The following is a 108,897-nucleotide window of genomic DNA, read 5'->3' on the forward strand; positions in this document are numbered from 1 at the left end:
TTGTACTACTTCAGTTCATTTCTTCATTATTTATTAACCTGATAAGCTGAATGTTTGTATTGCATGACACGTCTCTCTATTAATATGCAGATTACGGTTTGTTACCAACACCCCTGCACCACAAGTCTCATTTATAACAAAAGGATGAAAAAGATATTGATAAAAAAGCACCTCTACCTTTTACCCATATGTAGCGCAGAGCCGTGGTGTAACTGTGAACCATGTCTGCTCACACAGATATGCTGTGTTTGTGCATGTGTTTGTTTATGTGTCGGGTGCCTGTGAGCTTATCTCCACCAGAAAATCAGCCTAAAATTCAACATCCACCATCTGTACATATCAGGATTATCTGTATGAAGGATCCTGATTTCTGCTGTATGGTTAATCTGCACATCTTAATATGACTGCAGCAGATAGAATAAACAATGTTCAGTCCAGTGAGGACTCTGTAATGCCTTATGTTTTGCATGTGTTGCACATTATGAAGATGATTCTGTGTGTAAAAAAAATGAAATGCAGCTGTGTTGAGTACAGTGTTTTTCATTTCCATGTTTTGTTTGCTTGTTTGCTTGTTTGTTTTTCCTCTGTGCAGGTGATAAACTTCAGCTCAGGTGAGATCGGGCATGGCCAGAATGAGTTTACCAAAAGAGTGGGCTTCAGTGTGGCAATGCCGTCAGCCAATCTCTCCATTTACATCAACAACACCCAGGAGTCGGACTCTGGACTCTACGTCTGCAGCGTCATCATCCCTAAAGCTGCTGGCATTTCTGGAGAGATGCGCCTTAATGTCAAAGGTAATGAACTTCAGTGTCAGGGGAATTTCAAAGGTTAGATATAATCAGAACAGTCTGTAATGCACCTCACACAGCTGCGTGGATTAGAAACTCTGGACAGAGAAAATGCGGGACATATTATCAAGGATTTTGGATCTGCACAGTTTGGTAAAAAAAAAAAATCTGATATTTCTGTGAGTAAGCACTGTCCAAATAAAATTCATCTGCTGTTTTGGGAATCGCTGGACTCAAATAGTCACTGGCAGAGGATTGTTGTATAAGATCAATAAGAGGTCATTTATCCTCTGTTCTTATCTTAAATGTGTTTCAATTTAACACCGTCTGTCTCTGTCCAGTCCCTCCTTCTCCGCCAGTTTGCACCATGACGGGAAACCCAGTGGTGAAGGGCAACGTGACTCTCAGTTGTAAGTCTAGCTATGGAAAGCCTGTCCCTCAGTACAAATGGACCAGGGCTGCACCCATGTCCGAGGTCTTCTTCTCACCAATGCAGAGTGAGTATTTTCTACCCACAAAGTGAGGATGTACTCTTACCTACACATGTCATCTATTCATGACAGTAGTACCTATGAAAATGACTGACATTATGTCCTGTGGATCATCCAGAGTAGGAGAGGTGCTGTGGAGACACAGTTCACATTGATTTAAGATAAATCCCAGGCAGAGATGTCATACACACACAAACACACCCCCCGCCCGTTCATTCTTTTGACTGAAAGTGAACTTTTGCCATTCAGCTGTCAAAATCCCGATGAAAGAAGAGAGAAGTTGATGATAATGTTGATCAGGCTTACAGTATCGCCTTGTTGTAAATCTACTTTGTTGCTCTTCTGTACACACGACATATTGCATCTGTTCATCCTGGGAGATGCCTTTTCCTTTTAATTTGTTATGGTTCATTAGTACACAGTAAATGTATACAAATCCATATAGTACTTCACATTCAGGCATCTTTGTATAAACTGTTGACTAATCTTTAGTGGAGTGATTGTCTGGCAGTAGAAAATGGTTCCTTTGCAGGTAGATGTTCCGAACACACCTCAGAGGAAGATCTTGGCTAATGCCATACAAGTAATGTGCTGCAAGAAAGTCTCAGTCCAGACGTCTTAAATCTGATAGCACACCTCCCTCACAGTGGAGCCCGCGCAAGAAAAAAATGGATATTTGTTGATGTAGATGATGCAGCAGATAAAACGCCATCTGTTTCTGAACAACAGGACTTAGGATGATTGATTGAGTATTGACTTAACTGCTTTGATCTCTCCGGCCTTCATCTGTTTATTGCACACAAGTTCTCAGACTCATAAAATGAAAACTACTCCCTCTGATTGAGCATTCAGACGGGGTCTGTGCTGTGCAGTGTGCACTTCTACGCTCGCGCCTATATCACATGTGCATCTGCAGCCTTTATACACACCACTTACTTTATAGTTCATCTTCTTATGTGCCCTGGTGTATGCTCCCTATGGCCTCTATGACACCATATTCTGCCCTCACTGCTTATCTGTTTCAGCAGTCTCTCTCTCTCTCTATCTGCTGATCCTCTCTCGGCACTCCTCATTTCCTGTTGACCTTGGTGCCTAATCTAAAACAAGCCCCATGTCATTACTTGATCAACCCCTCTAAGAGGCATAAGTTGGATTTGGGACTGAGAGTGAAGCGCACTCGCACTCTTCCACTCCTCCTCCCCCGTCTGTACCGTTCCTTCTCTACCTCTCATTCATGCTCATTATCTCTCTTTCCTTCTGCAAAAACAAAATACAAAAAAAAAAATTCAGAGTGGAGAGCCTGCCCCCAGTCCATGCTCGTCCTTGGGTTCATGGGTAAGGGTTTTCACTCAACCGTTTCCCATTTATTTCCCCAACTCCATCTCACCGTCACCTGCAGACTGTGAAATCCTAAGGAGTCACTCCTGTCACACCTCCAATCACAGCCATAAGCTGTAGGAAAGCTTTAAAGGCACAAAAAAATCAACCCAGTTTGCTCATAGGATTGTTGTGAAGAAATGCTTACTGTCTAAACCAGGTGATAATCCAACTTTAGATTTACTTTACTACCCCAATAGATGACCAAAATCAGAAAATCAGGAAAATGTGGCAGTAACCTCTCGCGGAACAGCAATTAGATTTGTAATTAATAAAATTAATGATATTAATTAGTAATTTAATATTAATCATTTGTGATACAGGGTTGAATTTGTCCTTTAAATCTTTATAGTATGTGTGTTAGATTTAGCTGCCACCCATTTGGATACATTTTACAGTGTGTTTGTGCTTTATTTAGACTCACGTTAGATTCACATGTTCAATGTCTTCAGGTTTCTTTAACCTTCTTTCGGTCAGTGTGGTCTGCAGGAAGGTTGGAATCGGCCCTGCAACGAGTGAAACATCACAAGATTTTGGTTTAATCAGGAATCAATACAAAAAATAAATACATAAAAAGGGCAACGTTGCTCTTTGTCGGTAGGCGAGCTAGAAAGGTGCTGGTGGGTGGATTTTGGTACCAGTCTTTATTCTAAGCTAACTAACTGCTTTATTTACTTTTATTTATCTTATTTTCTGCTTTTCTCTGTTCTGTCTAAACTGAATAGCTTTACACTTTTAGCACACAGAACATAACTCTGTCTGTGTCTCTCGGGTGTAATCATGTGGCATCGGTGAAGTCCTGCAAAACGAAATGAATGTGTGAATTACAGTGATTAATACAGGTTTAGTTTTAAAATTCCTCTCTTTGAAATGTCTTGTAATAGTTTTTATTTTTAATCAAACCTATTGTAACTTGGACAGTGTCGTGAGATCGCATAAAACCTGCAACATCACATAATTCCCATCATGTGTCAGGAGTCTTACAAGCGCTGCTCATTGACTTTGCAGTAATAGCAGCATAATGTGAGTAATACTGCTTTATTGATGTGAAGCAGCTGTACCTGCTGTAACATCAGATCCCCTACGGCTCTGCCGCTGCTGGAATCTGATGGCAGTGCAGACTTGAACCCGCTCCAAGCTGCGAGTCAGCTGATGCTCTCTTAATCTGTCAAAATTGGGTTTGGTTCTTCACAGCTGGTTTTTCAAACCCATGGATTAAATAATCACAGAGGGACAGGTGCGTTTTAGACTCATCTGCCGCTGCTGTATTTGGCACCCGCCTGTGTTTTGATCTCTGAGGCATGATTTTAATACTGCGGTCAAAGGTTAACATAACGTATTATAGCCAGGATCTGTTAATAAATTCCAGCTACTGTTGCGTTCTAGTTTAATAACTTAATAACAGTGACTAAATAACTAACAGAGAACATTATGTGGGCAGCAAATCAAGCCTTTTTCATACAGGTAGACTTGTTTATGTAATTAAAATCCTCCACCTCATAGATTCAGCGTAGTTCTGCTGTTGGCTGTGGCTCGTGTGCAGCTACCTATATAAATAAACCTCACTCCTGGCGGTGCAGCAGCAGATGGTGCACACACAGCACAAAGCCCCACGCTGCACTCACCCAAACTTTGGGATGAAGGCATCTGTTTGGACACACTGATTGTTAAGGATTTTCTGGTCTCTTGCATGAATATGTTGCTGGCATAATGTGAACCTTGACTTATCATCTGGGATGATTTGGATGAATCCCTGGTTTGCACTACTTTTCTCTCTTTGAGGATTGACTCGGTGCCAAGTGCGTGGCGGGCGGACCGTAAACGAACCAGTCGAACACTTCTAGGAGGTGGAGTCCACAAAAACAAAAGCCCACCCACTCTTATTTCCTTTCCTTCCTCTGCGAAAGCAAAAAACACATCAGCAGGAGACGTGACGTCTAAGATTGGATTGTGGAGGATTTGTTGCAATAAGTCCCTCATAAGGCTTGTTTAAAATGTTAGCAGCAACACGGCGTTTTAAAGCCACATGTGCTAGGAAGAACAGATTGCGGTCGAACGCAAATCACCCCAGTTGTGAAAGCACCGAGACAGATGCCACACACTTACTGCTGTGTCATGACCTTGGTGAGAGGAAATATTAAAAGAGAAACTGCTGACAAACACGATTATGTAGCAGTACTACAGAATCACAGCTGCAGAGCTGTCTGCTGCAGGACTGCACCGATGCCAAACGACACACTAGGGGCACAGGAAATGGGCCAATAATGGATTAGAATCTGGATTAAGGGTGCACATTCAACACTGCTATGATACCTGGCACAGAATATATCATTCATTATATATAGGTGATTGTGTGATATGCACTGCATGCCGTTTTTAAAAATGGCAGCAAGTCATACACCTAAAATGACAAATGAAATCTTCAGGAAATACTGTTTTTATTTCCTCCTTAACGATACGATGTTTCCAAAAACTGGAAGAACAGCATTTGACAACTCTTTTGTCTCTTTTTTAATCAAAATAAAATCACTTCCCATTGCAGTATTATCTTATGTTTACTCAGTCTGTGTTCATTTGACAGCTCCCAGTAATTCCCAAACGTGTCATTTAGTGGCATAAAAGTGGATGTAAACTGTAAATAGCTTCCGTGGGTACAGTAGTACATATTACCAAGCGTACAAGCATGAATAATAAATATGTGATTGTGGAAAAACTGTGTGGTTGTTTTGCAGACGAGAGACACGGCACCCTGAGGCTGAGCAACCTCACTAAAAGCATGTCAGGGAAGTACGTGTGCCGAGCCAGCAACACTGCCGGCTCTGACAGCTGCTCCATTAACCTGGAGGTTATCACCTGTACGTACACAAGGAGCAGCTCTACTCCACTACACAACAGTGTGGCCACTAGTGTATTTTTATTATTTCATTTTTTTGGATAACACAACTATGCCCCATTAAGTTTGAATACGGTCTGTGATCTGTTTTCCAGCTTCCAATGCAGGCATGATGGTAGGAGCTACACTGGGATCCGTTTTGGGACTGGTGGCCATCGTGCTCTTCTTTTTATTCATACTGAGGAGGAGACGGGACACCGAGGAAGAGATGGCCAACGAAATCAAGTGAGAGTTCGACTTCACGCTCAGTGGCCACCTCATTAGACACACCAGAAGCAGGACTGAGCTCAGCTCTGCTCTTTAGAAAATCCTCCCTTATGACGTTTCTACGTAAAAGATTACGTTATGTTTATTACAGAGTTCATAGTTTGTAATAAAAGAAACATTTTTATGTCATGCTACACAGTACACCACCACTACCAATAACTGTGACCTCAGTCAGGATGAGACAGACACTTGGCAGAACAGTTGCACTGTATTAGATTAGATGTATTAGATTGTAGGTGTACAATTTAGATTGGTCACTGAAGGTACAGTAGAGTACATGTGCTTAAGTACAGATTTGAGATACTTGAACTTTCCATTTAAACATGTGATGTGTACGGGGCTGTGTTTATACCTGTGTTTACACAAAAATGGCTCCTTGCTAATTTGAATGGGAAACACTAAAGCTTGGTGGGTGTTGTCTATTATAAAGATAAGATTTCCTTTCAGTTTCATTTTTTCAATTTCAGTCTGCTAAGTTATTATTGACTGCAGTTTTCTCTGGCTCTGTCTCTCTCTACCTCAGGGAGGATGCTCAGGCACCAAAACGAGTGTCATGGGCCAAGAGTAACACCGGCTCCGACATCGTGTCCAAGAATGGCACACTGTCCTCAATAGCTACAAGTCCCCGACCGCGAGACCCCCACCAGCCAAACTTCCACTACCCATACTCCCCGACCTCAGCCTCAGACACCGGCTCAGTGATCAATGCCTACCAGCTGCGACCAGGAGAAGCCAACACCTTACAGGGGCTTCCTGGTTACAACATCGGAGGCACACCTTCACGCAAACACAAGCGGCCTCCTAGTTCAAACGGGGCCCCTCCGCAGCTTCTCAGGAGCCCCGTAGTCGCCGTCCCCAACAGGACTGAGAAGGCTCAGCCTCAGGTGCCACCGCCGCCTCTCACTGTGTCCCCACAAATCAGCTCCTCCACTCTGACACGCATGGGAGCTGTTGCTGTCATGGTGCCTGCTCAAAGTCAAGCCGGCTCGCTGGTGTAGCTGCCAGAGGAAGCTCTGCTGGGAAAAGACAGCGGTAACTGACAGAGAGGAAGTATACCTTGAAATGGAAAGCACTTTCTCCACGAAGGTCTGACAGGCTGTAGAAGAAGGATACGTCTCACAGGAGGTTTGTGCTTCATTGGCACAAACTCTCCCTTTGGGTTTTTTTAATTGAAAATTAACTGTGTCGCTCATTTCAGTTTCTTTTTGTATCCTGCATTCTGACTCACTGAACAGAAATGTGTTTTTATTTATGGCTTAGGATGATTCTCCAAATGACATTCAAATAGTGATCATCAGTATACATAAAATGTCATTATCTATTTATTTAGGAGAGGTGTTCATTTTAAGCAGTCTGTCTGCATATTGTAAACTGACATGTATTCAGTTTGCAGTTCCTGCAATACAGTGCTGTGAAAAAAGCTTCCTGATGTTTATTTTTTGGTGGATTTGTCACACTCAAACTAAGTTCAATATTACACAAAATGCAGTTTTAAATGATGATTTCATTTATTAAGAGTAAAAAACTGTCCAAACTAAAACGGCCTGTCTTGTTTTCACAGCACTGTATTTGTTTTGGCTACATTTTTCTAACATATGAAAATATATAAAAACATTTTTATAATTGAATTTAGTTTTCACTGTACCTGGCTGTGTAGATCACTGTTCAGTGGTATTTCTCAGGCTAACTGCACTAAAACCCCAAGAAAAATTCCAATTCAGGTACAGCAAATAGCTTTTTATTCCAGTAACACACTTTACGTGATGCACATTTCCTCGAGCTGATGTAAGAGTTGTTTGTTTAACTTATGTAACAATTGAATTTGATTTGTAGACTTAATTTAAAAAGGATACAATTGTTTGTCCATTATTTTACACTCATAACAAAGACTTTTTTTTTTTACCCCTCATGCTCCAAACGATCTGTAACATGCTCTTCTTACCTGGTTTGGACCTTACCTGGTTTTGGTCTCCTGATGGTTCCAGATGTCTGGGCCAGTGGTTAATTGAGTGTAGACTGATGGAGAAATATTTTATCCACTGAAAATTACATTTACAGTTCAAAGTGTGCAAAAAGTGGAGAGGTCTGAACATTTTTAAGCCACTTTTCTGTATGAGGTAGTTGCCTATTATGGTAGAATATAACCAAAATGGTTACAACATAAAATGGTTTTACGTTGATGGTTTCTGATGATTCTGTTCAAAGGTGCTTGTTACTTGACACTGCCCATCCAAAAAAAAAAAAAACTCACAACCTTGATTTAACTAAACAAATAGGTAAGAGCCTCCTCCAGGATAATTACTGCATGGATGATTATTTTTCAGCTACCAACAAGTTATTTAACTCTAACTGATGCAGTGAGTAGCTTCTCATTTGTTAAACCACGTCTGAAGACACATCCTGTAGTGGAAAAGGTGTTAATCTGTTTCCGAAGGGTCAAATTATTTGTATGAATCAAGCAAATGAAACATCTAAGGAGGTTGATGAAACTACTAAAACTGGGTTAAGAACTGTTCAATGGAAGAAGGTCGTGTGGTCTGATGAGAGGGACTGGACTGCAAATGTGACACTGCAGAAGCTTCTTGAAACGATGGCACAGCGAATACGTGCCGTACTCAAAGCTAAAGGCGGTCCAACAAAATATTAGAGTGTGAGTTTGTTTTTGGACGGGCAGTGTAACTTGGTATACTAAATACTGTAACAATACAGTAGAGTTAGTCAACTAATACGGCAGAGAGAACAGTTGATTTCCCCCAGTATTCAACCAACATTCCTGCTGATGTGTTTTTATGTATTTTGTATTTAAACTAATGTAGCAGTGATTGGGCATTGAAAGGCTTAATGTAGCACCTTTAATACAGTGCTGGTCAAAGAAAATAAAGTAACTATTACACTTGCTGGTCACTTTATTATGTACAACAGTTCTACTTTAGTAGAATGGATATGTCGAATAGATTGAAATTAAATCTACTGGAAGCAACATCGACTGAACACACACTGCGATGTCATAGTGACATCAGAGTATGTTCTACAATACTGCATGTGAAATGTGAGTGAAAGTATTTGTCAGTGCCATGTTTGGTTTGAACACATTTCACTGTGACGACTGAAGATTGCAAAGAGCACAAAAAAAAAACAAAAAAAACAAACAAAGACAGCAGAAGAAACAGCTGGAAACAGCTTAGTAAAAGGAGGAAGTGAAGTGTCTTCTGAAGGACAGTAAAGTAAAGCTCACGCAGAGTAAATGTGAGGGGAGAGTCCTCTTAGAAATCCAAGAGGATTCCAAGAGGACCCAGACAGCTCGTAATCCTGAGCTGTAGATGGAAAACGCCAAGGACCTGCAGCTCCAGTTAGAGTTCATAATATCCCTGTCCCTGGAGAAGGAATGAAACTCGAAGTCCGTGCTGAGAGAGAGCGGCGCCTCGCGGCTCAAATTAATTTCGAAATCTCAACTCATTGCCTGAAAACATCCTGATAATGTTAGGGCCCTGAATTCAGAACTAAAGGACAGTGAAGATACTAAAGAATAGTTGTCTCCAGTGGAAGGAGGAGAAAATCCACCCTCCTGATTCGTTGAGACGTCCAAACAGCTCTACGTGACTCAACTTGAAGAGTAGAATAAGTCCAACAACCATCTCATGGCTGCTCTGAGGAAGGTTGAGCAGAGGCTTGAGAGCAGTGTATCGAGTGGCAGGAAGAAAGGTCATCCCTTCATCTGGCCACAGAGGAGCTCAAGTACACTCTGAAGAAAAAGGAGCAGGAGTGGGAGACGATGGAGAGCTCTATGCTGGCCCAGGTGGAGGAAATTGAGTGCAAGAAATAGAAATGGTACAGAAGGTTCTTCTAATGCGCAGCTCCAACGTATGAAATGGCACACACACACACACACACAAACACCTGTACTTGTATTCTTATGAGGATTCTTGAATCAAAATGGTCTCATGCCCTGACAGCTTTTCAAGAATGTTTGGGGGTTAAGAATTGATATAACAGCAAGAGCAAGTACTTCTCACAAGAATGCAAGTGCTAACACACACACACACACACACACACACACACACCCAGCTGTTCTACAGCTGGGCGCCTACTGCTGAGCAGGTTTTACTTATATTAAGAGCATTTTGAACAACATACACTAATGTTTTTTGGGCCTCTGATTCATTCTAAATAGATTGGCCTCAACATTAAAAACACAGTTAATAATAATTAATAATAAAGTCATTCAGAGGTAAAACTATAACTACATTGTAACTACAATTACTTCATAAATGTTCTCATGTTCAGATGTGTAAACAGAAATCATCAGGTATCCAATGGCAACAAGACGTTACAGCAAATAATGCAGTGTAATGAACCAGTTCTGCATTTTTCTTAATAACTTTCTCTAGAGTATGATGTCAGCCTGACTGAAACATCCTCACGTCCACTCTAAAGACATTATTCATGCAAAGTGTTGGAAAACCCCCTAGTTAGCATGATTCACAATGCCAGTGACAAAGCTTTGTCCTGTTATAACAGCTATAACATTTTATTTGGAGTGGCTGCAGGTGTAGTTTGCAAATACATTTTAATACAGAACTATTATTCTATCAGTTTTCCTACTACTGAACACAAAGTAGATTAAACAGTACAGTAACCAAGGACTTAAACAAAAAGTCAAAGGCCACTTTAGGGAACTGACTGAATCTGATCAGTGATACATGATAAAAATGTGAAATCAAAACCTCTTTCCCAAAATTGAAAATGTTCAAAGAAAAAATAATATTAAAAAATGACTAATTCTCTGTTTTCACACTATCAGTTCCAAACAAAATACTTGTTGGATTTAAAACAGTTTCTCAACAACCGAGACAATGGCTTCAATAAAATGTGACGTGTCTGTAACCGTTATTCCATTCTGCTGTGCTTCGAGATGTATTCTAGTGGGTAGACACTACACACTAGTAATCTGCTCATCAGAAGCTTTTTAACATGATAAAATACCCTTCATCTCAAGGGAAGGCCTAAAAGTTAGCAGGAGAAACACTGGTTATGTGGGAAATTTTGACCTGCAAGTGGCTACATGGAAGAAAAAAAAAATCACATGGATTTTATGGAAGTCGTCTAGTAACAAACCAAACATGAAGACCATAAGAACATGGTCAGTACTGAAGTCGCTTGAAGTCATGGGTAAGAGGATCTATCATGGCTCCGTCAGTAGATTTCGAGAAATGATCATTCGCATCACTTCATTTGTGCCTTTAAGAGAAACAAGAGGATGAAAAGTCACACAAGCTTTACTTGTTCCTTACATTCCTAATTCATATCAAATCAATAAGCATAAGACAATCTGTAAGATCACTGTAACAAAAGCTCACCCTCTAGGATCTGATGTACTCTGATGTCACGAACATACTGCTGCACTGCATAGTCTTTGAGGTAACCGTAGCCACCGTGCATCTGAAGAGCCTGGTTACAGATCTGTTGAGTATAAGCAGGTAATGATGTGAATCAAGTGCAGACATTTGACAGCTGTTTTAATAATAATGTAAATGATCATATTATTCCGTAACACTGACATCAAAGCACTCGTCTGTGGCAAAGAGCTTGGCCATGGAGCAAAGCGAAACGGCACTGGGTCTGTTCTCCTGCAGCGCTGTAGCAGCTTCACGCACCAGAAGACGGGACGCAACCAACTTGGTGGCCATTTCTGCCAGTTTGAACTGAAGAAACTACAGAGGCAGAAAGGAAAGATGACTTCTGGGTACATTTATTATTTGTTTTTGTTTTTTTCTTTTTTAAAATCACTGACAGGACCAGATTTTATAGACTCTTAAGATTTTGGTTCTCACTTGGTTGTTGGACAGTGTATCCCCAAACTGTTTGCGTACCAACAGGTGATCCCTCGCTAGCTGTACGGAGGCATGCGCTGCCCCCAGAGAACAGGAAGCTGTAAGCAGAGTGAGTAAATGAAAACTGCTCACAGGAGACCAACAAACACCATGACAGAGTATTCTCTTATAAAGGGGAGAATATGTAACTGTGACCACAAGTGACAGTTATGGAGTGATGATAAATTACTGAAGAAAAGTCAAACTATTGCACAGATATTTTGCATCTGTTATGTTTACTAACACTATCTGCCATAAGCCACTGGTTGTACCAGACCACATGAAGCTTTTGAAAATTTATCTTTTATCTAACTGGAGAAAAACGACATTTACACCATAATTCAAAAGTTGTTCAGATGTAGATATTCCGTTAAAAACAATAAAATGCTGACACTGTATTTGCGATGAGTTTGATTTCTTACAAATCAAAGACATTTCAAAGTGCCCCTAAGTGTTTGAATGGCAGAGTATGGTTTTCATGAAGTGGTGACAACATGCACAGTGGTTTCCTCCTCACCAATGTTAATCCTGCCTCCATTCAAGCCTTTCATTGCGATGTTGAATCCTTGTCCTTCCTCACCAAGCCGGTTGGCCACTGGAACTACACAATCCTCAAATATCACCGCCCTGGTTGGCTGAGAGTTCCAGCCCACCTGAAGAACAGATCAGATGGCAGCTGAGTGACTGTGACCTAATTCTGCCATCTAGTGGCTCCTAATGAAAACTTGCACAGAACAAAATGATGCATTCACTACTTGAGGTACATCTGTGAACCTTGTTTTCTTTTTTTCCAAAACTCAGGCCTGGTGTTCCCTTCTCCACCACCAAACATGAGATGCCTTTGGGTCCTTTACTTCCTGTTCTGCACATCACAACATAGACGTCGGTGTCTCCTCCTCCACTGATGAAGGCCTGAAACATCACAAAGAGACAAGACTCTGTGGCTCACCGTTGTCTTTCAGAATCACAGGCAATTTATGATCATACATGAATCAAGTTGCATGTGAGCAGAAATATGCTAGAACCTTAGAGCCATTCAAGATGTAGTTGTCTCCTTTCCGCTGTGCAGAGGTCAGAAGTGAAGCAGCATCACTGCCGCTGCCTAAAGTCAAAGATCACACAACATATAATGACATCGGCTGATATTTGTGGAAGTGGTTTGTTCTCTTTAAGGATCTATGAACACACCTGGTTCAGTGAGACAATAGGAAGCAAACTTCTCCATTGAACAGAGGTCAGGACAGAATTTCTCCCTCTGCTCCTTATTGCCAAAGGTGTCTATCATCCAGACACACATGCTGCAAAGTAAAACAGGCAAAAACAAATACATATCATAGCATGGCAGCTCATTTGGCAAATTTTGTCATTTGAGGGCATTTTCTAAATGTTATGATTATAACCAGTCTCAAGTCAGAAGAACACTATCCTGTCTTCTTGTGAATGAGTAAATAATTAATCATTTAAATCTTCATCAAACTGCGATCATACTTGTGGATACTCATGTAAGCTGTAGTGCTGGTGCATCCTGTTGACAAGGCCTCAAAGATGATCGATGTGTCGAGGCGAGAAAGGCCTGATCCTCCAACATCTGGCTGAACGTAAATGCCACCAAACCCCAACTGAGCAGCTTTCCGCATTGTCTCCACTGGAAAAATTTCCTGGTGGGAAAGAGAAATCATTATAACTTAACCAACGCTTTATTTATGAGAAAGATACTGATTTTAACACTTATTAACACAGCTGTGTGTAGGAGAGCATCCTATTATGTGAGTAATTTCAAAATAACAGTGGCGAGAGATGAATTTCTGATGTCAGAATTTTCAGTTTCTAAAAATGTTAAAGCTTGTAAAGAACCATGGCATTAACAAAAGTGTTGTTGCCTTGCTGAAATATACCTTTTGGTCCCATTCTGCCATGTGTGGGCTCATTTCATTGGCTGCAAAGTCAAAGGCCACTTTCTGGAACTCCTTCTGTTCATCTGTGAGTCCATAAGAAGCTACAAACAGAACAACAAACAGAAAACACACAGTACAGATTAACCAATATGCTACCATGCTGGAGCATAGATAACAGGTACACTACAGTAAATGTGACTGTGATTGTCCACAAACAGCTGGAAGCTACAGACCAAACTTTAGGTTTTGATAAAACCTGGATTACAATGAGGAGACATTGTTGGTGTATTTCATCCATATAATACGCAGCGGTCTCGGTTTGAATGGTAGTAAAAGTAGCACTTTATGTTTGTAATCGCTCCCTCAGTTTCCCATAAAATGACAAATTCATATTTTTAAAGGAGTCACCACGATGCTTGTTCTTTGGTTTTGAGCTGCAGAATGTGATTACCTGCAGATGGACATACATTCAGTTTAGCAGGGTTGGTGCATACAAGGTGAGAATAGTGTACCTAGAACCACAACAAGCTGCAATTAGTATGTGAGTGGCTCTGACTTGTGATGGGGGTTGTAATGTTGTAAAAAATATTCTGTAGCTGTTTCAGCCTCGGTTAGGATGCCAGGCCGAGGGACAAGTGGAAAACCCTAAATGTTCACATACAGGATGCACTCACACCAGACTGACACAAATAGAATACAAGATTGAATAATTGTACTGATCCTGTCTCACTGTAGTTACACAGACTGTATTCAAACAGCAGTGTTTTATTGTCATTGTGACTTAACACACAAAAACGTACAACTTCAGGCAGAACCTAGACTCAAACTTCTCTGTGCACATGGAGGGCGGCGCTTCATTCAGTCACAAAAAAGCCCTACGTTAGGTCTTAATGAAATCCAACAGTCATATAAGTCTCCCACCAAACACATTTGTAAATAAAGAAATGCTCAAACTCAGGTTGGGAAGTCCTTCCTTCACTTTAAGAGTGGGGCGTGTAGCCCCTTCTGATTTCTGACTGGGGGAGCAGGAGGTCCAAAACTAACCAATGACAGCTGAGTGAATGTAATATTAGAAAAAATAAATGCGTTTACTTGTTCATTATTTGGTTAAAATACTCGATGTGCACACTAGTAGCTGTGGCTACATAAACGGTAACAGTTAAGTTGATAGCCTGTTAGCAGTTTTGGCTTAAGTTACATGCAACATTACATTTGGTTGTGGTCGCCACAGCTGTCATATAAAACGCCCGTAACACCTGTCATTTACTGGGACTTACGGTCGATACACGAAGTAATTCCTCGTCTTTGTGAACTTCTGTTAAATATTAAACGATTGCTCCTGCACATGCTGGACATCAGTCCGCTGAATCGTCCGAGATGCCCGACTGTCGCCATGTTTACCGACTGCTGCCGCCGCTGCTGCTGCTGGGAAATGTAGTTGTATTGAGACAGAGTCCAAAAGGTAGGACGTCGCTACTTTTTTATTTTATTTAATTAACGCCCTGGTCTGAATGGAGAAAAGAAAATATTAAAGGCTTTACACATCCTCTCAAAGCGGCTTTAATTTAGCGTTAGGGCTTTTAGCTATCCGTCACTGAATAGCTGTCTGTCTGTACTCTGTTTACAGTAAGTCGCCGTCATCATGGATGGTGACATACTTGCGGTCAAACATCGCTGATGAACTGTTTTAATATTGAATATTTAACAGATGTTCGTCTGAAACAGATCCGCTGATCTGCGTCTGATGTTTGTTATTCAGCAAACAGAACTGCACCTACATGGTACATGGTCATACAGAGTTAGGGACCGTCTGCAAATTGTCATTCTGTCTATGTTAATTTCGTATTTACTCACAATCTGTTATAAAATGTGCAGCTATATGTCCCGCAGAGGACACACTCCTTTGTATTCTACTTTGCACATTACTATGTTTTTAATTGACATTTTATAAGTGGTTTACATAGCTTCATGTTATGTTTCTTATATTTCAGTTACAATATTTATCTATATCTTTTACCTTTTTTGCTTGTTTCACTTCAACATAAGGTAAATTAAAGATGGAGAACAGCTAATGCACAAGAATTATGATCTTGTTTGCACATATAGATCATGTTAGGTTAATGTACAAGTACCATGATATTGTTGCAAGAACCAATATTGACTATAAAGGAGTTGTGCCCTCTAGGGGACTTGTAGATGCACATTTTAGAACAATTTCTGAGTAAATATGTCCTATGAAATTGAAGTTATTGAGACATGACCTTAACATAAACAGAATGACAATTTTCAGATGGTCTAACCATGTGTATGTATTAAAGCCACCTAAACGTGTCTTTAAACTGAGCTGTAGCCGCCCCGTTACAAACGGGAGCAGTCGGTGGGTAAAACCAGTGCCGCACTGAGGGAGTGACGTCACGCGCCGTGGGCTTTTCGCGGGGCCGGATGGTTGACAGCTTCTCTTGATCAGGGCCGAGCTGAAGGTAGGAGCGATCAGCTGGGTCTGGTGTTCACAGCTGCTTCACAGCCGCTCTGTGAGTTTCTATCAACGCTCAGCACACTTTAGTTCACGCGTGGCTCAGGTCTGTGTGGAGTTGTTGAAGCTCTTTGCGAATCTCTGCTGTGTGTGATGATGATGCTTTCAGGTGCTCAGTGAAGCCTGTCAAACCGGGGGAAATGAGAAAATTAGATGTCGGTGCTTAAAGACAGTCATAAACTGCAAAAATGAACAATGAAACAATAGAAGAGATGAAATTCTAGTTATATTGGTTTGTCCAAATACTTTAGAGCACATCAAATCTGGGGTCTATATATAAAAGTGGTTGGTATACATATATTAAATGAAGGAGCACAGCGTACTGTTTAAGAACATCTTGTTTTAGTTCAGATTCATTGTGAATAGCTAATATGGCCCAAACAGCTCATTTTAAAGATGGATGGCAAAGATGTGGAATAGGCATTTTATTTGGTTCCATCTTAAATGACATGTCCCACTTGTGGCCCAGACCTCGAAAACACCCGCTATCACACTGAATCAAAGTGGTGGTGTGGGCCCTGGTGTGGGCCCTGGTTTTGGCCCTGGTGTGGGCCCTGGTTTTGGCCCTGGTGTGGGCCCTGGTGTGGGCCAGATCAGGGCCACAGGATCTTGCTATCTGTGGACCCTATTACAGATAATGCATCAAGTATGAAAGACTGAAAGAGCTCTCTTTATAGACTGTGAGAGATGCCACCAAAGAAGAAGAGCAGAGTGAGTCACACAGCAACAACCTCTGGTAAGAAAATGAAATCCCAAAGTAAAACATACTGTCTGATAAGCTGTTTTCTACTGAGTGACGATTGCTGCCCGACAACACAGGAAAAGATGACGATGGCAAAACAGTCACTCCTGTGAAGAAAACAGTTGGCGGATGGAGGAAAGCTGAAGCAAAATCCCCTGCGACTCCACAGTACTGTCACTGGCTGATGAAGTCTGAGCCCGAGAGCCGCTTCGAGAACGGGGTCGATGTTAAGGTACAGAGGCAGCGAGAGCCTCATCATCGGCACAGTCTGTTGCTCTGAGAGCGTGTGAATGTGTGCTGCACTCGTCTGATGCCTCTGCTTTATTCTGCAGTTTGGGATCGAGGATCTGAAGGCTTTGCCCGATCAGACCAGCTGCTGGGACGGCGTCCGCAATTATCAGGTACAGTAGAGCCACAAAAATGGACTACTGTGGTAAAAATAAAGAACCAGCCGAAAACCACCCTGAAAAGACTTCTTAGTCTTATTTTAACCCTGCTGCCTTGTGCATGTGTTTCTGTCTCTCAAGGAGAGAATGAAGACAAAAGTTTTTTTTTCTTCTTTTCTCTGTGGGGCTCTTCCTCTGAATTATGTATCATCTGCAGGCGCGCAACTTTATGAGACAGATGAAAGAAGAGCAGCTGGCTTTCTTTTACCACAGCAACTGCAAGAACCCGGGGATAGCGGGAGTCATTAAAGTAAGTCGCTCTTTTTTTATCCCGTGCTGCTGAGAATACTGTGATTCGAACAAAGCTACAAACAGCCCGGCCTCTTTTTTTTTCTAGATCGTTAAGGAAGCCTATGTGGACCACACTCAGTTTGACAACAAAGATGTCCATTACGATGCAACCAGCAAACGAGAGAACCCCAAGTGGAGCATGGTAAAATAAAGGAGGAACAGCAAACATCAAGTGTTCATCAAGTATAATTAATAATGTGTGAAGGCTGAGCTTGTTTTTCCTCTCTGTCAGGTGGATGTGCAGTATCAAAGAATGATGAAGCGTTTTCTTCCTCTGTCGGAGCTGAAACAGTACCACCTGCAACACCGCGCCGAGGGAGGGCCTCTGAAGGACATGGTGCTTTTTACAAGGGCCCGGCTCTCTGTGCAACCCCTGACCACTGGTACGTAAAGGAGTGCACTGTGCCATCCCTTTTTATTACATAGTGGTGGGCTGGTTATGAATACTCAGCCTGTTTTCTCTCTGCAGAGGAGTTTGACTTTGTCCTAAGTTTGGAGGACAAAAAGCCGCTGTGAGGATTTAGACCAGACGACGCTGTGTGACGTGGCAAAACCATAATGCAAATCATGCAAATTATAATTTCTATACAATATTGTAGTGTTTTATTTCTTATTTCAAAATATAATTAAATGTGGGTTTTTTTTGTCTAATTTTGGCTCCAGTGCCGTTTTTTTATCTCCCTCTGAATGATCAGCTGCCACATGTTCAGTCACACTTAACACACTGCATTTAGCTTTTAGAAGCAGTAAATAAACAGTGATGAAAATATCTCTGTATGGTATAATGCAGCTGTCAGATACAAGTGTATTTCTCATCAACTGCAGCATCCTGTGATTCATAGAGTATATAAAAAAGTACTAATAATGAAACAGCTGTAATAATGTGGATGTTCTAAGGAGACTTTTTAATTAATATATATTAACTAATCTATTTGTACATTACATAACAAATGTCCCTATATCTGCTGACAGCTACATTATAGTGGTATAAATTCAAATTTAAATTAAAGGTTAGTGTAGTGTATTAATGCAAGTAGAGGGTTTATTTTACTGTGAAATGCTTCCTTATATGTAATGTTGCCTTTCAGCGTCAAAATGTCTCTGGGCACTGTTTTATTGCTGTAATTCAACTCGTAAACACCGATCACAGACAACATCATAAACACCTGGCTCTCAAATTTAAACAAAGCTGAATCCGTGTGAATATTTTTAGGTACCATCTGATAATATATGGAGATTGTGCTTGAACCACACAAGATACTCTTTTCTTGTCATGTTTTGTAAAAAGGGCTCGTGTGCTTTATGGACAGTCATTATGGAGCACAGAGCTGATGACCCTCCACACTAATGAGCATCAGTGTTAGATTTAAATGTCTTTTTCAGTGATCTGAGATGAGGACGTGTGACTACATTCCTGTGTTGGTATGTTTAATGTTTTTGTTAGAAAGGGATTTGAAGGCTGTAATGTGTTGAATATTTGTACTGTTTGGTCTTTGCTTCTACTTGGAGCTGCTGCACCTTGTTCTTATTCTCAACTCTATATTACTTTGTTGCTACATATACTGTATTGTAAGTATCGTTCTGCAGCCGATCGGATGCACTGGATATAATAATGATTAGCTTTTAGTGGTCAAAGGTTAAGATCACTGTGTCCCATTCTCATCAACACTACGTCTCACCAACACTCGGAGTGGATTTCACTGCATCTGGCACAAACATCCACATGGAATCGTGCATGGACTAATTAGAAATAATAGAGTCGGGGCAGATGTGCATTTGACCTTTAACCTGACTGGTAAGCAGAGGCATTTAACCATGATACAGTAATTCCAATTTTTAAATGATTCATGAGCAATTTTGGAGCCAAAGATTGGGACATTTTGACCCAACGAGAATCCATTCAGAAACAGTTTTTGTCCACTCAGTGTCTTGAGGTTTAACACATCCATTCATTTCTGCAATAGAACCAATGCAAACTGTGATTTTCTTTTCCATTTGGCATTAATTTATTTGACTTCTGGGGACAAAGAGTAATTGATTAGCATTCTGCAAAAGATAGATAGTTCTACAGTAACTTCTCTCTGGTTAAAAGACTAAAATTATGTAAGAGGCAGGAGGATTTAATTTGCTTGATACACTTAGGCACAACTTTCAAGTCTCTAATAAAGATGACGCAGAAGACTTTCAGACCTTAATACAAACACTTGGACACCCTTTCCTAACACCACTAGAATGCTGAGGTAAAGCATATGAACATGAAAGGTCATTCAGTGGCACTGTGTACGGTATAGTCAATGTACACGAGCTGGAACAGGGAACAGTATAACAGGTTTAGCTGGTCTTATATACATAAATAAAATGTGTGGGATAATACTTTAAAAGGTCAAAAAAAATTCCAGTTTTTACTTTCACCATTGTTTTGTGCAAATAAAGTGAAAAATGTGTTCACCAAGATATAGAAGTGCAAAGTTAACTTCTTGAGTCTAACAATGTCAGGAATGCGTCCATTAAAGGTGGAATGCTGGAGATCTACATTTAGATGAAAGTTCATGACTACTCAGTTGCGTTCATTAAGAGATTAGAAATTAACTGATCCCCAAGAATCGTTAGAATGTAACAAAAAAAATAAACGGCGTAAAAATTCAAGAATTTCACATGAAAGATTTTACACAGTAGCTACAGCAACAGGTGGTTAGTCTGATTCCCATAAAGACAAAGACAAAAAAAAAAGCATTTAATGAGGAAGGTCAAGACCAGCAGCCTGAAGTCACTTTCAATGCCTCATGCAAACTGTTTCGTTGTTCACATACTGTATGTCTGTCTCCCTTCTTCCTCCCTTTACCTGCAGCGGCTAACAATAAAACAGCTGCTCGACCCAGATGTTGTACAGTTGGCAGGTAACTCCGCCACTCCGACGCAGACGCTGACAAGTCGTGTGAGAGGAGACTGGAGGGCAGTGGCTCTACCCGCTCTCCTCGTTTGCAGCTTGTTCCAGTGCGCTCTCTGAGGCAGCTGAGCCCTCGAACCTTTGGGAGGCGATGGCTGCCTGGTGGGACATGCTCTTCCTCACCACGTCGCCTTTCCTCCACAGTGTGATCTCCTACGGAACGAGAAAAGACGCCGTGATGTTTCTATGAACTGCACAGTATGACGCTGCAGGTCAAATGCTTCTCCATAAATTCCATGAAACTTTAGTGTTGATTAGGTACTGATTTCATTTTTTTAATTAAAGCTACTTTATTTGACTAAATCAACACACAGGTCACATTAAGAGCCATATATATATATATATATATATATATATATATATATATATGCATATATATATATACATATATATATATGATAATCAAATTTAACATTTTGTTATTGTATTTTAACAAAAAAAAAAAAAAAACAACTATCTGGTCTTCTTACAGTTAAAGTAATCAATACACTTATATGATCATTTATAGTCACATTAGGCTTTGGGAAGTTGAGATGGACATTTTATTGAGCAAACTAGTCATGGGTTAACTGAGAAAATAATTTCAGAATAATCTACAGTAAAAAAGAAATAGGGTCCTAATAAAATCATTACTATTTATTTATTTTATTCTTTACTATCACTTATCAAAGTAATACATTCTATAAAATGGCATTGATTACATATTTAAATGGATTAAAAGTACATTTGTTTTGGCAGTTAACAGACAAAAGGTATCCGATCCCAGCCTGAATTAATTTTGGTGCTTTGCAGTTCAGACCACATGTTCAAAGCTTCTTACAGTTATTATGGAACATAGAATTGGGGCAGAGCTACAACTTGTCCAATAATTTTACTGTACTTTGATTGTTTCTCTTCCTATCGTGGGCCTACTGTGCAGGATAGAAAAGCTTCACAAATGCCAGCCAGGGATACTCAACATGGCCAAGTAACATTGTGTCTCCAGCAGAAATACGACTGTATTCACAGTATTCGGATCAGAGACTACATTTACATGTGTGTTTCTAAACTCGCTGCCAGATAGAGTGAATATTCCAATTATTAGAAAACATATTAAAAATAAATGGGAAGCCATGCTGTTACATTTTTTCGCTGGCATACCTGCTGTTTGAAGTAGCGTCTCTCCTCCTCGTCTATCAGCACCAGGTTCAGGTAATATCGCACAGAGAACTTCTTGTTAATGTCGCGCATGGTAGGAGTCAGATCATAGCCAGCCAGAAATAACCGGATGGGAATGGATTCTCCTGAAAAATGCATTTTTACAACATTTTAACAGGTTGGAAAATGTGTACCTTTGCTGAATAATTCAATTTTTAAGTGTTGTTCACCTCGGACCGGAGCACCGTCCATGATCTCGTATTTGGCGATAGTGTCGTTTTCGTGGTAAACACTTGGGCCAGTGCCTGTTGTCTCACGTTTGATTATGTCAATCTCCATGTGCTTTATCTTAATCCTCACCAGCAGGAAATAGATTTTTCCCACAATCACGTCTTTCAGGTGGTACCTGTCAATAAGACAAATCAACAAATAAAATGATAAAGGTAAAATGTTCAATGGTCTAATTTCTAGCCAGTTTGGATCTATACACTCCACTTGTTGATTAATCAGTTGGTCAACTGACCAAAGATTAATCAGCAGCAATAGGAAGAACATATTCATTCTTATTTAAGAAAAAAATGGCAAAGAAATCACTTCTTAAATTATGTGAAATGATGATGTGATGAACTTTGGGTTTTGGTGGTCAAGCAAAACAAGACACTTTATACCAGCAGCTCAGTCACTAGGAATCTGACAGTTGCTAATTTCATAGACCAAACTATTAATTACTTAAATAATTATTTACGTACGTTTCAACTCTAAACCCATCACTGATGCTGTTTGAGTCTCATGTATAGTTTTTAAGCAGTACTGCACATTTACTCAAGTCAGACTCAACAGAACCGCTACACTATACTACACTAGTACACCACCAACACTAGTATTTCCAAAGAACATTGATCTTAAATTTCATTGCTGCATCTCTGTGACTGTAATTATAGTCTTTAGACTATAACAAGATGAGGTTGTCATGTTTTAAGCTTAGCTGACAACTTTGATAGTTAATTAAGTCTTAAAATAATTTAGCCAACAGGAATAGACATCCTCTTTTGGTTTTGTTGCTTGAGAATAAAAATAATAGATTAGTTGATAAAGGATAACAGGTTTGCCACAGCCCTAAAATCTTACTTGGACTTGTTATACTCAAACTCGATGTGGAGACAATCCTCAATTCCAACTTCCATTTTAATGGAGGAGTTGAGCTCAGGGTAAGTGCTCAATGTATGGACCACAATGTCCATCTCTTTGGCGATGTCATTTAGTCTTCTGATCACTGTAGCACGAAGAAAATACCTGCAAGTGGAACAAACAGAGACTGAAAACATCCCTGTGCCACGTGACCTCCTGTAGACATACAGCAGCAAGCAGTATACTGCACGGTAAACACAGGCACATTCAAATGTTGAGTGCTACAGTAGCACATGACAGACAGCTTAAAGAACAGTCATGTCTTCCACTGCATGTAAAAGTAGAGTGAATGATCAAGCTTACCTTAGCTTGACATTCTGGCCTGTGTAGGACTCGTACGGTTTCTCAACATGAGTGAACTCAAAGTCAAAAGTCTGTGACTGAGTTATTTCACCTGGTCTTGCAAGATCCTTCACCAGGGAAACAAACTCATGGTGGTTACCTCTGTCGTAATACAGCTCTACAAAAGAAGGGTGACATCAGCAAAGACAAAGGCAGATAAATACATTTTAAGAATATGCTTACTGACATTAATGTTGTAATACAGAGCCAGAAAGTCCTGCATTCATTTCATGAGTCAAGTTATGGTGGAGTATAGAAGGATTAATTTTCCGTGACACTAGTTCCGTTACTGTTCTGACCTGTTGTGAGGAAATACATGATTTGCGACATAAGGCAATATGTTTAAGCAACCGTTTTAGGAATGGAACATGCACTATGTCTAGAAAGACTCAAAACCTAACTTGACTTTGCTTAAATTAAGTCTAATTAACCTACAAATCATGTATTATAAGTTAAGGGACTTTCCTAACCCCTTTGGGTGGAAATCTCGCAACATATTAATGAAATAAACACATTTCGGGCTGAAACAACTAATGTGATAACCAACTAAAAGTTATTCTCAAGACTTTTATTTGAACATTTCAAACATATAAAAGACATTTCACTTTCAGCTCTGCTCAGCTTTGATAGACATTCAACAATTACACAATTAGGTGACAGTCAAAAATATAACCAGCAGTTTAATCAAGAAAGAAAATAACTGTGAATTGTAACCCTACCCCCACTAATGCATTGATTCTTTATTACTTACTTATCAGATAACTGTCCATCATTCCTCTGTTAGCTGACTAATCAATGAATCCAGTAATGGTTGCAGCTGCAACACTGTGACTGTGCTGTGTAGGTGTAGGTGTAGTGTGTGAAGTAACTGATGGACATGATGGACATGTATGGGCCGGTGTTGATTATCTTATCTTACCTATCTGACCAACAAATTCTATTTTGATCCCCTGGTGCTCCAGCCTCTTCCCGGGGTTCTTCAGAGTCACATTCACCTTTCCACTGACAGTTTCGCCATCGTAGAAAAGAAAGTATTTGTCTTTCTTTCCATCTTCAGTCTTGTGTTCAACTTTCTTCCTCGTCTCAGCATCACTGAGGACCACGTCGATCTCTGCACTCTGTCCAAAACTGAAGAAGCTCATCGTAACGTCGCCTCCTCTGTGTCCGACCTGTTAGCAAACTAACTCAGGCACAAACCCTGCAAACGTTGCAAAGTGGAAAACAAGTACACGGCAAAGGCCTGCAGGGTGTGCGACCTCAGGTCCCTTTTGGAGCACACTGCACGCTATTATACATGAAAAAGTGGAAGCTATTTTACAGAAATCTCCCCATTTAGCTACATGTCCGTGCTCATTTCCACCGATGCAGCTAAATAGCAAAACGACGGCACAACGAACACGCACAATAAATCGTCCATTAGCAAATTAGCCTTTTCTCTTTCCTCCTGGTGACTTTAATGTCGGCAATACATAGTCTACAACGGCGACAAATTAATTTTAAATTGCCATAAGCCTCACTGTGTGAATGAAGAGATATTACATGTTTGTTTTCTGTAAGAGAAAACGGTGAGTGTTGTCAAATGATCAGGATGTACGCCACCTGCACTGGCCTAACTGCTTCCGGGTGGCGTTTTTCAAAATAAAATAAAATAAAATAAAATAAAATAAAATAAAATAAAATAAAATAAAATAAAATAAAATAAAATAAAATAAAATAAAATAAAATAAAGGACCGTGGTCCGTCCCTTCTCCCGTTGTCTCCTGTGTCCCCCCCCCCTCGGTGATCAGGGTTAAATTAAGGTTGTGTTCAGGTTAAGGTCAGGGAAATACATCGATCTGCTAGCTACCTGTCATGCCATACATTATATTTATCTCACACAGGTGGTAGAAGTACACAAGCTCAGTCCTCAAATACTACAGTAGCTACACAACAATGTATTTCAACGGTATTAAATGTGGTGCAGCAGTTTGTCAACAGATACAGCAACTAATAGGTAAAACTGTCAGGTAAATGTAATCTAGTAACAGTATCAAATAGTACTACTGTAAATCACAAGTATCTCAGAATTGTACTTTAGTATTTGAGTAACCACCTCTGTCTTTAATGATGCTATTTCTTCTTTCTTTAAAAAGTCTTAACCTTCCCACTGGATACTGTTGAAGTTTGTTTGAGTATTTTAGTCATTCTTATACCACAGAGTACGACACATGTTAATAACAAAATGCTCCCCAGAGGTTCACTGTCTTATCCAAGGACACTTTGACACACAGCCAGGAGGACAGTGAATCGCTGACCCTGCAGTTCATGGATGATCTATTTCACCAGCTACAGTGATCCTGATTTACATTCCCATATTTCAGACTATACTAATGCTTCCTGTTTTATCTCTCTACTGCATACAACCGTTAGTATCTTAATACTGTTTCTGTCAATTGTCATTTCCAGCTGTGTCATTCTTTTGTAATCCCTTTTTTGTCTAAATTCAAATCACAAAAAGGAAACTTGACAGTGCACTCCTGTGATAAAAACACGTGAAATATCTGCAGTATTTACAGTTAATATGTATTTAATAGTAACAAAATAACATGGCCATGTAGCATTAATATCAAATGAACAGTGGACATTTACAACAGTTCCTGAGTTGTTACACAAATCATTGACACTAATGTTTGAAATGAGATACCGTTAATACTGATGATGGCTCAACACCACAGGTACACACTGAACAGCAAATACTGTAAGTTTAATCCCAGCAAACAGTTTTATTGCTGTATTTATAGTAAGGTATGGAGTGCAATGTATGAAAATTAAAAGATAAAAATAAAAAAAAACATATGTATTTATGTACATTAAACATTGAGTCAAAACTGGACAATATGTCCAATACTCACAAAATAATTAGTAAAGCACAGAAGGTCACTTATACACACAAAACAGTACTCTACAAATCATATCATACTTCACCACCTTTATAGTACATTTTGACTTTGCAGCATAGTGGGATATATGGTATTCAAATTCAGGAGTAAATCGGTACTCTGTATTGTACTTGTTATCTTCTTTAAATATAATAAAGGCTGATAAATTGTGCCTTATGATGAATTGAGCTCATCAACCTTGTACAGTCAGCTACGTAATGTCTGTCTAACTACAGTATATACAAAAGCAAGTTTCTACACTCCCTTATGTGAAACACACTAAGAACGTGTTTAGGTCTTATGAACAAAGACAATGAACAGGAGCTCTGTAAAACAATTTCAGTGAACTTGGTAAAAACTTTAACCGTTATAAAAGTGGATTTGTCCAAAACAAACATGAAGGAATGTCATTTCCAGCATCTTTTGCAATGAAACACTGGGGCATATATTTCACAATGAATGTCACAGCTTTGAAATTGTTTCATTTTACTCAAATATTAAAATGAAAAATGCTGGAAAATGCGTAAAACAAACAACTAAATGGAAATGATCACTATTAGCACAGAATAAAAAAATGCAGTTTCATTATAAAAAAAAATCATCAATTCCACAAAATGATATTAAAATTACTTTGGCAAGTTGGTTAATTTGATACTGATGTGCGTCAGAGAATAATGTGCCATGTTACACCTCAAACTTTACCATCTGGAGCATAGTTGTTGCAAATTAACCTCAACAGTTTTTGCCTTTTTGTCTCGGTTCCAGCTTCTGTGGCGGCCGTCAAATGATGAACGAAGACTTGTGGCGAAAATGGCCCTGTGAGAAGCAGAAATGAAGATATGTCTACACAGAACTCCTCGGTTAACAGTAAATAAGACAAATCACAGACAGTGTTTACCTCATCTGCATCCCGATAGTTAACTCCATCGTTCTGTGCTGGCCAATTATAGCTGAAAAATCGAAATAAATATATATTAAATACAAAACCGTCGTGTAGAATCAAAGACAGGATAATATGAAGTATTGCCTGCTCCCTTCTCCACATCTGTACTTCATACTCACTTGTTTTCATTGTGACCTTTTTTGTGGAAACATCCACGTTTAAGGGAATGACAAATGGAAGCAGCCAAACAGAAGAACACAGCCACAGCAGCAAAGGACTTGAGGAAAATCCCCAGGATGTCGACGTCATCTGTAACAGAAAACACGGATGAGATATGGGCAGATTTAGGCGGCCTGAGAGATACCAATGTCCATTTTTTAACTTACATCATCACAGCATTAGAAATTGTCTTGTATATTTAGTTTATACTCTGCATATTTCACATAGTGATCAAATCAATTTGCTCATCAGCAGAAGAATTTGACAGTGGATCAGCAGCTTCAGTTGCATGAAATCCTTGCATACATTACAGTTACCAATATGACATCATTTCAGAAAATCCTCTGAAACTGCATCAAAGCTTTGCAAGTAAGTTTTAAAATTCTGCACATGAAGGCTTGTCACTCACAGACTTCCATCATCTGTGGAGGACACTGTGCGTGTCCCGCATCATTCTTCGCCTGGCAGTAGTACTCCCCTGCGTCCTCCTTCCTCACCCTTCGAAATTTCTGAGGAGACATTTTTAGAGATTTTTTGTCAGTGCGGTGACACATAGCTGCACAGTCAACAAAAAACGCTGAAGGATGTCTGCCTGTGGATGAATTCTTACCACGCTGACAGTCTTTCTGAAATGGACTTAAAAATGTGTTTAGTAACATGGTTGATTTTCTGACTCCACAGTCATTATGTCCTTGAAGTAAACCCCTAAGATGATCCTTTCATATGACATAATCCTGCTGTAGCTCATACAGAGGGGGTTTATTCACATTTGCCATTGAGTATTCTTGAACATCAATCACAAACAGAACATTCAGCTTCCAAATCAGATAATGGGAAGAAACTGATGCAGATTAAATCGGAATAGTACAGTAACAGAATACATCAGTTATTTCCATGGTTTTTAGTGATAGAACACATGATAAAAACAGTAAAACACATGGTTAGACCTCTTTTCTTCCTTACCAGGCCCCCAGTGTCAGGGTTGATGCTGTAGGAGGAGTTGAGGAACTTGTGGCTGTTTTTGGGGTCTTGAGGAAGCTCCTCGTTGTTGTGGAACCAGCGGTACTGGGGAGCAGGAAAGCCCTCGTTCTCCAGACATCGCAGCTCGGTAGACGTTCCCACGGTGACTGCCTCTGGCACGCTGCACCGTGGTACAACAGGTTTCACTGCACACAGACACAGACCCACATCAATCTACTGCAGGCTATATCACACATATAACACCAGGTAACTATTGATTCATATACTGGCTACTGTTTGCGTGTATTTGGTTAATCAGCTGTGCATAAAATGTCCAAATACAACAAACAGCCATTACAATTCAACAGAGCTCGATGTTCGTTAGAGTTTTGTGTCAGATCTTAGTTTTGATCGTATCTTATATCAGGTTAATTAGTAGTATACTAGTATGCTAAGTTAATCTGCCACCAGCTGTGGTTACACGTGTAAAGTACAGGTAGAAGATTGGTCTTAATTCCTGGAGAGCAAATAAGTGAATTTCCCCAAATGTCACACTATTGCTAAGAAATGCATCTAGTAACCCCCAACCCCTAAAATGTTTAGTCTACAAAATCTCAGATGTCTAATCTGCAGTATAATGTTCTTTTGTTCTGTTAACCCAAGAGATAATATCAAGATGTTACTTAAGCCAATCGTAACCCAGTCACTGATGTGGTATCCCAACAAAGTACTTGCTCCCCATACCTCTTACTGCAAGACTAATAAGTATCTCATCAAAGTCCCTTTGATCGTCGATGGCGGCCACCTCACAGCGGTACTCTGCTGTGTCTGACCGAGAGGTGTTGAAGATCAGAATGTTGGCCGGCTCTCTGAGCTGAGCTCTGTGCTCCAAGTCCCCTTTTGTAAGAGGAACAGAGGAAGAAAAAACACTTCACAATTGCTCATTCAAACACAGTACATGACTTCACAGTTCAACAACAGAGTTCAACGCCAAGTTCTTTCAAGGTACCATTCATGCAGCTACGCTTCGAGGCCTGAGACCCTGCTCTGAAATGCTGTGGTCCCCTGGCTGATGAGAGTCCAAGCTGTTTACCTGCTATCTTGTTTTGAAAGTACACATAACTGGGGACGCCGTTTTTAATCTTCTTCCATTCGATCCTTGGGTTGTTTGTTGAGATGGACTCTATTAAACAGGTCAGTTCGATGGCTGTGGGGGAAACAGGACGAGTGAGCGCAGCAGAAGGAGGAACCCAGATCAGGAAAAGAAAAGCTACTTTGGATAAATCTGTTAGAACGCTTTTCCAGCAACTTACGCTCAAACTCATTTGCCCACACAATCTTGTCCGTGGTTCGGAGGATTACCGCAAGTGATGATAGAATGTGGCCTGTGGAAAAAAAAAAAAAAACTGTGATGGAACACACAAGCTTTTTCATTAGCAGACATTATCAGCTGGGCCTGTTGCCTAATAAACTGTGGATTAGAGCGATAACTACAGAAAACTAAGACGCTGTGAAAGCCTTGGAATTTAATTTAGAGTAGACATACAGTATCTTATTAATGACTTCCCATTTCACTTTAAGAAGATTAACACCTGGGGTCAAATGTGTAAGTTGTACATTTTTAAAGCACACGTGTACTGCAAAAAAAAAAAACCAAAACACTATTCTAACTCCAGCTGTCCATTTGGTTCCTTTCCAGCAGTTAATTGTATAATAATTTGGCTGGAGATGAATCATGGTAAGACAGTTTCTAAATGTTAAATAGCTGTATTAAAAATATTAATAGGGTCATGTTCTGGTGTCTTCAAGTATCTGGACAGTGGCACATTTTTTTATTGTTTTGGCGTTACTCCAGCATGCTGCCGCGACGGAGGTTAAAGTGCTGACTTTCTGTTTTTCATTGGAGGGATTTAACATGCACACTGCATACAGGGCAGTCAGCTTATTCTACATAGTCCCTCCAGTTTTAGGACAGTGCAGCAGGACAATAACAATGAGGATACAGTAGAGTGCAGACAAGGCAACCAAGGAGTCCATTTGTTTCAATTACTGAAGGCTGTCTTTATGCTAAGCTAACTGGCTGCCAGCTGTAGCTCTATATTTAAAGACATAGAGAATAAAAGAGTGGTATTCATTTTAACATCATTAGTTACTTTTTCTGCAGGATTGGAATCTGGACATCCTAATAAAATGCTGGTGTATCATTTCTGGATGAACCTCCTGTGATGTGTTATTTAAGGTGGTTAAAATCAGCTCCACAGTCCCACATCTTTACACACCTCTGCTGTAATTGTTATAGTGTATACCATACAGTGTAACAATTACCACACACATAAGACAACTGAGCAGTGTTTTATCAGCATTAACTCATTTCAGTTAGGGAAGATCAAGACAAACAGCTTTGGAAATAAGTCAGATAGTCTTTGTGCTGCTGCAGTTCAGCCTCAGCAAGTTCGGTGGAGTTTCACAGGCTTCGAACTCTTTTAAGTGTTCTGATATAATTATTAGTATCTGATGACCTTATGAAACTATGCTGGAAATAGAGCATAGTAATGCTTAGAAAATGAGCTTCCACATCAGTAGGTCACTAGATCGAACCAGTGTTTGGGTGACGATACGCCTCTGAGGAACAAATGGAACTTGGACAATCATGCATCACCCATTACACCCGAGAGCTTCCATTTCTCTTCTCAGATAAATCATTTCAGTATTTGGGCCAATGTGCAATTAAAGAATTTATTAATTGAAGAAATATTATGGATTTTGTTAAGCAGTATCCAATTTATGCACTTAGTTAAAACAAATTTGGGTCAAACTGTTGTTTAGCCGGCCTAAAACATTACAAGACGCAAGAGCTCCTCTGCTAAATTGTGACACTAATTTAAACTGAGATTTACAGAGTAAATAATTGATCAAAATCCCTAAAACAAATCACAGGCACAAAAAGAACTTGACAGTAGGACTGTGCTTACATTTGAAGCATATTTAATCAGCCTCCTTGGTTTCCCTCTGGCACAAACAACACATGAGATATATTTATTTGAAGTTCCTCTGCTTGAGTGAACTCCTTAAAGCAATCAGTGTTATTTTGTAAATGTCAGATTATAATGGCAAAAGGCAGAATTCACAAGTTTTGTCAAAATTGGGCCAGTGGAAGGGCAACTTAAGTGGAAAATGAGTGAGTACGGAGGGGGTGGGCCGTCCAGAGTACAACAACAAATTATGAAAAAGTGCAAATTACAAATGGAGACATGATTCCACAATGCTGAGGATAAATAAGCATGTTTCTACCTTCCACTGGCACCCTATACTCAACCAAGTGTAGTAATTGCTGGGTACATGTTAAAATAACAGCACCCATGCTGGGTAATGAAGACATTCCCGCTCCCAGTGGGGGCAGTATGAAGAATTTCACATGAACGCTGAAATAAGACAATAATCATCTACGCAGTCTTTGAATACAGTACAACACCCCCTCCTGTGTGCCACAGGCATTCTGAGGTATTTATTCAAAGCAGTCTTGTTAGCACTCCACTGACCCTGAGATGTCAGCAGGACCGGGAGCCCGGGGGAGCGAGCATATAGCTGTAGCTCAGGCTGAAAGTGATGAAAACATGGGTCCTGCCACAGCACCCGGTCATATAAGCACAGCTGCGGACACTGATGAGATTTGACTCCCAGGTCTCAGCTTCCGTCTCTGTTGCTGACTTTCCCACCCTGTACATCAAGAGCTATTTTTATCCCAGCTGTGACTGGACATCCTCGGAGACACAAGCAAGGGCTCGTCTTAAAAAAAAAAAAGAATTAAATAAATTTTAAAATTGCTCCCTTGGTATAGGGACGCACTTGGGCCTCAGCACGGAAACTGCTCTGTGAACTGCTTGTTCCACAGCTAAGACAACGGGGAGCTGAAAAACCAAAAAGACAGAATAGCCCTCCAGCTCGCTCAAACATGAGCTGTTCAATAAAAGTTTGGGGGTTACGACACCACAGAGTATAATGTGTTATTCTCCATTAACAGGAAATGATAATATTATAGGCTAATTAAGTTAACTGAAGTCCATTTGTTTATATGAAGCATTCTGTGACTGATAAAGTGTCCATGGAGCCGACCTCACTCTGTGTCCGGCTCCAAAAGCAAACTACAAAAATAATCTTTGTGCGGTGCACTCAGCGGTGTTGACGTGATTTCGCTGAGGGTTCTCCTCTTCTCATTTTTACCCAAACAAAATAAAATGTAGACCGTGGGAAAGAATAGCCACGGTCAATTAACAGGACAATGTCTAACTAATTACTAATGCGAGCTTAGAATAAAAGCATTCATACAACAATGCCTGGCCCCCCGGTGACACAATGTAGGCTTTAGAGAAGATAATATTTTTGAATCATGAAAATAATGTCAGCGCTTGTGGAAAAGAAAAAAAAAAAAAAAAAAAACAGGCTCGCTTTAATCCCTCTGTTTTTGTAATGCATAGACGAAGTAGGTCTATAGCCTGTTCTGAGAGGAACACGCTTTTAAATAGCCACATTGTGCAATCCTCTTATGTGCTAAATATGAAAACAACCACCCATCCCCATCCCTGCAACAAAAGTTGTTGATCCAGTGCATCTATAAAAAGCTTTTTTCCCAGACATTCCTGTGCAGTCGCTTCAAATATGCTGAAGGCAGAATTAGCTGCAAGCAACATGGCACAGACTGTGGACCACGGACCAGCGGGATTCACAGCATACTGAAGCGAGTGTGTAATAACAACTAATCACTCCACTAAATTAAGCGGAGACTGTCAGGTTGGTTCAGTTACTTGAGGGAACTGTAAGAAAAATGTTTTTTACCCTGTTGTTTTCTAAGCAAACACATGACACTGCAGGATCCTGGAGTGAAGAAATGCTGGGATACACTGTAGCTCCAGTTCACCGTCGCTCTTACGTCTTCAGTGCACTAAGTCATCATAAACCACACTAAACATATTCACTAAGCATTCAGGTGAAATTACCTAAATTAAATAGATACATTTAAAATGTTGTATACATTATGAACATGGTGTCTGGGGCTTGAATATGTCACTGAGTGTAAACATAAGATCGCTGCTCTCCAATTCGGGAGACTGGTGTTCGAATCCCGGCTGTGGCCCACCTCCTGTAGGGGTCCTTAGGCACGACCTCCTTACACCTACCCTGCCGTTGTCGTGAACCTTGTAAGTCGCTTTGTATAAAGGCGTCTGCTAAATAACTTGTACTTGACCTGCAGTTCGTTTTTAAAATTAATCAGAGCTGATAATTATTATATTTACATAACTGTAAATGTTATATCTTTGGGTTTTGGACTGTAGGTTGATTAAAATAAATTTAATGTATTACTTTGCTCTGGGACATACAGCCATTTTTCACTAGATTCTGACATAATAAAAAAGAGTAGAAACAAGTCTATAGGTGATGTTGTCCGAGTTGAATAACATGGTTATTATCCAAACCTTAAACTACCTAGAATAAATCAAGCTAAATGTTAAGCAACTAAAACCAAAATCAGAACCAGAGGAAGAAGGCAAAAATGTTATTTTGTCTTATTTGTTTTATCAAATAATTCTACTTTATGCAGCATAATTCTTATTTATTATTCAAACCTGAAGACAGTCCGAAACCAAAGGGCAGAATGTAGATTATTCTATTATAAACTGAGAACTTACATTTTCACTATACCTGAGCTATGATTAGTTGTGTCGACTGGCTGTGTCGACAATCTAATAACTGTAAGCTCTAGTCATTTGGTTCATTTGGAGATAACCTGGGTCAGAAGATCCACACTGAGTTCCTGATTTTTGCCATTTGGACATGAGCGACTCCTCTGCCCAGTTTCACTCCTCAGCAGCAGCAGCAGCAGCAGCAGCAGCAGCAGCACGGTGACCTCACAACAGATGCACACCAGGTTGGATACAACGCATCACCCAGCATCAGCAACACTGACCAACCCTGAGCTCCAAATGTTTTTGTTTTTTTTAATGTAGGTGCAGGGTAACGATGACTCATGTCATGTGCACTGTGTAACTTCACCATGGCTGACTCCACATTCTTAGCTGCTGCCCTCAACTTGCTTCACTAATAACACGCCTCAGACCATCACCAATCGCTAAAGGTCAATACACACGCTGCCTTATTAAATCCACCACTTGGACGGGGTTTAAAGGATAAGGCCGGTGATTTTGTGCATTTTTGTTATTGTCAACAAATCCCATAAAAAGACTAAAAGACTGTCTGTGAATCCAGAACTTCATTTGAGTTTGTTCGTCTGTGCCACAGAGCTCCACTGTTGTTCAAAGGCCATTAAAAATACATTGGTTGGTCACACTGCTGCACTGGGTTCTGTATGTATTTTTTAACAAAAGAGCTCCAAAGGCTAAAAACAACCATGACTTCCTTATTGTTGAAATCTCTTTCAGACATTGTGCAGTGTTTTGGAACGTTCACACTGCAATAAATAAGAGTAATACGTGCCTAAGAACTCTTAACTTTCAAACATAATATTACATAACCATGTGTTCTTTCAGGTATTAGTCGTTATGACATTACAATAAATAAGAAGCTATTTCAAGCAGAAATAACTGAGCTTCTGGGCTGTTCAGTGAGTCTGGGTCAGTGTTCAGCACCTCTCCATATTAAGATATGTTTTAGAGCATGTTTGTACAGAATACATTTTTTAAATGTAGCTTAAAGTACAGAAGCAAATTATTATTATTGCATCATGGAAGTTCCATTGTTATTATCTATTTATCAAACAGAGTAATTTATATATAATAAATCATCATTATTTAGAGCAGGGGTGCCCAAACCTGGTCCTCAAGGCCCACGGCACCGCTCGCCCTTCAACAAGCCCTACCCACTGCTGATTACCTGGCTCAGGTGTATTCTGTCAATCAGAGGTTGGACGACACCAGCGCACTTTGTCTTCCCCCCAGTCCACCCTCATCTGAGATCATACACACACACGTATCCAGACTGACTACATTGACTTGCTACCTTGATAACCCAGCTGCATTCTAACGTGATCTCAGCTTCACTTACTAACTACGCTTCTTATGCTTGAATATAACCAGAACATACCGAACCTGAACATAACCAGCGCTGACAGCGACAGCTATTCACGAATGGGCCCCTCTGTCAATGTGTGAGTGAGTGAGAGAGAGGCCGGCTGGAGACAAAGCACTACCACCAAAAGAAAATTCAATATGTGGTGGTCAGTGTGGACAATGTGGCGCCTGTCAAAAATAAATCAACATATGAGAAACGCTGTACTTGGACGGCAGATGAATCCATAATTGACATTTCTAGTTAATCCAACTAGAAATGTGCAAACAGTTGTGAAGCTTCTGATTATTTTCTATTAAACTTAGCAACGAATCATTTTACATCTAGTCACACTGGTTGGTTCCTGGGTGCCTAAGGAAGTGATGGAATTGTTGTGTGTAGTGGGGGTCAGTGGGGCCCCACCAGTAAGGGGACTCTGAGGAGGTGACTGCTGTTTATTACCATTAATAAAACAGTCAGTCAGTCAGTCAGCAGCCTGTAGACGGTGTCTTCTATTAGTTCCTTTTTAAAACCTATGTACCTGCACCCTGACTGCTCCATGCTCACACACAGAGCAGGTGCCCCCCCCCCTCCTTGCTGTGGCAGGCCTGTGATCTCTGGTACCCTTCATGTCAGGACGCGTCTCCCCGCCGTGTTTTGGCGGCTGTCCTGTCTTTTCTAACGCTCGCTTCGCTTCCAGTCTGCCGTGGACCCTCAGACTGCCTCTGCAGCCCCGACATGACCGCCTGCTAACACCGAGCCCGGGCTGAACGCGTGTGACAGCGGATGAAGAGGCGGCACCTGACGTTTCCCACGCTGATGGGAGCCGACGTGAACCTCGTTTCCCGTCTCCCAGCGTGAAGGACGCTGCCTCTACTGCTGCTCCATCCCGGTTGTGTTGGCTAATAACACCACGTTAGCTGTGTGCACAGCCTGGGTAACGTCAGCCCACCGTGTGCTCCAGCCCCGCTGCAGCTCGGATTTCACTCACTTGCTGAACCGTCTCGGTGACAAACTACTTACCCAGGCTGGTGTACACCACAAAACCTGCTGCGAGTCGCACCATCGCCATCTTGCAGCGTCTCGTCGGTCGCTCCAGTCGCACACACTCGGCACCTCGGCGCTCAGAGGCAGGACTCCGACGATGGGGGACAGCAGACTGGTGGATGTTGCCATCGACGAGTTTCCATAGCTACAAGAGGGGGGAGCGGGGAGGAGGGCGTGCCCTCGGCGCTGCCTGACAGGCGGTAGGTGGTGCCAAACGTGGAGGCTGCACCGCCTACGGAACGTATGCTGTGGTGGGAGGGTGTCACTACACACCCTCTGGTGGTTGTGATCCAATGTGGGAGTTTTAAAGGGCCCCACAGCTGACTAGTCAGTTTGATTGAAATCTGCACAGCACACAGTCCCCTCATGTGGCAGCTCCTTTAAAGGAGGAAAATGTATCCTAAGAAACAAAAGGATGAGGAGAAAAGAAGAATTGATCATCGGGTTTTCTGCATTAGTTGGTCATATCTAATCTTTATTTAAGTTAAAAAGAAACAATAATAAAATATACACATCTTATTAGTTAGTGTCTTTGAACTGAGGCTGTGCAAGGAAACCAGGCTCTCACTCTGATTCTCCATTGTTTCTACGCTGGACATCATATCGACACTGCAGCATCATCTGGAGCAGTCAACTACTATTTCTTTAAGCATGCTAGGTTCTTATCACAGCTCATCATTGTACCATCTTGTTAGTAAGACTCCATAATCACGTTTTGAGTTGAGTGATTGTATGTGATTACATGTTTCATGTCTTATCTTATATTTATCAACCCAATGGAGCAGCATTTCAGACCCATTAAATAAAGCGCTAGCGGAAACAGTTAGTGAACCCTTGGATTTTAAAAATAGTTGAACATCTTTTGGCAGCAAGAACTTTAAATGAGCCAACTATGGCAAAAGGTTGCTGCCTGGAAGACCATGAAGAGGGCTTAATGGGAACACAGTGATCGCTACAAGGGCATCAAGGCGGAAGATGGAGTGTTCACAGACAGGAAATGCCTGCACATCACTGTGCGTTTTCATCCCTAACAACATAAGCTTTGCCTTTAGAGCAATAGTTTGTTTCCAGATCCACATTAAAACCATTATTACCAAGCCGTGTCCGTCATGTTAGGCAGGGGGAAAAGATACACACAGAACAATTTGCAGTATTTTTAAATTTGCAGTATCTGGTAGAGGCTGACAAGTGATAACTGAACAGTTCAATAGAGATAATGCTATTGTTGTATTGTGTTTTATTCATTTTCGTGGCTCGGTTACAGTGAAGCCTTTGTGGCAGCTGTTTGGATTTGCACTAAACCAAACAGCAGGTGGCAGTGCTAAACCATACATTATTACAGCTGTCACCACATCAGACACATCCAAGGAGCAGCACCATGTGATGCAAAGGTGTGGACAGTAATGGCTATTTCTGCTGTGCAGCCAATCTTGTGATTCCTCAGTAAGCCTGTCGTCGTACATATACAGTCTCTATAATTAGGTGCTGAAGGTATAAACTGTCCCTTCCAGACTGATGTTTGGAGTTAAGTCTTCTCATTACCTCCCTCTCATCCACCCACTAAATGACAAAATAGCCTAAGAGGACACAACAAATGAAGCCGTTGCCCTGTTCGCCTTCCTGCGCCGCACAATTGGTCGTACGCAGCTGTGATTTCTCCTGCGAGGCCACGTCTGGCTGCACTTTGTTGCATCTCATAGAAAACATTATCCATTGTTTCACAGTTGCAGTGACTTTAAATTCAAAATTTACGTCAGTTTCAAACTTCAAATTTACAATCAATTTATGCAGTGTTTTTTAGTGACTACATTTCCCATGCAAAGACATTCGATATGAACACATCACAGCTTTTCACTTTGTTCTCTTCAAAGCAAATAAAAATGTGTTTAATTGTATCCTCTTGCCTGGAGTCCACAACTTTTCCTGCGTCTGTACTGCGCTGTTGGTTTTGGATTTTAATACCCACACTTTTAATAACCCCTCGTCTATCCAGTCTCAAACCCATGAGCCGTGTTCCTGCCAGCTTGACAGACAGGTCTAACACCAGCCGAGCTATTGAAGGTGCTGGAGTAAGCACAGGATATTAAATCAGCATTGTGTAAAAAGGTACAGTGAAATGAAACTGCAAATTTCCTTTACATAAACAAAGGATTCGATTCAGCGCACAGATGCTGCAGGTTTATCTCCTTCGGGACGTTAACGCTTTGTGTTCTTACCTATAACGTTTGACATCTGCAGAATATTAAGAAACAAAGTCAATGAATAATCAAAGTAAAGCTGCCACATGGCTTCAATAATGCAAAGGGGGAAAAGATGATTATTTTTGTGTTGTATTTATTTAAGTGCATCAGGGCTGCTAACTATTTTCATTATTTATTCATCTGCTGTGTGCTTACTTGATTAAATGGTTAATAGTTTGCTCTGTAAACTGTCAGAAAAAAGCAAACAATTACAATTTCCTGAAGCACAAGTTCATCTGTTGCGTCAAACCAACTGTTCCAGGTCCAAACGATTCAATTTACTGTCACATAAGACAGTTCTTCTCAACCATCCTGGCTGCAAATAAACAAATGTAAGTGGAAAAAAACCAAGCTTCCACTTAAGCTGCTTAATTAACTGATTATAAAAGTAGTTCCCAGATATTTTACTGTTGAAATGATCTGATTAACAGAATAAAGGTTGCAGCTCTAAGGTGGATTGATCTACAGCATTTAGAATAAGAATGTCTGATCTATTATTTCTTTTATCATCTAACACACTTCGTCCATCTGTCATGTATTGAATATACATGGATAGAGAGCACACCTCTTAACTGTTGGATGGTGGGAGAATAATATAGTGCAAGCAGTGTACTAGATATAAAATAGATTAGGTTCCTGTATTGTTACTCAGAGTCCTGTAATACACCCAAATGATTTCATGTTTATGTCAATGTGAACATTAGAGCCAGCACACATCCGTGAAACACGGCTGAATGTTCACTTTCCAAATGGTAATTTTCCAATTCTTGATCATTTTTGGTGACTCAGGGCAAAGTATTATACCAAACATTAAATCTGGTCCATACTGGTCTGTGTTGAAGTGAGCTATTGTAACATATGATCTCTACGACTACTACTGAAGATAAATGATACACAGGTTGGACAGATAATGACACTCCAAGTCTTAAGTGATTCAAAGAAAGGCTAATGTAGACCGTGTATGGCTGTACGTTGGTCATAACCGTCACTGCTTCTGTGATGAATTTCCTTATCTCTAAGTAACCTGCTGCCAGTGTCAAAAACCTGCTCTTTGAAGGTTCACACTGAGCTCCCAGCCTCCTTTCTGCAGCTATTCTTAGTGCTCCTCTTCTTCTTCTAATATTTCTGCTAATTCTTCTTCTGCCACTAACACGGTTAGTAATTGCATTTTGAATCTGTTTAAACCACCGTCTGCATTTGAAGTTCAAACTGTGGAGATTCCTTCGAAAGCGTGCGCTATCGTGGGTAGTTTTATTTCACATGCACAATATGGCAGCTGACACACATTCGTTTCTTGCTGTTATTAAAAAAGCTGCAGTCACAGCGTCGGTGGGGCGTTGCAGAACAGGAGAGGGACCTAGGAAGCAGCCTGAGGTTCACATATGGAAGCAGCTCAATAGTTCAATGGTAACTTTAGCAGTGTTTAAAATACTGGTTTTGCCACACAAGTCTTTAGAATATGTACTTTGTACTTTAACTTGTAGCGGAGTAATTTTTTAGGCACATTCTTGCACTTTACCTTGTCCTTCTGCTTCCTCTGCTCAGCAGATATGAACAGATGCGAGAAGCTCGGTGCAGTAATAAAACTGATATACAAAACACCGGTTACCTCTGTAGGAACCAATTCAATGAGCAAACAATCCATCAAGCTTCACGGACAAAATGCTTTTTGGAGCAATGATCAGATATTTCAAACATCCAGGTCGGTCACCTTTGCTCACCCTTAAATTAGGTTTATTCATGTCTTCATGCAAGAGAGTCAGGGGGTCTCAAGGTAAAGATCTGAGGTTATAAGAAGAAAACTGGCAGAGGAAAGAAGACATTAAAAATGGGTATACAGTGTCCAGGCCCTGTGCTTCAATCTCACAGATATAAAGTGAATGTGCACTGTAATCTCTTCTACGTATAATAATGTAAACTGATTATTATTAGGCACTTCCCATCTTTTTGAATGTGCTGCGTAGAGATCCTGATTTCCTTTTTTGTTTTTTGTTTTTAGGCAAAATGTTTAGTGTCATTTTAGGAAAATTAGAATCAAAGTGTTTTATTTATAACAATCGGAATTAACCATTATTTACTGTCTCTAACTGTTAGCAGGAAATCTGCAATTAATGACCAGCGGTAGAAAAAATAGATCCTTACAAAAATTAAATTACTCATAAAACACAAAAAATACTCAAAAGCAAGTCCTGCATCAGGAAAGCAGTTCCTGTTTACTCCAACATGAGTGTGATAGCACTGGTCACAGTGGGATGAACTTTCTGAAAGTCATTATAAGTCATAAAACAGCAGCTGACTCTAAATATGCTCTTCCTCTGCTTTTCCTTCACAGACGTACTGTGTGAACACCGTCTCCATTTGATCACAGTAACATGGACCCTTTGTTCCTTTCGTGCTGAAGAGACTCTGTCAACAGAGTTTGAGCCACATTGAAGTCCATCACATTCAGAGAGGCTGGCTGGGACTGTGCTGCCACACGGTGCATGGCACGAGTCAGGAATTAGCAGTCACTGCATCTACAGCTCACTTAGCGCCGTGGTATTAATAGAATTCACAAGTAAGCTGAAAGACGGCATGATGCACAGGAGGAAAGCGTTTGATGGTTTCAGTGTGATCGGCAGAGCAGGTGACTTGAACTGAAGGTTTGAGTGAAGGTGCAGTGCTTTTACCGTAACAGACACAGATACTGTGTGAAAATAGCCAGGAGCTCTGCTGGAATCTCTCCATGTGACGACTTAATGGGCGAACATTAGATGACTTGAAATTCAATTACTGAATACAACGTGCAGATGTGAAGGATACTGCTGTGATTCAGTACACACACACACACACACACACACACACACACACACACACACAAAAAGACAAAGGGTGGCGCATTCACCATTTGGGTGAGTTCTTCACAGATTCTACTGATGTCCACTGAACATGACAAGTGATTCTCATCTGAGGAGCAGTCCAGAGAATGAAAGTGACTTTGAGGCCCAAAGGCCTGCTGCCTACGCAACGCATGTGTCATTCACATCCACTGCTGCATAGACACAGAGAGAAAAAGACACTGAAGACAGTGAACTGGACTTGTTTCACCTCTGATATGAGAGGTTTTATTTAACGTTTAATGAGCAGTAAAAATAATATTTTTAATATAGACAGGAATTTTATCACTTCTGTCAGTACATTCAAGAAAAAAATGTGGTCTACAGCTAGAAAGAGGCAGAAAAGTTAAAATACGAAAAGTGGAAGAGACAATAATTAACAGCATAACTTACCTACTTCAAGTGTTATGGTTTTAATGATCTCCAATGCAATTAATGCAATTAAATTAAGCAGCAGAAATCCCATTAGCTCACAATCTTGCTGTGATCAATTTAGACTGTTGATTGCTTTGCAAGGGTGAAAAGAAGATGTCAGTGCCAGCAAGAGAAAAAATACACATACAGAATAAGGACACATAAAGATGACATAATACAGCCCACAGTAAGGTGAAAGGTATGATAGTTCAAGGATTCTCAAAACACTTCATGTGATTTTCTAGCTGAAAAACTTCTCCAGATGACATCATCAGAACAGAGACTAGAAGCACAGACAGGTTTTAATATAGGGAAGGTAGATACAGGTCATGTTCAGTGACGTGTTCTTCCTAAACAGAACGACAGAGAGCATGTTGAAAATCAGCGAAGTCGCCCTTTAAAGTTTAGTATGGCATCAGATTTCACCAAGACACTGGGGAATTCTCACAAGGTCTGCTTTTAATAGTTCAAATAGTACAAATGCACAGAGAAAACCAGCATGTCCTCCCACCTCATGTCGATTTTCTCTGTTATTATGTCATCGGGTGATTTTAAAAAATGAACTGGCCTTCTGGTTATAGGTATTTAAAGGCAAAAATACAGGATAATCAGATTTATAATGATCTCTAAAACCCACAACGAGGAACTACAGTAACAATAATTATTCCAGAAAAGTTCTATAGAACAATAAACCTACAAATACCTGAACATCAAGGCTCCTCAGTGGTGTAAAAGGCCACTGGTCAAAAGCAGGATTTATACTGACAGCGAGTTTGAGACTGGACGGACACACAGAGCTTAGAAGACACCATAAACAGACATGTGAGAGAACATCTGTTCAGCAGCCGGCGTGCTCAACATCTTGTTTGGTGCAGGCTGGTTGGTGAGCTGCAGGCTGACCGACTGATGCTGCATGGGGCCCTCAGTGTACACATCCATATGTCTCTGTCACTGAAGCATCTGAGTGTGTGTCTGCGAACATGTGGATCTATTTTTAGTAAAGTACAGATTTACACTATGTGACACCAAAGGGACAAGGCAAGAATTTGCTTTGGTTCTAGTGGAATATTGTGGATTATTGTGTTCTCTTTTTTGTTGTTCCCATCAGCTTTTTCCTGCTTTGGAGGACATAAAGTAAAGTCTGCACTACTGCAGACATGAAAAACTACTCACAGTGGTGACAGACCGAGAAGATCCCACTGGATAACCCTAAAAATAAACTAGCGCTGTACTTGAAGACAAATATTAGATTTTTCATTTCATTATTTTTGGCAGGACACCTGGTAGATACAGGGATTCTAATCCCACCTTATCAGGAAAAGACAAATACCGATTTCTGCCTATTTAACTATATTATGTATCTACATGTACATACTAATAAAACCATGTGAACTATTGCATTAAAAATCAGTCATTTCAGCAAAGTGAGCTAGTATTAAAAAGGGAAGCAGTTGTTGTGCAGTACAGCTGTGCTGTGTATATTGTAATGTATGACATTAGCTAATATTTAGAGATAATAGTGAACAAATACTGATCATCATCATTTTACTGCTGCAGCTGGTTGGAGGTGGATGCTCTACATGAAGAAGGCAGAACAAACTAAGGAGTATTTATTTTGAATTACTGGACTGTTCCTTTCTTTTCCGTGACGTAATGTTTAATTGTATTGACTAAAGCCTCAGACTGTTACTTTAGCCTCAGTTTGGTGGAACAGCAACAGCTCGTGGACGTTATGAGAAACAAAGTAGAACTTGAATTCTCACTGTAGAGCGAAGAAAGGCCTGTTACACTTTTAACAGTAACCAGGTCAACTGTTTGTTAACTGGACTGTCCTTCTTCTGATCGTGGATCGTCGTCATCCATGTGAAACGCAGTAAATCAATCAAAAAAATAAATCATGTATTTATATTTCCAGAGGCTCATGACTGTTTTCTGTAGAGAATAATCCAGATGTTGTTTTTTGTTCTGGTCATTTCCACTAGTCTCTGGGGTATTTCTAATTTAAAAACATGTCATGTTCCCTTCCTGCCCCTTTGGCAACAACCATCCACAGTCTCCCTAGACACATGTGTGAAACTAATAGTTTCGTTGCATGAGAGTTGATCTTCGGGGGTCTTATCTTTGCTCCGTTTGTCTTGTAGGGAATATATCATGGAAGAAAAGAGAGAACTGATCTCTCTTGTAGCTTCATGGAGCAAGAGTTGTTCTGTGCTGGGTGTCACTGTGGTAACAGAGTTCATATTTGCTGAGGCCCCTGAAAGTGTAGGCCTACGGTGTGTGTCCTGGGTGTGCGTCAGCACTTCTTTACGTTTATGTCATGGTTGGAGAAGAGGGGGTGTGTAGGTAAAGTGACCTTGTTTTGCCTTGCGGCAGTCACTGACAGTAGTTGTGACAATGTGTGAGAACAGAGACGGGCGCTCCTTCTTTAAAATGGTGCAGTCATTGTGGTGAGCAGTTGCTCTCTGGAGCCTTCTCTATAGAGAAGATGTTTGTTCTTACAGCTGTAGGAATAAATACTGATTTACAGTGTGACAGCACAGAGGCTGCTCTGTTCACCACCTGACCAGAGCCCTTTACTATCAACTCTTTCTTATGTTTGTGTGTTGAATTTAAAAATCGAATTTCCAGAAAACTTGGGAGACTTTCTGAAATGACAAAACTGAAATGTGGGATTTTTTTTTTCATTTGCTCAAATTTGTATTTATCTAAAGTGCAAAGAGAAGATTTTCAGTGTTTTCACTGACCAGCCTACAGTATGTTTTTTAAATGAGCAAATGTATAGTTTGATCCCTGCAACATACTGTTTTACAGCACTTTTTAATCAGAGCTACTGTTGAAAAAATTGAAGTACATGTTTGTAGGTGGACATTTTAAAATAAAATAAATTAAGGCTCAAATGTATTTTCAGTTCATTTTTGCCTTTATGTGATAGAATTAGTAAGGAGGTATTCAGGAAACACAGGAGAAGAGAGCATTACATGCAGCAAAGTTCCCAAGAGCAACTTGAACTGGGGATGATGGGGTTACGTGACGTGTGCTGTAGCCATTCAGCGACCAAGAAACTCGGGGGAGTTACTTTTTAATCATTTGGGAACTGAGGATACTAATTGTTACGGTGGCATATTTGACCATGACTTTAGCTCCACAGTCTCTGGTCACTGTTGTTTCTTTTGGTACAGAGAATCACAAAAACAAGACCACATCACGTGTGTACCGCCTTTCCACCCGTCTGACACGAACTCCTGTTCAGAGAACTCAGCGGTGTTTCAGCACAGAACTGATGTATGGCTTGGCACAGTTTCTCTTGTAATGCCACCTGAGGGCTTGAAGGTCACACACTCTCACCAGTGAATTCTGCCTTTACAATTTATGCACTGAAATTTCCCCAGAGTCCATGAATCTTCTCACAATATTGTGTAATGCAGATCGTAACAGACCAAAATCCTTGACAAATATTCATCCAAGGACTAACTATTCTCTCTCAAAGTTCGGCACAAATTGCTTGTCTTTGTGTGCAACAACGGAGCCTTTGGTGGATCATGATCCTTTTCTCCTGTCACCGATTATTCTGCTCGCTCAGTTCATCCAGTTCGGTCCCTTTTACTTTTTTACATTTGATTCTTTTCCGTCTTATTTTGCCTCCTTTCAGTTAAGTTTGTCAGTGAAAAAGCTGAAAGTCTTCTCTTTGTATTTAACCTGACAAAGCCCAGATTTTAGTTTTAATTGCATTTAAGAAAAAGTGCTAACACTTCTGCAAACAGGGTTTTGTACATACTGTAGGCTCAATGCACTTTGAAAACACAAGCTGTTATAGATTTAAACGTTTACAGATGAAGTCCTCTCGGGGAAATAGAGATGCTCCTCAGTCAAAACTGAGTCAGGGCTGGAAAAAAAAAAAAAAACAGTGATAAAAATGTAGTGATATGTTATGGAAATATTACTCAGCAGGAATTCACTGCAGGACTAGAAATGATCTGCTGGAAAAATGGAGAGTGTGTCTGATTTTACCTCTTTAGATTTTCTTTGATTTCAGACAGGGATATGACAGTCTCCAAAAAAGAGGGGAGGGGGTGGGGGGGTGGGAGACAGACAGACATAAAAGACAAAGTCTGCTGGAAGAGCAAGATTTAAAAATCCTGAGTCTAGTCTCCCCTGAAACGACAGATGTGCAGCCTGTGTGTGTGTGTGTGTGTGTGTGTGTGTGTGTTGCAGTAACACTCGGTGTGAGCGGTTTCACCGGGGTGAGATCTGAGCTGATGTGGAGCAGCCACAGGCGCACAGGCGTTACGATGCCTCTGCGGTCATGCATGTAGAAAACACAGGGAGGGAGTGTGAGGCGGCCTTATCAGTAGCAGCCATGTGTGCGCAGCGGGCAGCGGGCATGGAGCTGCATCCTCGCGGCCGTCGAGGAAAAGCAGGCGAACAGTATTTTCTGTGTATCTGTCGCCACACCCATCGCACAAAGCCAGACGCGGCGCGGCAGCGGAAAAGAGAGCGTTTCATGTCGGTGACAGCGACATGACAACAGCCGAAGGCTATGGGTGAGCGACAGATGAGTCACACATTCAGCAGCCCCCCCCCCCCCCACCACCACCACCCCCCATTTGAAGGAAGACACACTAAACCTGCGGCATAAACCGCTGGATGGTGCCAATACTGACATGACGAATAGCGCAAAACGCGCCGTGGATGAATGGATGATGGGCGGCGATGGCGCACGTGGGGCCAGCTTAGGAGAGGTGTTTAAAGACGCGGACGGGGCTCTCTCTCTCTCTCTCTCTCTCTCTCTCTCTCTCTCTCTCTCTCTGTCAATGCGCATGATACTGCGGTTCCACTACTACAGCACGCTCCAACTCACCTTGAATCGGCGCACGGCCGCTCTCCTGTCATTCGGGTGCGGGGCGTACGGAGAACCAATACACGCCCCAAAGCCTCAATCAGCAGCCAATCCGCTGACAGCAGAGGCGGACCTGTGGCTGCATTCTCACACTTGGTTTCACTATGCGCTCGTAAAACGGCTCCGTCTACTACAAACGCGGCGGTGCAGGTGCTCTGTCTCTTCGGGAGAGGATGCGGATGGAAGGACGGGGGAGGGAAGGGATGAAGGGAAACGCCACGAGGAAAGAAATCAGGATATGAAAAAGGGGCTTTTGCAAAGAGACCGTGAGGTGCAAGGTCGAATATGAGAGATTGGTTGAACGGGGCACTTTGCGTGGTAATAGCTGGTCGGCAATAGTACTATGATTTGGTATGTGGCCACTCTGATAGCAAGTGTATTCAGCACCAGAGGAACGGCCGCTCAAGGTGAGTTGAAGTGCAATATATCTCGTGCCGCACATTGCATTTGATTCCCGCTGCCTTCGTGCGCGCTTGGTGTTGCTTTCTCCATTCGCATCACATGTTTTCCTTTTTTTTTTTTCTTTTTTTTTTTGCACGTTAAACCAAATCAGGAACTCTGGGGATATTTCATCCGAACAAATGGCTGCATATCTTATATGTCACGTGAAAGTTCAGCCCTGGGTAAATTGTCTCAGGGAAACAACAGTCGCCTTGGGGCGGCCTGGCTCGTACGCGCGATATCTGAGCCGGGATCCTTCACACGCCGCTGTCCACGATGACTGAGCACGGCACAGATAAGTTGATTGATGGGTTAGGCCTGGATGGTGATCATGTGTGTGAGGCTTGTTTGTGTCATAAAACAACGAGCAAATCGAGGTGGATGGGGGGCGGGGGGGGTATTATGTGTGCAGTATATTATAGGAAAGCAGTCCCAATTGAGTTCTCCAGAGAGGGGTGTGACCATCTCAGCCCTCAAGATGGAAAAGTAACTAAATAATGCATCACGTGTCAGATAAAATACACCCTTGAAAGTGATGGAGCCCGTCGCTGCATGCATGGGATGGATGTGCTGGGTTTCACATTGGACATGTTTGGGGTCACAGTGCTGTGTGTGAGACGCACTGACACTGGCTGCATAAAGCTCACACACACTGATCCGAGTGCTTCGTAAACTAGTCATTCCTGGAGCTACAAAATGCACAATCTGCCTTTTGTTCTTCTGTTTTTTTTATTTTTCTTCTGAGCACTCTGTACTGACCCATGTACTTACTTAACCTTGCCTTTCCACTCATGTCCAGATGAGGGAGACATGTGCCAAGCTGTCGCCTGGTAACTGATCCCAATGACCCCACATACCCAGTCAAAACTGGTCTGCTCACAGGTCTGGCTCCTCCTGCCGTGACAGCCACATCCGAGCTAAGCACAATCTGCAAACGTTGAGGAACATCTTAGAGGTGTCATTGTTTAAGGCACGAAATCTCCATTTTAGGAGGCACAGATGTGGCTTAAGGTGTTGTCTGCATTTGGCACCGCACTGAAGGTGATTTACGCTAGAACGGGCTTACAGGCTGCACCAGATAGTCACAAAATGAGAACTGCATACATCTATTACACCGTCTCAGAATGTAGTGTCTGAACCCAGTCTGGTGCTTCACAGAACCTCATCCTGAACATGAAATGCATGTTAACACCAACTGTGACTTATTTTTCATCTAATTTCCCAAGAATAAGGACAACTCAGCACCCTGTAATCAGGGGTTTATGCTTTTTATTAATAATTCAGAAGATATAATGTTATTTATATACATCAAGTGTAGCACAATCTAATGACAAGCAGTTGTCTGAGGTTGTGTATGTAGTTTTGCAGCTTTGAATCACACAGCAGGCATGTAAGTGTATATTTAATGATCATTTCTTGAAGGAAAACTTCAGCATTGTGGAAGATATGCGCATTCACTTTCTTGCTCAGAGTGTGGCAAATAATGTTCAAAGAGTGCATGCTCTCCTAACTCTTGCCAGTGAGGAAACATATTTTACATTTTGGTTGGAAATGGATGTAGCTGGTATGCGTAGTGATATGCGTGCCAGCTAATTCAGCAGCAGCCCTCACAATTTATATTCAGATAGCTGGATGTCACTCTCACAAATTAGTGATCAGTACTTAACCGTGTCAGCCAGTTAGGAAATATCATATTTAATGATGTTCAATAGATTGTCCATGGTCAGGAATATGCAAGATTACAGGTCGTGTGATTGATGTGGAAACTTTTTCATGCATGGGAAATACAGGGCATATATCTGGGTACCACAGATGTCCAAAAAATAATTATTTCTTAGCCTAACAGAAGAAAAGTATAATGTTTTTGTGTCTAAGAAGAAGGTGGCATCATCTGCAAACATGGGTAGTTTGAAAGTGTGAGGTACAGAGACAACATAGAAATTTGAATAACGCACATTTGCATTTAATCCTGCAGTGAGCGTAAATCTCCTGGACATTTGTTGCAGCATCAGATTTCTGTTCTGATTTGTGTCTGACAAATTGTTTCATCTGTATGAAGTAAATGGGCCAAGTTTAACTGGGATTGTATACAATTGTGTTCAAATTGAAAGGTGACGCAAGAGAGCACAGTTAGAAGTAAAGCAGTTTATTTAAATATAAAGTAAGGAAGGCTTGAATGTTTGCATGATGATTGGTCTGATGTTCAAATAATCACGTCCAACTTGGAGGTGTAGCATCAGCAGCACACTGGCAGGGCAGCAGCTGTACATTCAGGTACAGTGCTGAGTGTATGTCAGCCACGTATAGTAGTTGTATATCTGTATATGTAGTCTTGAAATGGAAAATAATCCTCAGGTTGTTGTTACGGTAGAAACTCTATACTGTGTGTGTATATTCTGCGGTCTGTCCGTGTCAGGATCCTGTAGGAATAATAACATCACTGTGCAGCATTGGTTACCATGGTGAGCCAGCTACGAGGTACAGGAAAACCTGAGTTAAACTCAAGAATAGCTGGATAACCCAATAAATGTGCTTCATGGAGGGTTTAAGGAAGATTACATTGTATTATCTGATAATCTATCTGAAACAAAAGCCTTATTCAAAGCACCCAGTAGGTTAACTTGCACATTGTCAACAAATTCATCAATTAATCCAGGTTTACAGACTTGTGAAATTAAACTTTGAAAGAAAAACTTTGGCGATGATGTATTACATCATACTCTTTTCACAACCAGGTAACTACTTCAGTCAGTGATGTATGCAGAATAGCTCAGATTTAGGGAATCATTCACAGTAAATGGACGGTCAAAGAAGTTTTCTAGTGCCAAGTGCCCATCAGGGAGGTAGCATATGGTCAGAGAGACTCGAGGTTAGTTCAACAAAGTCAACGGTGACTTGGCAACCAATCAAGGTGAAGCTAGAGGGATGCTGACGGCAATATAGAAGTAATTAAATGTCACTGGCAAGAGTTGGGGAGTGGTATATTTGAAGGACTATTTTCAGTCTGAGTCACTGATGGCAGACTGACTCCTCTGGTCCTGAGCTGGGACTTTGGTGTTTCTGAGCGCTTGTTGAGCTGGCTTTTGGCCAGATGGTCTTCATCTGTAATTCTCTTCTTGTGAGCCGACCCCTTGATGTTTCGCAAGAACCGGCTCTCCCATGCGAACCGCGGCTTGGCGCCCTTGTTCTTGGTGCAGGGTTTCTTCAAAAAGAGAGATATATGGAAGCAGACAGGATTTGTGAAGGTGTCAAAACTGTCACTCATATATGTGAGGCCTCCCGGTAGTGCTGAGACAGTGTCTAAAAGCCCTCCACCTGCCTCTGCGTGGCCAGCTTCAGATTACGCTTTCGATAGGCTGGGCCATCTTCAGCATTTGTCTGGAGGTTGGGACAGTCTGGGATGTTGTGTGTGGCTGCTTTCCGTGAGATGTTAGAGAAAATGTTTTGACAGCAGTGTTTTAATTTGTCTGACATCTGCAGCACTTTAAAAAGTTTTAATGATATGGGTAAGGGACATCTCTATTAAATATCCCCCTCAGTGCAGTTTAATGGCGTTTTCATGACTGCTCCTCTTTGTTGCCATCTTACTAATTTGTATTTGTTACTATCCTTTGCCACAGTGGAAGAAGTATTCAGAACATTAATTTACTGTAAACAGAAATATCAACTTTAAGCTGCAGTATGTCAAATCTTACCAATATTTTTTTACTAACCATTTTAAAACATATCTTAACATGTTGTGGTCCTAACAAAGACTTCTCCCACCCAGACTCACTGAGCGGCCCGGCAGCACTGCAGAGAGATTCACTTTCCAACTTTTTGAGTGAGTCTTACTCTTCCAACCAATCAGAGGAGGCACAGGGTTGGGCAGAGAGTAGCATAGGTGTGCAGTGGTAGATGCTACTGCTAACTTCATTTACATTAGTTAGCATATTGTAACTTTAATTTAAAAGTATTACCAACAAAATGAGTTGAGAAGGTCTAAAACCTTGAAAAATGTGCCTCTATGTTAACGTATACTTAATTATTTAATTATTATTAGTGATAAAGGAGTATGTGTAAGGAGCTTTTTATTACTTAATATATTCATGTAATTTCATCTATTTAAAAGGCATTGTTGTATAAACTGATATGGTTTAGATTGTTTTTAACCTGAGTATTACCATTGTACTTAACTTTTTGATTAATTGTTTAATCTAAATGTCAGAACTGCCATCATAATTTCCTAATATACAAGAATATTTATCTGACATTGATATATGACAAAGTATATATTTGCTTCAAAAGTATAAAGTATAAAATATACAAGTAAAGTAAGTAAAGTAACTTTAAATGTAACTGCCCAATATCTTATCTCAGATTTATCAAATATAGTTTAAAAAAGAAGAATGAATTACTAAATCACTATATAGTGTTTAGTTTTAAGACCAAAATATGAACCATAACAACTGTGTTTGGTGGGTGACAGTGCAGTTTAAAACCTGCACACCACCTGCTCATTTTTAATCATCATCATTTTTAGCATCATTTGCAGTTTTTTTAGTATATGTATTGAACGTGTTTGTGCAGCTGGAGCTTCGACTTGTGTGCCAAGCCATTTCTAATAACCGTACACTTCTTCCTGTCTCTTATTCTTCTGTAGTTTTTCTTTCTTTTCTTTTTCTTGGACTGATGTACTTTCTCACTCACAATCACGCGAGTAAAGCTTAGTAATGAGCTTAGGAGAGGGCCGGCGCTCAAGCTGTGGATGGCAGACTCTCAGTACTGGGCATGTGCCAGCTTTTTCTGGTGATGCCCCCCTCCCCCCAAGCCAGTCCAGTCCCAGCAGAGTTTCCTTGCAAACAAGGCCTGCAGCATTCTGGGAAAGCCAGTTTTTCGTGGTTAAGTGGACTAACACTCATAGCAACTAGATCATCATCTCTCTGAGAAAAGCATGTAGTGCTGCTTATTATATTCAGCGTTGATATGATATGATATGATGATTTATTGTGATATAAGAGAAACACCAGCAGTCTGTAGATCACTATAATGTAATTCAGGCTACAATTAGTCCATGATTTCATTTTTTTATTAATTTATTAATCATATAATAAGTTTGTGGCAGCAAAATGTAGCTTTTGGTATCACTGACTGGTACTGATTTATTGATAAATGTCTGCGAGGGTGGGACAGTTATAATCATGGTCAAATCTATAATTTAACAGCAACATTTTCAAATTGCAAAACTACATTTCAATCAGAAAGCTTAACATGCAATGGACCAATGAGAAGAGACATGTGAAGTTGGGGCCCTCATATATATGAGGTGCATCATCTCTCATATGTCATCCTTAACATAGAGTTTATGTAGTGTTACTTAAAATGAAGGTGATACCAGTCGCTGTGTTGGAGAAGCAAAGGATCAAAACATGAAGATCTGAAAATGATTTGAATGTTTTTTTTGTGCTGTGTAGACAAAATGTCTGAATTTGACCCTATTTACCATGCAGTGTAGTGATACTGATACATTTGAGGCCTAGCATAAATCAGAAACCATCATTATATATATGTGTGTGTGTGTGTGTGTGTGTGTGTGTGTGTATATATATATATATATATATACAGTATATAGTAGTCATTACTTTTTTTGATCTTTCCTCTAAACACCACTACACTCGCTAAAACTTCAATCAAGGACATATTCTGTGGTTATGAAAGGAACTTTTCAATCTTGAATCTGTCTCGTCTTCCCTCTATGTGGGGGAAACACAAACACCCATCTGCCCAAGAAGTACTTATTTCCCTGGATAAGTGTTGAATCCACAGTGAGCGCACTCGTGTCGCTCTGGACTGCAGCTTGAGTGTGTATACTGCATGATTGGCCGTAGAAAGAGGAAGTGAGCGCAAGAGAGGGAGCGAATGGGGAATTATATGAAAGTGGATACTCACTGATCGGAAGATATGTGCAGCTGATCACATGTAATATACAGTGGGAGCTCCGTGTTGCTTTGAGTTCTCCACTCACCCTGTTACACGTGATTTACCGATGCTGAATAAACAGTCTCATAACCAGCGGTAATTAGACAAGCCACATAAATGCACTAATAAGCTCTATTAGCAGCACTGTGCCTCTTTGTGTAATTACTTTAAAACACCTTGGCTAAAGAATTTATAACTCGTAAAAAAGTGACTCTAAAAATGATTGAATTTCTGTGACTTACAGCTCCTGCCAAAGCTGCTCTACCATGTGCACCTCTGGCAGTGAGTGCCCGGTGCTGTGGGTTCGCCCTTTGTGCCTTTGGCAAGCATTTCACACATCTCTTTCTCTTCTTGCTGTGTGTTGAAGCAGGTGTCAGCACATCCATCCCTGACTGAGCATTGCTTGTCCATGAGACAGGAGCATTGCTGTTAAAGAAGGCTAGAAAAAGAAGAGACTAAGGCTGTCTAAAAACTGGAAAGCAGACGCTAAGTGCCTTGGTACAGTAGCTAAACAGTTACAGCTCATGCCACATAACCACAACATCCATGATTCGATTCCAGCCTGGAACCCGTGTTGCATATCACACCCTCCTCTCTCTCCCCTTGTCTCCCGTCTTCCTCTCCACTGTGGACTTCGAAGAAACTACATCTGTTTTCATCTAAATGTTCTCATCTAGATGTTAATTTTGAGTAAATCAGCTAAATAAAATGGGAAATGTGAAATGCTATTAAACTATTGCAGAACAAGAGGGATGCAAGCAGACAACATACAGTAAATTAAAGAGCAACAGTCAAACCTGCTGCCAGACTGTCGAAGACTAACAATCTGTTATAGTTAGTGATCTGATACACACATACATAGAATGCACGTTTTGGCTGGAGTGGAAATACCAAGACGTGGTTTGCCGACTGTAGAATGTGCACAAAATGCTTTAAAAGACAGTGAACTTTAATTTATTGAAGTAGCGTTCCCTACTGCGTGTGAACAGTAAGAGAGGTGAGTGACTGAACCTGCTGCCAGTCAGAACCTGGCTCAACAGGAAAAAGACATTTCTGCGATCAGAGTAACAGTGAACAGGTTGCTGCTGATAAAGTTGATATTTCAGGGAGTGCAGCTGTCTGACTCCCGTCATTTCACTAAGAGGGCGACAACAGTTTCACCTAGTGTGAATGTGCAGAAATCAGTGTTGGAGGATATTTTGCATTTTCGGCAAATCATATGCACTTACTGGTATGTATATCAGTGGTTGCATTATATTATACATATATTATACATGGTCCTGGTGGCAGTGCTGAAAAGTAACTGAACACTACTGTACTTAAGCACATTTTTTAACCTCTTGTCTACATGTCAGATTGATATAATTGTACTTCTGGCTCCTTTATTCCAGCTGGAGTTTCTGACATGTATATGACAGGAAATCAGGAGAAAGAGAAAGTTGAGGCAACATGACAACACAACACAGATTGTGGTCAGGTTTTGTTGTACTCGAGATGATGTTGATGTAAGTGATGGTGTTTGATAAAATTATTTTAAAAAACCTGATCATTAATAATAGCTATAATGGTTAGTGCCCTATTATAATCGAGAGTTAGTGATGACTGTGATGCATCATTTAAATATGCTTCATATGTTTCTTGTACTTTTCTAAAAAGCTGTGCAGGTTTGAATGTAGTTTATGACATAATAACTAAATAAACCACTATAATTAACTCTAATATAACACCAATACAAATTCAATCAGAATTTCAAAAGCTAAACTTTATTAAACATCAGTTATATCTATGTAGTATGTACAGATATGATTTAAGTCACACTAAGAAGTAAACAAGAAAACTGTAAGAACATAATAATCCTAACTTACAGTGAGAACTAATATGTATGTTTGAGTTCCTGCATGCATCATTTCCACATGTGCACTTTACAGTTTATACTATGTATTTATACTACGTTGTTTGAATTTTACAGACTCAGATTAACACTGATACACAGATGTACAGATACACACAGGCATATCCCCAACACACACACACACACACACTGAGGCCATTCTCCATTGTGACCTTCAGAACATGCAGGCTGGCATTCAATTACCGCCCTGTCAGTGGCCCATCCAGCCCAGTGGCTGCACGTCCTTGAGATCCTCGCTGCACTCTCTGTCCAGTCTATATTCCATTACATCCTCCACATCAGGAGCTCTGTCCAGCATAAAGCGAAGCTCATATCCTCAGTGCTGTGAAGCACAGCTTTTCAACTCTTGGCGTATCCTTTACAAAATCTCTAACTGCAGTGAGCAATGGTTATCCTTACTCATACACCAAATCAAATCCGAGCATGAGGCAAATATTAGATTTTAGTTTTGCTGGGTGAAATATTGTTGTGGTTTCCAAAACGAGGTTTAGGCACCATAGACCAGAAAATCCAACCACCGCTCATCTCAAATTGTCTCTCACTGAATTCCCTCGGTTTTCATATTTTTTCTCAATATTGTTCAGTGTGTTATTGGACCTCATTAATGTCAAAATGTTGCAGCAGCTCTGCTCTGCCTGATTATTGCCCAAAATTGCCTAGAGAGTCTATTTACTGTACAAATCTGTGATCATTACTGAAAGTATTACTGTAGTGTGCTTTTCGTGCAAAGAGCCATTTTCAGTTGAAGTATTGCAGACTTAACCCTGCGTGCACCCACAGTTCTGTTGTGATGATTCATCTGATGGTCTGAACAGCTGTTGATTGACCTCGAGCAGATGTCTCTCACTGGTTTATGATGCTGGTTACATCACGTTGTGTGTATCAGACATAATATGATTGTGTTGTTTTGTTGTTGTGTGTTATATGTTTTAATTAATCTGATAAGGCACTAAAAACCATCTCTTGGGTAGGTGCTCTATACTTAAAACATTATTGCAATTATGGACTACACAGAAGCATGGCTCAGAGTAGATCTACAACAATTATGAAACGACAGTAATTGTTAGCAGCTTTGATAACTGATCATTTAAATATGCAGTATGTAATGTTTTTTACATTTACTGCATACTGTGTTTTATGTTCAATGACAAGTATGTTGTCATTAATATGTAATTACCTAAAAAAAACACCAACTGTGGTGTTTTCATTAGCTTAGAATTAGCTTTTTATATCTACATAGGGAGCAGGGCCCCTTACACGCAGGCCACCAAGGCTCCTACATTGAAGCTATGGCTTATAGTTTTACACTCTTAATAAAGCATGAAGCACAAATATGTAATCTATGATAGTAAATTAATCAATTAGGAAGTTTGGGATTGTGACAAGATGTCAACTTGGATGTTAGGTAGTTGTAACAGGCATTTTGACTAACTTGCTGTGGCATTTCCTCTTTGACCTGTGATGAGTAATGTTCCTGTATTTTGCTTTTGTACATGAACTGTCTGGCATATAGGTGATTTATCTGACAGGTGGCAGAATTGTTACCCTTCAGAAATTCATGATCACTGCAGTAAATCCACTGTATGCTGACATTTTGGTCTCCTGGATTTATTAGCTGTGTGATTTATGCAGATCTTACTCTACAGATTTCTGCCTCAGTGTATTTCAGTATCCACAACTATTGTTAGGTTGATATTTACAGTGCCAAATCAATTCTGATTGGCTGTCACCTTTTAACTGTATTGATCCTTTTATCTGTAGTGCTGTTTATTTGGTCTAAGTCTAAGGTCTTCAGCATGGGCTATTGTATCACATTTATGTCTTGTTGAGAGCATAAATATTTTCGCCTGGATAAGCCCCTATAAACCCTCCTTGGTCGCTGTGTCTCCATTAAGGAAATGAAAAAGGCAAATGCTATGACCAAGCTTGTGTTGATTGTTCCCTCAAGAGGATCTCATAAAGGAATTAGAGAATTGTTAGTGCTCCAATCTATTATCTCAAGCCTCGAAAGTCTCTCCTCTTCCAAAACATGTTCCACTTCCCCACCGGGATCCAAAAATAATGTCAGCTAGAAACCTGAGCTGCTAAACTTCTGCAACATGAACTGTCTGAGAAAAACAATGGCTCTTAGCGGCGTGCACGTTATGTGCCGCCAGGTTTGAGCCTGTGCTTCGCGTCAAGTGACTCTACTTACTCAAACCAAACAATGTGTCCAGTGTGTTTCTTTATGGACGCGAGCCTGCTCACTGTTTTCCTCTGAAAGCCGCAGAACACAAATGCTGGAGCCATAAGTAAAGACACAAGACCTTCAAAGTCCTTCTATACTGTTCCCTGTTATCCAACACCCATGGACGCACTTTAAAACGGTCAGCTTTTAAAATGGTTTGTTGAAATAGTCATTTGCTTTTATACCAAGAGTTAAATGAAAAGGTTGCCACTATTATTGTGTACATGTTAGCTTAGCTTAGCTTAGCATAATACAGAAAATGGGTAAACAACCGTCCTCATTGTGTTTGTGCCCAGTTCACACAGCTGGCTCAGAGTTCACACACAGATTCAAATGAATTAGTTCACTTTCATAGACTGTTAAGTGCAGTTCATCGTTCATTAAAACGACTCTTTTATTGTTGGTACATTCACAACACTGAGGTGGCTGGATAGTCTATATTTAAATCCTACCTGGCGTCCTGAGGTAAGACCTCTTTACGTTTACCCTTTGGAAGTAGCTTTGGATAAAAGTATCTGCCAAATGAGACAATGCACTGACTCTGCCTCCCAGCACTTAACCTGGAGTTAGTGGTGTGGGTAGGTGGACTGTTACTGTTTGACAGGACAGCTAAGCTAAGCTAAGCTAATCTAAGCTAACCAGCTAATAACTATTTACTGCATTTACCAGACAGATGTTGGAGCAGCACCGCTGATCAAAATTTTCTTTCTTTTTGAAACTGGATTTAAAAAGTACATTTCATTTCTTAGTGCCTCAGCTAATGGTCTGTATGAGGTGTTAAGCAGGGTTACTCTAATCACTTTTAAAGCGGTTATAAATGAGGCTGCAGTGGAGCATGCTCAGGTGTGAATTTCAGGCTTTTGGTTAGCGCCAGAGGATTAGTTCAGCAGATTTCTGATTCTGTTGTTTATGGATGGGACTGGGTTTTCTCTGAAGTACATTTAAAGGTCACGGTTTGTACTAGTTGTTGACTGATACAATACAATTAAATAATTACAAATGAGACAGATAAGCTACACTTAAATGACCGTTTAATGAGTTATGAAAACAGTCAATTAAGTGTTTGAAAAAAAAAACACAAAGGTGACCTACACTTTTTACTGTTCCTGAACGCTTCACAGGTGCTGTAGCAATGGTGTGGAGGAACTGAGCACCACCCACAGACACAGAAAGGAGCTTTTATAGTGTATTTGTATGACTGTATTTTCAGATCCACTAATCTCACTCACTGCTCTTTTAAAGAGCTAATAAAATGCATCCCGGTGAGTCACTCACTTCTGTTGCATGTACTGTATATGTGAAATGCTCGCAGTGTAGGCTGCTGATGTGTCTGCAGACATTTTTCATTAATGAGCACATACGTCAACCAATGCTGATGAACTCAATTAATCGTCCGACCGACCAGTCAGAAAACCTCTAGTTTGTGCAGGCTGCAGAGCAGCGTCAGGTCCACAGACACCCTCTGCAACTTCTCAGTGATCTCAGTGAGCAACACTGTGCACAGACTCCCCCTCGTTTTCATGTTACTGACACACTGGTCCAAATTCGCATTTGTAGTCTGTATTTTCTATGATGTAAAACCTATTTGACCTATTTGTCAATTTGTCAAGTATTCAGAATTGTGCAACCTCTGTTATTCTGATGCTGTCAAAACCTACACGGACTGTTACATCGTGATGTGGTGCCCGCTGAGTCATGTGTTCAAGTTATGGGTATGGCATGGCTATTTTTCACTTCTTACTGAAGAGGTGCAGCAGCAAAGCAGATTGCAGGACTGAGTCATGTAAAAAGTGTAATTTGATTAAATCTGCTGTGTTTTTGTCCAGAATCTGTGCTGGCTGAAACGAATGAAGTGGATTAACTCTATCACAGGATAATGCAGATTAAACTGGTAAACACAATCACTAAGTGATGCATATGGCCCTTAGGGGTGGAGTTAAAGCTTTATTTTTCACACAGAAGAACGGGTAAAAACATTTGGGCTTTCATTTCAGTGTGCACAGCTGAAACGGCACTGTGCTTGCGGTCATATGAAATTTTCATTTCACACAACAGTGGTGATGGTGGAACATGAAGTAGAGAAACGTCATTAAAGACACCAGTACATTTTGAGCCAATAACAGCTCCAAGTCCTGTTTGTCCATATTTGTTGTTCCTTTAAAAATTAGGCCTGATAATGCAAATGAAACTGCTAATGAAAGCGCTAAGTTATTCAGCTGGTGTTTCTCTGGAGTGAAATGTCAGCATGTCTCTTGATCCCTGAAGCGATTCTCCCCCTGGGCGTGGGCGGGTAGTCATGCTTGCTCTGACGGTGGAGATACAGCCCGTTCAATGAAAGCGGGGGTGGCAGCTGGAGAAAATCCATTCCCAGAGTGAGCGTTCTGCTGAGGCAGGTATGCCGACCTTTCAGTCATCTGATAGGTCAACGCTCGGCAGCGTGCCTGGACATTCATGGCCAAACGCCAGGTCTGGTGCTGCTCATAGTAAAGCTCATCTGAGCAGCAGCCAGCTATGATCAATGGAAGCCTTGGCAGCTCATTTACAGTACAGTATGGCACAGCCACAAAACACTCACCAACAGATGCAACTGACAGATGACAATGGAGGGGTGAGGAAAGGTGGTGAAGGGGAAAGGGTTTACCCACGTGCATGGTGACCATTCAGAATGTGCACAGCAAACTCAGCGTTCAGTGCTTCTTAAGCAAAATGTTTTAATCTATTGTACAGTAGTTCAGTCGATCACCTTTAATTGCCACCCAATTATTGTTTGTAAATTAGTCTTGGATGACTTGAATGGAATGAGATTTTTCTGCTTTGTCTGCAGGAATTCCACATAGAAGATTTTTTTCCTGCACTTTGTTGTCCTCCATTGAAAGCTCCTTCTTTCCCCTGTCAGGTGCCCACGGAGTGAGAGAGGAGCCCCGGTTTGTGACGGCGCGCGCTGGTGAGAGCGTGATCCTGGGGTGTGACGTGTCCCCTCCCCTGGACGGCCAGCAGCCCCCCTATGTGGTGGAGTGGTTCAAGTTCGGAGTGCCTATTCCCTTCTTCATCAACTTCCGCTTCTACCCTCCTCATGTGGATCCAGAGTACACTGGTAAGAGAAATGTGCTAAATGAGCTCAAAATAAACAAACACTGTGAAAAGTTGGTTGTATCTGTAAAGATTTAGTGTAAAACTTATTTGATGCATCTTGGGATAAAGCAGGTTCAAGATCTTGCCAAGAACAGTAAATCATGAGGATTAACTGTTCCAAGAACAGTTAATCTGACAGAATGTCACAGTACATACTGATAAACAGTGACCATATAGAAGGACACAAAGGGGGACAAAACCTTGTAATCCACATATTCTAAGGGTTTATGGTCTCAGAACTAGGCCACGTGACGTCAGGAATCAAAAGAGTTTGGCCACGCTGTAAGGCCCAGAGAAAACTGGCCATGATGGGAGAGAGATGATGCCAGGAGCTTGGATAGAAGTGGAATAACAGTGCATGTTTTCAGCCAGTCTCTTCAAAGAGACATCCATAATCTTCCAGTGGGTTGTTCAAATACGAATAGTCAAATTATATTTTTAATAAATAATAGCTATTATAAGCAGCTTTGATGGTGTAGCCAGCTGCAGGTTAACATGGCTTTACATTACGATTGACAACACAGAAAGAAACTAGCCTGAATGTGTTAAAAGGTAATACAGAGTGAAAGCTGCACTTTGTGCCTGTAGTCTCACTGTGTTGACAAGACTATGTACCTGGACAAGAAGTAGTTCACCACATAACCACTTGTAAAACCATGAGTGTGGTGACAATCATCTGACTGCCAGCAAAAAATCTAATAAGCATTTTTTCATCCGAGTGTGAACCTGCTCCTTTAGACAATGGTCTAATGTTGTGTTTTTTATAGTGCCAGTGAATACGTCCTCAACAAGCCATGTTACATCAACACATGTAAATGTTTGTTCATTAATAAGTAAAATATAAATAATCATATGATTACACTTGCTACGAAGACATAACTCAGTTTGCAGTTACATAGGTGCTCCATCATGAGCATGTCTCAGTCTGCCTTTGTGAACCCATACTACTGATATAGTCATGGTATATTACTTTTAGTTAGTATATTAATTTTAGCTTTAGCCTCTCCTGCGTAACTATAATCATTCTGTAAATATTTCTATTACCATCCAGTAATAGATTTCCCTATACTGCTGCAGGCCTGTTTATCAGCTTCTGACTGAGAGCACAGTCATTTCTGACTACCACTTAAATATACTGCAGTGCAAATGCGCTGTTCACAGTACAGTTCAGTGGAGCCTTTAAGTTGCAAAAGAAAGATGTGGCCTCGGTTCTGGTGCTCGTCTATGTGTTCTAACATGGCACATGGCTGTGCAGGGGCAGGGTGGAGGAAAATAACTGTGTCTCAGCAGTTTAAGACTGCATTGTACATACATGCGTTCTTACACAGTCCAGTGGCAATGCAGCACAGAGCACATACTGTAGTATAGAGTCAATGTGGAAATATAGTAGAAAAATCCTATAGGTACTGGAATTGTTGGGTTTTCTATATAATTCTCTATTCAGTTACATTTTGTAAGGTCTTAAATCTTAAACACTGTAAAGTGCCTTGAGATGACTTCTGTGGTGATTTGGAGCTGTACAAATAAAATTGAAATGAATTGAATGATTATAAAACCACGGTTTACAAATCAAAAATGAAACTCTTTGCTGTTATGAAGCTATAAATTAAATGAATTTCATTTAATTGAAAAATATTCACAAAGAACAGCCTCCAAAATGATCTAATCTGAGCACTAGAAGCTTCATAAAGGTTGGATTCACTGCAGGGCTTCATTAGTTTTAGCTAGGTGTGCCTCTTATACTGGTGATGGGGTTATGTCCTTTTGAAGCTGATACTAAACAATAAAAAAAAAAATGCAGCAAAATATACAACACTGTATCAGTTTTGGAAATGTAGTAGATTAAAAGTAACAGAAAATGGAAATATTGAATTAAATTATGAATAAATGTATATTCTTTACAGTATGGAGCATCACATATCCCTAAAACCTTTCTCTGATGACTTATACAGTATGTCTGTAAACGCCTTCACATAGACTCCACAGAGCAGGAAATTGGTTCTTGTGATGTTGCTCGAGTGTCTGTAACAAGATGGCGAGCTGTCAGAATCAGGTCAAAATTATCCCTTCCTGTTCCCACCTCTTTAGCAAGTACAAAACCCCTGCCTGACCTGGTAATATGCTGTGAAATAAAGGCAAAGCACAGCTTGTGGAAAAGCTGGAGGATTCATCTCCCTGTGGTGTGAATGTCCTAAATGTAGGCATAACAGATTTTTCTGTTTGTGTGTGTGTGTGTGTGTGTGTGTGTGTGTGTGTGTGTGTTTTTGTTTTTTTTAATGAATGGAGTGAAAATTGAATTTACTGAAAATCCTTCCTGTGGGCTTTTAAAGCAGGGTCATCACTGCAAAGAAGCCTAATGGCAGTGACTGGGTGTCTGGGGAAATCCTTTTTCTCTTTGTAGCGGCTACAGTAGATACTGCAGCTGCTGGAGCATTTCATTGTTTACTTTAACCTCCTGACTGGCAGCAGGGTATGAGTGAGCAGCTCTTTTCAAACAGCATCACACTACTGTGTGCTTACTGGCGCTCTAGTAGTGGGCCTCTGCCATGTGGCGTCCACTGTTGAGGAATTACCAGTGAACAGATGCAACATGAATATGGCCAGTCTCATTACATAGATTAAAGTGTATTCTGGGGATTGCATGTGCTTGGTGGCAGTGTGATAATGACACTGAGACGCTATTCGGGGCGCTTAATGTTTCCATGCAGTCTCAGAGCTCATTTGGTCTATTCCCATGAACTGTTATCACTCAGAATGAATAGTAAGAGTAAATGATTCCATCACATGGCTGCTACAGACATAGTAGATTATCCACCCGCAGTGTACTTACAGTACAGTGGAATCCAAATATTTTCACAACACCGCACAGTGCAGATTGCATTTTTTTAGTCCAGGTTCAGTGTGACTCTGTTTGTCTGGCAGTGAGCGTTACCATTGCACAGTTTCCAGACTTTCTAATTGTTAACAGACAGCATATTCATTTTATTAATTAATAATTCAAGTGTAAGAGCAGACATGTTCTCATTAGCACTGTGTATTTTCTGCGTCTAACTCGCTGCTAAATGAGAAATGGTACATGCAGCATCTCCTTGCAGACCTAAATCTATCGTGGATCATTTTGCCTGTTTGTCTTGTGGCTATATGGAAATTATAGCATTTACAAACATCTATTTTTGTGCCCACTCAAGCAAGGATGGAATCAATAATTCAGATGTGCAGCTTGCAGCATTTTAGTGTCAGATTCTCACTGTTTGAGAGAAACTATAGGAAAACTAAATCGGACCTCTCTCAGTTTCAGTGATGTGTTAACAGAAAGGCAAATTTAATGATTATATACACACATAAAATAGGAAGTTAGGGCCTGGAGTTTTTTGTCATTTGCCACTTTAGAGTTCTGTAAAGCAAAGTTGTACTTTAGCATCCAGTTAGTGTTGAGCTTTGCATTACTGCTTGCAAGAGATGTTGTGTCATAGAAGAAAAGCAAACTGAGAAGCTTGCACAAAAAAAAAACAAAAAAAAAACATCCAGCCTAGTAAAAGTATTTCTGAGATACTTAAACAGGAATTTGTGACAGCCATGATACTTTCCACAAACCATTTACAAAATGGCTGCAAAACCAATTATTATCTAAATAAAGTTGATTCCTACTGTTCATACTGTACAACAACACAATTAAAACACACATTTTACATGACCTGGTTTGACGACCACCTCAGAATCATACATCTCAAGTGAAAATAGCACATTACATTCTGCCAAGAATACAGGCTTAACTTTAACATTGGCTGCAGTACTTTGCATGTAGGTGTTACAGATCAGAAATCTTGTTCAAAGTGTACCACATTGGGTCTGCCAGCTTCGTCACCTTGGACCTTTAGTATTTCCTTTTCAAAACTCCCCTATCTGACAAAGCCTGTGATGTGATCTGAAGAAGGTGCTAGCTCCTCTGTTTTCACAGTGGACACAACCCTGTGCTGTGTAAGTGGTGTATGCCCAGGGGGATGGTCCTGATGTGGATACAGCGCTGTTAACTCTGTTTACAGCATAACTGTCTTACTCCTTGACAAATGAGAGTGGAGGTTGATCCCCACCCTTCATGCCACCTCCCACCCCACTCAGCACTTCAATGCTCAGGTAAAAATAGATTTGACTTTTTAAAGACAAGCTACCTTTTTACTGCAAGGCTGCAGTCGTTACTCTCCTCTCTTCCTGTTTGCTGTATCGATTTTCTGCTAACAAAAAAATCCCGGCAGTTTTCTACCCCAGCTGTGGCAGCAATCCCACGGTCGGGGTATCTATCTATGGCATTTGTACAGAGTGCTGTTAGAGCAATTCAGCCCACCATCAACGTCAGTGTATTTGCCTGACAGTGTGAAGGAACAGGAAACAGGGCTTACAGTACATCTACACATCAAAGTTCGGAAAAATGCTCCATCTGAGAACACTCGTCAGACAGAGCAGAAGCGAATGTTTTAGTCTGTTAGGCTGTCAGAGGCAGCCATGTGAGCAGCGGGCTGGAGGCTTGAAGACAGACAGCTTAGCAGCTGAAGATTTCACCATGCCTGCTTTCCTGAACTTCTCCCATCCCTTGCGATTTCTTCCTTTTAGAATTTCAATTTATCCTCAGCCTTGATGAAAAAAGAGGTTGGGATTGAGAAGTTTTATAAGAAGTAGATGATTTCTGTGAAGTAGGAGGCTGGTCTTTCTCCACACTGACACCAGATGCTTAATTTTAAATCAGCTCTCTTCCAGGTAGTTTTAATGCATAAATCCCAGACAGGTTTTCATTTATAGTTAAGATTTGTGAAAGGTTTATATAAATATTTCAACATTTGGGGGAATTTGTTAATTTACTTTAAAGTTACATGAATAAAAAACTATCTTATATGAAGCTACAGATACAGACTGGAAATATGGGGAAATAACTAGTATTGCTCTGTCCAAAGTGAACAAATTCTGCCTTGCAGCACTTCTACTGCACATTAATCAACATGTTATATACTGTTAGTTTAAAGTTCAAAGGAGCTAACACCTGCAGCTGACTGGCTCAATGTAGTGGAAAGAGCAGAAACAGGTGAAAGTGGTTAGCATCCCTCTGACCAGTGCTGGAATAAGTCTGCCGATAGAGAGCTGAGGTCGTTGTGTCATGTTTGGGTTAGCCTCCAATCCATTAGCATCAGCAACTCAGTGATACCCCCTAGACTGTGTCTCTTACTCACTCACAAAAGTGTGTTCCTAAGGTTTTCTTTCCAACACCACCATAGCCCAAGCTGTTCCAAGTTGAGAAAGTTAATTAACAATTTAATTTTTAGCATCAGATGCCAAGAGATCTATAAAACTCTCTTCTAAAGCTGTGTAAAAACTTCTACAGCATCCAGTCTCCAGTTATTACAGACATGTCTAAACTCTCTGGGACTGGTTAGCTCACTTGTGGACTTGCACGTTCTATCAAGCTGTGACGATCAGTCTGCAAAAACCCTGGGCTCATGGGAAATAGTGTTAAAGACTTCTACAAACCTTAACATTAAGCCCCCTTTTGGGGCATATAAAACAGGTCCTTGAAGTCCCCAAAATCTGCCTGTACACTCTCCTGAAAAGCCATGAGACAGCGTTGCATACAAAACCTCAATAGTCACATTTACACGCAAGAAATCCTTCATACAGAACCAAGCTGGTTGCTTCCTTTGATACAGATTGATACAAACAGGACAATATGTTGTTTACTGAGCTGGTTGGTGTATCTTCTTACTTTTGACCAGTTTTAATGCTAAACTCTCTCCTGGCTGTAGCTTCACATTTTTTGAGCTATCAATGTTCTGACCTAACTCTGGGCAAGAAAACAAACCAGTATGTTTCCCAAAATACAAAAACAATTTTATTAAATCCACAAACAGGATGCGTTTGCCAATAATCCTTTGTGTTTTGGAGGTACTGTGTGTAGAGTCTACAGGCTTTATAGCCACTTGTGTTTCCTCCAACAGTCAACAGACTTGGAAGTCAGGCTGATTGAAGGCTCTAAATTGCCTCTAGGTAGAATGTACAGTAAGTGTTAAAGATCGTCTGTCTCTGTTAGCTCTGGGAAATACTGGCAACCTGTCTAGGGTGCTTTCCTGCCTTCCATGCAGAGCTTGGACAGTCTCCAGACTGTTGTACTCTCTGAGTAGGAATAAGTAGGTTAAAAACAGAACAAAAGAATGAATTTGCCTGGATTAAAAAAGGCTTGTGCTTGTGCTTATTTTAATAACTAGTAGTTCAGAGTCTGAGTTTGCAGAGCCATTGCAGAGAAAATGAAAATGAGAAAAGCAAAGATTTATACGCTCAGGTGGCAGTTTGTTTAGGTTCACCTACTGTATCTAAAACGAATGCATGTCTGATACAACAGCCCTGCAATAAATCCTCCCTTCATATAGATGATAATGAAAAACGCAACATTATCACCTTCATGAAGAAGGAATTATTACAATTATATCATATTACACGAGTCTTGTATTTCACTGTTTGCCCCCAGCTGCTATGATGGATCTGTGTAGTGATCAGCAATCAATCTATTACTGAAGTGGTGTGAGTTGAAATGGAGAAGCTGACCCTTCATGCATCTGTCTTGTTTCCCTCCAATCTGTCTGCAGGTAGAGCCTCTCTGCATGGGAAGGCCTCCCTGCAGATTGACCCAGTGCGCTCCGAGGATCAGGGTTGGTATGAGTGCAGGGTCCTGATGCTGGAGCAACAATACGACACCTTCCACAACGGCAGCTGGGTGCACCTCACAGTCAATGGTGAGTCACCTGGCCACACAGGATTTCTGTGTGTCTGTACCAGGATTTACATCTAGTTATCCAAAGCGACTTACAAGTGAGGTACAAGGTACAAGACAAAGGAAGGGTAAGCGTTAGGGGTCTTGCCTAAAGACCCCTACTGACTCCTTTGATATCTCATAACGACTACATGAAGCACTGTAGAGAGGTCTGTTAAGAGAGAAGATCGACTGGGAGCCTCACCTAAGCTTTAACTAATAACAAATGTAATGTTACATAACACAGTAATTTTAGTTTTATGCCAAAGTTTGATTCAATTCTTATTTTTTAATTTTTTAACTGTGTGTGCTATTTATATTTGTATTATACATAATTATTCCACGTTTGTAGCTTGTTTTAAGTGTTTATTTCTTATCCTTTCTTGGTTTTAGTTAACAATTCTAATTATTACAATTTAATTACAATGACTAATATTTATTATACTTTTTTTTCTTTATGTACCCAGTTTAGCATTTATGAGCAATATAGTAACATTAAAGTAAACCTGTTTGTGCTGTAATTTTAGATTAGCTCACTTTTAAAGACCTATTTGTATTAGGCTGCAGCTTTCCTCTACTCCTGTCTAAAGCCATAATTGGAGGCTGCTGTGTAAGTAGATACTCTGTAATACCCAGTTGTATTATAGCAGAAGTTGTTTCCTGTGAGTGAGATAAACCATTTATTAAACGTTTGCATACAGGTTTTAAATGTACTACATAAAAAAAGAAATGTTAGCAAAAATGTAGAGACTTGTTGCTGTTTTCACTAAAACTTAAAGATATTGACTGTACTTCACACCAAATAAGTCTGAACATCTAAAGCAATTACTGGGAACAATTAGATTATTTAGCCACTTAAAAAACAAAAGATATCTTAGAACTGTTCCAGGACGCTGGTGGTTCATGCAGTCCAATGCATGGCCGTTGGTTTGAGTGTGTTTCATTCTTGCAACTCCTTTTCAAAGAGGCCTCAGGCAAAAAGGGGATGAGAGGCTGGTTAGAGGAGAATTGATTGTGGCCTGTTTAAGGCAGCTCCAGCAGGGATTGTCTGTGATAGCCTGAGAGCTATCAAACTGATGACGGGGCAAAAAAAAAAAAAAAAAAAAGTGCACCTTTGCATTTCCCGGGAATCCCCCAGTGGCTTAGAGAATCCTGTGTGAAGTGTGTCTTTACATCGTTGCAGAGACTACATAGACAATGATGCATTGTGTGATGATTTGTGTTTTGTTTTTAAGGTTATATGAGGAAGACACATATTAAATTAACTGCGGTGTACACATGCATGACTACCTCTGCTGTTACTGATTAGTATGAGTGGTGGAATATTTCCTAAAACTGAAAGGTTTAAGCCAAGAGTGGTGATTTTCATGCATTAAACCTCCACAGGTCTCTAACTTCAGAGAGCTGTAATCCTCTCTGTTGTTAGAGACTTTGCAAGCAAAGTACTGTCAAGCTTATTCACATGTATATTTTTGGTCTGTGAACTTATGAGCTCAGTGTGAAACTCATACATATTCGATTTGATCATGCATATGTTTTACAGCGGGTGCAGTTCTGGATATTGAAGAATGATTACAGTGTGCTGCATGCAAAACACTGTGTAAAGAACCATAAAGTCCATTGCACCGCTTAATCACTTTGGAATAAAAAATGCTGATCCGTATAAATGGTTATTACTAATGCAGAAAATAGTGTTTTCTTTTGTGTGTATGCGTGTGTCAGGGTGTGTTAGTGCACCACACGCTGCAAATTACTTTGTGTTTCTGTGTGTAGTACTTTACGTCAGCGTTGACATGAGAGCCACTCATTGTGTGTGTGTTAGTGTGCCGCAAAAAGAGATCTGTATCTGCTGGTTGCAGTTGTAGTCGAGGAGTGAACAGGTCGCACTCTGCCGCCGGGTGTCACCTGCTCATTCTTGTGATGTTTAGAGTTTGTGTGTGTGTGTGTGTGTGTGTGTGTGTGTGTGTGTGTTTGTGTGTGAATGTCTTGTTGTGTAGACATACTGCATCTCTGTAGCTTTTCTCATCAGTATTCACTCTTTAACTGTGCCCTCCCTTGTCTGCGGCTCCCCACTCCTGTCAGGTCTTTCAGCACAAACTGAGCTCTTCAAGCTGTAGCAGAACTAATATCATCCCATGATGCCATACATATTTGGCATTTCAAATTATGCCATTTTGCATGACCTCATGTATGTTATGTGTGTAGCTAAAGAGATGCAGTAAGCCTGCACACACAGATGCATTGCTAGATATGTAGTCAGGCACGAAATGTCGTTTTTCTGGGGCTGTTATTTGAATAATAGAGAGACCTTCATGGAAATTTCAAGTTCTGTCAGTGTCAAGACATCTAACAAGGGAATTTATATGAAGTCTTTATGCTACTGTTGTCCTCTAAATGGGTGTCTGTGAGGGATGCAGGTGCCATTTTTGTCTGGCCTCAACACAGACACTAAGGCACCCATTTCCTTTGGCCACTGGTATTTGCATACATGCCTCCTTTTGAGTTCCTGTCTGCTGGCCTTAACTTCCTGCCAAGCGGAGAGGGAGTCCATGCCCACTCAGTGGCAGGTGTCAGATGGCAAGGCCTTGTGCCCGAAAAAGACACTAAGGCCACTCTCTCTCTCGTTGCCCTCCCTCCTTCTCATCTACTCCGTAGTCTTGTCTCGTCTGTCCTTCCCTTCTTTTTAAGCATCAGCAAGGTTTTAAGACATCAAAAAATACGCCAGCATTTTCTCATGATTTTAGGTTAAATAATCTATAATGATGCATTTAGGTCCCATTCAGTTAAACTAGTTGTTGTCCAAATGTCAGCTCATGCTATATATTCTAGTTTCATCATGAATGGAGCCGAGTGTGAACCATCATCCTCAGGACCATATGAGACCTCAAGGTGCAAATTCAACTAATAAATTAATCTTCCGCATTTGTCTGCTTTTGGTCTAAGTGTCAGCCCATGAGGAACTCACGTGTTACCCAATGGACAAAATCCTTAAATACCAAGTATTTAATTGCATTATTTTAACACTACTGTAAGATTATTGCTCACACAGGTCTGAAGTTGGGCTTAGTGAATAAGAATTGTGCCCCTCAGTGTTCTAAAATGAAGAGTAACACATAAGACATTTTAAGACATTTTGTAAATTTCTACATTACTGCAACAAAAATACTTTTATATATATATATATAATACTTATGTTTTGTTGAAATCTCTGACTTGGCACTTAAATAGAATTATTGCAGCAAGTGGTAAAAAACAATTAAAAGGCTGCGCTGAAATGTAATGAACTGTACGCTGATAGTAAGGTGTTTTACTTACTACACTGCATTTCAGGAAGATACATTTTGCCTCACTGCAATTACAGTTCTTCAAGAATATAATGAGGAGATGAATCCATAAAATCTAGAAGTTAACCATTAGTTGCACTTCTAAATGAAAGAGTTAAAAAATTGATTTAAAGAAAAGATTTATTTACAATTACAACAGCAGATGCTGCTTAAACCCAAATGCATGGGTAATTATAATTATATAACACGGTATATTGTCACACAGGCCATTTTTCTCACACTTTACATTTACCACTGGTACATTCAAGTCCCGGTTATACAATAGTTACACACTTGAGGAACATTTTCAATGCATGAACTTTACCTAAAACTGAGTATTTTACAGCCATTGAGGGAGTTAAATACTTCTGTCCACCACTAGATGGGTGAAGGCGGACACACTTAAACATTTATTCTTCTGCTCTGTAAAGACCAACATTGAAGTTAGTAAGCAAGACATGATTAGTCAGGGTCTAACATGTAATATTTTTTTACTCTTAATTACAACATATTTCAATCCAGAATCAGTGGAGCACCTTGAATATGCTGACATTAGAAAGAGGAGGCCGCTTTCTTCCCTCTGTAATAATTTACGTGGGAAACATTTGAGGCCCATGATGTGAAATCAATAAAAAATGTGTTCTCTGTGTAGCTGTATTCTCATAGGAGCAGAGGCAACAAAAGAACGGCAGAGCAAGGGAATAAAATGACGCAGACACACTCCTGAGTTAGTGAGCAAATAAGAGTGAATGTAAACCTTCAAAGAGCAGGCCTGGATCCTCTCAGCATCCAGGCCATCTGCTGATGTGTTGTGTGGTCTACAGAGAAGAACAGTGGGAGAGCGGCTCAGCAAGCATCTTTTAATGTATATAATTGATGAAGAGACGCAGTAAGTAGGGCGAGAATTTGGTGCTCAACTTACTTTTTTTGTAGAGCAACTCCCAGGTTTCCCGGCTATGTTGACACTTCCTCTGTGACGAGCTGTACCTGGCGGTGTGAAACAACTCCCAGGTTGACCAATGTACCTGCTGCTGTCACCGCCATGTGTGCCTCCTACTTCCTGTCAACTGGTGCTCATTCCCCTGAGAGAGATATGAATTAAGATTTAAATTGATAACTTTTGGTGGTGGGGGACGATACGTAGGATAAGTACTAATAATAGAAAATATGTAAAGTAAAAAAAAAAATTAAAAGAAAAGATATAACTTTTGCATATAAGTGTAGACAGCGTTATTATACAGTGATTTACATACAGTATATATACAGTATTACCCTATGAGATGAAAGTACAAGGCTTATACGGTTGTTTGTTTTCTGTACAGTTACAACATTTGTGTTTTAAATCAAACAGAGAATAGCTTAAAAGGTTTCAGCTTTCACTGGATACTATGTTCACCTGGATTCCTTACACAACAGAGCAGATAACACCTTTAGTATGAGATATACCATGTTTTGCCTGAGCAAAAGTGTTGGAACAGTTAACATTTGGTTGCATATTCATTGGTTTGCAATAACCAGCTGTGACTCATCATCAATTGTAGTTTTTTCTTTTACTGCAGCTTCCTTCAGATGCTGTTGATATTGGCTGGTTAGAGTTTCTCCCTTTAATTCCCTCTTCAGTAGATAAAATGCATTTTCACTTGATCAGTCTATGCTGAGTTGATGGCGTGTTTTAAGCTTCTCTGCAATTTTATGTGCATTTTTCTGTAAATTAATTTCTGTACTGTATTCCTCTGAATTCCTCCTGCTACAGTCATTGTTAATTGTAGATCCTCAATTCACAATGATTCACAATTCAGAAGCAGATATGCGAACCCAATCTGTGACCCAACTGTCACCATGCTTCATAGATGAGTGTGCATAGTTTGGATCATGGTCAGATCCTATCTTCCATTACTTTGATAGAGGTTATTATTGATTTTATCTGTTGATCTAGAACTCTTGTGAGTCGTCTCTGTACTTTTCAGCACATTTTATCATGGGGATCAGATTTTTTTTCTGCTGAGTAGTTTGCATCTTGCAGTATGGTATACCTTGAAGGGTGGATTGTGATATCTTCTCCCCTGATCTGTGGAGGTCGTTTGGTAAAGTGTTGAGGGGGACACAACAAAGCAACTTTGATCAGTAGGTAGTAGTAGGTAGTAGGTAGGTCACAGGTTAGTGATTTTCTATCCTATAAAAACTCTGAAAACAACAAATTGTAAAGAGTTTAGTCAACAAGTGAAGGTTGTTTTTAGTCTTTGGAAACTGATCATGTTGACAGATGTTAAGGTAAGATGAATGCCTTTTGTTGTTGTTTTGCTGTTTGTTACCTGTATGGAATTTGTTGACAGTAAGAAAACTATAGAAAATCTCTGACCTTATTCTTTCATTCAGGGGTAAACTCCTGAATGAAATGACAAATGGAAGAGTAAAATGTTTTTGTTTTTTGGGGGCTCAAAAGACCCACTGAAGACCTTTTATGACTCTGTGGTGGCCTCATCTTCTATGGAGTGGTCTGAGTCTGGAGTGGTGCAGCAGCATCATGACAGCAGACAGGAAAAGACTGGAGAAGCTGGTCAGGAAGGCCAGCTCGGCTTTGGGGATGCCTCTGGACTCAGTGCAGGAGGTTGGGGGAAAGGAGGATTGTAGCCAAGCTATCATCTGTGCTGGGGAACGACTCCTACCCCCTGGATGATGCAGTGTCATCTCTGAGCAGCTCCTTCAGTGACAGACTGTTACATCCTAAATGTCTGAAGGAACGATATCGAAGGTCTTTTCTCCCTGCAGCTGTCAGACTTTATAATCAGAGCTGCTCGCAGTGAACCATTTTCACTATTAGCTATTACTTGTCACAAAACTGTTCCTTAAAACTGTGCAATACAACTGGTAAAACTGTTTGTATGACGTGTAAATACGTGATATCTTTTTATTATTATTAACACATTCTCTGCTGCTGTAACATTAAAATGTCCCCACTGTGGGACGAATAAAGGTTTATCTTATTTTATCTTATCTTAAAATGTTGCTTAAATACACCATCTCAGATCACATCTAAAAAGCTGAAAGGGGCCTCGACAGTTTTTTTTGCAGGATTTTACAGCAGGCTCAATGTGTGGTATTTATATGTTTAGTTTATCTGCACTTCCATTTCACTGAGTACTTACAACACGTGTAAGAGGAGGACGCAGAACATGAACAGAGCAGACACGTTAAATAGCATTGGTCAGATCTAATAAGAATCAACATTTTTCAAGTTTTCTGCAATTTGTCATAACAACAACCTCTCCCCCCTTTCGCAGCAATAACCTCAACTAGGTGTTTCATCAGTCTACAAAACATTTTGCCAATACTGCTGTGGAGTGTCAATGTGCTCTTTGGCAAACTTCAGGCATTCAGCAATGTTTTTTCATCCTGGTGTCCTGCCATTGTCTTTGTTCAAAGTTTTACTTACTATAGACTTAACACAGATGTTAGCCAGTTCCAATGACCCCTTCAAATCTTTGGCTGTCTCTCTGCGTTGTTTCTTTACCTCATTAATGAGTGTTGGTTGTGCTCTTGGGGTCATTTTGACTGGCCGCCCACTTCTTGAGTAGAGTAGTGTCTCCATTTGTAGATTGTTTGCCTAACTGTAGGCAAAGTCTTTGACATCACTTGTTGGTTGATTTGTGTTATTATTTTAGGCACATTATCTTTGTTAATACTCTTGACTTAGATGAAGATCAGATCTCATTTTATAACAAATTGATGTAGAAAATCATGAAATTCCAAAAGGTTCACATACTCTATGTGCTCATAATCTACTTTCTTGCAAACGCAAACTCATAATTACACAAGGTTCAGTGTTAGTAACGGAAATGATGCATCATGATCCATTTAATGTAGTCGCTGACCCATCAACTACATGAGCAAGGGATACATAAACCAGTCATGCATTTTATTACAATCTCTATTAATCTACAGTATCATCTAATGTAATGAGTGCTGGGGAGTGAGAGGGCAGTATGGACAGGCAGATGTCTAAATGTGCTAATTGGGCGTTTTGTTTACTCCATGCCAGGTGCTTGTGTGCAGTCTGAAGCATGGCAGCACTCCCAGCGGCAAGCAGTGACCCACTTGTATAGCAGCGCCTTTTTTTCCCCTCTTTCTCTCTTTAGCTAAACACAGTGCCACTTTTTCTAATCAGAATATCATGTTGAAGCCATGAAAGCAGCTGGCTGTGGAAACTACAGTTATTAGGTGGTGAAGAGCTCCCTTGTGTCTGTTAGTGGAGCTCTGAAACGTTAGGCGGAAATGTTGAGCTGCTGAGACGTGTCTTTGGGGCTCGAAGAAGAAATGGCAGCTTGCAGGGGAGACGTCCAACCACATCACAGCAGCGCTGAAAATAAGTGTATCTCAGCAGAGAAACTGTTGTGTTTAGTCACCTATATGGTCATCTTTGGAGGACGGACTGCATTATATTAAACCAAATATTTTGCCAAAGCTGGTTGTAGTAATAGTTTAGGTCTTTGTAATAAACAAACCATATTCATTTTCTAGTAACATACTACCAACAGCCATTTTTCTGGCTGTTAATTTAATCCAGAATTCCTGTGAAGAAAATAAAACACTGAGAGTCTGGCACCAGGCTGGCAGCTCTGTGAGCACTTGGCACTGTGGTGCTGTGTGGTTAATAATGATGTCAGCATGCCAACGAGCACACAGTGACAATACTAACATGTTGCTGTTTAGCAGGTATAACGTTTACCATAATCTCCGTCTTAGTTTAGCTTGTTAGCATGCTAACATTCGCTTCAGTGCATCTTGGCTTTAATTCGGCAAGTCTCTGCAGCGCTGCTGGAGGGATGGAGCACCACTCCTCTAAAAGATATTCCCATCGTTAGGTGTTTTGATGCTGGTGGCGAGTGCTGCCTGACATAAATCTCCCATATGTGTTCAACAGGGGTGAGGTCTAGTGCCTGCGAGGGCCATGTTCTTTTAATACTCATCAAACCATTAAGTGACCTCATAGGATCATCGGATAAGAGTCAACACCCATCACTTTCACTCCAATGGGACGAGTGGACCAGGAAACTATGCCAGCAAAATGCTTCCTTTAATGTTTTACCTGTCTGTATTTCAGTGGTGGAGCTACCAACGCGGCCATCCATAGACATTTTGATATGCACATGCAACAAGCATGGACATTTTAATGCAACAACAGTATTAATGTGTCTCTTTCTCTTTCTCCACAGCCCCACCTTCATTTACAGCGACGCCGCCACAATATGTGGAGGCGAAGGAAGGGGGAAGCACTCTGCTTAGCTGCTCTGCCCAGGGAAATCCAAAACCAATGATCAGCTGGCTGAGGGAGGGGGAGGAGCTTGTAACCAACACAAAATATTCGGTAAGAAAAAAAAACCAAAAAAACAGCCATTATCCTGATTTATGATTGTGAAAAATAGAAGCAGGATATGCACAGATGGTGTCATCCTGATCCCATCTGTACTGACAGTGTGTTAGGCTAATGTCAGTTTATAGTATTGTTCTGCTGCAGAATATCACATTTTGTGTAATGAGACCTGTATCAGTGGGTCAGTACTTTAGTCTTTAGAATACAGTAAGCTGTATTACTGATAGTATATCTGATTCTACAAATCTACAGTATTGAAAGTGTTAATTTGGTTAATTTGCACCAAAATCTATGATCGGCCCTGATATGCTGTCACTCTCAGTCTCTTTCAGCTTCTGTGTCTTTAGTAGATATAGTAAAACATACACCTTGAATCACTTTTAACAATGTTAAGAACAGCTACTGGTGGTGCACCTCACATTTCGGAGCCCTCTTTATTTTCTGCTGATGCCTGATTCCCGTGGATGTATACAGCCTGATGTCATGACCAGATATTTCTGGCACAGCATCGGTGTGGTTTGATAGCAGCGAAGCGTCCCAGCTTAAGGCCTCAGCCTAAGATAAGATAAGATAAGAAAAGATAGACTTTATTCATCCCACAATGGAGAAAAATTCTTTTTTTACAGCACCAAGGTGACATTAAATAGGACAGTATAGAAAAGCAGTATAGAGTGTTAAGCATCAATATTAACTACACAAGAAAAAAAAAAATACAAGACAATTAAATTAATTAATTAATTACACACCAAACAACGATAATATATCCAGTTTACACCAGTATAAAAACAAATGACAGAAACAACAACAGCAACAACGAATGAAATACACTGTGTAGGTACATAGCGTGTCACTGTAGTACTGTGTTGTATAGTCTGATGGCTGTGGGGAGGAATGACCTGTGGTAGCGCTCCTTCTTGCACTATGGGTGTAACAGTCTCGTGCTGAAGGAGCTGGTCAGAGCCTCTACAGTTTGGTGCAGGGGGTGGGAGGGATTATCCATGATGGATGTTAGTTTAGCCAACATCCTCCTGTCCGCCACCTCCTCGATGGACTCCAGTGTGCAGCCCAGGACAGAGCCAGCCTTCTTAACCAGTTTGTTAAGTCTCTTCCTGCCTCTGCCTGTACTGCCCCCTGTCCCTAGCAGCTGTCTGCACACACCAAAAGACCTCAGTCTCCTCAGCAGGTGAAGGCGACTCTGGCCCTTCTTGTACAGAGCGTCCGTGTTGTTAGACCAGTCCAGTTTGTTGTTAAGGTGAACACCAAGGTATTTAAATGTGTCCACAGTCTCAATGTCTGACCCGTGGATGTTCACCGGTGAGTGTGGTGGAGGGGACCTCCTGTAGTCAAGAACCAGCTCCTTTGTCTTGCTGGTGTTTAGGATCAGGTGGTTATTTTCACACCAGTCCTGCAAAAAGCATCAACCATAAACATCAGGTCTGTGATGCAAGTCGCACAGAATCAAAAACATTTTAACACACTGTTCTAGCACAGATGACTCAGAAACACCAAAAAGCTTCACCGGGCTTCGAGGTTTTGCAGCCACAGGATGTCGCATGTTGAGTAAAAGGTGCAAATGTCTCTTATTTTCAAATGCTCTCAGTACATTATAACAAGTGCTCTCAACACCTACACGTGTAGCTGACAGCCGAATGCAACAAGTTCACATCTGGGAGTCAATATTGCAAAAGCAGGAATTAGAAACGTGGGAGGTCAAGCTAAGCAAAAAATTCAATCGCAGCAGCTCGTCGAGGAACAATTTCTGGAACACTTTGAACAAAGCAGATAGTTGATTATATAAAATAAGTACAAGAGCACTTTTTCATACAGCTTGTTGTTTTTGAAACTTTTTTGAAATGTGGATGCCTTCTACCGTTTCTGCATGCTTTCACAGTCTCATATGTCACTGATAAGGCTGCTGCAGGCCTTAGGAGTGTTTTATCTTTTTTCTTTCATTACTTGCTACACCATCCCTCCCTCCAGTTTCCTCCTTTTAACACCATCCCCCCCAGTAAATGGTTAGACAACACTGTGATGCATTATTAATCTCCTCCTCCTGCATCAATATTACATTAGTCCTAATATGAATGTTAAACCAAATTAAAATCGCTAGTGAGAGCCAAACTTTATTAGCTGCACTGCTACATACTGAAAACTATCAAAAGCAGCGCGTTTATTGTCCGTCCTCCATTTTTCTGGAGCCTCAAACTTGGGAAAGCTCCTTCTTGTGGCAAAAGGAGAGCTGGTGTGTGCTTGTGTTCGTGAACGAGCATAAGGGCATATTTGCTCACCCACATGCTCAGATCCATGGAGACGTCTTGGAGAAAGGGAGGAATGTGACAGACAGGGCCAGAGAGGAGCAGGAATCCTCCTCCTCTCTTTGCTTTTCATCACTTCTTTTTTCCCTTTTCTTTTTCTTTTTACGTGCACAGAAGAAAAACAGCTATAAAACACAGCCTAAACAAAGGAGTTGTGCAGGAGAGGACAGAAACCAGCGTGAACCATCATGTGATTATAAGGGTCTTCTCCAAAGTGCACTCAAATCACAAAGAAAAAAAAGATGCAAGCAGGAAAAGAACAGTGACCCCCTGCTGTTACAGATCCCAACATCGGTCTCTCCGGATGTGTCAGTGGAGCACGTGTGACAGAAATTAAGATTCTGCCTTCATCTCATGCCTCGTCTTATCTACTGCTTCTGTCCCCTTTCTAACTCCTCTGCTGCAGATCTCCCCCTCCCCCCTCTCCCTTTTCTTTAATCTTCTTTCCCTCACCTTGGATTGAGTTCAGCTAAGGCACAGGAAGCATTGAGACAGATGATGACCATTACATGTCATCAGATGCTGTTAAGTTCACTGTCTTCGAAGTCTGTTATAATCACGACTACAGCTGTGAATGAGGAGTGCAATCACTGGATTCAGATTTACATTAAATGCAACATAAAATCCCAGGATTACTAAACTGTATGTTTAGACAGACTGCGAGGCATAAAGTGACTCATTGCTGCCTTCAGAATTAATAGAAAATAGAAGATCTGTCCAGGTTCAAAAGGTTTCAACTTGAATGAAAAATGTGCGTATGTCAGTACATCATCACTGGGCTAACCTCCTTTTCTGTAGCATCAGCAGGTCAATGCCATCCCCCTTGAACATTTCTGTCATTGTTTGCAAAAAACATAAATCAAAGCACTTTTCTCACTTTTTTTTCCATATTCCAACACAAACTACCAACCACTGAAGCTACCACAAGTTAGAATGACAATTAAATAAATTACAGTGTTCACTCCTTGCTATGCTGCTGTGGACATGTCTAAACTCGCTGATGGCCTCGTAGATGTTGGACGTATTATGAGAACTGGGATGGCCCAGAGCTGACCCTGGCAGCTTGCATTTAGCCCGTGAACACATAGAGCTCATAGGAAATGGTGTTCTTTAAAGGCTACTCACTACAAAACTGAACATCAGATAAGTGGCAAAATAGTTTTTCAACAACCTACCATACTTATCTTAACGTGCCAAATAAGTGGCACCGCAGACTAAAAATGAGGTTTTATTACTTAACCATTATCCAACATATGATAGCTCATAGAGAGACAACACGGGGAGAGAGAGAGGGGACATTGCAGTTATGTGGCATGCACACAGAACATTAGTCTACTCTACCAGTGTGCTCCTCTCTCTGTTTTATATTAAACTCTTATATAATCCTTAAATCATATACAGTGGCTCAGTAAAAGTTACTGTTACATGATGGAGGCTGAACTAGAAAGCAGTCCTGCTAAATCAGACAGAAAGTGTAACTGTGTAATTAAAGTAAGGACAGTTTTAGTCCATTTGAATCTGTCTCAACTTTTTTTAATCAATGCAAATGACTTTCCAAGCCTCAAATCGATGCTTCACAACACATCAGTGTTTAGTTAACACTCCCAGCTCTCAGAGAGCCACACATGTTGTATGATGCTGCAGTGATACACAAAGTGTTATCGTGCGATAGACGAGCTGACTGATGATTATGATGCTGCAGTTTGCCAACAGACTGACAGAAGTTAAACGTTGCTGTTGCTGGTTTACTAGTAGCATCCCTCGTCTGTGGAACATTTGAGAGACAGATGAATAGGAGTAATTCTGCAGGCGTAGCAGATTCCCCCTTGGCTGAATGAATGGACAGACTACAGCTGTGTGTGACTTGAATGGACAGAGCCTCTCGCAACCTGTTGCATAATTTATGAGGGTATTTCTGTTAGGTTTGCTTAATGTGTTTCTTCACCGCTTATTGGTTCTCATCAGTGCCTGCACACAAGGACGCGCAGCAAAATAGAGTTCGACGTTTCCACGGTTACCACATGCAGGAATCAGACCTGGAGTTAATTTAAGTATGGCACATTGATGACTTTCAAGTGTTTGATTGTCACCACAAACTTACTTTCAAATAAATAAACACTTTGAGAAGATAAAACAGTTGGCAACCTGTTGCGATTTTCAAAAAAGTTGCCATAGTGACCACTGAACCTCTTCCTCCACCACTGTCCTTGACAACTTAAGACATGACTTGTTTGTTACTCATAATTTCACTGATTGACTGTCTCAGTTAATCTGTTTATCCTACTTGTAACCGCAGGTACACGACGGCAGTCTCACCATCCTTGGCATCACTAGAGATGACAGAGGGGCGTACACATGCCGAGCCTACAGTGACCAGGGGGAAGTGCTCCATACTACCCGTCTGTTGGTTCAAGGTACATGTGCTGTATACATACAATACATTACACACACTATACAGCAGCTAAGCTACTACACTGTTTATGAATAAGTGTAATTGACAAATGTGCTGTATTTGCACGGATCAACAGATTTTGAACTCTCCTACTCTACCTGCGGCTTAATATTGCATTTGCATCATTAAGTCGTGAGTTTCATTATTTATACTCAAAGGCATTTACTGTAGTAGGATTTTAAAAGCAGAGCCATGCAACTCTCTGGTGTCCTGATGTATGTAACATACCTTCTGGGTCTGTATCAGTCAGTCAATAACTCAGTCTGGGGCCTCTGTTTGCTCGTGTCTGTGCTCCTGTGCACAGCCATGTGTGTATAACAGGATCTGTCTATGAGAATGTCACTGTCTATCTCCGGTCCATTAACCAGGCTGTCTGCAAGACACAGATCAGATAGATGGTTGTGATACCAGCCTCCAATTCCTCTCAGTCTCCTGATACAGCAAGGCTGAGGGGGAGTGTACAGTGTGTATTTAACAAGCAGCTGAGCATCTGGTTTTAATGGTGAGTTAGTGTAAGGTCTATTTTAATACTTGACTTCTGCAGGTGGAAATAGCACAATAATTTGTTACAAACCAGCAAACAGGGGAGGCCCAAAATGTGGAGGCAAACGTGAAGTCAAAAGCAAGGCTGGTTTCATTAATAATATGTATACATAACACAGAATCACAGCACAAGCTGCGAAAATGGCAATAGCAAGAGATTAAACTAAAAGAAAAAGGAAAAACTGAAAACGCTCACTAGGAGAATGAAGACTGAATAGCTACCGTTAAAGGAGAACAAAAGGTCACTGCTACGCAGGAGACAATTAACAAGAAGGTGAAACAAACAGGTGAGTGAACCCAGGAAGTGATGCTGCCCCAGCTGGTCTGAGGGTGGAACTGTAACATAACTATTCTCTTTGTTCCCAGTATGCTGTAGTAAATGCAGGCACAAATACACACACTGAAAATAAAATACACATTTAAAAAGAAATCATTTCAATCTAGTAAGGAGTGTAACCAGTGCTGTCTGTGATGCAGCTGTATTAAAGCTGCAGGCTTCCTCTCATACCAGCACATACTGCAGCACTGTTGGAGCAGCAATATGAACCAGAGTATACAATAGCACTGCAACTAAAACTATTACACTCCCTAAACGGTCCTGACAGTCCTATGTACGTAGGCTTTACAAATGTCGTTGGTCAGTAGATCAACTTCTGCTTTGGGCTCACACACCCAGAAATTATGAAGTTGGGCTTCATGCTCAGGTTAGCTGGGAAGGTTTTCCACCGCTCTGCTCTGCTCTGCTCAGCAGCAGGCTTCCACAAACTGGCTGTTCAGGGGAGAGCGAGCTCGGAGTTAGGGGGCATTAAAGAGACAGGAGCTAAACTGATCCGTCTCAGATGGAGGGTGAAAAGAGGTACTGGGTAAAAAAAAATCAGAAAAATGAAGAGTTTTTACAACAGATATTTCCCCCACAACTATGCACAATATGGCTTCTTAAAGAAGCTGATATCAGCATGCTTTTGGCATTTTGCCTGGAAAAGTGAGACGATTAGTGATCTCGATGTAGTGGCAGATTCATTTTCTGTTCTCATCTAATGTACTGATTGATTCATTTTGATCTTATACTTGCACAGTTTTCTTCAATGTGATAAAGAACAAACTGTAAAGTTGTCAGACTCAGTTAAAAACATACATTCTTCCCTTCCAACATTTACTGATTGATTGTTATACGTCATCACATGTTATTTAATGTTTTGCCTAAAGAGACTTACCTTTTCCTTTTACATGTAAATGTGGATGGCAGCATCTGAGGACTGCTCCTCCCCCTGTGAATTGCAGAGACACTTTATGCACAAAACACAAACCAAGCTATTTGACCTTTCATATATTCTCTCGCTTTTAGAGCTAAAAGTAGATTATCTGAAATATCTACATAAATAAACACAACAGGGTTTTTTCTTTAGTTGTGCATCTGTTGCAGTGTTGAGACATTGTGGGATAAACTGTGTGTAATAAGTGTTACTTGATTTTGTTGCAGTTTGTGTGTTGTGAGATCTTTCCGTTATGTTATCACCTGCTGTGTTTGCAACTGAGGTTTGAATCTCAGCCACTGCAATAATCCTGTTAAACTCTGTCACATTAATGTCAGAATAATATGAGTTTGGAAGAGTTGTCACCACTGACATCACCTGCACACAAACAGTTGTGTTGCATCTCACTTCATAAAACCTGTGTTGGAATCTGGAGCGAGGTGTGATAAGAGAAGCGCAAACATCCTATTCCCCTATGTTGAGTTTGGTTGAATTTTTGGCACAAAAAAGCACTGTAAAAAAAATAAATAAAAGAAAAGTGTAAGATACGATTAGGACTCAGGATCCAGAACAATAACTTGATTTCACTCTGATGATCTGTTTTTAATTGTGATGTGAGACACCTGCACAGCAGCGTCAGTAGTTCCACCTGACGTATAGCGCTTTACACGCTGAGAAGAAAATAACCCAGAGGTTTGTATCTGGGCCCACTCATAAAAGACAGCTTACCTTTCATGGCTTCTGCTGTTTTATTGAGAGTTAAGAGCAGACCTACTGTGGAGTGCCTCGGGGGATAAACAGGTTACAATGTGAAGCATGCATAAGCTTCAACTCCGGCTACTATTAAGGTTAAAATAGCTGGCTGCTCACTGTATTTTATCAGACTGTGGTGAAATATTGTAAATAATAGTGCATGCTCTTTATCACACTGAAAGAGGAGAGAAGCCTTAAGGTCCTGTATATGCTTTATAGCATTTCAAGAGTTCATTATACCTTTCATCCTTTTAATGATCTTCTTTTCTGTTTGAGACAACACATGTCTACTAAAGGTCAGGCATGTTTACTTGTATTGCATCTAAAAAAGCAATATACAGATTTTTGCGGAAAACATAATGGGTATCAAGACAAAACATAAAGCAGTAAGTTATTACCAACATGACACCAGTAGCCTCCAAAAAAGTTCCCAGGCCACATGGTGAATCAAAAAATAACAGCTGAAGCTGCCACAGACTTGAACAGACTGTATCTTTGAAAGACTCCAGCTTGATTTAGTTTGAGTGGGACAGTTGCAGCTTCATATTTGGGGTGCATTTTGATAGGAAAGTGTGGTTTTATTCTGGGTAAAATGACAGAACACACACAGTTCAAGCTACCAAGTCCAGTTGATACTTGTAACGTTCTGCCATTTTAATAAAAAAACTTGGAGGCAATGAGGTAATACGAGTCCAGTTGAGACAAGGGAAGAAGCAGCACTTCATTTCTCTTTATAGAATACAAAGTTGTGAAGGTTACAGATGGATGCAGTAAAGGTGTCATGAAAAAGATGGGTGTAAAAAACACTTCACTTATGGAGACTTATTAGGCATGTATACGCTCTTTGTGTCCATTAATAAATGGTTTGTATCACACCATAAATGTAGTTAACACAGATCTAAGTGATTACTACAACAGTGCTTCACCGTATTGTCTGTTTAAAGACCAGCCTCTGTTTATGGATGCCTACCTGAAATATAGCTTTTGACAAAAACAATAATAAGCATGCTCATATGGGCTGGCACCATAACAAGGGTTAAATGAACATGAACTAAAATAATGTTTCATTCCTCTTAGGGCCTCCATACATCGTGTCACCGCCAGAAAACGTCACCGTAAACATATCCCAGAATGCACTCTTCACCTGTCAAGCAGAGGCGTATCCTGGCAACCTGACCTACACCTGGTTCTGGGAAGAGGATAACGTCTACTTCAAGAAGTAAAGTTATGATCAAGTTTACTTCTGTACTGTAGCAGCACTAAGTCTCGATGTAGGGGAATATCTTAGCTAAGCACATGGATGAGGTTAAGACTTAAGAGAACCTTGCTTAGAGGCTCAGTCATTTAAATCACCACCAGACCGGCTGCATGAGGCTTTTATCCCCAAGCTTTGTGATGTGAATGACATTGTATGTCTCTGAGCCCTTTGCGGTGCAGTATTTTGAGTGACTGTCAAAGGGTCGTGTGTGTGTGTGTGTGTGTTTGTGTGTGTGTGTGTGTGTGTGTGTGTGTGTGTGTTTGTGTGTGTGTACCAATGCCCTGTCCTGCTGTGGCCCTGGAGGCAGTAAGAGTGGGCCTGGCGGGGTTCTGTCTGGAGCGTGCCAGGCGAGTTAGTGCACTCTGATGACAACATCACATGACTCAGGCCTTTTGTCATCATACGCCTCTCATGCAGTGATGATCTGAAGCTTGGCCAGGACCTCTGCGGGCTGCCCAGAGCAGGTCTTTAGAGTCTGAGAGGGTTTTTACAGCAAACAAGTGACAGACAGAACAAGTGAATGGGATTTTGACTGGCAGTGAAAACAAGTGCCTCAGGGACTTGTATAGAGGAGGTGCACTGACGTGTCCAATCTAATTTTAAACAGCTCTCGTAGCATCAATCTTGATTTTTTTTTTTTTCCATATTTTTCTCACCTTCATTTTTTTTTAAAAGGCAGTGTAGATGGATGACATGAGCCGACGACGTGCTTCTGCTTTCGTTTACTTTTTTCTGTTTACATCATAGCTCTACAGTTTCCCAGGCATCCATCTGAAATGCCTCAAAGTGATGTTGTACAGTCGGACACAGATTGAGACCAAGACTTTTTTAGACCTTTAGACATCTCACAAACCATTGTCACTAAAGGCGTCTTCAGAGGTTAAAAGGTGACTGAGTGTAAGGAACAGGACAAACCTACTGCTACTTATCACAAAGTGGAAGAGAACAGTTTAGGTAGGCTGCTCCAGACATCTTGCCAGAGGTTTTGCCAGGAAGTTGAACTCAGGGTCTCTGTAGGAGCTGCCTCTGGCTGGCAACTTGCTCTGTAAAATAAGTATTTTAAAGTCATAAGACATTTGACGAATAGCTTGAATAAAACCATCATGTGGATTTATTGACTCTGCAACTCACCTTCATGTTATCACTGATCATATATTACCACTATTATTAATACACTTGGAATAGTAGTAACACAGTTTTGTTTTACATTGGATTATTTTACCTACAGTAGTAATGTTAATGTTCACAGCAGGTTATCTATACTATGTGTGTGCATATTACATACAACAACACTACATTAAAAAGATTTAGACAACTGCATTATTTATGATTATTGTATTCATGATTTTCCCATAGAGACTAATTGCACAAATTTAAACAAATTTTAATTGACTTAATAAGTCCTGGGACTGATCCAGATTCTGTACATCCTATTTATTCTTGTACATCACTTCGGGGGATTTTTTCACAACCTGGCAACCCAAATAACAGAACTGTAAATAAATATTAACAAAAAATGTATTGATAATCAAAACATGGATTTGTTATAACTTATAAATATGATATGCAAAGGAGCCTTATTAGGTTTTATTTCAAGATGTGCTGAGTTTGGGCTTCAGTTCTGTTGCATGATAAAATGTCGTGTTACCGTGTGGACAAAGAAAGAAGCTCCATTAAAAGAGAAAGCCATGTGAATATGTGCTCCATCATCAGGGTGTTCAATTTTAAATGGTGTCAGGGGGTAAAACATGGAGGCTGTACCATTTGGTGATTACGGCAATTAGAAGATTTGTTTGAGTCTCCTGCTCTGTACTCTGTGTTCTTTGGATCGCTCTCAGAGCTGGCTGCTGCTGTCTGACTCTCTGCTGCTCTCTTATGGCTCCTTAATGCAATTTAACAGAAAATATAAAGATGATGGCTGCCCTGTCCTGCTGGTGTGTTTCTGCAACACAGTGTAACAAAGCGTCTGTGTCTTTTTGCAGTGATCTGAAGCTCCGAGTGCGCATCCTCATCGACGGCACCCTTATCATCTTCCGGGTCAAGCCGGAGGATGCTGGGAAATACACCTGCAGTCCGAGCAACAGCCTCGGCATCTCGCCCTCAGCATCAGCCTACCTGACTGTTCAGTGTGAGTGTTACTGTGGCAACAAAGTGGCGGGGGGAGGGGCGGGAGCGAGCAGCGCGAGGAGAAGGGAACAGCAGCAGCAGCATGGAGGCTGCTCATGTTGGAGGCTGCTGTATTATTTGGCAGCACCGCTCTACCACTGTAATGCCAAGTAACCCTTCTTGAATTTCAAGGTCACATGTTACAGAGAGGGAGCAGAGATTCCCCCACGCCATTTAAACTGAGCCTCTCTTTTCGTGCTCTCGGAGGATTGTAATGATTGAATTTAAATCCAGCCTTATTCCTGTGCACAAAGATGGAGACCGGTTCGTCCTCTGACTACATTTTTCCTCGTCTCTTTTGAAGCTGGCCCCACTAAATAAAACGGTGACCTTCCTGCTCATCAGCTGTGACTGATGAGAGACAAACACCACTCCTGGCCGTCCGACGTTCCATTGTCAACCCTCGCGTGTTGAGCTAATTTGCTCCCAAGTTGCGGCTGGTCATTGATTACTGCGCTGCACAGAGCTAGAGAGAGCTGGGGGATCCACAGCACTGCAGGCACTGATTTCATCACAAACACAGCAGACATACAGCAGTGTCCTGCATACTTCATATAAAACATATTCAGGGTTCACAATCGCTGAGGTTTACCTGGGACTAAATAGACTCCTACAGCAGAGTAGCTACTTGAGAATAATTTCAGCATCCAACACCAACATTCAGTAAAGAGAATTAGTGTGTGACACACAACAATGTAGCTGGAAGTTTTGTAAAATACTGTAAATTAATAAACACAACAGGCTCACAATTTCAATATAATATCATTTGTTAAACACACTGATCGTTAAGGCTAAGAAGGGATAATTAAGGTGCATTCATAGAGACTATATGTAACATTAAATGAGTATGGGTGAAATGAGTCTGCGTTCTATAACAGTTCTGCAGCCTGTCTTGGACACGGTGTACATGCACTGATGATGTTGAAACGTCTCCATCTGGCCATAGCCCAGTCTTCTCCTCCACTAATTCCCCTGTCAACTACACCTTGTTAATATGCTATGCACGCATGAAAGATTTGTTATTTCACACATCTCTATCTGGAAGTTGAGTCATGGCAACTGGACTTCCTTCTTGTTAGGTCGAAACGTTTCACTACTCGCCCAAGTAGCTTGTTCAGTCTGAAGATAGCTGGTTAGAGTTAGTTACAGTCTGTTCACATAAAAGTGATGTAAAGAAAGTTCATTGATTATGTATTGAGCTTACCTAACGCTGAGCTTTCCTTTACTTCCAGACCCCGCCCGAGTGATCAATATGCCGCCGGTCATCTACGTCCCACGGAAACTGCCAGGCATCATCCGCTGCCCGGTGGACGCCAACCCACCTGTGACATCAGTGAAGTGGGAGAAAGATGGTTATCCTCTCAGAGTGGAGAAGGTCAGTCAGTATCACAGACTTTGTTTACCTCCTAAATAACTCAGTCACCTTTCTGGGTCACAGCATCCACTGTTATATTATCCCATAATCTTTCAATCTGCTTTTCTGCAGTTCTACATGTCTCAGTGTAACGTGTTTGGCTCCATAATGCTGTGAGATACAGCCCACAACAGAAGGATTGTTACTTTTTTGTTTGTGTGGTTCAGCATATTAAGTGTGAAATAGAGGGTACTATATTAAGTAAGAGTAGGTTTACAGCAACATAGAAAGAACGATGTGGGGGATGTGGCCCTTTTAACATAGTGCACACAGTTCTGGGGTTCAAAAGTAACTGGGTAGATTTAAACACGTCAAAGTCCATCATCATATGTAACATTTTGTTCATGTTGTTGTTCTTATCCCAGGTTTTCCTGTGAGTGCCTGCTTTTTCAAAATTGTACTTAGGTCTTTAGTCAAATGAGCCACATTTGATATCTGTGACTGTTTTATTATTTATTTGTGGTCTTCACTAGCATGACCACATCTTTACAAGTCGACAGACAACTGCACCTCCGTGTGAGCCACGTGTGAGCTCTGTTGTACATGAACTAACGCTGAATTGAAACACAGCAGCCCAAGAAACATTTAGTAGCCAAGTATCCAGATATTGCTGAATCCTACAAATGGCAAAATCCCCCCCAGAGGTCTTTCTATCCAGATATAATGCTGTTCAAAATTAAAGTTAACCAGAGGTAAAGTGAATGACATGTTCATATTGGTAGCAGGTTCTGGGACCTGTGCACATTAGGATAAATGTCCACTTCTCATTCTCCTGACTAAAATAGAGTTTTGGGGATTTTTGTTTTCTTCTGCAGTTCAGAATTATTAAACTGGGATCCTGAGATTTCAGGAAAAAAAAAAACCCTGAGATCAAGAATTTTAGATGTGCCCTTGTCTTGTAGTACCCCGGTTGGAGCCTGATGCCAGATGGAAGTATCCGGGTGGCGGAGGCCACAGAAGACTCCCTGGGCACCTACACCTGTGTGCCTTACAACGCCCTGGGTACCATGGGCATGTCCCCCCCTGCCACTTTGGTGCTAAAGGTACATGGCTGCTCATGTTTGCTTGTGTCTGCTGTTGAGTTTCTGTATGTTTTATCACAGTCTGATCTGCCCACATGTGAGCATGACATGGGTCTGTGTGTGTTTATCAAGGATCCCCCTTACTTTAATGTGAGGCCTGGGGGGGAGTACCGTCAGGAGGCTGGGAGAGAGCTAGTAATCCCCTGTGCTGCTTCTGGAGACCCTGATATACCAACCATCACCTGGAGAAAGGTGCAGTGGACAAACGCACACAAAGTATATTGTGTTTGTTTAGATTTGACAAATTGTGTACTGAAGTGTGTGTTTGTACCGTCATTTTCTACTACTGAAGGTGGGGAAGCCAAGCCGGAGTAAGCACAACATCCTACCCAGTGGCAGCTTACAGTTTGTGTCCCTCAGCAAGGAGGATCATGGAGAATGGGAGTGTGTAGCCACCAATGTGGTGACAAGCATCACTGCCAGCACGCGTATCCTAGTCATCGGTACAAACAAACTGCACAGTGCTCTTTCTTCCTCAACCACTGACCTTTCATAGTTGTTTTGAGCTCATCTTTTAAATGATTTGCATGACACAAAAAAAGTGACCCGCAGCCTTCAAACTTCTTGCCCCTATCCAATCTTCCTCCTGGGCATCATTAAAATTTCATTTGATCTTATCTGTAATAGCTTCATACAGTTCATTTAAAGCCTGACTCTGTAACTACAGTGTGTGTGGTACCCACCCCTCTGCTTGAGCCGTGCCACCACTGCCATTGTGAGTTACAGGCGACGGCCACAGAAGATTATAGCATTTACACAGGGCTATGGCAGCTTATTGTTAGGGCTGCCTTTGTCTTTTTTTGTCTTACTCATTTCTAAAAAAATGTCCATGTATGAAAGTTTCAGTATAACTAGCCCTCTAACTGAACATTGTAGAAAGTCTCCTTTAATGTCAATAATTCAAATTGTAGGGTTCTGATTTTAATAACTAATCATGGTGCCTTTGCCTTTAAGTACCCCTTATCTAATTTGAGATTGTAGCACTGATTATGCCCTTTGCTTGCTTTGTGTTGTGACAGTGACATTACAGCAGTAATAGCAGCCACTGTAGCAGAGAAATGCTTTCCCGAAGTTTAGAAAACAGAAGTACGCCACTGAAATTAAGCACACAGGGAAGAGCCTGTGCTTATGCATGTCTTTTTTTGCAGCCTGCCTTTATTTGACAACCAGTATTAAGAGGCAGAAAACAGAGGCGAGGGAGGGGGCATAGCATGCAACAAAGCTCCTCTGGCAAACAGGGCTACCAGGGTGCAGCACTGAGAACATGCTAGTAATGCAGCAGTGACTTATCCAAATACATATTTAGCTTCATAGATTCATATTCTTCATACAGCTTTGAGATTCTATCAGTGTTTTTACATAACTCTCAGCAGGAAGATGAATAAGCATATTTTCCAGTGTGTTAGTCCCTGAAATGTGAGCAAGTCAGTTAGTCTGCCCCAGTAGCCCATTGCCCCAGTGCCTACGGAGTCATTATATTCACACAGCTGGCAGCGTTCATCCTGCTTCCGTGTGACCAGCTCTCAGCTGACAGGTGTCACAGGGCGCCGCAGACAGCTGTGCTCCTCAGACTGTGCTCGGGTCTCTCTTTCATCCCAGAGACAAGCAAACTGGCTTCGGGCCACACCGCACAGCTGTTAGGTGGGTGGGACCAGCAGAGCCACAGGCAGCACTGCTGCTCTTGAACTTGACCTTACACTGGTCACCGCCTCAGCCAGCGTCACATTATCCACCAAGAGCATGAGACACAGCTGTGGCACAGCATATTGGGGATGAAAATGCAAGTGAAACAGCAAAATACTTTAAATGCATCAATCGGTCATTAAGAGTAACATTTCAAGTCAGGTGTTAACACAATATGCATATCTCAAGAGATGTCTATAGTTTTAATATTGCAATCAATATTAAGTGATAATTGTAAGTAGTTATTTGTTTGATTAGTAAATTAGAACTTTTCAATGTTCTTCTCTTTCTGTCTCTGTAATCCTCTCAGGCACCAGCCCACACGCTCCTGGAAACATCCACGTATTGCCCTCAACTACTACTGCTAATGTATCCTGGGAACCAGGTTATGACGGCGGCTTCGAACAGACGTTCTCCGTGTGGTACGGTCCAGTGTGAGTGCTCTTAGTTTACTTCAAATCAATGACAGCAGTCTGCTGAGATGGAAACACTACCTGGAGGTTATTGGCCTAATTTGACATACAGTAGGAGCCAGGGCGCTTTACTCTCTCCTGTCCTCTTCAGTGACGATAATAAAATATAGAATTCAGTTAGAAGCTCACAGCAGAATTGTTTTGACAGCATATTTCTCTGGGTATTTAGTAGATGTGCATGTGCATAATTCATGGTGTGTATTAGGAAAGTAATGGAGGGTCACTGCAGTAACTCCCACTCAGCATCATACACAAGGTACAGTAATATGCATGTAAGAACGGAGTTCCTGATTTTTGATGCATATGAATAAATCAGGAAATGAAGAAAGTGACACTGCAGCGTTCCTACGTGCAATAGCATTTTACATGTAGTGACTCAAAGCCTTGTGATTACCTTGGTAAAGATAATTATATGCTAAATACATTTCATAGAGAGACGTGGAGTGGCATGTTGTGGATGTATAAATAGCAATGACGTATGTGCTATGTGTCAACAGTGATAACTGGCAGAAAGCAGTAACTCTAACAGCTAAAATTCTCAAAATACCTAGACAGGTTTACATTTAAACTCACAGGTTATCCCGTCAATGTCACTATTTTTATTAATTACATTTTACAATAAGCATATGTGGAATCAAATAATTCAAGATTAAGATTCTGTTTGTCACCTGGTTATATTGTCCACAATTCAAGTAGTCTCTAAAGTGACAAGGTATTCCCAGTCGTCAGTGTTATACTGAAAAGTCTAACTTCATTAAACTCAATATTTGATCCCAGGAAACTCAAGTAATTTCCACTGGTTATGGGGATGACATAAAATGTCTCTTTTGTGCAGCTGGCAAAACACAGAGGATAGAAGCGAGGAGCTGATTAAAATTTTGCTGCTTTCAGTTATTGCTGCGCTCACAGCAGTTAAGCTCTATGAGAAACAGACTTTCTTTGCCTCTCCTCTCCTCCAACTGCTGCATGTGCTTACTTAAAAATGAATGCAGGACAGACTGGATAAGGAACATATACTCATTTATCATAAGACGTTTTTGTGTATGTTAGACCACGTTGGTAGTCCACACACAGTCTGCATATGCTATTTATAGACAGTTTTTAAAAGAATCATGACAACCTTGGTGTGCAGGGAGGGTCTAATCACACTTAATACATTATTCACATTTCAATCATACCGTATATAATATTCTGTTTTTCCATCTCACTTCTGTTTTTAGGTCAAAGAGAATAGACTTCGGTCCTCACGACTGGCATTCGATGCCAGTTTCTGGTGCTCAGACCTGGTTGGTGGTGCCAGGGCTGGAGCCTGGGACAGAGTACCAGTTCAGTGTCTTGGCACAAAACAAACTGGGCACGGGCCCATTCAGTGAAGTTGTGACAGTCAACACTGCAGGTGGGTACCGTAAATCAAAGGTTTTTCCATCTATGTTTGCTGCTTCCTGACTTCAGAATCAACCCACTGAGCTGTACTGAGACACTATTTATAGTTTCATAATCATCTGAAGCAGAATGGAACATACTGCCCTCTAGTGATGCTTAAATTGATGTGTATATGTCTTTATTCATGATGTAAAACAGCAAATACTCTCTTATAGTAAATGTCCATGCCATCAAATCATTTTAATGATGCTATGAATAAGCAAACAAGATTTTATGTGACATTTAATGTATGTGTAAACGTAGATTTACATGCGGTGTGAAGTGAAGGTGATTTTGGAGTCAGGAAATAATTTGTAATATATGTAATGTGGCCATGTTTTAATGTGCCTAGCAATAAAATAAGTATGTCTCTACTGTATGAATCATCATGGAAAAGGACAAAGGTGTGAGTAGTGCAGTTAATGATGGCATTATTCCATTGAGGTGTGCCAATTAGCCACTATGTTCAATGTCCGAAGCATTATTAATGTTACTAGTTCCACCTGTGTTGACACGTCAACCTGTTTGCCTTGAGAAAGATAGAGGTGCTACTAACAAAGTCTCATTTCTCCTGTCTTTTTGATGTTCAAAAATATGATTTACATCCTTTATAAGCTTCCATGTTGCAGTCCAAGTCATGCCTCAAGGGCATACTGCCAGCTCAGTTTTTCTATGCCTGCCTCGTGAACACAAACTGAATTAAAGGTGTGTGGTATTTAATATCAATGTCTCCGTGAAAATAAGACAAGGAAGGGAGAAAGGTGCAAACCTCGAGTCTCCTCTACCATACCGGTGGAAAGAACAAAGAAGTGAAGGCTTTGAATGAAGAAAGACATGAATCAGGGGACCCCCATAGTCTCTGTAAACAATACTGATACCACAAACTGGCCAGTGTAGACTAACCCAGGAGAACAATGCACTAAAATATCCACTGACAGTTCCAAACTCAGAAGAAATGTCAAAAACTGAAGAAACAAACAGTGTTTTTTAATGGTGTCATGTGCATACTGAAAATATACCATGGCAGCATGGGCTTATGTGCCAGTTAACCTCATACAAGCCAGGAGTCCTATAGTGTACATAGTATATAGTATAGTATAGTACTGTCTGGTATATTTCCAAACCATAGAGAATGCCTCTAACATGGAAAAGCAACATAAGCATCTTTCACAATTAAATCTTCAGATCATTGTCTACAACACTATTTATAATGTCATATATTGCAGCTTGGCCCCTTTCACAGTCCAGAAAGTTTAAATCAATTTAAAACACACCTATAGTTTCAATCAAGTTTTTAATCATTTGTACACGAGATTATTTCAAGGCTGTATGTAGCCATTCCACTGAAAAGAAATCATTATGAACTGTTGTAAATTCTGTTCAATGTTTGAATTGTTTCTCCAAGGTTTTCTTTTTTTTAAAATTTGTACAATTACCGGCCCACAGGCTCTCCTCTGGGTACCCCAGAACCACTGGTGCTTCTTACTCCACCACGGTGCCTCACAGCCAATCGCACGCAGCACGGTGTTCTCCTCACATGGCTCCCTCCAGCCAACCACTCCTCACCCATCGACCGATATATCATGGAGTTCCGCCTCGGGGAGAGGTGGGAGGTTCTGGATGATCTGATCCCGTCCACCGAGACTGAGCTCATAGCCAGAGACCTTGTTCAGGTTAGTTACCTACTGTACACATTTTGAAATGGAAACATTAGCCTCTTCCAGGTTTTTGTGAATGTTAAGTGACAGGGATTATGTTGGAGGGGCTTTTTTTTTTCCAAGGTCTTAACATATCTGCACAACTTTATCATATGCAGTAAATTATATAGAACTGGCATCAATGTAAAGATTGTCAACACAAACAAATGAATTTCTTATTTTTAGTTTTTTTGCATTTCAGTGCAGTGGGGCAAAATTGCAGTGCACTTAGCCGTGGTCTAGAAAGCATACACAAAAAAACTGTCTATGAGAGGGTCATACAAAGAATGTGTTTGTTGTGTGTCTGTAACAGGAGTCCTGGTACGAGTTTCGAGTGATGGCTGTCATGGACGACCTAATCAGTGAGAGCAGCAATGTAGTGGGAGTGTCCAGCACAGGTCAGTTTCCTCAGAGAGCTTTTTACAAACTACACACAGAAATGACTGGTGCTCGGGAACAGCATACTTTTGAATTTTATGTTGGCAGCCTTTTGATTGTATCCACTCCTCTGCCCTGTCAGATCCATTCCCTCCTGCGGAGTTGCCTGATGAGGGGCTAGCACGGCCTGTTGTGGCGGGTGTCGTGGCAACTATCTGTTTCCTGGCAGCAGCAGTACTATTCAGCACTCTAGCAGCTTGTTTCGTCAATAAGCAACACCGTCGCAAACTCAAGCGTAAACCAGGTCGGTCTTTCTCTCTACTTAATACACATGTTAAATGAATTATGTCTGAACGGAATTACTGAACGGGCCTGCCAGACATAAAGTGTCAGGGTCCCTGATGTAGAGCCTCTTTTCAAATTTGACTGTTAATATTTCAATGAAGAGACAAGAAAAAAATAGAAGACGACCACAAAGTGATGCATGATATCTAGAATAAAAACGCATAATGATGTCAAGAAGATGCAAAACAAGCACAGGGATACACAAACAGACACAAAATGACCACAGTGACACAAAATATCTAAAAAAGACAAAGACAACTAGAAAAAAATAACAAACAAACCCACTGCACAACAAAGAGATGCAAAATAAGTAAAAAGAAACACAAAAGGACCATAAACAGTGAGTTCAAAGAGACGCAGAACAGCTACAGGGAGAAGCAGAACAAGTATGAAGAGATGCAAAAGAAGTGCAAAAAGATACCAAAGGAAGACAAAGAAACACAGAACTAATTGATGCAGCCTATGAACAGTATGAGGGGCTGGTTGTTTCATAATCTGTCCATGTGTCTGACTTCTACTCATGGTGTCCAATGGAAGAAAAGCTTAATTTAAATATCTCTGTCCTCTCAGATCCTCCCCTGTCGGTGACACACTTCAGGAAAAGCATTGAGTCACCGTAAGTAAAGCCAATGCCCGAGCCCCTGCAGTCTGCCAGAGGTGTCCACTACTGTGCATCTGCTTTTGCACTTTACTAAAAGTGAAACCCACAACATCACCCGGAAACACAGTACACAGTGCTTTTTGAATGTTGTTAATGAAGCTGTTTACTACACACAGCATGCATTATCCTGTGCTTTTAGTAATGCGACAGGTGTATTTGCATAATACAAAAACATTAATCATACTGTATGTTTAAACTTTATTTAGAGGGTGTGCAGGAACATGTACAGTAGCAACCTCTAGCGGCTCTTGGGTAGAGTAAGTGGGGTTCAAAGCAGTCAAGTCAGCATTTTAAGCACATTACCCAGAGTGCCAAGCTGCAGTATGTGTATTGATTTTTGATCCATCTATTCTTTACTGCTGTCTGCTCTCTGCATGACTCTCAGTGTCTAATAATGCTGTTTTTTGTTTAGCTGCACATTTACTGTACAGTGTCAGCTATGTGTGTGTGTGTGTGTGTGTGTGTGTGTGTTTTGTCTCTATGTCTGTAAAACATGTGTGACTACATTTCAGTCTCAAAAGAAGATCACATATGACAAGAATCTGTGTAAATCCCATTCTAGAGTAAGTGTTTGTTTGGCCTGAGACTAGGTAAATCATAAATATCAGATCATTTTTGTCTAGTTTTATGAAATGATCGAGGTCGAAGGTCAGGGAGTTCACACTTAGCCCTTCCTGCTAGTTGGCATAGTTAAAGATGAACCAGGCCTATGTCGTTTGTCTCCCATCGCAGGCCTCCTCTCACTCCCTTGCCAGGGGTAGAGCCCTGCTGGGACGAGCCTGCCAGGAGCAGTTTCTTGCCCCCGCCTGCCAGCCCCCTGTGAGTGCCTGCCTGCACCAAAATACAGAGTGTGCTGCACTGCACTGGCTTGGCTGCATGGTTAATGCATTGCATAGAAATGATTCACCGACAATGGCTATTTGTTGTAGTGAGGCCTACTGCTGGCTTTATTGCATGCGCAGACTTCCATGCATCATACAGGGATTAAATTGCATTAACTCAGTTGCATGTACAGTACAATACCCTGTATATGCACTCTCTATGATCTATATTATAGGCTGTAGGTGTCAACTATGCTGCTCCTGGTGTGGGCATATGAGGCCTGGTTAGACGTCATCTGCTTTCCTCACATCACCATTTGGTGCAGCATATTGCAATAGGTCTCCCGTCTGCTCACAAAAATGTAGATTCAATAGATTTGTGATACTGTTATCATGGTTGCGTCGGTGGTTCTCCCTTTCATCTCATCATTGTGGCTTGGCTATTAGCTGTGTCTCTATCAGGATGCTTCCACCGCTATATACTCACCATTATAATGCTATTCATTATGGCTGCCTTTATGAAGTGCTTCAGCATTGTATTGTGTCATTTGTACAGTTTAAGAATGAAAGTGCATTCATGCCTTTTCATTTACAGAAATCTTAGAGTTTTCTTGTTTCTTCTCTGATTTAAAATTTTAAAGCATTTCATTTTGGGTGTGATCTTGTCCAATTTATTTTGGTTTTTTTTGTTTTGTATTTTTTTTAAATCAGGTTGTCATCGGGGAAGATAAGTCCAGAGAGCTCCCCTCCATCTCGGCCACGCTCACTTTCTTCAGAGGGTTCCCATGGTCCAGGCCTGTATGTCAGGAAACTGCCCAGCCCTCAGAGAGAAAAAGAAAAAGAGCTCTCCTTCTACAAGAAAACCAAGCGTGCCATAGCCAGCAAGAAATACAGTGTGTCCAAGCATGAAGCAGAAGTCACCACGCCTATTGAGCTGATAAGCCGCGGCCCCGATGGACGCTTCGTCATGGAGACCAGCCCACCACCCCGCCGCATCCAGGGCTTTCCCTTTGCAGAGGAGTCTGACATGTACCCTGAGTTCCGGCAGTCTGATGAGGAGAATGATTTTGACCCTGGGCCTTTGCCGCCCATCATGCCCATGCTGCGGCCCCAGCTCTCACCAACGTCCTCCAGCCTGGAATCAACGCAGCCCCCCACCTACAGCCCCCGCCTGCACAGGGCCATGGAAGGTATGAGCTTTGCAGAGAGCAGTGCACTTCACGCCTCAGGGCAGGCCCCAGCCTCCCGCTACAGGGGCTTTCCCCAGGGCCCATTCTATGGGTATCTAGGCAGCCGAGCTGAATCAGGGATACCACCACCATTCTACATGCCTGACATCAGCCCGCGTAGCTCCGCTCTGTCCTCACCCCCAGGCACCGCTGAGGGGCCTTTTGGTTACCCTTCCATCCCCGAGGAGAGTGGAGAGATGGAGCATCATCAGTACACTGCCTCTGGTCATTCTCTTTCTCACACACACAGCCCTCCTCCTCGTTCACCTGAAAGCTGGCAGCCTCATGAGCTACCCTTCCTGGGTCTAGAAGGTCCACGGTTCATATACCCACCTCACCATCCCCTACATCATCCCCAGGATCTCCCTAAACCACCCCCGTACCCTCCTCACTCTGTCCCCCCCAGCCGTCTGCATCTCCCTTCCTTAAAGGATCCAACAAGCCCTGGACTCCTGCAGCTGGAGGTCCCTGTGGCTCCCCCAGGCAGAGACAGGCCCCCAGGGCCTCCGGTTAGGCGTTTAGCTATGCAACAGGCCCAAAGTCTCGGCCAGCTCAGACACACGGCCCACGGTGTGGGTGTACCAGTGTTGCCTTACCCTGACCCGGCAATCCGAGCAGGGAGCCCAAGTACAGCCCCCAGTAGTAGCCCTCAGTCCTGGCTCAGCCCGAGGGCAGGGCGCCGGGCAGACCCCAGTCTACCCCCACTAGTCCTCCAGCCCTCCCGCCTCTCTCCACTCTCTCAAAGCCCCCTTAGCACCCAGCCAGGTTCTCCAGATATTCTAGTGCGGCCCCCTCCACGTCCCAGCATCCTCCGCACCTCTCGGTCTCTGGAGATGCCTGAAATCACCCTGCAGCCCTCTGCCACTGTCAGTTTCTCCCGGAGGTCCTCCCTGACCACTTCTCCCACTCAGAGCCAAGGCGCCAAGCAACCCAGCCCCAGTTACCACGCCCACATGTCCTATGCCTCCACTGCAGCCAGTTACCCCTCCCAGTCCCCCTCTCCCCCTCTGGAAGGCAGGGATGTTTTCGGGCAGAGGCCATCCCAGAGAAGGACAGAGGAGGAGATGCTACCCTCAGAGCCCTCTCAGCTCCAGATATCAGCCTCAGGGTAGGTGATCCATTCCAGTAGAGATTAGTCACATATTTATTTAAAGAGGAGACTTCTCGTCTGCTCTCTATTCCAAATTTCCTCAGTATTTATCCTCTTTGATGTTTCCATTTATGCATAATAAAAATGCATATTGTACTTTAAATATGCAGAAGGCATGTAATTGCATTTAGCACACATTGTATCAATTCATAATAATGACAGATCTCTAAACTTTGACAATTTAATGGCATGTGGATGCAAAACTTTTGTATTTTTGTCTTGATTATTTGACAGCACATATTTAACCATAAACTACTGATTACGATGCAAATTGACGTCACCTTTAAAATTAATGACTGGAGAAAGATTTAGATGAGACATTTAGGCTACAGGAGCCCACTAGTTTAAAACTGTGCCATTTTTTATGTCCCCCCATATTACACATATAAACTTTAAAGTATGTCCCACGGCTGGATAGACATTAAATTTGATCACGTCAACTTTTGATTAATTGACGAAATGAAAAACCTAAATGTGTAAAGCGCCACCAAAGGTTTCTCTAGCTTGACTTGATAATTTACTGTATATCTGACCTTTGGCTTTAAAGGTACCACTTTCTAATAAGCCTATGTTTATGAGCTGTAACTTATGGCTTTATTAATGGTTAATAAATCTTTTACTCATGCTTTCTAGAACAGTGAAAACTGTATATCTTCTAACGTTTTTAACTACTAATTTTCTACTAGTTTTAGTTGCAATAAAAGTAATAATAAAACGAGGGAATTTTAGCATCTTTTGGCTGGATCTCTTGAAAAGGCTTTTCTAAACAGGAGGAATGATTACAGCTAGCAAAATATCTAACATCTGATTGGAGAAATTGTGAACCTATCCTTTAAGATGTCTGGTGCAGTTCAGCACAGCTCCCTTTAGTTGTGGGCACCTTAGCTACACAATCGATAGCTAAACAGACAAATCAAGTTTCGCATTGGAGGCTGGACAACCTGGCGACCTAACAAGAGCTATTTTTAAGGACTGTTCTCTAGAGTATTAGTAAATCACTTATGATCATCAATAATTAACTGTTATTACCATATAACTTCCTTGTTTGAAAGTGGTACCCAAAAGTATAGAGGAGAATATGATAGTTTTTTCCAATGTGCAAATTATAATAAGTGTCACTATGAAGTCTCTTTACATCCAACATTTATGATTAGTGCCTCTCTAGGTAGACTGTAATGGTACAGCTAAATACAAACATATCTAGGATCTTTATGCCCCATTGTACAATCACAAGAAAAAGGAATGGCACTGTTTGCATTTTGTGTGGTTTCTGCATAAATTAGTCTTAAAAGTGATCTGATCTTCACCAAAGTCACAAATATCCACGTAGTATTTCTAACTTGTTAAAACACAGTCATGCTCTTTCATGTTTTTGTTAAATACACCCATTAATTCCCATCAAATAAAGTGATGGGAGAAAAGTAGGTGAAACTAAAAACCTGGCTCACTAAACATCAACAGGAGTTAAATCAATGAAACAAGAATGGAGATCAGGTTTAGAGCTACCTTGACTTATACAAAACACCCAGACAGTGTCAGTGTGTTATTCACAAACAGCATCAGCTGATATGAGCCATGCCTCACCAAAAAGAGATCTCAGGAGACGTTTGCATATAGTAAGAGAGAGAAAGAGTTGCAGAGCAAATTAAAAGAGTTTATATATTATATTCTATTTATATAGACAAAATGTCTATAAATGCAGATGATACTGTACTGTGGCTACTCTCCATATAAGTGGATATCCAGCCAAGATCACTCCAAAAGCACAACGCAGAATGCTCAGTGAGGATAGTCAGTGAGTATCAGCTACAGAGTAGACGGATTCATCAGAGCTGGTTAACATCTCTGTTCATACCGTGTCAACATTAGACACGGTATCCATGGCAGGACATCATGGAGGAAGCAATTGCACCTTATAGCAGGATTCAAGTTCGCCACAGTGACGTGTGGTAAAGAACACCAGCAATAGATCATAACATATAACATATTTTATTAGCTTAGAATTGTGTTTAATGATATTTGTGACTTTGGTGGAGATCAGATCACATTTCATGACCCTACAACCTGGCCACGGAGCCATTACTTTTTAATGTAACTGTATTTTACTACAGAACATACTCCTGTGCCCCCTCACACCCACCTCACAAACCGACAAGCTACAATCGTACAGTAGCTAAAGCCGTGAGGCAGAGACTTGCTTCTGCACCATCACTGGCCTTTAAGGAAAAGTAGCTTATAGGGCTGCTGCTTTATAGAGGGTAAGGGTCTTACCTGATTTGTTTTTGATTGATCTCAGCTATCTGGGCAGCGTTGTTGTGACCCGGTCCCCTACGCCGCAATAGGTAAGGGTCGGACCCATGTCTGAGAGGGGAGGGGTCAGCAGGGGGAGGGCTCTAATCACTCTCTCCTTTAAAGGGGAATCGCTTTGGGTTGTGCCTCTGTGCTGGATTCAAGTGAAGTACAGCTAATGGTAATAATGTCTGCAGGACACATTTGTCAATACAGTTTCAAGGCGCAGTAAGCCTGCTGTGGTGTAGGCTACAGTAATTAGGCTTGTGAGCAAGCACGAGGAGCGGTTTTAGACTGTGGAGAAGCATTTAATTTTGTCTCTCGATTGTTTGAATCCTGACGTTTCCTTGCATCAAAACCAAAAAAAGCCTTGAATCTATAGAGGACGCACATGAATGATAGACTGGAGTATTCCCCTTTAAAGTTTTGTTCCATGTGCAAAATGCCATGCATGTATTCTCTAAACTTCTCTCTACGACCAAACAAATAACAACAATTCTCCAACTAAATTCTTTGTCACATTTGTTGTCCTAAGTGCTTTCGTTTTTTCTGTCATGTGACTGTTTTTAATGGCCATTTCCTCTTCCTGTCATGTGACTTGTTCTTTAACGGCCATTTCCTCTTCCTGCCATCTCCTCCCGTCAGCATGGTGAAGCCTCTGTACGCAGTGTTCATGTTTATGAAAGTGTGCTGTACAGTGTTTATGTCTATGGTAATGTACTGTACTTGACCACACTGTGGCCTCTGCTCACAGTTCATGTGATAATGAAAATGTTCTCTATCTGTCCAGGACTGTTGCACTTCTCAGATTTGTCTCCCCCTCCCCGCTAATGGCTCTCAATCTCTCTCTTCACAGTGACAAAATGATGGACAGCGTCTCTAAAGCTTTGTGTTGCTATGCCTTTTGAAACGATACATGTTTGGCACAACAGCCTGACTTAATGGAAGCATTAAGTCAGGTTATGAAGCTGTTTGTATTCAGTTCTTTTGAAAGGCAAAGACATTGAGCCTCATGAACCTGAACTTAAATGTGGAGTTTGTGAGGTTATTTGGACTTTATTTAACTTTATTGCATCTTTCTATGAGAGATGGACAACAAAACCAGAGTATTCGGTACAAGGTAAAACAGACTGCATACGATGAAAGTGAAGATCTGATGTATTCTTTTGCTGATTAAACATCGATTATTTTTCATTCCGTTTTTAGCATGTATCACTCATGAAATGAAAATAGTTCTTAAGATTTCAGGACATTCCCACCTATTTTCTACTGTGAAACCCATTTTCACACAGTACTGTACTTTCGTGTTAGAACACTGGATCTGCATTTACTACAGGGGTCGGCAACCAAGTGTAAGTTTGCAAAGATGAAGACGTGTCATTTATTTTCAGGGTACCTGCTGATAGTTAGCTACCGTTAAATAAATTGTTAAATACAGTCTGGCCTAAACATTAGTAGTAACAGTTTTAGGTGTACACAGTGCCCCCTCTGTTACACATAAGCACAAAAAAAACCACACTGACATGCAGCCTGATCATAACTGACATGTAGACTGGGCGGCCTTGACTCCACTTTTTTGAACTCATGTTTATTTGTTGAAGTTTCTCTCATGCTTTATCTCAAAATGAGGCTCTGCATGAAACAACAATCCAGACAAACTACCTAGTTATTTAACTGGTATAAAAGGGCATGCTAGATTTACTTTGCCAGGTGATGACTGTTTAAGCCACCTGCTCAGTCGTACGGCAAAGACCATTCAGCATCAACTGTGCTCTGTAAGTCCACATTCAACAAATAATCTTACCATTAATTCATCAGGTGGGTTTGAATTATTTACTATGTTATATTTGTGTCAAATTCCTGAGCACACAACAAATTCTGAGCACAGGAAAATATTGTTTTGCAGACATACACATTTAATACTACTTCAAATAGAAATTAAATAATAATTCATTTAGAGTAAACAAAATAAAAATATTCTGTACCCAGTAAATGTATCTGCACGTTTGCTACTGCTATAAATATGCATCACTACCCTCTGTGTCTCAGTTTTACTCATGTGTCCTCTGACAAAGTCCTGCTCATTGGTCATTGCGCTTGCTCAGACTATATACAGCCATATTTTATCTTTACTTTATTTACTGTTGGGTAGTTTGCTTTATAACAGACCATCATGTTTTAGTTCGTCATACTGTATGAAATATCTTGATGTGGAAAGTAACATGTAACTAAAGTAAATGTAGTGGAGTAGTTCCCTGTGTAATGGAGTTAAAAAAAGTAAGTTACATTTTACTCCTTATACTCCACTATTACCCAGAACCTGAGTAGATGTACACATGTGTACAATGTTACATTGCACCATTTGGATAATAAAGTAGTTTCTAGCGTGCACATGTGCAACAGGTTGCTGACCCCTGTACTATGGAGAAACCAGAGTATTTTAAAACACAGGAAGACTTCTTTTTTCACAGGAACACTGTATTTATGGTTCCAGAAATTATTTTCATTTTATGAGTTTTATACAGCAAATAGACCAGCTCTGCCCGCATTTCTGGAGCAGTCACTTATTTAAAGACCCAGACCTGAAAGACCACAGTAATGTTGCACAGTATTGTCTCATATTCATCAACATCAATGCTGAGAGAACAAAATGTCCACGGTTTTAAATCACAATGCTGGGACTTAGTGATACAAAACACATTGTCCACCTATCGTACCAAACAGAAGAAGAAATATGTCGTCTTTCTAACTCTAGTTATCAGTCCTGGGCTGGGTCTTTAATGCAATGACTGTTTGAGAACCAACCTTTAGAAAAATTAATTCACCAAATCCACTGCCACTTTATGTCAACTATTTTTTCTTTCACTTTCTTTCTGTCGTTCTTCCTTTCTGTCTAACTTTTATCATCCATCAATGCAGATAGAAAGTGGAAATTCATCATCTTAGGGCTCTCAGTAGACGTGCAAGAGCTCATCAGATCATAGCACCTGCAGGAAATAGCAGGCAAAGTGCCATTCAGATGTTTTTCAGACAGGACACAGCACGACTGTTGGATTAATGCACAACGATGTGTGCTGTCTGCCCTCTTCTCAGGGAACCTCTAGGTGCGTCTAGTGATCCTGCCGGGTCTGAGAGCTTACCAGCACTGCTACACCACTGTATTACTAAAGCCAAGGGAGTGGCTGCCAACAACAATAACAACACAACCTCCAGAAGGAGAACAGGTTAGTCTGAGGATTAGAGAAAAGAAATGATTCATTCATTTACGATTCATTTTAAAGTACACGTGTGGGCCGGTGTGCGGACTCCTGTGCTTTCCGTTTTCAGACGTGTCTCCCTCTCAGACCCAGCAGCAATCTCAGACACCCCAAGAGGGAGAGGATCTCAACTTCCACAGAAAGAGGAAAAAGCAAAACAAGAAGAACCCCTATCTCTATTTAACCTCCTTCCTGCATCGGAGGCAGTCTGAGGAGGACCAGACAGGCATTCTGGCCAGTGCAGACTCTGAGGGCCCAAATTACGGGACTCTACGCTGACCTGCGTGCCAACCAAGCCATTGGACTCGACTAAGCTGACCTCCCCTAAAAAACAACAACAACAACAACACACATACACTTTAAAACAAAAGCAGAAAAAAACCTCAATCCACCACGGTCTCTGTATCAAGCTAATACGTTTATATTCTCTAAAAATTCATCTGTGTTTGGGGAGCAGGAAACATCAAGCCGAATCCTCCGGGGTTGGAAAAATCTTATTTGAAGACAAGAACAATTGCTTTTCAGAGTTAACATCGCAACTTGTCTTTGAGGAATCTCACTTAAAAAATGCTCTGAAACTATATTGTGTATATAAATAGTAAAACAAGGGAATTAAGCTTCCTCCTACAGTAATAACAATGTGTTGTTTGAGTATGTCACAACACATTAAAGATTTTTCACTCACTAGTCATTGAGGGGTCCATATCTTTAGGTTTTTCAGTGATACAGTGTACTGTTAAGCCTGGTGCGTCCTCGGACAGGGACATGAGTCTACCTTTCCTAAACTACAAATAGTGTCAGTATTTAAACACAGGGTTCTAACCACAAAATATACCTCAGAGTAAACGCAGAGTTGCTGTAATTCTTGTGGTATACTGTACGTACTTGACCTTTTTACATATGGATAAAAAGGTTTCTGTCACACACCACACTCATTCAAATGGATAATATGGCCTGACTTTATCTGATTTCGAAGCTTTTTATCATCAGTGACAGCTCTGTTCGTTTTGATTTTCGATCCAACGCCAACCGTTAGACGACAGCGTCTTAAACTGAAGTGCTCGATGGCTCAGTGTGAGTACACTTTTCATTCCAGCACTGCGTTAAGACGAGATGGTAGCCATCGTGAGAACTCGCCGAATAATCTTGGACTTGTAGGGTTAGAAGAACAGGGTGATGATTTGTGATATGTACTGTAGTATGTATTTCATCATTAATGAATCATTTGTGAAACGTAACGTGGCACATCTCGGGGTGCCTTTTTTTTTTTTTTTTTTTTTCAAACTGCCTTTTCCTTCGCCTTCTCATATTTGTCTCTTCGAAGGAGTGAGGGACATAATGTTATTATGTATGTTTTTACTTTCTCTGCCAAGGACACGTGAGACAAAATGCTACAAATGACGCATAACTCTTGTTGTTTTTCTTTTTTTTTGTCTGTTTCTTTTATACATTTATATATTTAAAAGGCTACCTGCTTTAACTGTGTATATCCCAGTAAAAGGCCAGAACCAGAAAACCACGCAAAAAATAAAAACTACATATTAGATTTTAAAAAAAGCAAATAAATGAATAAATATAACTTCAGTAGAAACGTACAGAAACACTGTACAGTGGCAACAATAGCTGTTAGATAAAAATGGGATCGCTATGGGAAATATTGGACGTATGGCCGCCCTGACTGTTTCTCTTTCTCTTTAACAAGTGTATATTACTTGCTAGCTACTTCTCTGTACGTTTGTTGATTTCTCGACACTAACCGATAATGAATGTACGTTTTGCTGTACAGGAAATGAATGTGCCGATGTCACAGTACATTGAATGACCCATTACGCTGTTTATGGTGCAGCTGCAATTGGTGAGATGACCAGTTGGCACATTAGGTCCAGTGGTGATAATTAATGGTCCACCCCCCCCTACACACAAACACACACACACACATACCCAGGTTCTGAGCCAAGCTCCCTTTCGCTCCAACGGCTACAAAAACAACAGTTTTCCTTTTACTGCTTAAGCTCGTTCAATTGCTCCTAGACATATCAGGACAGAATTTCCACGTGCTACCAACAAATCAAGAGGCTTTTTCTGACAATTATCCACATGAATAAACTCCTTCCAACACTATCCAACGAAGAAACTCTTCTGACAAGCGAGAAAGTGACAATTTGCCTGAAAGTGAATATTTTGCTTTAACAAATTGGTGTAAGATATAAGGAAAATACTCTATATTTGTTATATACTGTACATGGTGAGTATTGTATTTGTAAAGAGAACTTCAATGGTGTTTTACAGGAACACGTTCTTGTATGACGATGTATGGGAAAGTCGGGAAGGATCACAAGGAAAAAGAAATTAGATTCTATATAAAAGTATTTGCTTACAGTACGGCTTTAAGTGGATAATGTTTTTAAAATATTTTAAGGTGCCTCATTTGTCATACTTTAGCAGACATTATTTTATCTGAGAAGAAAATAAACCTTAATGCTAGTACCGTACAATGTATTATTGCCATAGCCCGCTGGCTGCACAAGTTGAGTAGTATTTTCTCTGATGTATAGTACGTGAATGCCCATTGGAAAAAAAAAGCTTTAGAAGCAGAAGTGTGTTGCCCTCTCTATACTATTTCTGGAACAAAGTAATACTGTATTTCACCCGTTCATGAGCACACATGTAGATTTTACTCCAGAGCTCTTCAGCCTTCGGGTGTCCAAAGCAAATACACTGAAGGAACCTTTTTTTCTACGAGTCAGACACAGACATGCTATAGTCATGTACAATATGTGCTGTGGAGGAAATTGTGTTTACATTAGTTTGATACAGAAAGTGTGTTAGGGCATAGTTGCTTTGAACATTACGACTTGGTGCTATGTTTAACTTTGTGGTGCTGTAGAATAGAGGTCTAAAGATTTTTCGTTTTGTTTTTCCGTTTTCTGTTTCCACAAGCAACTCTTTCGGCCCTGTGTGTTTGAGCAACTTAAACTAGCTCCGGTAGACACTGTAGGTCCTTATCATAACAGTATCATGGTGTGATGACAGTGATAGACAATACTGGAAAATAGTAGTATAACCTCAAATAATAGAGACTTGTGACAATGAAATGAACTCAAGATGACCTGTTTTCTGTAGTGTGTTTGCAATGTCTGTCTGTGCTTCCAAGGTACCCTCTCTAAAGTATATTTGTGATGATATTGAGAATATTAACCCAGCCTAAACAGAGACACATAACCTGATTTAGAGTAGTACACACCACGGGACACACGGGAGGGAATCTGAGAGCATCGTCAGGTCATGACACAGGAGCTTTTCTACACTCTACTTCCTGTAGGTCTACAATCTTTGGTTGACAGCACTGTTTTTTCAAGCACACTCCTGCAAGGGGGGCGGAAGCATCTCACACATCATCCCGCCACCTTTTCTGACGGTAGAATTCCTACTAGTACTGTACAGTATAGCCATGAGTAGTCACCAGACCACGTTTGTATTTATTCCTGGTTCTCCTGGTTGAACGGTGTCGGGGAAAAGCTCACACACAGCTTTTATGAATGGATGTCTTCCGGGCTCTTTTTTGCATATTAAACAGAAACATGTACATTGTTTAAGAGGGCTGCTTTGGACGTACTGTTAGCTCAATTTCTTTTGGTTTGTTTTTGGGTTTTGTTTTTTTTTTTTCTCTCTCTGCTTACAGCTTTTAGTGCATCAATAGGTGCTCGTAGGATGACACTTAGAACCGATTCGATTTTTTATTGTATTAATCTTGCATGTAGAGACAATACAAAAACGCCTATTTAGCAATCATTCATGGACATCCGAGCTGGTTGTTATTGGACGGGAAATAGAAAAATGTAGTATTTTCTATATTCTCTGTTTTTTCATGTGTACCAGCACTGAGAAACTAGAATGTATTATTATTGTAGGCTACAATAAGCACTACATCGTTGACTGTTTAAGCTAATGCTCATACTCAAGCAAACCCAGTAGTGCTGAAAAGGAAGAAAATTGACGACATTTCATTTCATTTTCAACCACTGAACTCTGTGCTGTACATCACATGTTTACATTCTGTATCATATGTTGTTTATTCTGTTCTTTTGGGTCTTTTTGTTTGTGCTTAACATCTCCATGATGTTCTTCTTTAAGTTGAAACATGGATTCAACAATGTTCATATGTAAATATTTCAAAGTAAAAACATTTTTTTTTACTTTTCTCTGTTTTAAAAGGATAACCTGATGTTTCTTTTTCTATTTGTCAGTTTTTTTTGTTTTTGTTTTTTTTTAAATTGTCATTCTGTTCCATCACTACACCAGGTAGTACGCTTCACTTAACTTTATGTGAGCAATTAACTCATACTGTATGGTGCTGTACCAAAGCCTTATGTAGAATATTT

At 40.9% G+C, this 108,897-nt stretch overlaps 6 protein-coding genes across 9 annotated transcripts in view; 3 read left to right on the top strand and 3 right to left on the bottom strand.

Moving 5' to 3' along the window:
• The window catches only part of esamb (endothelial cell adhesion molecule b), an 11,400-nt gene extending 4,586 nt beyond the window's left edge, over window positions 1–6,814 (top strand). Inside the window, 5 exon segments of the mRNA XM_026378786.1 lie at window positions 593–794; window positions 1,130–1,285; window positions 5,389–5,511; window positions 5,645–5,774; window positions 6,340–6,814. Of these exon segments, the coding sequence (XP_026234571.1) occupies window positions 593–794; window positions 1,130–1,285; window positions 5,389–5,511; window positions 5,645–5,774; window positions 6,340–6,814 (1,086 nt within the window).
• Window positions 6,815–10,117: 3,303 nt separating this feature from the next.
• On the bottom strand, window positions 10,118–15,013 carry acad8 (acyl-CoA dehydrogenase family, member 8). Its single transcript, XM_026341504.1, has 11 exons — window positions 14,859–15,013; window positions 13,582–13,682; window positions 13,175–13,344; window positions 12,875–12,984; window positions 12,712–12,788; window positions 12,461–12,598; window positions 12,204–12,339; window positions 11,648–11,745; window positions 11,375–11,527; window positions 11,174–11,276; window positions 10,118–11,054 (listed from the first exon to the last, which is right to left on the bottom strand). The coding sequence occupies exons 1-11, from the start codon at window positions 14,974–14,976 to the stop codon at window positions 10,999–11,001; spliced, it is 1,260 nt and encodes a 419-aa protein (XP_026197289.1). The 5' UTR covers window positions 14,977–15,013; the 3' UTR covers window positions 10,118–10,998.
• A 965-nt stretch (window positions 15,014–15,978) lies between these two features.
• Window positions 15,979–18,224, top strand: thyn1 (thymocyte nuclear protein 1). Of its 3 annotated transcripts, none has more exons than XM_026341534.1 (8): window positions 15,979–16,160; window positions 16,792–16,850; window positions 16,934–17,088; window positions 17,189–17,257; window positions 17,460–17,552; window positions 17,640–17,735; window positions 17,826–17,976; window positions 18,063–18,224. In XM_026341534.1, the coding sequence occupies exons 2-8, from the start codon at window positions 16,802–16,804 to the stop codon at window positions 18,107–18,109; spliced, it is 660 nt and encodes a 219-aa protein (XP_026197319.1). In that variant the 5' UTR covers window positions 15,979–16,160; window positions 16,792–16,801; the 3' UTR covers window positions 18,110–18,224. The 3 variants fall into 3 exon arrangements, with proteins under 3 accessions (XP_026197319.1, XP_026197302.1, XP_026197310.1); XM_026341517.1 differs by having other exon boundaries at window positions 15,979–16,112; XM_026341525.1 differs by having other exon boundaries at window positions 15,980–16,061.
• Window positions 18,225–19,555: 1,331 nt separating this feature from the next.
• vps26b (VPS26, retromer complex component B) lies at window positions 19,556–24,815 on the bottom strand. The gene is made up of 6 exons (XM_026339880.1): window positions 24,127–24,815; window positions 23,169–23,325; window positions 22,806–22,970; window positions 21,908–22,083; window positions 21,681–21,823; window positions 19,556–20,693 (listed from the first exon to the last, which is right to left on the bottom strand). Exons 1-6 carry the CDS (start codon window positions 24,347–24,349, stop codon window positions 20,556–20,558), a joined length of 1,002 nt encoding a protein of 333 aa, XP_026195665.1. The 5' UTR covers window positions 24,350–24,815; the 3' UTR covers window positions 19,556–20,555.
• A 940-nt stretch (window positions 24,816–25,755) lies between these two features.
• Window positions 25,756–36,414, bottom strand: jam3a (junctional adhesion molecule 3a). 2 transcript variants are annotated; one of them, XM_026363501.1, is made up of 9 exons: window positions 36,270–36,414; window positions 29,501–29,572; window positions 29,281–29,394; window positions 28,932–29,084; window positions 28,191–28,393; window positions 27,637–27,736; window positions 27,188–27,317; window positions 27,024–27,075; window positions 25,756–26,941 (listed from the first exon to the last, which is right to left on the bottom strand). In XM_026363501.1, the coding sequence occupies exons 1-9, from the start codon at window positions 36,316–36,318 to the stop codon at window positions 26,906–26,908; spliced, it is 909 nt and encodes a 302-aa protein (XP_026219286.1). In that variant the 5' UTR covers window positions 36,319–36,414; the 3' UTR covers window positions 25,756–26,905. The 2 variants fall into 2 exon arrangements, with proteins under 2 accessions (XP_026219286.1, XP_026219277.1); XM_026363492.1 differs by having other exon boundaries at window positions 29,197–29,394.
• Window positions 36,415–46,923: 10,509 nt separating this feature from the next.
• Window positions 46,924–105,748, top strand: igsf9ba (immunoglobulin superfamily, member 9Ba). The gene is made up of 20 exons (XM_026341810.1): window positions 46,924–47,127; window positions 60,155–60,352; window positions 67,017–67,163; window positions 75,717–75,868; window positions 80,486–80,603; window positions 84,268–84,409; window positions 86,431–86,576; window positions 87,847–87,989; window positions 88,931–89,071; window positions 89,183–89,302; window positions 89,403–89,553; window positions 91,104–91,227; window positions 92,487–92,662; window positions 94,135–94,361; window positions 94,699–94,783; window positions 94,906–95,067; window positions 95,679–95,724; window positions 97,302–98,927; window positions 104,352–104,482; window positions 104,586–105,748. Exons 1-20 carry the CDS (start codon window positions 47,064–47,066, stop codon window positions 104,792–104,794), a joined length of 4,308 nt encoding a protein of 1,435 aa, XP_026197595.1. The 5' UTR covers window positions 46,924–47,063; the 3' UTR covers window positions 104,795–105,748.
• The last annotated feature ends 3,149 nt before the right edge of the window (window positions 105,749–108,897 follow it).

Source organism: Anabas testudineus, chromosome 13 (assembly GCF_900324465.2).
Source record: "Anabas testudineus chromosome 13, fAnaTes1.2, whole genome shotgun sequence".
Classification (NCBI taxonomy): domain Eukaryota; kingdom Metazoa; phylum Chordata; class Actinopteri; order Anabantiformes; family Anabantidae; genus Anabas; species Anabas testudineus.

Bases quoted from the DNA above. Each gene is read 5' to 3' on its own strand.
- acad8 (XM_026341504.1), bottom strand. From the start codon at position 14,976: ATGGCGACAGTCGGGCATCTCGGACGATTCAGCGGACTGATGTCCAGC. The intron at 12,340-12,460 runs GTTCACAGATGT...TCTGTTCTTCAG, and splicing joins TTGGAAAAAAAGAAAACAAG to GTGGGCTGGAACTCTCAGCC. The intron at 11,277-11,374 runs GTCAGTGTTACG...TATACTCAACAG, and splicing joins CCACAGACGAGTGCTTTGAT to ATCTGTAACCAGGCTCTTCA.
- thyn1 (XM_026341534.1), top strand. From the start codon at position 16,802: ATGCCACCAAAGAAGAAGAGCAGAGTGAGTCACACAGCAACAACCTCT. The intron at 17,089-17,188 runs GTACAGAGGCAG...TTTATTCTGCAG, and splicing joins AGAACGGGGTCGATGTTAAG to TTTGGGATCGAGGATCTGAA. The intron at 17,553-17,639 runs GTAAGTCGCTCT...TTTTTTTTCTAG, and splicing joins GGATAGCGGGAGTCATTAAA to ATCGTTAAGGAAGCCTATGT.
- vps26b (XM_026339880.1), bottom strand. From the start codon at position 24,349: ATGAGCTTCTTCAGTTTTGGACAGAGTGCAGAGATCGACGTGGTCCTC. The intron at 23,326-24,126 runs GTAAGATAAGAT...CTTCTTTTGTAG, and splicing joins AGAATTTGTTGGTCAGATAG to AGCTGTATTACGACAGAGGT. The intron at 22,971-23,168 runs GTAAGCTTGATC...TTCCACTTGCAG, and splicing joins GGCCAGAATGTCAAGCTAAG to GTATTTTCTTCGTGCTACAG.
- jam3a (XM_026363492.1), bottom strand. From the start codon at position 36,318: ATGGCGATGGTGCGACTCGCAGCAGGTTTTGTGGTGTACACCAGCCTG. The intron at 29,573-36,269 runs GTAAGTAGTTTG...TTTTTTCCACAG, and splicing joins TGTGGTGTACACCAGCCTGG to GCCACATTCTATCATCACTT. The intron at 29,395-29,500 runs GTAAGTTGCTGG...TTTCCCCCACAG, and splicing joins GTGGGCAAATGAGTTTGAGC to CCATCGAACTGACCTGTTTA.
- igsf9ba (XM_026341810.1), top strand. From the start codon at position 47,064: ATGATTTGGTATGTGGCCACTCTGATAGCAAGTGTATTCAGCACCAGA. The intron at 86,577-87,846 runs GTGAGTGTTACT...CTTTACTTCCAG, and splicing joins AGCCTACCTGACTGTTCAGT to ACCCCGCCCGAGTGATCAAT. The intron at 89,072-89,182 runs GTACATGGCTGC...GTGTTTATCAAG, and splicing joins CTGCCACTTTGGTGCTAAAG to GATCCCCCTTACTTTAATGT.